Source organism: Vigna umbellata, chromosome 5, assembly GCF_029865625.1.
Source record: "Vigna umbellata cultivar VRB3 chromosome 5, Vumbellata_1.0, whole genome shotgun sequence".
Lineage (NCBI taxonomy): Eukaryota > Viridiplantae > Streptophyta > Magnoliopsida > Fabales > Fabaceae > Vigna > Vigna umbellata.
In genome coordinates this window covers 4669923-4814101 of record NC_142169.1, presented here as the reverse complement: position 1 = coordinate 4814101, position 144179 = coordinate 4669923, and the positions used below count along the sequence as shown (strand labels likewise).

Sequence of the window (144179 nt, the reverse complement as noted above, 5' to 3'; positions counted from 1 at the left end):
TATTTTCTTAAACGCTTTATTGAAAACATTCACGTCTAACAACTATTGCAGACTATCTAACATCTACAATAGTTATTAAGCGTTGATTTGCAAAAGAGTTTAAAACACTATTCAACCCCCTCCCCCTTCCCCACTTTTTATTGTTTTCCTACATTTCAAAGCAAACACCAAAATTATGCTTAAAAGTGGTTTGTTCTACATTATGTGGACTACTTATTTTATGTTATTTTTTTATGCTCTCCTTTAACTCTTGGGTGTTTTTATCCAAAGGTAGGGTCACCCATTTAGGACCTTGTTAGAGGCTCAAAACTAGCTTAATTATATCTCTATAAAAGCATATAAATACAAAGAAATATGTGTATTTATACGAGTTTTACAAAACTATAAAAAAAATTCCTAACATTTTACTCTCCAAGATAGTAGAGTCTTTTCTTAATATTTCTTTTCTTCTTCTATCAAAAACTTTATGACAAGATAATTTTCATCAAATTTTATCCTATATAACTAGACAATTGGTGTTTAACATTATCTATAACACACACAAAAAATCACATTAAATATAAATGTATGTACTATTAACAAAATAATTACTTTTTAATAAATTTATAGGAAAAACAAGGAAAATAAAAAATTCATAGCAAATAAAGAATGAAAAAATAATTTTAATCAAAGAAGAACAATTATCAATTATAAATATAAAACATGAGAGATTAAACATTATCAAAAAGAAAACTTAATAATGTAAAAATACTAAATATTGTTCCTAATACCTATAGTTGATATCACAAACTACATATTTGTATTTGTATATTGAAGTAAGAAAAAATCTTACATAAATTTTTATTTGAATATTCTGTAAAGTAATTTCAATCCATCATTGTAAAACCCCGTTGACTTGTTTTCAAAATATATAGATTAAAGTAAATGAAAATATTTTTTAAAAACTTTATAAATAGGTTTACAAAATTCTATTACTTATTTCTTGTAAATTTGATCTTTCTAACGTTTGTCATTTTCACAATTAGATTACACTATTAAGGAAATAATAAAAAAATAAATCAATTTAAATCTTGATATAAGTTGAACTATATAATAATTACATATTAAAACAATTGTTCTCGCAAAGAAGTTACTTTAAACTAAAGGGGAACCAATAACTTACATTTTTTTTTTCAATTATTTTCATTCATATTTGTTGGAAATATCCTTAATGTTATGGATTGAAAAGCAAAGAGGAAGAGGTTGAGCACGTTAGCCCCACATGACCTACCATAGTATATGTGTCATATAATTGGAGATACATCTTCAATGGAAAGGCTTGTAACAGGAGTCTAACAAAAGTATAATTGCTTATTTAAATGACATTGTTTAGTATTTTTTTTAATGATAAATCATTTTAATTGATTCATTTAAGCAACTTATGTTGAAAATTATAGTAAAACTTTTATTCTGGTTGTATTGAATTAAAAAAAGGTTTTAATTCTATATTGATAGAAATTTAAGGTCTCTCACACATCTAAAAATAAAAATAAGTAAGATGAACAATATATAATTAGAAGGACATATAAATTTATTATCTTAAAGTTTTGTTTTGTTGAAATTAGTGTTTTGGTCTCTTATATAAGATTATTTACATTTTATTAGTGTTGAATCTCAATGAGTGTCTCTCATCAAAAAGTCTAATATATCAAAGTTGATGGTTTATTCCAATGACATTTTGAACAAGTATGGTATAAAGGAGGTGAAAACTCCTAAAGTTTAAGGGTTCCTTGTATCAAAAGTCTCTTAGTGTATAATAGTGTCACATTATAGCGAAGGTACAAAAGAATGGTTATCACTAAGATACTCATGCTTAAGAAGGAGATATTTCAATGCAGAGAGACTCACACTTGAGAGAGAAATTGTTAGTAATTTAAGATGATTTAAAAGTTTCACATTGGGTAAATTTGAGTAAGATGAACAATATCTAAGTAAAAGGATCCTTAAACATATTATCTTAATGTTTTAAGTTGAAAGTGGTGTCTTGACCTCTTATTTGGGCTTGTTTACATCTCATTGGTGTTTAATCTCGCAAGTTGTCTCCCTTTAAAAGCCCCAACGTTACATGTCCTCTCTTGCCACAATGGTAGCATTTGAAATGCTTCTAACTTTGAGACTTTGATCTATCATGAGTTTGACTCCCACTAGATTCGTGTTCTATTGATCTACCTCTAGTAATCAACAAAGTCTCTACCTACTTTGAACTTTTTAGCCTTTCCACCTTTCTTTACTAGCTAGATTCTTTTTTTAGATTAGCTCCAACAAGATCAAGTGTAGGAACATGTTACTATTTTTATTTGTTGTGTTCATTATTAGTAGAAGCTAGATAAGGTAAACTTGAAGCTCTACACATTGTTTTTCAACTATCTTAAAATTTGCAGTCAAAAGTTGGGCAAACAATGTATTCAGACTGTAGATGTGATTTTTCATTGATGTTGACTCATTTATTTGAAGAGGATAGAATTTTCTTCTCAAGAATATTCTTGTATGAAGTGACTTAGCCCCATGCAACTTAATGAGAGTGTCCCAATCTCCTTTATAGTAGTTCTATCCTCAAAGCTAAATAGAAAGACATCTATCATTGCTAAGTGAAAATATGCAATAACATTATCTTTAATTTATCTCAACCTTTGATCCATGATGTCTACGAGTTTTCTTCGATTACTTATACACAATTGTCTTTTCTCAAAATTGCTTCCTAAAATTACAGGGAAACACTAAAGGGGCGAGGGGTTGAATAATGTTTCTAAACTCTTTTCGAAAACTAATGCTTAATACCTATTGCAGGGGTTAGACGGTCAAGTATTTTATACTGGTTCACTCAATCCTGAACTACGTCTAGTCTCCCTCAAGAACTCTTGAGATGTTCCATTAATCTTATCTAAGATTACAACCGAGTACAAACCACTCCTGGTATACATTGAGTATTCTTACCACTCTCGGTTCCCTAGTCAATCTTGACTGATCCGAGTTTAACCACTCTTAGTATCCAAGTATTCGTATCCAAGTATTCTAACCACTTTTAGTATCAACCCTAAACAACTATCTAGTAATTTTAACTCTCTTGAGCTAAACAATACAAGTGTTTTAATTCTCTTCAGAACTCACAAACACAATTAGTGTTGGTTTACAAGTACAAATTCTGGTAACTCTCACTGAGAGGATAAATGCAATAGAAAGAAATATGAGAAATTGTGAAGTTCTTTCTTTTTGTTCTATGAACAGACTTAGACAATGTAAGCTTATGAGAAAATAACAATGTAACATTACAATGATAGCGAAAGTTCTTATATTCTTTTGTGCGAGTCCTCATTTTATAATTTTCTTTGAGAGGTAATTTTTATTCAGAGATAGTTGACTTTGTTAAGAGTAGTTGGTTTATTGTACGAATATATGTACTTTTCTTCACCTTGGAAAGAGTAGCATTGCTTTCATAGTTAAAGCTTGTACGACTAAGGTAGGACATAAATCTTTAGGAAATATTCCAGGAATGTCTTCCTATCTCACAACGTCTTTCTGATCCTTGTGCAATGCTTTTGAGTATATCTTGGTATTGTCAATATCTACACATATAAAGAGAAAAACAAGAAGCAAAGTAGACAAGGTACAATATGTAGATGCATTTAATGATTTATGCGTTGATATGATATTGAAGCATGTTTTGTATAAGTATTTAGTGTAGGTCTGAGCTTTTTCAAGTAATAATAGTTGTTAAGATATAGCGTTTATGGATTCTTTCAATAGACATGTTTCTGACAAATGTTGTTTAACTCTTCTATACTTGAGACGTCATGGTCTGTTTTATGAGTGTTTAACAAGAATGTTTTGATGTGCATAAGGTCCAAACGTTATATGTCTCTAAATGATATTTCGTTAAATATTGTTTGGTAAACTTTGAAACTTCAAATGTTAGATAATTTATTTTCTTTAAACGATTTTGTCTTAACATTTTCATCTTTAGTTTCCACAATGAGCCATTGAAATTCTCAATTTCATATTTTTTTGTCATGACTTAAAAATTAACTTATGCATTTCTAACTATAAATATTATCACTATATACTATAACAATGAAGGTAGATTGTAAACTAGTACATCAGATAAATTCCCAATAAAGAAAGGTGGGTGGCTAATTGATAAACACTAGTAAGAACTTTCCTAGACATATATTTTCACATTACCACATTATATACACTAACTAATGAGAATAATTTCTTTTCTAATCTGAAATATCAAACTAACTATAATCACAAAAAAGTAGTAAATCTTAAAAAATATTTTGAGAAAATCAAAATTTGAAAGGACCGAATATATATATATATATATATATATATATATATATATATATACATATATATATATATATGTATACATATATATACATATATATATATATATACATATATATATATATATATATATACATATATATATATATATATATATACATATATATATATATATATATACATATATATATATATATATATATATATATATATATTTATAAAAGTTGAAAACAATTTTTTGGGGAAAGGATTATACAACACTATTCTTATCGCAATAAAAAAAATATAATTAGAGAGAACAATTTAACTTAGCTCAAATATCAATCATGGCTACTAGAGTAACAATACAAATATTCAACTAAAATAAAAGAAAAAAAATGAAAAGAATAAAACAAATAATAGTCAATGATGTAATTTTATTATAAAAAAAAGTTACAACATCCTTCTTTCTAACTCCAAGCAAAAAATAATAATGATCTCTTTTGCAAATAGGAAAAACAACTACAAATAAAACCTTCCTTAAAAAAATAATTTCCTCTCTTAAATTTTTTTCTCAAACACTAAAGCAATAAAAAAAAGAAAAATATTTTCAGATATCTTCCTAAGCAAATACTATGCTCATTTTATAACATAAAAAAATAAACATCGAAGTTCCTAACCATATGAAACTTCTCTTCTCACTTATATAAAAATAAAATATTAATTATTTTATAAATTACTTTAATATTATAATATTATTTATTAATATTTTAAGATAAAATTATAAAAGTATATAACTAAAATGTTAATTTATTAGTTTCCAATTGAATATTTTTCATTTGGAAAAGAGTTAAAATATCACGTCCATTTTGTTTGTTTCGTTTTAAGAAATCAAATATACAGGCAGTGATTAAGAGAAATGTTGTGGACATTTCTCACAAAGACATAATAATAAAAATAAAAGTAATAATAAAATATTATTCATATGAATTCATGCTGTGAGTAATTTGTCACGTTGTCTTGATTAATTAAAAAAAATGTTAAATAACTCAGTTAGAGTTGTAGTCCTAGTGATCCCCGCCTATGACAACTTATAAATACTTTGGTTTGATTAATATTATATATATATATATATATATATATATATATATATATATATATATATATATGATATTCTTTTTTGTCTTTTCTTAAATTTTATCTTCTTTATTATTATTTTTGAATTTAAATAATTATTCATAATAAAATGCTATTTTTCAGTATTATTATTTTAATTAAAATCATTATTCTTTATAAAAACATTTACACTTTTATAATTTTAGTAATTATTTTTAAATTTAAATAATTACTCATTACACTAAAATTTATTTTATCAATAACTATATTTATAATTATATATATATACATATATATATATATATATATATATATATATTGTTTTTTCAATTTTATTCTTTTAATTACTTCTTTTAAAATTTAAATAATTTATAAATATTTAAAAAATCATGCGTGATAGCGTTTCTAGTTAATTATAAAGTAGTTATTATTCTTTTCTTATTAAAATATCAACTTTGCTTTAAACATCATGTTAGTTTTTTCAATATCCAGTGAATTAAACTCTTAGCAGATGTTTGATACTAAAGAATTTACTTACATTTGAAAATCATGATTTTCAATCACCATGGATCTTGGAAATTATTATAATTGAAATAGATTAGGTCGTAAAAAATATTATTAAGAACATTTTGTAAGAACCGAGAACTTTCAAATTTTGGAGTGAACATGTGTGTGGGAATAATGACACCGAATGATTTATATTAAAATAATATAATTATATAAAGAAAAGTTTGAAATGTTTGTCTCATTTTTTGATACAACTATTTTTCTTCAAATTTCTCTCTCTCTTCTTTTTTCCTTCTTTTCTCTAAAAATCTCTCATCTTACTTTCTCTGATTTTCAATCAGACCGAGCTTAAGTAGTCTTGGAGTCAAAAACATCATTTTTCATCGATCAAAGTCTTGTTTAGAGCTGATAAGTCTCGATTTCTTGAGCTCTTGTGAGATTCCAAAACTTTTTGACACATGCAAGCCAAGTTTCTGGTTGCATGTGTTCATCAACTTCCTCTTCCCATTTCTGATCACATTTCTAGTCTTTTGGTGGTCTATCCTCATCAATCAGTGAGCTATAAGTGTTCTTGGGATTTTCTAGAAGTGTGAGCAAATTTTTGGAAGGGTAGAAGATTCCCGTTCGGTTAAGAGGTAAAGGAAGCTAGTTAATTTAATTGTTTGGTTGATGATGTATGAAAACGTTGTTTGATGGTCTTGCATGTGGGTGAAAATTGAATGTTTGGGTGTTCGACATTGTTTGTGTGACATGTTAACAGTTCATTTTCGGCCTGGGCAGTATTCGGTTTGATATTAGCATTCGTTATTAGTCGTACTCAGATCTGTATAAATGTTCGGTCTTACTAGCATTCGGTCTCGCTCTAGTGTTCGGTCATACACTAACATTCGGTCTCACTAGCGTTAGGTCTTACTAGCGTTCGGTGATGTTGTAGTGCTCGGTCTTGTACTAACACTCGGTCTCTTAGTACCACTCGGTCTCTTAGTAGCGTTCGGTCTTGTACTATCACTCGGTCTCTTAGTAGCGCTCGGTCTTGTACTACCATTCGGTTTCTTAGTAGCGCTCGGTCTTGTACTAGTGTTCGGTCTCGTACTTGTATTCAGTCTTAACTGTGTTCGCCCTTATATGGGCCTTACCTGTTAATGACCATTCAGTGATATTTTAGAAATCAGTCTTATATTAGTATTCGGTATCAACTCTAAGTGTTCGACCTAAGCTATAGGTGTTCGGCCTAAGCCATAAGCGTTCGGTCTAAACTTAGTACTTGGCCTAGTGGTAGTATTTGGTCATGTTGTGGTACTCGGAATCCTCTAGTTGTCGGTCATTAATTATGCTCGGCCCTCTCTTCAATTGTGCCTATTATTGATTGTCTGGTCTTGTTCTTTAGGTAGTGATAGATCGTTCGGTCTCCAACATTCACAGGGTGTTCGGTCTTGTTCATATATGTTGGTGATTTCTGTTCGGCCTATATTTATATTTATTCTAGTGTGCTATTTTAATTAATTGTTCCAATTGCTTTGATGACTTATGTATGCATTATCATAATGGTGTCAAAATGAAAGTATGGTATGATAATTGAAAGGATGTGAAAGAGAATTCCAAGGAGGAATGTCTTAGTGATTTATTATTAAGGTGGTGGTAAAGTATGAATATGGACAGCGAAATCCACGACGGTCATCCTGAAATTATGATGATTACCAATTATCAAGTAGACATGGGTAATGCATTGTGTGAGAATGTCAGGAGGTCCTAGCCTATAGGGTCTTAGGTGAGTTATAACGGATTAACCCCGGGTGGCAGCTGATGGTTTTCCAGTTACTACATCACCAGGTGCACAAACGGCCTCAAGCTACATATTCATACAATTTAGATGGTCAAGTCAAGTGTTCGGTCATTGCCTGTAATGTATGGTCGGTCATTGTATGCTTGAAATGCTTGGTTGACACATGCTTATGTATTTGTTTAATTTGCATGATTAGTGTAATCAATTAAATTACTCTAGCTTACCTTTGCTTTTCTGTGGCTTGTCTTTGTGTGTTTGTTTCTCTTTTGCGATGATCACCTGAATGGTGTGAGCTTAGGGATACAACTTTTTTAGTTGGCTCATCGGAAGGTTGTTGGTAAAACAACAATATATGAGTATTTCGGTCTTCAGGTGAAGAATTTAATTCTTCATAAAATTATAGTTCTGTTATTTCCTTATCAATGTAATGTTTCATTTTAATAATTTTATATTACTAAATTGGGATGTTACACATTTTATATATGTTTTTTTGGAAATTAAAGTTTAACATAATTTTTTTTATCAAACCAAATTCTAACATGAAAAGATGGAATTTTTATTTTGGTTCAATATTCTATTAACTCAAAAATACTAAATTCTAACATGAAAACGATGTGAGAAATATAGCAACTTAAATGGGTTCAAATAGAATCCAACTTACTTGCAAGTTAAATGGGTTAATAATACACCACCAACCTTTATCACTTTTTTTTTTCATTACTTCTTTATTATAGTTTTAGTTGTATAAATTAATAATTTGATTTTTCTAAATGTTAAAATATTATTTAATAATATTTAAATGATTTTAGATATTTAATTTATTTACTTGTCTAACTATATAAATTGATATTTTGATTTTCATTTACCATATTTATAATATAATGTTTGATAAAATAAATAAATATTTTGATTAAATATGACTCCGAGTTAAATTAATACACATTTATTATACTACAACAAATATATAAAATTATTTGAGAGAACAAAATATATTTAAATTACTCAACCTACATAACTTATTAATCTCAAATTACAAACTTTTTAAATGAATCAAGCTGAATTAACTCTTAGCTTAATTCATAAGTAAGCACATGAAAACCAACTCTTTACATATAAATTATCTTTATGATATAAAAAATTAAGGGAATTATTCTAGGATTTTTGAAGCTTGTATTATTTCATTTAAGCCAAACATTTTAATATTAATTAATAATATGTTGTAAAATAAAATAAATTTTAATTAGTTCTAACGAATAAATTATTATTTTTTAAAAAAGAAACTATGTTCTATTTTTCTTTTAGAATTAAGACATAAAAGAAATTCTTCATTTAATTTTCAGTGTTTCAATTTTTTAACACAATAAAATATTACCATTTAACAGGTATTTTGTTCTTCTTTGTACATTATATTACGAATTAAAACGCAAATTTCGATGACAGACTGATATATAATATTTGGGTTTGATAGTAAAAAAAAATATTGAAAAGCATATCAAGTAATACCTCAAACAATCACAGTCTCGTGTTACAGCTTATAGTTTTTCATACTTATCAGACTAAAACATCATACATATATAAACTTAAACATTATGGCCATAATAAATAGTCTATCATATAATTACAATCATACTCATCTCTTTTTTATCAAAGAATAACTTATCTATTTATTAAATATAATAGGATCACATACACATTCTTCCAAAAACATCATAACATATTTGTTGAGGACTTCATATATTATTAGACTCTAAGATTATACGTATATTATACTCATTCTTATCTTTCTTGGACTTGGTAAATTTTAGCTATGAAATCAAAGTTATCTATGATGACCTCTTTTAACTCTTATTCTAAGTTTTTTACTCTATATGAGTCTAATGCTTCTTAGAGTTCGGATAGTATAATCTAAGTCATTTCATCAATACACTTCATAAAACAATCAACAATAGAGTTTCTATTGCAAAAACTACTACATTATCATCCCAACTCACTCATCAAACCAAAGTAAAAAAACAACTACTTGTAAGCACATACAACATTCTCACCTCGTTCATACATCACATTCTCATAAAATCTTAAATTATCACACCATGTTATAGATATGTTTCCTAATTCTATCCAAACTCATCACGTATCATTTTATTCAATTGAAACATTACTAATACATAATTTATTTTCTATTGATTAGCTCAATTTTCACATACAATATTTACATTAACCACACACCTCAAAACAAAGATCCCAATGGTCCAAGTGAAGAATTATGTGTCTAGGACGATAGTCAAAATTTTAGCTTGATTCAAAGATTAATGAAGTAAGAATCCCAATTTTTCCAAAGATGATGCCCTTAGACCGACTAATTGAGTGAATTCACCGACTTTGTTGCATCCAATGATACTAAAGTCCCACCCAACACTAGCCAAGTTAATGACCACTATCTAATGGGGCACCCAATGACACTATAGTGGCACCTAACGTTGCACCAGAACTTAAACTTCTTTTATTAAGTTTTAATTGAGTAATTTGACTTTTCTTAAATTATTCCCTAGTTAATAAAATTCATAAATTTATAATATAACTATATTTTAGCTTAAGAAGTACCAAATTTAATCAATCAAAGGTCTCGTAGAGGTGTTTCCATCAACAATCCAACCTAGGTTCTACAAGAACAACGCACACTTTCTGATACCAATTGAATCAAACTCACTTATCTTTAAACAAATCTTACAACAGTAAACATATTACATATTTATCACTGTAAGTTCAATACCAAACCACTTCATCGCAATATATCAGTTCATAATTAAACTTTAATCAAACAAGACTTCACACATCAAATATATAACAACTCAAGTGAAACGTACTCCTTTAGGTTTCAAATGATGTTTTCTTTTTATATTCACAATTTATAGACAAATTCAACTTGTCAAATATATCACTCGAAACCAATGATGACCCATTTATCATTCATTGAGATAAGCACCAACAAATCACAATTTCACTTATGCAACTTTAGTAACACTATTAAATCAACCAAACATCACATAATCCCTTAAACCAAACAATTCCTCTCATTCATCAATTGTTACCACTCCAATTTCAGATACACATCAGATGCTTCACATTTCAAATTAAATATTTCAAAAAAACACATCTATAAATCAATCAAAACCATAACACATATTTCGTTCATTGGATTACAAAAAAACTTTTAAATATATAACTTCCCTTACCTATTTTAGACTCAAATGATGCTCCCTGTCAACTCTACTTCACATAAGCTGCTCTACCTACATATAGAAAACTTTGATCAAAGGTCATAACACATCCTTATTATTCTAATTGAACAAAGATTCACCTTGAACCCTATACTACTTACAAGTCCAAAGATCACACATGCAACAAATTTCTTAAAAGACTCAAAAAAGACTATAAGATGAACTTACTCTGACATACTATGATATTGAAATAGATGAAGGATGAAGTCAAATATTTAGGGAGAATTAAAGATAGAAGTTTAGAGATGAAAATATTTATAAAATGAATTTTTGTTAATAGAAAACTTAGTTTCAACTTTTTATTATTAATATATATATATATATATATATATATATATATATATATATATATATAATACGTAATATTTATCTGATTTTTTTAACTACCTAATCCAGACATATTTTGTGAAATTTGTTAAATTTATTTCTTCCAGTAGCAAACTTTTTAACAAACACATCAACAAAAAATTTAAAATCAGTCATACTCAAATAATTCATTAAATATTGTAAATTTTTATATAGGATATTAACAAAATTGAATGGGATATTATCATATAATAAAAACAACTAAAAACACTTTTTTTATCTAAAAATAGTAACTAAAATAATTTTGCTTAAGATATTCATTGAAATTTATGTATAGAAATAATTTTTATATTTCAAAAATAGATTGAAAATACATAGGATTTAAAAAAGATACTAATAATAATATAATAAAATATTAAATAAAGCACATGTATTTTTTTTTACTTTGTTATATATATATATATATATATATATATATATATATATATATTAATCTATATTGAATATGTGTATTTCTTTAATATTATAATAATATACAATTATATATCTTACTTTTGTATTACATAAAGAACGCACAATAATGTTTCTTCACTGTTTTGTTTTATTGATATTTTTATATAAACTAAAATTTAGTAATGAAATAAAACAGAAAAAAAAAAAAAAACTTTCCTTTGTAATTAATGCCAAGACTTACGATGAATTGAAAATTGATATGGTTAGGTTTAATTTTTCGGTCGATATTTTTGTCTAGAATTTTAAATAGATCTATTTCTTTTTGGACGTTTCAATTGGGTTCTTGTTTTTGTAAAATTGATGCAATCAGGGACTTTCCGTCAAATTGAGAAGAAGTCATTAAGGAGAGTGTTACGTGACATGCTGACAATGTCTTTTTAAATGATATTTATATATATATATATATATATATATATATATATATATATATATTAATCTATATTGAATATGTGTATTTCTTTAATATTATAATAATATACAATTATATATCTTACTTTTGTATTACATAAAGAACGCACAATAATGTTTCTTCACTGTTTTGTTTTATTGATATTTTTATATAAACTAAAATTTAGTAATGAAATAAAACAGAAAAAAAAAAAAACTTTCCTTTGTATTTAATGCCAAGACTTACGATGAATTGAAAACTGATATGGTTAGGTTTAATTTTTTGGTCGATATTTTTGTCTAGAATTTTAAATAGATCTTTTTTTTTTTTGGACGTTTCAATTGGGTTTTTGTTTTTGTAAAATTGATGCAATCAGGGACTTTCCGTCAAATTGAGAAGAAGTCATTAAGGAGGATGTTACGTGACATGCTGACAATGTCTTTTTAAATGATGTGGCATTAAAAATGTGTGAAGTGTATTTTTTTAATTTTTGAATTAAAAAATGGAGTGCAAAGAGGGAAAATAAAATTTAAATAAGGGCAAAGTGGTAATCTCATTTCATAGAATACATCGAAAGGTCCAAAAGCACTGCCAGCACCAAACATTACTCCTGGAATGTCATCCTTCATCTTCTCCGATAACCAAATCACGCTTCCATGGCAGCCACTGTAGACAGAACTGCAAATTGCAGGAACCCAATCGCGAGTTCGTCCAACATTTTCACCACTGCGAGACAAAATCAGAACCTGCGAAAATTCCCAAATCAAAAATCAGAAAAAAAATGTATGTGAACTAATGCAAAATTGACAAAAAAAAGTTGAATCTGCGAAAATTTCCAAATCAATCGCCACTGTGAAGCATCTTCACCGGACCACCTCGTCAATGTCGCCGCAGAGACCACCTAAACACATCAGCGCCTCTTCGCGAGCTACTCCTAGGCCGCCAGTAATCGTGATTCGATCTCCACTGTCTTCTCAACCTGAAACGCATAAAAACCAGAAACGATAGAGGAACCCTAAAACGCAGAAAAAATCCCCAAATCAACGAACCCTAGTCGCGCAAGCACGATTGAGACTCAAGAGGCGAAACTCAGGAACGTGATTCCCTTCGTTTTCCACCATCATCGCGAGAGATAATTAGAATCGTGAAGCACTTGCAAAAATAAAAACGCAACCACAGGAGAAATTTTTCTCTCGCGCAAAGAGATCTCCATGGCAATTGGCAGCAGCACACTTCGCGGCGCAGGTAGAGGAGGCAGAAGCAAGCCTTCCAAATCCCAATTCTAAAACCCTAATTTGGGTGAGAAAGGGGCTTCCACCTGGCAAGCCCCCATTGGATACTTAATTTAATTTGATTTCCCAACTTTGCCCTTACTTATATTATATTTCTACCCTATAACCTTCATTTTTTAATTCAAAAATAAAATAAATACAATTGAGACACGTTTTTAATGCCACATCATTTAAAAAGACATTGTCATCATGCCACGTAACACCCTTCTTAACGACGTCTTCTCAATTTGACGGAAAACCCCTATTTGATTCAATTTTACAAAAATAAGGACCCAATTGAGATGCCAAAAAAGAAAGGGACCTATTTGAGATTTCGGACGAAAATAGGGACCTACCGAGACATTAAACCATATGGTTATTTGAGACTTGTTAGAAGTGTTCTTTTAGTGAAAACTGATATCGAACAAAGTGGTAGTTCATTAGAATGGTTTTGAGAAGTGTTTTTAGTGTAAAAGAGAGGTTTTGAGTGTGAGATTTTGAAGCAATGAGTGTAAATTGTTTTGGGAAGTTAGAGGTCTGTTATTAGATCTATTATGACTTGTCTAGGCTTTCAAATGAGAAATATTTGGTGTAGAACTGTTAGGGTCATCTTAGGGTGAGTTCTTAGGTGTTTTTAGTCAAATTTTGAGGTTTTACATAGTGAGAACTTGAAACAGAAGAGCTGAGAGTAATATGAGGTGTTGAGGTGTGTTAGCAAATGTATTTAGACTTTGTTATGCAGTTGGTGGACTGATATGGGTATTGGAAAGTGTAGAATTGGTTTTGGGGTAGCTTAGAGGGGTGATTTTGGGTTTGGAGTAGCAATTTGGAGTTATAGTGGTGTTTTTAGGTGTTTCTTAGTGTTTAGAAGGTCCTAGGAACCAATTAAAGTTGTGGGACAAGTGTTCAAAGTCATAATAATTGATTTGGCCATAGTTTCTGGTTTTAATCGATTATGACACTAACATCATAGATTAAAACAAACACTTTAGTCTAATCAATTATGTTAGTAACATAATAGATTAAAATAGGCAATTTTGCCCTGTTTTGCTTTATATGAATTGTGGCTTGCCTTAATAGATTATATTATCAATCTAATAGATTATTTCTACTAGTAAAGTGAAAATTTGACTAATCTAAACCAAATTCACTTGTATTCATATGATCTATGTTTTTCATTGTTCTTTTATGATCCTAAACAATGTTATCATCAATTTTATATGTTGGTATGCAATGTAAAAGTGAATGGATATGTATATGGTTTCAAAGTTGTGAAATAAGTTCCAAGGTGGAATTCCTGGGTGTGGTTTCAAGTGTTGTTATATATGCATTATGTGTGATGCATGATATGTTAATGTATTTTATTGCTTGTTTTTATATCTAGATTACCTTTGCTTGTGTGTTGTTTGTCTATGTGTTGTTTTTTTTTGCGATGATCACTTAAATGGTGTGAACTTAGAAAAATCATCTTTTCAGTCATTTCAGCGAGAGATGAGGATGAAACAACAGTTGATTCTACAAGTGTAGATCTTATCTTTTATATGTTTGTTTTCATCTACTGATTCTATTATCATATATGTAATATTTTATTTTAGTAGTTTTATACGGTTAAAGTGAGATTATACCTATTCATTGAAATTTATGTATAGAAATATTTTTTATATTTCAAAAGTAGATTGGAAATACATAAGATTTTAAAAAAAATACTAATAATAATATAATAAAATATTAAATAAAGCACATGTATTTTTTTTACTTTGTTATATATATTAATCTATATTGAATATGTGTATTTCTTTAATATTATAATAATATACAATTATATATCTTATTTTTGTATTACATAAAGAACGCACAATAATGTTTCTTCAGTGTTTTGTTTTATTGATATTTTTATATAAACTAAAATTTAGTAATGAAATAAAACGGAAAAAAAAGAAGTTTCTTTTATAATTAATGCCAAGACTTGTACGATGAATTGAAAATTTTGTGGAGATAGATTAGTATAAAAGTTGAAATGATATTTAGAAATAGAAAATGTTGAATTTTCTAAGTGTACATCTTGATGATGATTGACTGAAATATGAGTGTTAATGGGTGAGAATAGAAAGGTGGAGTGAAGTCCGCAAAAAACACCAGAAAAACAGCCGCTATAGTACAAACAAACACAGTGAATTATTGTACAATTATAGAAATAGATAGGTAATAGAGAGGAGGGCAATATGGGAAAGAAGATGTCTCAAACGTAACTAACCTCAGTGGTATTTGTTGGCTCTTTAAAGGGTAACATTGACATTGAACGCTATTAAAGTAGGAAGAGCAGCTATTAGTTACGTTCTCATTCTATTTTTTCAACCCTCTCTTTCTCTTTCTACAAAGACTTTCTCTGTCCACAACCATCATACCATTACACCTTACCTTACCACCCCTTCCACCACCCTTTTCTCTCTTTTATACCCACATCACAACACAAGAAGGAAAGAGAGAAAGAGTGAGAAAAACAAAAACAAAAACAAAAGGTGGTAGATGCATGAGCCACAACACAACACAACTCACATTATCTCATACCACACTCACCACCTTCTCTTCCCCCAAAATTCTCATAATTCTACCTCTTCTCTTACCTTTTCCCTTCAGATTTCTCACCACTTCTCTTCTCTCCTGCCACCTTATCCCACCCTTTTCACTTTTTTTTTTCAGGTATATTTGCCAACAACAATGGCTTGTTTTTCCTTCCTTTTTCTCTGTATTTTTTTTGTCTCTTATGTTTTTGTCTTTCTGGAGGTTATTTTTTTTTCACCTCTTTCTTTCCTCCTTGGTGTGTGATGAGATTTCTGGTCATGGGCATTTTGAGTTGACTGCTCAAAAGCCTAAAGACTTGGTCTTTCTCTTCTTGGCTTTTCTGGGTGTCTTCAATTTTCTTTTGAATGTGTTATTTGGTTTGTGTTTGTGTGAGGTCAAATGGGTCTGTCTTTGCTGTTACCGTCCCCCTTCCAAGAAAGGTGGTAGGTTGATGGGGTTGACTTCAACCTAGAGAGAAAGACTTGGCTCATGTGCGTGCTTTTTGTTTCCAAAATTGGATTCCATATAATGTTGTTGGAGTTTTCCTTAGAAAAACCAGGATATTGTCAACTTTGTTTTCAAAAAAAATGTTTTTTTTTCTTTGAAAATAGTTTTCACCTTTCAGTTTTGAAGGGGTTGGTGATACTTCTTGTTGTGATCAAATTGGATTGCTGATTTGAGCAATTGTTTACGGAGTTTGTTCTTGAGTGGTTGGAATTGTGTTATGATCAATGTTTCTCTGCATTTGTGTGTTTGTTTATGGAAGTTTTGCTAGATGAAACACAGGATCACTGTCTGCACTGCTTAAAAGTCAAAGCAGGATGATTTGCTAAACCTTGTTTTGTTGGGATCTAGTTCTGAATGTGTAATCCCGTGTTTTCCCTTCTTTACTTTTCACTTCTGATCATTTTTATCTATTTTTGGTCCCAGAACTTGGAAGAGACCATTTCTTTTTGTGGCATAAATAGTCATGTGCATCTTCTAAGACACCTTTTGTCTTTTACTCATTGGCTGCAAAATTATTTTCTTGTAGACTTGATAGTAAATTTTTGAATCTCTGACATGACATTATTTGGTTTTACAACATGGAACTGATCTTGGAACTTTCGTCTTTCCTTGTAGGTCTATCTTTCATTTTCATCTGCCTGAAACATTCCATTTGTGGTGCTCACCCCCCCGGCTGAATTGAAGGAAAAAGTTGGTATTATACGAAATTAATCACCGTGATTTGATGACTTGGTAAGAAGACTTAAATTAGATATGGTGAGCTTGAGAAGGCGCAGACTCTTGGGACTATGTTCAGGTATGGTAAACATGTTTATCTCAATTGTTGCAGAATACTTTTATGAACTGTGTCTTAAACTTAACTGACATTGTTTCAAATATATTTTTTCTATTGCAGGAAACAGTTCCTTTGTCACTCCACTCCCTCTGTACTGTGAGAATTTGTCTAGTCTTGAAAATTCAACCCAGCAAGCTAAACCCAAGAGTGAGCAGCCTGTGCTTTCCGATGATGCAAGCAACCTGGACAGTGTAAGGACAACATTACTAATGATAGATGATTATATAAACCTTTTTTTTAAACTTTAATTTGGTTTTTCTGTGAGTTTACTTCAGGTTTTTTGACTTGGTATCTGTTTAGGACATCTTTTATTTTGAAGTCCATTTCAACTAGCTACATATCAGATCATTCAAACCTTTACTTTATTTTGTTATTACAATGCTGTAAATTCAATTTAAATATCCAGGTGAGGAAGAAAGTTTGGCATCACTTATGCATTCTCTATCTTCATTTGAACATGTTTACTTAAAGGAGAATTCAACCAATGAGAATTACTCAAATTGATTTCAAGAGTACCAGCTTTCGAATAATGATTCATTCTGAATCTCTGGTTATTATCATTCATCTTTACAACATGGGTATGCCCAATGTTAAGTGGTTGGTTGGACAACTCTTTTTTTTTTTCTCTTTTTTCAGTCATTTTGGGTAATTGGTTGGATAAATTTGGTGGTCCAACTATCTAAATTTATTTTATAGACTTTACTAAATAAGGTAAAAAGGCCCTGAGTAACGTTTCATCTTGTCTTCAAATCTTCCTTTTATTTGGAATGTTTTAATTTTAATCTCTGTACATTTAAAGACTAAAACTCCTGCACAATTTACAAGTCTGCCTTTTGTCTGAATATTTGTTGAAGTTTTATATATTTGGATTTAGTTTTTGCCTTCTGTCAATCTTCCAAAATGTTCGTGCCTAATCCTAATATGAAAAATTCATACTTAGTAATTATTGGGCTTAATTAATAATTTACCATGGGTGTGATAACTTGCACACCAGAGGCACATTCTACCCAGTTCTTATGTATTAGGTAAAAGTTGTCTCTATGTTATAATGCCTACACTGGACACAGACAGAACTGTCTTGTGTGATGCTTAGAGTTTTAAGCAGCATTATGTGACATTCAACATAGGAGCATTATGTGATCATCATCCATACTCTTTCTGTGTGTTCTCCAGCTGGGTGAATAAGTTAGAAGGTTTTTGTTATTGATTTTTTGACGCCTCTTGTTTATTATCTTCCAATCTTTTCAGTTTTTCACATCATCTTTGTGCATTGATTCTGGCTTTTTGGGTAAAGCCAATTTGAGTGTCAGTTGCTCCCTCCAAGGTCAAATCTTTTGCTTGCATTGCTTTTCTAAACCACATTAATATCAGTGATATATTTCAAATTCAGAAAAGCTCTCAAGTTGTCTCCTAGTGATTGCGTCTGAAAATGGTTTTCATTTGTTTTTGCACTGGTCAGCAGTTTCCCTTCTCTGGAATAACTTGTTTGGTGTTGATGGGTTTTCTCCTGGATCATAAAAGTACCTCTGTTAATTTTAGAGGACTCAAAACCAATAGAGATTTTCTAAGGTTTCAGAATTGTTATCAGATTGTGGTTATTTGGTGTATATAGTCAGAAAGAAATTCTGGACATTTTTACTGCTTTATTGTTTTCTCCTGAGTTCCTTTGTGACTAACTAGTTCACTTGGCTTCTTTGTGGTGTTTTTCTAATGGTCTTCTTAGGGGGTGTCTTTGTTAGATGTACAGATAGATTGATATGCATTACATGTTTTATGTTCAAAGTTGTTTTGTTTCCTTTCATGTCATCCTGCTTTTGCATTTTGTTTTTCTGTTTATTAAAACAAAAGAACACAGATGCTAGTAGAGGTGGTTGGTGTAGTATATTGGATGAGATGGTATGCTGGCGTGAAAGTGTAAGTAATAAGTCCTATATCAAATAGACGAATTGGGGTGTGTTTGTTTTGTCTGGTTCAGTAATGTTCATTGGAGCATCTATACTTTCCAATTCATAAACATAATCATTCCCATTTCTCATAGGATAATTGTTCATGTATTGATATGCTTTTGCAGGGATCTACTACACCAACCACCTCTACTATGAAGTCTTATCCTATTTTGTGGGGGAGGGTTATTTGATTGATACCTCACAACTCTATCTTTTAATGCCAGAATTAAGAAGTTTTTACTTGGATTACCATTTACATGTTGATGAATTAGATGTTTACTAAGTTGATATGATTAGAAAGTTAGCTCCATGGTATTTTATGTGTTATTTAAATCTTGACAGCCAAAAGCTTAAACTAACCTGTTTTATCTTAACCAGAATACTGCTGTGCTAGAAGAGCCAGGATCATCAAATGTTTCTGGTTCAAGCTCATCAAAAGAACAGCTTATTCAACCAATCACAGGTTTGTCAGTTTAACAGGCCAATTCTTTGCTGTTTTCTTTTAATCTGTGGTTTAGTTTATTATAATGACTTACCTTACGTAGTAAAAGGATGTTTCCTTTAAGATATGTATGTAATTATTAAATTTAGAATGAGTTTAATGTTAATTAGAAGTCAATCCTTAAGTTTGGATCCCGTTAAAAAAGTAGAATTTTTAAATTGTTTTACCATTCAAATTTCTTGTTTGAAACACAAGATGAACTAAACGGTTTTAAATTTATAATTACATTGTTACCCTTAAAATAAACTTATCTAAAGAGGGGGGGAAATGTCAATGTCAACAATTGAAGCTAAAGTCAAATCACATTCAATTCCAAACAAATTTGAATGGATTTCTATTTTTAATCTACTTAGATAAATTTGTATTTTTAATATCACATTAAATACACCTAAAATATTTTACTCCTAATATACTATTACAACAACGGTCTTTTAGATTTCTTTATTAATTTCTTGAGTTATCTATCATTATTTCTAAATTTCATAACTTAACAACCCTTAGTGGAATTATACATCAAAAAAGAGTTGACATAATGATAATTAAACTCATACCACATGACTTGAAGATAAGGAGTAATAAAGGAGTTTGGTTTGTAGTAAAAATCATAAAGCGTCTTAATTGAACCACTTTGTGGGAGCTTGATTACAGAACAAAGTTATCTACAAACGGTGTCTATATTTTATTGAAAACCTTAAGATGATACATGGAGAAGGGTCTATTTGGTAGTTAGAGAATACACATGATCAGTGTGAAGAAATTTTCCATTATTTTCGTAATGTGTCAAGTGTGTTCTATTTCCTTATCTGGTACATTTGTTCCACTTGCTAGTATGATTATATATCTTGAGGAAAAATACCTAATTTGGTGTTATGGTATAAATGTTTAAATGTTTCTATACACTCTTTGAGTGAATGTCTGAATATGCTTATTTGGTCATACTTAAATGGTCATCAACATTGCTTCTTAATTACATTGGGTATATTATTATCTTTACTGGAATGCAATAGTCTTGTATATCATTTACTCAAATTTCTTAGCAATGAGAATCAGCAATAAAAAATGAATGATGAATCCTCTAACTACTCTATGTACTGGATATTTGGTTTGCATGACTAGTAAAGCTACCAGTTATGTACCCTGGGAATTTGTGCTCACTGTGTTTTTGTGACATCAACTATATTAATTCAAGGAATCCAATTTTCATGGATAACCCATTATCCTTGCTATCATGCAGTACACGATGATTAAATGACAAGAAAGGAACTGAACTTAAAGATGTTTATGGTTGAACTTTAGTTTTATTGTGAGTATACTAAATTAACATAGCCATTTTCAGGCTAGCTAGTTTGGGAAAACATCTTGTGTTTACATTTTTTGTTTTGATCATGATTACAAAAGTGCCACATTGTTTTCACTACTTTATTTCAAAGTTTTGAATTGGAATTGGAAATGATGAAAATACGACAATGCTAAGATTTGTGTTGAAATCAGAAATTATGAAAATAACACAATGCTTTCCAGGATAAATATTTGAAAGCAAAAAATAAAGTGAAAAGATGGTGATATTTGTGTAATTATTAGTGAAAACAGGAAATGGAAATAGAAAACATTTTCTTGAATCTGAACAACTTTGTTAGGGTAGCATTTTTTTATGCATGAATTGTCTGTTACATCCTTTACCTGTATTTAGCAGGACCTCCCATTAAACGCAGAAAGCGACACAGAAGAAAGAATTTGCACAACCAAGAACCATGCTTAATGAGAGGTGTATACTTCAAAAATATGAAGTGGCAAGCCGCTATCAAGGTGGACAAGAAACAGATCCATCTAGGGACTGTTGGATCACAAGAAGAAGCTGCTCATTTATATGATAGGTAGTATCTTGAATTGTACAAACTATTACCATCACTAATTCCTTTCAATGCTTCATAGTGAGAATATGCAAGCTTTTCAGTTGTAATTGATAACCTGACAGTATACCTAGTTGGTTCTGTTCCAATTGTTAGAGCATGTGTTTTTCACTCTCTACTCCTTATTCCTCCCCTTTTCCATATCCTAACATGTTTTTTTTTCCCACTTCATAATCATAGTAGTTACCATAATCTGTAGCTGAAAGAGAAAGCAGAGCTACTTTGAATCTAAGCACATTATTTTGTTCAGAGTGTTAGGTTTGAGATAAGAACAGTCTCTGGACAAAACCTATTTTTCATTAACTTTTCTACTATCTGGTAAAGTGCATTATGCATGCAGGCAAGCTACCATAAACCATTGTTAATTCTCAAACAAAGTAGTTAGTATTTGAATGATTGCATGAAAAGGAGGAAGATTCAACACTGTAATGGTAAAGTTTTCATGATCTCTTTATTATTTATCTGTAGGGCTGCTTTCATGTGTGGGAGAGAGCCCAATTTTGAGCTTCCCGAGGAGGAGAAGCGCGAACTTAGTAAATTTAAATGGGATGATTTCTTGGCAATGACTCGACAAGCCATCACTCGCAAAAGTAATCTCTCTTCAGAACCATTTCTTGTTCTAGATTTGTTTTTCCTCAAATTTTAACAGTTGCATAATTTTTTTTTGTAGAACACAAGAGAAGGCTTAGTCCTGGACCAGGTAATAGTCATGATATGCTTCCACTGCCCAAAGATGATTGGGACAGTAAGCAAGGAGTGAGCGAAGATGCAGAATAGGAAACTTGTATGTCTTGAAAGTTATGATTATGGAATAACCTAAGAGTGAAGATGAAAAACCTCTAGGCTTCACACTTCAACTCTACATCATGCTAGATCCATTTTTATTGTAGAGAAATGCTGCATTATATCAGACCTTGATGTCATTCATCATCCTTCATTTATGCCAATTACTACACCTTAACCCAATAAACAGTCCATCCAATGCTATTAGAATGTGACAACTACCATCTGTTGAACTCTATCAGTCCATCAAACTAGTGCAAAGCCATTTTCTTCTTCTTCTTCTTCCACTTGGTGGGAATAAATCTGCTGCTCTTTATTTCTACTGGTAAGGATTTATGCCTAAATGAATCTTTCTCAAACACTTGATTGAACTGTTCTTCAATTTAAATTGACCATATTTTGTAATGTTTAAATGATTAGTATACATACAAACTCTTCCATGGTGTAACTACACATTTCTGATTTCACTAGTTGCATGGTTCACATGGTATCATTAAACTTGATTGAAATATCCTCTGAATCTGTCTTAGCTTTCTTTGCAAATGTCTAAACCACAAATGATTCTATTACTTTTTCTTGATTGGTATCGTATATTAATATCTTTTCATATATAATCAACTTATATTGTATCTATTATTGTATGATCACACATTTATCTTGGTATTTTCATATTTTTCTCATGTTTCCTCTTCTAACATTTACTATGATTTTAACGAGTAATTGTTTATAATACAGTAAACCTTTTTATCTTTCTCTTTTTATAAACACAATTTGCATGATTTTTATTTTCACTAAATTCTGTCATTTTGTATTATTGAGTACGTATACTTGTACCTAAAATCCTTATGTATGATATATTTAGTCTTAATATTTTTTAAGAAGACTTAATGTGGTTTTTCTGTTCTATTTTGTTCTTGAAATTGAACAATAAACATGTGAAAAGAGGAAAAGATTGTAGTAACATATGTCAGTTTATCGTTTTTAAACGACATTAACTCTGATATAATGGAAGAAGTCATATTTAGTTTTCTTAACAAATGTAATTGTGTAAAAATATATATTAAATTATTGTTATAAATATGTTGATCAAAAATTCTATTTAACCTTTTTGTTATTTCATGTATTCTTCTCTGTCTCATACATTAAATCCATTTATTCAACAGAGGAAATTTTGTTAAGTTTTTTTTTTCTTAAAAGAATCAAATATTAGTATTTGAAACTCTCAGAAAAAACTCGTTAAGTTGTTTTCCCCTTTAAATAACATTTTAATGTATTCAAATTATTAGAATAAATATTTTAAGTAATTTTAATTGATTAAAATATAACTTTAATAAAATAAAACAGTAACAAACAAATGTATGAAAATATTAAGTAATTTGTATCAATTAAATCATGTTTTTAATTGGTTGAAATATTCTTGCAAACCAAACAAAAGTAACACCAAATTAATAAATTAATACTCATTTTATTCTATTAAAACAGAACTTAATCACTCTAATGAGTCCAAAACACTTCTAAATTACTTCCATACGTAACCTAAGTAAAACGTAAGATAGAAATATTAACGTAAAACACACAAATTACAACCAAAAAGCCAATATTAAACACAAGAATATCATCATTCTTCATGCACATCATAACTAACTTGCATTTTATGGTTGAGAGCATCAAATATTCAAACTTGGAAGCATAAAATCTTTTAATATTCAACTTGCTACATCAATAGGTAAGCATGATCTTAGGTCCAAGAAGGGAGTGTTTGTGGACTGTAAGATTGGAACCAAGGTTTCAAAGTATGATCATTGTACGAGAAATGAGTGATTAAGACTAGAGACGTTGTTTTGATGAATTCTTTAAGTTAGGAGTGAAAATCGAGAAAACACTTAGACAAGTGTTTGATAAACTTATACTAGCTTAAACAAGTGGAGTTCTCTTAGAATGAACCATTTGATGCATCTATAGATTTTGCACCCAGTTGTCTAGAGCAACAAAAAGAATTCAAACATGTATATATAAATCTTAAAGGTTGTGAAGTAAACCATAGAGATATGAGTTTGAGCATATTTTCCTTTGCCTTAGTGACAAAAGAAAAGGTGGAGTTGTCTAAGTCAACTTTTAATGATGCAATTGCACGCACTAAACTTGCCAAATGAGTAATTTCTATGCATGAGAATGAAATGTTGGATCTGGTGAAGCCACCTGAAGGTAGTAGGATTTTGTTGGTTACAAGTGAATCTTTAAGAAAAAAATCATCTCAGGAGTGTCCAGTAATAGATTGTCTTATGGATTGTCTACATGTTAATCCATCAAGTTTATAACTCACTTGGTAGCAAAAGACTATACAGTAAAAAAGAATAAGTGGAATACAATATAATCTTTTTCTCCTGTACTCAAGCACACATTCAGATCTTACTTGCTCTAGCAACTATGTTAAACATGGAGCTAGAGTAATTTGTGTGAAGAAAGTATTCTTCCATGACTTGTTGGAGGAAGATATTCTTATTATACAACTTGAAGGTTTTGAGATGCCAAGTAAGGAAGAATGAATGTACAATACGAAAAGACATTTTATAGTATGAAGTAATCTCTTAGAAGTAGTACAAGAGATTCAATTAGTTAATCAGCTATCGAGGGTATTTTAGGAATCTATATGATCCATGTGTCATCATCATAAGAAGGTAGAGGACAACTCATGTTTATTTGTTATACGAAGATGATATCTTGATAATGTCATTAGACATGGCTTAGATAAGAAAATAGAAGCCATTAATTGGTAGTGATCTTGAGATGAAAAATATGAGTGTGATTGGTAAAGACATCCTTATGGCTCATGCTCGGGATAAACTCTTTACTTGTTAAAGGGAGAACATCCATAAGGTGCTTAGGCATTTTGGATGGAATCTAATAAGAATATTAGCACACCTTTGAATGTATGTGCAAATTCAATTAGAAGCTTGGTGTATGTCATGGTATTCACAAGAATAGACTTGAGACAAACTATCAATCTAGCAAGTATATATATAAGGAACATTTGTAAGATGTGTAACATGTATTTAGACACCTTAAGGGAATCGAGACATTGGTATCATATTCAAGGTTGATTTAAAATGCACTTTGGCTATGTTATTTGATTCTAATTACATTATAGACTTAGACGTTAGATAGTATGTTACTAATTTTTCTTTTACAATTTATAGGCCTCTAGTCAAATGGAAAGTTATTATCCAACCAATGTAGCCTGCTGATAACAAAAGTTGAGAATGTGGCATTAGCTGAAAAGATAAAGGAGGGTATCTAGTTGAGGGGTTTGATGAACAACCTTGGATTTCTATTGGAAAAATAAATCATGTTATGTAATAGTATGATTATGTTTGTTTAATCAAAAATCACGCTTACCTTGATAGCACCAAACACATTAATTGTTGAGAATTCAAGTGAGTCTAAGTCCCACATTGGATAGAAATGAAAAAGTAAAGTACTATATAAAGACCAAAGACTCATTAACCCATTGTGTTAAGGTTTTAGGTAGAGAGTGATGCTAATCCCTTAAGGAAGGATTGAATTAAAAAAGATGCTATGAAGGAAAACATTTAGTTTTAGAAAAGCAAAAAACTATATATTATTAAAACTAGTACAAGTTATATCGGTTATGGAATCTAAAAATAGTGAGGAAAAGATTTTAGCTAATAGCAATCTCAAAATAGTGCTTTTATGTTTCCTATACTATACATAAGACATACCTCGGTATTTATACTAACACAAGCATATTGAAACCCCAATAATTAAAACTGATATTTTACTCGTAAAATCATATAATCATACAATTGTGTTTAGTAATTTGTATTCAAATCTCACACATGATCATGGCACAACAAAATTGCACTGATCATCAAACAAAATCTATTCACCTTCTTGAGCATATGGACTGTAAGATTCAAGAACAAAGTGTGGGTTGTGAAAGACTATAAAGAGAATGGAGTGATAGAGATTGAATCTCCATATTCAAGAAGAGTTAAGAAGCTGGACCGGAAGCAGATGATGAGTTGGTATGATGACAATAAGATGAACACCAACATTGAAGATGGAACTTGAGCTTTACTGGGTCAAGCTAAGGACGTTAAAAGAGCGCTTGCTGGGAGGCATCCCAGTGATTTGAGAACATTAATTTCTTTAAATTTTTATATTTGGGAGATGTAAATTTATAAACTTTGGACATTTTTGTTTGTTGAGACTTTTGGTTATAGCATCTACTGATGGATGCTAGGTGGTTAAGTATCTACTGAAGGATACTAGGTTTGTTACACCTACTGATGGGTGTTGATGGATTTTGGGTTAGGCTCGTGACGTTAAACAAGCGCTACCTGGGAGGCAACCCAGTTGATTAACTTTATTTTGTTTGATTGTTGTGATTCTGTTTTAGTTGCATGATAGAGAATTGAATGTTTGAGTGATGTGAGAACTTAAGTGCATGGAGTGAGTGAGAGGCATGAGTATTAGACACCTAGGGCGAGCTAGGAAGAAGGAGAATAAGTCACGCAAGTACCGCTCAGCAGTAATTTCTGCTAAGCGGTAACACTGCAGACTTGGGTTTTATGGTTTGGTCCATTTGGGCTTAGCGGGTGTAGGGCCTATTAGGGTATTTTTATACCCTAGGCCGCGATTTTACTTCTATTTTCAGATTTCCTTCTTCCTACACACTCTTAAACACTTTCTCAAGAGTTCTCTACACTTTTTCCCTCTTCCCCCTTTACAAAACCTCTTTTCCACTCCCTTTCTTACTAGGGTTCCATCCAAGTTTGGGGTTTGGTGAGAGAATTGCTATTGGGGGCTGACTTCTAGCATCTCCACCAAAGTAAGTTCAAGAATTGTTCATTCTAGGGTTCTTGAAAGCATGAATTAATATTAATATGGTTGTTTAAGCATCATTCTTTAGGGATTTTGATTTTTATGCATGATTTGATGAATTAATTGTTGTTTGAACCGATTAAAATACTTGATTTGGGTCTGGAACTAAAAAGATTGCATGTGGGTGGAGAATAAGACATTTTAAAAGGAATTTTGAAAAATCTGCAGAATCGCCGCTCAGCGGAAATTTCCCCTGAGCGCAATTCTGGCAGAGGTGATTTTTTTTGGCTCTTTTGCTTGTTGGTTTACTTGTTGGTTGCGCTGAGGGGCTCTGTTTGCCCTTAGCGGTGATTTGGCATGGTTTTAGGGTGTTGTTTGTGGTTTACTAATGATTAACAACATGTCTTGTGGCTTTGTGAATTGTGTTTGATGTAGGGATGACTTACTCATCTGGCAAGAGATACAAGACCATAAGATCCAAGAGGAAGGATAAGGAACCAGAACGCACTCATTCTAGCAAGTTCCTTTCCCGCAAGCATGAGAAACACTTTAAAATTGTTCAATATAGGAGGCTCCTAATGGAAAGAAAAGCTGGATTGATTCCTGATTTAGCTCCACAGTTTGGAGAGAAAATGGTGAGTAGGAACTAGAGAAGGCTACCCACCTACCCTGCATCAGCTAACATAGCAGTGGTGAAAGAATTTTACACCAATGCAAGGAGGTTGGGTGATCATCCTGCTGAGGATTACTTAAGCTATGTTAGAGGCTACGCCATTCGGTATGATCCTGACTCTATCAATAGATTTTTAGATACTGAATGAGTTGGTGAGCAATGTCAGTTCGCTCTCAATATGTAGGAAGGAACAGACTTTGATGATGTAGAGAGTGTGTTGTGTGTGCCTGGAGGGAATTTTCAGAGAAACGGGAATGGTGCAATGGTGAACATTAGGAGAGCTGATTTGACTCCCTCAGCAAAATATTGGATGGCATTCTCTCATGCCAACATTCAACCGTGCTCCCACGTCTCAGGCATCACTATTAGCAGGGCACTTCTTTTATATTGTGTGCTCAAAGGGATGAGCATTAACATTGGTTAGGTGATAGCCAATGAGATACAGGTGTGTGCCAACACTATGAACACCAAGACACCTTTGAGACATCCCTCTTTGATCACGCACCTATGTGAGCTTGCTGGAGTGAACATCTCTGCTCCACCATTTGAGAGGCCGATAAAAGTTATTGATGAGGCCTATTACAGACAGTATTATAGAGGTGATGAGGCAGCTCAGCCAGTACCACCACGTTGTCCTCGTAGAGGAAGAGGACCACCATGGGGTCATGCATTTGCAGAGATTCATGAGGCAGAGCCATTTCAGATGAGAGACATGTACATGTCTCTTATAGATGCCCAGATGCAGTCGATCTACAGAGGGCAGGTGGCCACTACTGAGATGATTATTGGGATGTATGATACACCCCCAGCACACAGGTAGACTATGGATGAGTTTCATAATGTGGTAACATGGCCAGAGGAGCAAGCCCAAGGCAGTAGAGCTGGAGTAGCTGAAGCTCCAGCTATGGATGATGATGAAGATGATGAGGAGGAGGACGCATTTGAAGATGTTGAAGATGATGGAGAGGAGGAAGATACAAATGATAACATGGGATGAGATAACATCTACTGATGGATGCTATCATTACTAGAGCAAGATTTTTTCTATCTTTTTTTTTGTACTATTGAACTTATTTGCTTCTGTTAGTAGAATAGGTTTTGATGTACTCAATTTGAAACTTTGTCTGTTATGATGGTTTGCTTGTGATTTATGCATGATGAGTATTAGTTGATGATGCTTGGATATTGATTGATGTTGAGATTGTGCAATATATGCTGAGATACAGGTGATGGTTCACAAGCTTTGTGAACAAATGCATGATGTTGTGATTGTGATTATGATGCTAAGTAGGATGTGTATGTGGAATGGTTAAATGAGCCTATATGTGAGGTTTTTGAGATCCAGAGTTTTTGATTGAATGTTATTACTTTGAAAGCATGAATGACTTTGCCCAGGTTTTCTATGATTGAATCAATTGCTTGTATGTGTCATATGATCAAGGCATTTGTTGGTAACCCTTTTTAGCCAAGATGCATGATTTTAGCCCACTAAAAGATAACACTATATGTTTTATCCTTTGAACCTTTAGCCTTGAACATGATTTGAAAACCCTGTGATATTTTTTACCTTGAGTTGAGTTGAGAATATTTTGTGGTATTGATAAAGGTTCAAGTTTGGGGTTGTTGGGAAGTCTAGACAGGGAAAGTAACAAGCATTGAGCTAAGAGCTAAGCACGTGAAAAGCAAAAGAAAAAGGAAAGAAAAGAAAGAAAAGAAAGAAAAGAAAAGCTCAATGCAAAAGAAAGTTGAGAAGAAAGAAGAATGGTTGTAATGATTCACTTAACTCAAGGATTTTGTGATCAAAGAAACCAATTTTTTTGTTAGCCCAGCCACATTATAAGCCATAGAAAATTCCTTGTGATGATACTTGCTTGTCAGTGTTTTTTATTGTGGTTAGATGAAAGGCAAAGTTAATTCATGTGACATTATGATAGTAGAGTGGATGAGTGACCTCTTATACACTTGTGTCTTTGAGTGAAACACTTTATCTAGTAAGGAAAGAGTCCATGAACACATAAGAACATCTATGGTTAGTTGATTGATCATTCATGAAAATAACATTTGTTGGATATTATGTGATTGCGTGAACACTAAAGCATATGAACATCTTTTTTGAAGTCTTTGTGATGAGCTAATTTGAGTACTTACTTGTCTTGAAAGAAGGAGTTTTGAATGTGGTGAACCATTGTGTGGATTGGTAGAAGATTGAATTACATCTTGTTTGCTTGAGGACAAGTAAAGTTCTAAGTTTGGGGTTGTGATAACAGTTGAAAAACTAATATTTTTCTACTTAAAATTGACCTTAAAGACAACCTTAATGACTTAGAAACTAGCTTGGAATCATGCTTTTGTTTATGTTTTTGAAATAAGAGAGTTGGATGGGTTTTATGCTTGGTTTCCTTGTTTTTGCAGGTTTTAAGATGAATTGGATGAAAGAAGTGAAGTAGGAAGAAGTTGGAATCAGAAAAGGAAGTGAAAAGTGCACAAAAAGAGAAGACGCGAGTACCGCTCAGCGGAAATTACCGCTGAGCGGCATTCTTGATCCCGTAGTCACCACTGAGGGGCAAATACAGCTGAGCGTCAATCTGAAGTGTCGCGCTTACCGCTGAGCGCCATTTTTATGGGCTTAGGCTTACTTTTCTGTAATTTTTAGAATAATATATAAGGTTTTAGTTGACCTAGGTTAGACATCCTTGGCTTGAACAAAACAAAAACACAATTTTTCACTCCTTAGAGGAGGACTTTGGATGCTCAAGCTCCACTCTTCAAATTCTAGGGTTTTATCCTTCATTCTTTCATTGTTTTTCATCTAGTTTCACCATGATCATGGTGAACTAAACCTTTATTGTTGTTGAGGAATCAATGTAATCCTTTGAAACTCTCATGTATTGAATTTGTTCTTTATAATATATGCTTTCTTTCATTAATTGTTAGGGTTTTTCCTTTGTGCTTAATGCATGTTGCTTAACTCATTCTATTGCATGATTATTGATTTGTCGATATGGACACATACGGGGAAATCTAGATCTAGGGAATCTCTCCCAATAGTAGTATAAACCTAGACATAGGAATATGATGGTTGGTTGCTTCTAAGCTTCACTACTTTATAATGCATGAATAATTTCTAGGGAGACAAGACATTGTAAACTAGTGATTAGGATTAGACTTTCTTCGCCGAGACATCGAGTTTAAGGTAAATTAGAAAGTGACATTAACATTAATAAAGAAAGATGAATTCTTGAATACATGAGAGTGGATAGGATGAAATTGATAAACCCCAACAACATAATCATTCATATATTTCAAATCATGTGTTTTGCTTCTTCTTTTCCATTGATCAATACATGCATTCATATTTACTTTTCAGTAATTTGCATTTTAAATCTCAAAGAATTGGTTTTACAAGCCTTAGATAATCAACAAATCACATAATTGTCTAGGTCGTGAGTCCTTTGGGAAACGATACTTGGTCTTACCAGTTTTATTACTTGATACGATTCGGTTACATTTGTCGAGGGTTAACACTTGGTATTAGTAGTTTTCAATGATAATTTACCATTTATTTTTATTTGATTGTGTGTAAAATCTATGATAACTACCCAAAATTTTCTTGTTTTGTACGATCATATGAATTCAAGAAGTCAGATCTGTATTTTAAAGAAAAGAAGAAGAAATTCAACACTTTTGAAAGAATTTATCTCAGCATGATTGTAATGCCAGTTTTGAGGGCTTGAGCCATGAAGAAAACCTAAGCAAGAAGGTTTATGCAAGCCCTGACCTAAAGCTTAAGCCATGAAAGATTCCTTCATTATTAAGTAACTTAAGGAAGCTCCAGCCCAGAACTTCAAAACTTAAATCATAGAGGAAACCCAACAAGCGAGGAAACCTTGAGGCTGGAGCCGTAGACCATCGCTTGAGTCGTGCTGTGAGGATCTATAAATAACAACACCTTAGACAAATTTGAAGAGAGTGGGAGAATCTAGTTAAGGCACCTTTAAAGGTACTTTTAGAGATAGACTCTAGAGAGTCTTCTAACCTATATCCTTTATACTTAATAGAACATATTTTAGAGGAATGGAAGATGTATCTCCTTCATTATTTGTACTTCTTCCCATATTTCACGAGGAGCTAAATCTCCTTCGAGTTGTAGCAAAGATGTAACAAATTTGACTAAGTTCTAACAATTACAAGTGGAGTGCATCTTCGTTTATAGGTGAAGGAGAGAGCTAAAGTATAAAAGAGGAGCCAAATGCATTTAATGGAGGAGCCTAAACATTAATGAGGAGGAGCCTTTAACTAACTAACCTAACATTTAATGCAAAAGGCTCCTTGTAACTAACTCCTTCCAAAACCCATTTTTATCCTATTTAGGCATCACTTCTTTTATAAGGTCATATTGGTGCATTCTACTCTACTTTAAAGGCATCAATCCCTCTAAACAAGACTAAACAAAGTTTATTGGCCAAATACAAGTCCTTATGAAGTTCTACTACATATTAAAAAAAAGTGTTAAAGATAAAAAAAGAAGACTAAAAATGTAATCCTCCACAAGAGTATAATTTTTGAAATTCCATCTTCCTCTTCCATCTTCTTGACCATGGCACTTTATGAGAGGTTCAATGTCCTCTAAGGCTTGAGGGGAAAGCAAGAACAAACTTGAAAGTCCTTCTTCTTCTTCCAATCTCTTAGCCTTAGCTTAAGTTCATGCTCCCTTAATGGATCTCTATTTAGTTCCCAAGATGGATTCCATTATACCATCCCTCTTGAAAAACGATTTGTCCTCAGATCGGAAAGATATTTGAGCAAGCACAACTTTGGTTTAAGGATCTCCTCCTGGATAAAAAAATGTACTTACAATAAATAGCAAATAGGAGTATTATTAAAATAATAGACGTAAACAAAAGAACAAAGAAAGAAGACATTTTATTTTTGGAAACGGTTTTATGAAAAAGATTGTTGTTCTTTATTTCAAAAATTTATTGTAGTAATCAACAAATTTTCTAGCTTTCATTTTTTTGTTTTGACTTATGTAACCAATTCCTTGTTTGTTTAATACACTTCTTTGTGATTTTAAAAGAGCTTCTAAGTTAGAATTTTCTAGGGTGAACTTAGATAGAGTTTTCATAAGATATTTCACTCTTTCCATTTGACTTGAACAATTTTCACACTCTTGAGCACACACTTTGTTTCCATGTATATTTTTCTTAGGTGCATTTTCTAGGAACTCTAGCTTAGATTTCATATCTTTATTTTCCTTATCCAAATTTCATAATATTCCTTCTAGGTAGGGGTGGGCAAAGCACATTGTACTGCACTGTATTGTAAAATTTTATAGTTAACTATAAACCAGTTTAGCAAGTATGTCTTTGAATCCTAGACCAGACTTGTTAGATGGATGTTTACAACTTTTTATTAAAAGGCCTAAACGCTCATTTCAAATAAATATAACAGGTCTCACACTTCAAATAAATATGCCTCATCACAAGATATTTATATTAAAGATTTCACATTAATCATACATAAAACAAATTAAAAATATGTAAATAAATACAAAAATCATATCACAAATAAGTTTGTTAAGATTAAATTAAGTTAAAAATTTATTTTTTTAAAAAATTAAAAACCTAAAATGACAGAACATAACTACTACAAAAGGAAAATAAGTTTCATCATACCTCAGGTTTAGCATCTAAGACTTGTTTAAATTGATTTAAGAGCTTTCGAGGAGCGATTGAGTCATGCTCAGCCTCAAGTATAGCAATTGGAACTTCAACACCTGAAAAAGATCAAAGAAACTCTTTCACAAGTAACATCTAATCACTGCTTATGAGATTTGTATCTTTATTTAACCATAAACAAATGTAAATGAAAGAGAGCATGAAAAAGAGGTTTACAAAAAAACACAAGCACTATACTGTCAAATTCACAAAAAGTTGAAGTTTTTGTCATTTGATTGAGAATTTATACCACGGATGTCATCCACAGTGATAAATGATGGATGTAACAGCATAAAAGCTTGAACAAGTTTGGTTTTTCCAAGGTTAGTCACAGTCCTAGCTGAGAGAAAGAGAAAAACACATTACATTTTGTAGTTTACACTTAAGGTGACCTGAAATTGCAAAATACAACACCAATTTAGTGGAAGCCACTTACCACCCCAACAGAAACCAACAAATCCCATAGCAGAAGCACCTTTCCTTTTCAAGGCTTCAATAATAGGTTTTGCAATTTCAATACCTTTTCCCTACACATTTAATAGGTAATATCATAATAACACAAAATGTATTACAGTTTACAGAAAAGTCACATTTTTTATTCATCTAAACTCAAACAGATATGATATTTGATTTGCAAATCAGACACCACATAAAATGGTGGCCACCCTTTAGGTTACAGAGTCCAAACATCTAAATGTTCCAATATAAGAACCTAACATTGACTTATGAAGAACAGAAAGAACATTTATTTTTCTTGCTAAGTCAATGATAAATGATAATGCTCAAATCAATGAATTTTCATTCTACATTGTATCAACAAATCTTGTTAACCATTCCAATATACCACAAAGAGTGAGAAAAGCATTCATACCACAAAATTCAGCTTTCATCCCAGCATCTCCCCTTTCCTTGCAGCTCTGACTCAGAGGCAACAAGATTTATTAGCACAAACATTCCAATATAAGCATAATTTTTTAGCTAAAGAAAAGATCATTCATAGATACAATGACTCCACAATAAGGTCTTAAAACAAACACTCCTTTATAATGCAAGAAAGTCATAACATATATCCCTTTTGAAAGGGAAAGGGAAAAACATTATTACCTTTGGGTTGCACAGTTCCAGCTAAAGGAGAAGTGTTACGGCAGAGTGTGGCAAAGCCTTCGACGGTGAACCTTCGACGGCGGCGAGCCTTCAACTGCTCAAAAACTGAAAACTATTATCTTCTAATCACCATCAAACTGAAAAAGAACCTAGAGTAACCAAAACTAACCCCACAGAAAAACTATTATACAACTTTTTTTTATAGAAAAACTAAAGGAAGGAAAAAGGGAAGGGAAAGAAAAACCCAAACCATGCTTCGCGCTCCTCTTCGAGTGACTTCGCACTAGCTTTAATAAAGGGTTTTGTTTGCGCCCCTCAATCATCCCCTTTTGTAGCTTCAATCTTTGTAGGCAGCCTATGGTCCATTGAATCGAGCCTCCTAGTCCATCGTTGCGAAGGAACCAGGGAACTCTCTTCCAATTTCTCTCAATCCTCTCGAACCCTAGCTTCAAGGGTTTTCAATTTGGGGTGAAATTCTCAATTAGGGAGAAACTGTGGTTCACAGTTAATTGCACTTAAATTGTGTAAAGTTCAGTTTGTTTTAACTGAACTGTAGAATAGTTTAATTAGTTTTAGTTAAAATAAGTTTAGTTTTTTTAAGTATAATATAATTCAGTTAATTGTAGTTTCAGTACAGTTTGGTGAATTATGCCCAACCCTACTTCTAGGGACTTGGTTTCCATCTTAAGTTTCTTATTTGAATATTGAAGTTTCCTAGCCTCTTCATGTAGCTCTTGAAATGCATCAAGTAGTTGATAATAGTTTTCTTCTATGCTTTCATTTTCAAGACTACTTACACTATTTTCTTATGAAATTGATCCAACCATTAATCATAAGTTTGTCTCTTCTTCAATGCTTCCACAAGCTATATATGTTGTCTTCTTTTTCTTGTTTCTACTATTAGAGCAATTTTTTTCCTCCAACTTTTGTTTCATCTTTATAACAGGGCATTATGGTTTTATGTGCCCAACTTCGCCACATTCAAAGCATTTAGGTGCAACAACGAATTTTTCTTTCTTTCTATAGGACCTTCTATTTCCTGCATAATCATTGTTTGTTCTATTTCTGTATTTCAAAAATTTAGAGAACTTCTTTACCATAAGATTTAGAACATCGCAGTCAGAATTTTCAGCCTCTTCATCATCTTCAGAATCATTTCTTCTTGAGTTGGGCTTGTTGGTTGTTTTTGTAGCAAATTTCAAAGCAATTGTTTGTCTTTTCTCCCCTTCTTCTTCTTTCAGCCATCCTAGTTTGAGTTCATGTTCCCTTAGTTTTTCAAACAATTTTGCCATGTTAAAGGTGGTAAGATATCTGATAAGTGTCAAAAATTACATATATTGAGAATTTATTTTAATCTCCTTTGATGTGTTATGGAGTAAAATCTCATGAAAAGTTGTACAAATTGTATATATAATTGATTTTATATAAATATGAGTGTTTTGTGTGTTTATTTTGCAGATGAATAAGGATTGAAGAAGATAAAAAATCCCTGAAAATTTTACTATTCACTATTCATCTAGCACTATTCACACGTTGACCGGCATTGTTCATCCGTTGACTGTCAGTGTTCACGCGTTGAATTTCTTGTCCAGCGAGTTGACCAGCTCGCCTAACTACCGGCTTGCCCAGCAATGGAAGTCTGCTCGCCCAGCGAGCCAAACTTTTTTCTACTCACCCAACGAGTTGGCCTTGCTCGCCCAGTGAGTTGTTATTGCTCGCCCAACGAAAAATCACTTATGTTGGCGTTTTTAAAGTGACATGAAACAGATTCAGAGAGGTAGTTCTTGAAGGGGGAAACGTTGCTAAAGCTCAAGGACGATGATGTGGAGGCGCGACTTCACTGTAGGAGCTCATGGAGGCCGCTTGGGGCATGTGGAAGCATCCTTTTCTCCTCCCTAGGTCTCCTTCTTCTTCCATCCATGTTTGTAAGCTTGAGGTTCTTCCACGGAAATGGAGAACCGAATTCATCTTGTTAAGAATTGATGTAATTATTGGATTCTTGTGTATTTGTTGAACGATTTTAATATAGATATGCCTGCTCTGTTAATTTCTAGTTTCTTGTTTCCAATCTTTAATGTTTGCTTGTAATGAGAGCATTTATGGCTTGATTTTTGGGATTCATGGGGTATGGGAACGTATCTTGTGATCCAGATCTGAAACAAGGCGCGTAGTGAATGTATGAAATCTAGTAGGGAACTTACTACAATGATTGTCTTAAGATCTTTGTTCTTAATGTGAGTTTTCTTATTAATTGATCATGGAGTTGATTGTTAATAGAGGATTTAGGTTCTTCACCTAAGGAATTAGTGATAAAGTAATTTTGATGGTTGACATTAGTAATTGATGGAGAGGAGATGAAACTTTTTATGCACAAGAGTGAAAGTGGTGAAATCTAAACTTTTTATTTTCCTCAGCAGTTCATTCTGAAAAGTCCTTGAATTTGGACTTTCCATTTTCAATCTTGGTTGGTTCATAGGGACCATTGATAACAGCATCCCATACATCCTTGTTTACTGATTCGAAGAAGATTTTTATTCTAATTTTTCAAAAAGGATAATTTTCACTAACAAACAGTGGTGGTCTGTTTGTTAAGACCCCTTCACAAAAGGTTTGAGATATACTGACCATCTAGGATCTTTTTTAATCGACTAAACTTTGATTAACCAGCTCAGATGCCAATTGTTAGAAATGTTGCCCTTATATCTCAAGCCAGGAGGGGGGTGAATTAAGTTTAAAAAGCTTTTTGAAATCTATGAAAATCTTTAATCTAGAAATCACCAAACAATAGTATTTGAATCAAGCAAGTAATGAAAAGGAAAAGCAAGATTAGAACACACCAAGAGTTATACTAGTTCGGCTCTTTGAATGAGCCTACATCCAGTATTCTCTCAACAACCCTAGTTGTGGGGTAACCCACTAATAAAGATTTGTGTCAAGAATACAAGATAGCTCTCAATTTGTATCCTCACCTACACTCAAATGCAAAACAACATAGCCAAGAGAGGATCACACACTCTCTCTCTTCAAACTGGCCTTCCTAGCATAGATTACAAGTCTAAAACTGTTAAAATAGAATGGCTAAGTTTCTCACACCTAGTGGTGAAATGTAAAAACAAAATCTTTTAAAATATTTTTCATAAAAATGATGCCTTGATACTTTTCTTGAATCGCAAGGTAAGAGATTTTCAATGCAGCGGAAACTTAATCGAATGAATGCAGACCGTAATCAATTGAATAAAGAGAGTAGGGATGAGAAAATTCAAACACTGTGTTTTTATACTAGTTCGGCCAAGCCTACATCCAGTGTCCTTCTAACCACAGGAAGTCAATGCACTATAATGATCAAGATTTTTACAATAAGGCTTTTATAGCGACCACACATCAAAAATATAAAACACCTCTCTAACCCTCTAATCAAAATATAGGCAGTACACAACAAGACCAGCAGCAAGAATCCCCTCTCCTACTGTCTAAACCCTTTGAGACACTCACAAAGTCAAGAACGCCACACGCTCTTCTTCTTGTAATCACAACAGGGAACCTCAAATCAATCTTCAAAAGATTGCTCTTTGAAAAACACAACAGTCTTGCTCTTTAAGAAATCACAAGTAGTTGATCACCACGATCACTCTTCTTTCTTGGAGCTTTTCTTTTCTTTTTGTAAGATCACAGCTTTCTGCAAAAGATATGAAAATGTTAGAATCACAAAAGTTCTCACAAAAATCAAATTCGCGTCAATTTATAGAATAACATATCTCAGACACAATTTAATCGACTTAGCTACTAATGCATTTGAATACAACAATTATGTTATAACAGTTAGCTGCAATCACGATAATTAATTGAATTCGCAATTAATGCAGTCGACTATCATTTAATGTTTGGTCAACACAATTAAAAATATGACCATTAGACATTTATGTCAAGCATTAACAGAATTTCAAAACAATAACAAACTTAATCGATTACAGCACGCATGTAATCAACTAAGTAACAATGTTAAGCATAGTTTTGAAAAACTTTCTCTTTGAAAAAATCTCACAGCACATTTGAAAATAGTTTGTGCAAAGACACGAGTTTTAATCGATTCATCCCATAATGAAATCGACTTAAAACAATTATTTTGCCACACATTTAAAGTTCAACATAAGTGCTTGTGATTTTCCCTTTCAACATCATATGTCATGCATTCACATATAAAAACACATATGTAACACAGTGATATGCAATGAACAACACAATCATGCTCTCATATATGCTTAAACAGATTTAACACTTTGATCAAAAGCATATAACATGTAAATATAGAACATGTAGTACAGAATACACATGTATTATTAATTATGTGTTGTCATCATCAAAAACACAGATATCACTGAGATTGTGGGTTAAGCTGAACCTTTGCTTCCCCTATCAACAATCTCAACAATCTCCCCCTTTTTTTATGATGCACAATCATGATTAATAAACAACCATGTTGCACAAATCAATACAAATTATCAACCAATTACCAATCGTCATAATTCTCCCCCTTTGGACATTAGCAAAAAAGGTAAGCAAACAGTAATTGATACACAGATAATTAGTAACATAGAGATGCATCAGATATATCAAAAACAGATTATGATGCTCCCCCTGACAATGTTATTCACATGATTTAGGATTTTCTCCCCCTTAAATGAATACGTGTGAAATAGATCAATGATATGCAATGCTCTCCATATCATGCATGTTTCAATCTCGAAGAACTCTTCTTGCTTTGTGCCTATATTCCAACTTAAACAATTGTCAATATATTGCAAATGAATTTCGTATTCAGTCAAATTTCAAAACTGATTTATATAGAAAATCAAGCTTTGTCACAGTTTAATCGATCAGGTTAAAATCTTAATCGATTAGGCAAATTTTCTGTTTTAATCAATTATGTCACTAATGTAATCGATTAAAATATGAGTTATTCCTTGTTTTTTTTTTCTTTTGACTTACTTTAATAGATTAAATTATTAATGTAATCGATTAGGCCAAAGTTTATATTTTAATCGATTATGTTACTAATGTAATCGATTAAAATGTCCAATTATGCCTTGTTTTGCTTTGTGTGAGTTTTGGCTTGCCTTAATAGATTAGATTACCAATCTAATTGATTAATACTACCAGTAATGTGCAGTTTTGAGCAATCTAAGCCAATTTCACTTATACACATATGATATATGGATCTTATTGTTCTTTTATGATTCTAAGCAATTTAATTATCAAGTTCATTGTGCAATATAGATAGAACCAATTACTCAATTCATCACCAGAAAACCTTTCACCAATTTGTGGAGGCCAAAGGTCCTCCTTTCAACATCAAGAATGGAGTTTCTATGCTCTAAGAAAGCGTGTAAACCCTAGCTAACTCAAAAGCAAACAAAAAACCTACACTACTCACTCTCGCTCGTGATCTCTAATTGTCTCTGCTACTCTCTATACGTTCCACCACTTATACACATATGATATATGGATCTTATTGTTCTTTTATGATTCTAAGCAATTTAATTATCAAGTTCATTGTGCAATATAGAACCAATTACTCAATTCATCACCAAAAAATCTTTCACCAATTTGTGGAAGCCAAAGCTCCCCCTTTCAACATCAAGAATGGAGTTTCTATACTCTAAGAAAGCATGTAAACCTTAGCTAACTCAAAAGCAAACGAAAAACCTACACTACTCACTCTCGCTCGTGATCTTTAACCGTCTCTGCTACTCTCTATACATTCCACCACTACTCTTTTACATCCTACACTACTGGTTAGAAACCCTTTTTATAGGGTCCCCATCAAAGAGAAAAGAAAGTATAGGAAAGAAACCTCTTACGCGTCTTCTTCCTCATCCAATGGTCATCCTTTATTATGCTTCAAGCTTTTTCTTTAGGTCATCCGATCATCTTCATTGTTAGTTCGAGCTCTCTTGCACGTGCATTGGTTTCTATTCTTCGTTCTCCTCTGGCAGCTACACATGAGCATGAGGTCCTTCTTCGTTCTCCCTTGCATTCTCTCTTCATCATGAAACCCTAGCATGAAAGGGTAGCCTTTTTCCAATTGAAGAACGAGACTCTGACCCCCTACAAAGGCAGCTTTGCCTACCAAAATGCATTGTTCCACTAACGTAAGCCCAATACATAAACTAGCCCAAAATGTGCATCTGCTGATCATCCCAAGCACAATTGACCAAATTCAATCAGCCTAATCCAATGTAGCGGCCCAAATTAGAATCAACCCAATTTTTCAAGGGCCTTTATGCAATTAGAATAAAAAATGAATTAGGGCCCATCAACAATTAAAAGAAGGGTATTTCAACAAATAAAGAAAAATATTTTTATTAAATTTTTGAATTATTTACAAATACCAAAAATACTCCTAAAAACTTATTTTTAACTAAAATTTTACGAAACTATAAATGCAAAGAAAAATCCTAAAACTAAACTAATTTTACACAATTTTACACATAAAAGAATGCAAAATTTGGGAGTTATTAGTTTCATTGATGTTAGACGGCTCGATCTAAGATATAAGAGCAGTTGGTCTTTGCTTATAAAACATATTGTCTTGATATCATCCTTCAGATCACCTATGATCTTCTCTGGAGGATAATTCTTGACAATTAAATGATGTGACCCACAAGAATCTCTTTTCTCATCATGACTCTTATCTTTTTCTTTAGATACGTCTAGAATAACTGACTCGTTTGGCAAAGCTGACACCTTGTCATCTAGCTTCATATCTGCAAAGGCTTCATTTAGCTCTAACATTTTATTGTCAGAATCATATTTATCAATTTTAACATGTATGGCCTTTTAAAAAAAAAAACCTTGTATCCATTATCCCACAATTGACTTATGCTCAACAGATTATGTTTGAAGGCTTCAACTAATAAACATTTTTAGTGGATCTTTCCTTTTTGGTTTTTGTTAAGGATAATTGTTTCTTCGTTTTTCTTCTTTAGGTCTTAGAACATAGACATTTTTCCCTTCATGTGTTGTAAGTATCCATTGTCCATGTGTCATTATAGGAGTCTCCTTTTGATCATCAAGTAAATATACAAGAGAGATAATTTTGTATTTTGGTACCCATTTGGCATTAGATCCTATTTTATTAGATTTGAGTGTCTTTTTCTTTTCATATATAGATACAACATTTGAGATTTCCAGCTTTAACTAACTTAACAGATTTAGATGTAGGCATATAATGAGCAAGTATGTCTTTGAATCCTAGACCAGACTTGTTAGATGGATGTTTACAACTTTTTATTAAAAGGCCTAAATGCTCATTTCCTTCAAACATTATATTTAGCACCTTCAGCAAGGTCTCATTTTCATGTTGAAAGATATCAATGTGTTTGGCTTCTTTAGCAATATTCAAATTTTTCTCTAAAGATTTTATGTCGTTATTTTACTGTTTTAAAGAGTTTATGTTGTCTTTCGATTCTATCAAATCTTGTTTCAAAATTTCATTTTCCTTTGAATTTTTTCGAAATTCTTTTCTTAGAATTTCAAAAGCTTTTGAATATTTGAATGAATTCGACAATAGCTCATTGTATGCTTGAATGACAAAGTGAAGGTCAGAGAAATCTACCTCTTCATCAGAGTTGTCTGACGAATATTCAATTAAGTCAACCATCAAAGATAGGTTGGCTTCTTATCTTTGTTCCTCATCAAACTCAAACGAGTCTAGATCTTCCCATGTACTTAGGAGTACTTACTTTTTAATTTTACTGGAATTTTAAAAGTAACTACCAACATATCCAACATATCCTTGACAATTTTGTATGCTTATACCATTTTGTAGTCTGCTTCACATAGAACACACATTAGTGTATTTCTAGCTTTAGAATTTAAAAGGTACCTTAGTTTATGGTCATCTAACCATAGACTTCCTACCATGGGTTTCCTTTCTCTATTAAGGGTTATGTAGTCCCGATTTTCCACAATATCCCACATATCAATTTTGTTGTAGGACATAAAGAATGCAATCATTATTTGTTTCTAGTAATCAAATTTCTTCCCCTTGAATGGAGGAAGGTAGTTTATGGAATATCTTTCATTCTCCATTTTGTTATGGATCGTTTCCTTGAGTCCAACTTAGAACTAATCCAAAAGGTTAGCTCTAATACCAACTGAAATCACATGTAAACTCTAGAAAGGGAAGGGGGTTGAATAGAGTTAAAGTGTTTTTCGCAATGAAGTGGTAGACATTGTTTGTAGTGGTTAAACGTTCTGCACAACACATTGAACACTTAAGGATTTTTATAATGGGTTTAGAAAAATTGGTAAACAAATAACAAGTAAGAAGACTTGTTTTTACATTGGTTCACTCCAATTGCGCTATGTCCACTTCTCCTTTATGCACTCTTAAAGAGTTTCATTAATATTTGAAAAGATTACAATGAGTTTTAACCACTCTTGATTTATAACAAGTATAACCACTATGATATCAAATAGTCCAACTAACTATATCGTTTAACTCCCCTATGTTAAACAAACAAGTATTTTAAATCACTCCTGATTATACAAAAACAATAAAGTATTTTTATGAAAACAAGTACGAATAATGACTCTCTTAAAGAGGATATTTTTGTAATACAAAGTATATTTAAAAATCTTGTAACCAAGATTTTCGTTTTGAAATGAAGCTCAAAAAGTGTAAGAGAAAATTGAAAGGTAAGAGTATGCAATAATGATTATTCTTGTCTTCTCTTCATGTGATCCTATTTATATAGGCTTCTTTGCAAAAGATCAGTTAGTCAGAGCATTAACTTTTACGTATGTGTCTAGCCTTTTGGTACGAGGTTAGATGTTATGTTGCTTTTCCAGAGAAAGTTATGTTGCTTGTACGGATACGTCAGACAAAAGACATTCAGGATGAAGTTACAGGAAAACACTAGAAAGGATGGGGTTTGAATTATGTTTTGAAATTCTTTTCGCAACATAGTGTCTGATAAATGAATGAGAGTTAGTAGTGAAAGACATTTTTAGATGCTGGATTTTATAGGAATTGTTTAGAGGGGTTTCACAAGAAGCATCGTGTATAGATTTTAAACTTTAGTGATAGAGAGAAGTGTGAGTTTTAAAAAAAAATACTTTTAAGTACCTTACAGTGGAATAATAGTGTGCTTACTGACATGTTGTAATTCACATAATCAACATCTAGTAAGTGTAGGAAAATAGATAGTTTAAACAACTTATTCAGACGTTGTCTTTTTATAATGAAAGAAAAAATACATTTAATAAAATAAATCAACAAATACAATATTTTTATACTGGTTCACTTCAACTAAGCTACATTCATTCTCTTTGAAGAACTCTTGAGAGGTTCCATTTATCTTTTTCAAAGGTTACATATGAGTTTAACCTACTCCTGGTTGTGCAGTATTCTCCATCAGTTCTAGTATCTCTAAAGTCCTGTCTAGTTGAGTTTAACCCACTCTTGGTTGTGCAGTATTTTTCACCATTCTTGGTATCCCTAGACTTTTGTCTAGTTGAGTTTAACACACTCCCTTCTAGTCTAAGTATTCTAGCCACTGCTAGCATCTAAGTATTCTAGCCACTATTGGCACCTGAGTATTCTAGTCACTCCAAGCATCTAAGTATTCTAGCAACTCTTGAAACTTGAGTATTCTAGCCACTCCTGGTATCCCTAGACAATTCTGGTATTTATCTGATACGTTGTCTAGTTGAGTATCATCCACTCATGGTTGCAAGTGTTTTAGTTCTCTCCAAAACATACAATAAATCCACTACGAGGTATTAAAAAGGTACGCACATTTAACTCTCAATGTTGACTACTCAACCGATTTTCATGTGATCGCTCATTCTCTTCTCCATTCACTATGGATGGAAGAGATTTAGATGATGTATATAGGCTTGTTGAGCAATGGAATGAATATTCAATTTATGTTTTCTCTCTTTTCTTGTCTTCTTTTCAATATGCTCTCAACTTCATTTCTCTATTTCATTCCATTTCAACCTCAACTATTTCATTCAATTTTTTTGTTTCTTTTCTTCCTTCTTTCTCTCATCCCATCTTGGGCATCATGATCGATCCTTCTTTGTTTTTGTTTTCATTACTTCGTCAATATTCTCTTTTATTCAGATCTTCTTTATATAGCCTTTTAAAGAGAAGAACGTTAGATGTGGAGTTGACCCTTGTGTAGGCTTATTAGTGCTTTTTGGTAGATGGTCACACTCACTTGACTTGTCATGCAGAGGTATAATGTTTTATCATATCTTGATTTAAGTGCGGCTTGTATGACATGTCAAAGTAGAAGCTTATACTTAGATCATTCCCATAATGTTTTTTTCTTCTCTCAACATCTTTATCCATGTATGCAGTTGTTCTTGTCAACCTATTGTGTAATTTTGGTGTGCACATTATTAAACAAGGAAAACGTATACAAGCATAATAACACTTTTAGAGTACATGCATTAAATGAAATTAAATGTTTTGATCATTTATGAATGTTATCTTGCACTATATGTTCAAAACATGTTGTCATACATCGTGTCATAAATATATCAGTTGATCACAACATTTACATAATATTAGACAATAAGGCATATTGTTATTCATTGTGAAGCATTAGACACTTATACATGAAAAGTAATTTGATACATAAGGATTAACATGCTTTTCATCAGACGATATGATTTGTAAGGCATTTTCCATTAATTACAAGTTTTAGATCACGTCTTTATTGTTCAGAGCTAATATTAATTAGATGATGTTTTATCTTTAGTTCTTTCTCCTCTTGTAGCATTGATTAATTCAAACATCAAACTTTAGTATTACGTCTTTTCTTAAGGGTGAAGTATCATCCTTAAGACTTAAAGGTATATCCTTCTGTTTTGTGCATATCTCCTTTAGACGATACTTGTTGTAAAACATGTTTCACTTTATAGATTTTTACGATCATTATTTTACAATATTTACTTAGACACTTTTATACTTATCATTTTTTGAATATATATATATATATATATATATATATATATATATATATATATATATATATATATATATTTAAGCAAGTGTCTTGTTAAGCGTATGTAGGTTTTTCAATCTACTAGATGCTTCTTTCCAAAAATATGTCGTCATTTTAACTTATCTCTTTCTCTAATGTAATCTTATATTGAAAACAAATTAGAATTACAATTAAACCATAATAAATTATAATTGAACGATAAATTATTATGCATTGAAAGAAAGTGTCTATTATAAAAAATTAGAATTATTAAAATATAGACCCAAAGTCACAGTAAATTATAAGAGACATTTTCTACCAAAAGATGACATCATAGTTACGTCACAACCAAAATAAACTTTGGAAATGCAATCACAATTCAATTCATAAGAAAGTAATCACAGTGAATCCTATCTCAATTTATAACTAAAATAAATAAGGCAAGAAGCTTCATACATATTCAAGAACAGAAACACGCACATTTACATTTTATAGTTTGTTTAATTTTAGAATTAAACAACATTGGAGAAAAAACTACATCGATCATGTCCTCACCTGTCTAGGTGCGAAATTAATAACTTTAATTTCAATTGATTTCTTCTTAGTTTTAACAAGTTATTAGACATTTGTAACAGATTCAAAGAAGATTTGTAATAACCATTTTAGCTTTCTTTTTCTTCTTCAAAATTGTACACCACTAACATTGAATAACAATATATTTTCTCGACAGGTTTTAAACATAATTTTCCTTTGCATGGTTTAATATTTGATGTTATTAAACATTATTATTATTATTGTTATTATTATTATTATTATTATTATTATTATTAATTATTATTATTATTATTATTGTGATTATTTTGTCCGTTAAAAAAATTAGTAACAAATAATAATAATAATAAAACAAATGCGCAAAGTACAACAAACCATAAAGACACTCTTATCCTAAATATTTTGAAATCTAAGTGCTAAATGAAATTGTCTTATTTCACTCATTTTATTTACTTATGATTGTAAACTTAAATGAGAAGGTGTGTCGACCGATTGAAAAAAATATATTACTGTGAATGAAAAAAACTGATAAAGGTTAAACTTGTGTTTTAAGTCCATTCTTGAGTTGTTTAATTGTACTACAATATCAAGTGTTACATTCTTTAGTGATCAATCATGTCATTATTTCACTAGTGAAGGAGGATTTACATAATCCAAAATTTGAAGCAAAACATCAAAAGTTGATAAATTGTCTCACATGAAATTATTTGATATTGTAAAATTTGAGAAAATAGAAAATGAATTCATTAGAGATTATTTCCTTTCAACATTTTACAACAGGTAATTTAAATTTTCTATTATTGGAGTAAAAGATGAGACAATTTGATATGCGGGATAACTTTGAATGAGTGCATGCATAAGAAAAGAATTAGACTTTATTTCATAATTGTCATATTGAAGTATTATACAAAATGGAAGAAAAACATATATGTTGTTTAGAAGTAAAAAGAAAAAAAAAATGGTAAGTATAGAAAAGGCAAAAAATCATTACAGTCACTGTGTGATTGCTTATTTAAATGGCAAGATAAACATGTTCCCAACAGGGGGTGATGATTTATGTGGGAGTCAAATTGATTGAAAGTAAGTTACCCTTATACCGACAGGTTAAAACTTAATAAGCATTCTATGATCATTGACATAACTAAAGAGTTTAGACAAGCCAACAAACATTTTACTTTGAAAGAAAAAAATAAGGATAATGTGCCCACAATATAATGTCAAGTATATATATAAATGATCACAAATATAGTCAAGAACTGAAATACAATAATTAATTATATCGGTAGAGCATGACATGTACATTCATTAAAGTTGGATGACTCTTTAAAAGTTGTTACAGATCTGTTTATTTGACACATTTTGACATTCTGATTTAGTGAAATTGTAAAATTATTGAATACATTTAATACCGTGTTATTGATGAACAAATAAAAAACTAATAAATATCAGTTGCTATTATTTAAGATTGTTGATGTCACATCCATAGACTTTCTTCAAAACCTTTTTGTTGTTAACAAGTAAACCAGAAAACAACTTTCATTTAGACTCTTGAAATACGAAGAGAATTGTCACATTAAGTAAAAAGAATTTAAGTTTGCTAACAAGTTCCCTAAAATTAATACACAAAATCTTAGTACGTAAAAATATAACAAACTAGCCACTCGGTCGAACTCGCCTCTTGCTTGGAGTGGTATAAATATGTCAGAATTCATATTTCATGGGATAAATGAAGATCAACCGATTGTACTACCACATCATCCCTATCATAGTCCAGATGATAGAGACATGAAACCGACTTCATAAAAGAAGCACGTTTGTCAAGTAATTCACATGACAATGGACTATGAACATGTGTATCTGAAAGAACGCTAGCATGGAAGTAACCCAGATTGCACTTCAATTAGTCTGTGAAGTAACAAAAGAGAGGGAGTAGACGGCCACACAAAAGGCAAGCTGGGCTGAGTAGTTAGTTTGTTATACCTATGTTGTGTGTATTAATTTTGAGGAACTTGTCAGTGAACTAAAATCTTTTATAATTAATGTGATTATGTGACAACTCTAAGTCTTTCAAGTAAGCCAAATAAAGTTGTTTTTTCATTCACTAGCTAACAATAGTGGAGAAAGTCAACCTTGAGGACATGACACCCTTGATTTTAAGTCAACATTATTGGTTATGTAGTTCTCCAACAATACGTGTCCATAAACCACTTGAAACTTGTAAATCAGACCTACTCCAATGAATATAAATGTCATATTTTAGCAACATAATTAACTGCTACATTTAAGCTCTTGATTCCCTTTTTGATCTCATACACATACTTGACATTGTGGACTTGCTTTATTGTGGTCATATTGTCCTCACTATTCACCTTCAAAGTAACATTTGTCAGTTTCACTCAACTTGTAGTCATGTCACTAATCAAGGAACAAATGTTCATAAGACTTTAATGTTGTAGCATAAGGATGACCTAATGTATTAGTCAATTCATCATTATAACCCTCATGTACTACCTTCAAAACTCATTATCCTCCATTGCAAATTGGATTTCCCATAGCAATCACATTTTCTTGTTCTAATTGCAGTGACTTGTAAATCGTTTATGTATTTCTTATATTTATCATCTCTTCACGTCCTAACAACACATTTCTTTCCTATTGTTCATTTGTTACATCAGGCCTTAATATGACAGTTATAAAACCAAGTTGAAATGTTCTTCCCTAAGCAATCATTCAAGCTATCCCACATACCAAATACCTACACAAATATATTATAACATAAGCGTGTCTTGTATCACATTTTGTATACAAATAATAACAAATTTGACTTACCTCATCTTTTGTGGTTGAATTTCACAATATCAAGCAATCCATTCATGATAGACAATTTATCAACTTCATATGATATTTTGCTCCAAAATTCAAATTGCATTTTTGTAAACCTACAATCCCTACTAAAGTAATGGCAAGAGTGACCACTAAAGAAGGTAATAACTGATATTGTGGTACAATTAAACGACTAAAGTATGGACATAAAAGAGCACAAGATTGACTTCCAAATGCACAATCTAAAGGTCCAAATGTATTACGGATTGTACAATCCAAAATACAATTTGGACTTTTAGACATTATTCTTCATTTCACACTTTGGAAGTCAAATTTGTATTCCAAATTATGCAATCCAAAGGTTAATACAATCTAGATGTACAAATTGTATTCCGCATAGTGTAATCTAAGTTAATTTTGGCTTTCAAATTGTACAATCCACAATACATTTGGACTTCGAGAATTCATTTCAAATTGTACAATTTAAACGGCAAAATTCTTCTGGATTGCACAACCCAAGAGGTTTTTAAATTGCACAATCCAGAAATCAAATTCAAAATCACAAACTAGAGAAAATCATCAAAACAAAACGAGCAACTTACCTATCCAAGCTTCCCTTTCTTCACTCCACCACAATCTTGATTCAACATCCACTCTACACTTCAGCATCACCAAGCACCACCACAAAGATGAAGTGTGTAAAAACACTCAAAAAAAGCACAATAACACGCCAACAAAACCTCCTATCCATTGTCATTTAATACCACAAGGGTAAACTAGGAATTTTAAAATTTATGGAAATGCAGAAAGAAATGCCCACACAAAAGGACCTATAGCTCAACACACAAAACACCAGTGTGAAGGCCTAGACCAACATGCAATACAGCAATGCCAAAAATTCCCACATGTGGCATTCACATAGAAAACATAATGGAGCGTGAATAATGCATCTTAACCGCGAGCAGTTTAATATTAATTCTAGGAGTGGTCCTACATTTTTATAGAATGAATAAACTGGACACGCCCAACTCTGATGTTTAAGTCTTAGTCCCATTTTCTAAATCCATGAAAAAAGTAAGAACTAATGGTTAATTTTGCTCTCAGAGCACTGGGGGAGAGGGGGACATATTTACCTAGTTACAAGAAATTACCCAAAAAGAAAGCAACAAAAGTACATTTATACAGTTTTAGAGCTAAACCATATATCACTGTTAGAAGCAACCAGGGCTGATGGTTATTTCCTTTTCAATTTGAGCTTTAGTGACAATGTGGTCAGGATAGAAGAGAGACAAGAGAAACAAACTCCAGGGTGACACGGCCCTTGGACCTTGTGTTGATGACAAAATGCTCCGGGTACTTCCTTAACAGCATAAGCAAACCATACCAAGGCTTCCCTTTGGATTCTGGACCTGGCCAATCTTCTGATGTCAGATACCTTCTCACTCTACTATGATGCCAAACACTGCTATATTGCTCCAACAGCTAAACAAAAAGAAAAGAAAAAAATAAAATATAAGTTCAGCACTCAGAATTAAATGAATGAGTTCCTGAACCATAGCCAACATGTTTTAGATGTATAATGATGCATTTTAAGCTTATATTAGGATAATCTTGACGCATAGCAGATTATCACACGCGCCAATATTTTCATATTCTTAGTCTGATCATATATATAATAGATGGAAAAGCATCACACTACTAGTCTGGCAATTGCTACAAAAACATCAATGTTACATTGTAAGCTCTCAGAAAACCGCTTACTGTTAGACAACAATGTAACAGGTTATCTAACCCTAGAAATCCTGAAGTAATTAGCCAGATGGATAATTGTGTCAATACAAAAAAATTGTATATGCCATGAGCTTGAGAATTTTAAGAGGCTGGAATTAACCAGTACAAGAGTGTTTATGAATAAAATCTCTTCCTCTGAAATTTATAAGAACAATAGGGAAAATTTTATTTTCTGTTTTCATTTTTAAATTGCAAAGTTGTCACTTTGTTTTCATTTAGAAAGTAAACTTTAAGTTATTCAACCTTACAAAACTGGCTTATAAAGTGAGATTTGCACCTACTTATAATTTGACATTATCTTTAGTCGATATCGAGAACTGCACATATCTAGCATGAGACTAGATATTTGTGAGTGGTCTAATAGTGACCCAATAGTAATCATGCTAGGATTGATTTTGATATCATCTTAAAAAGTGGATTTTAAACCAAACTTAACCTTACAAAACCTGTTTATGAGGAAAAGTTTACACCTACTTATATACTATAAATGGTGTAATCTTTGGTTGATGTGAGATCTCCAACTCAATATATTTCTTGTTCTAAGAGATTTGTACAAAGAAAGACAGAATTTTTTTTTGTTTCCTATGCAAATCTTTGAAATCAACAAACATGGAAAACAAGGCAACAGTTCTATAGTTAGAAAATGAAAACATAAATGAAATGAAAGCCCAAAATTAAAAACAGGACTAAATGCTCTTATATTTGGAATTGGAAATCCATTTTCACTTTAGTTGCCTACAAATATAATTCCACTCAAATTTGTTTGGATTTGCTTTTAGCTTCAATTGTTATGATTGGCATTTACCCTTATTTGTTGAGTCATTTAATTCTTCTGAGTAAGAATAATAAGTAAACTTTATTCAAATAATCTATCAATGTTGTGAATAGCATAAATTGTACGACTATAGCAGCATTGCATCACATAATGGCAGCTGGCCACTATTCTGAGGTAGTTACATTGTGTTTTAGTGTCAAAAGTAATTGATACCACCACAGGAGTTTCACTCATACCTAGGATGCTTTCATGAAAGCATTCAAAAACAGAAATAGCCCAATTTTTAATGTTGCAGAGGAATTTTTAGGGTTTGAAGGTTAAAAATAGAAGCATTTCAAAACATTTTGGGATACAACGCCTTGAGCTTTTTTTCTTCTATTTGTTCTCTCTTTAATCCAATTATAGAGTACTATGACCCATCAATCAACCAATTGCTCTGTCTGTTTTCTTGCAATGACCTAGTTTTGTCCAGTGACTGTGCATCTGTCCACTGAGTCTGCACCTTTTTAAACCAGGTTACCTGCTTTCCCCTTTTTGCTCTCACTGTCCCACAGGTTATTGCTTTTCAACCAGTATTATTTATTTTCCTCTGGTTTTTAGTTTCTGATTTGAGTTCTTTTTTGTTTTCTCCAAGCTGAGTTTTGTTGCCATCTGTCTCCGATAGACACAAACAGTAACCCTTGTGGGTATCCTCAGAGTTAGAGACTTAGAGGCCTAAACTTGTTTTTTCATCAACTTCAATTGTTATTTACTTGCACGTTCTGTTTAAGACGTATTTTTTTGTTAATTATGAATGTCATGAATTAAGTCTTTTTTTATTAGCATTTTTATATGGTATAAATTATGTAATGAGCAAAAAAAAATCTGAATGGCAACCATGCTGCAGTGTTACATATCCTGCAATACTTCTGTGATTGTTTGACATGCACAGCTATTTAACATCAACAATACTGTAAAACATTCAATTCATTTGTAATGTGTTCCAAAGTGGAGAGATATATGTTGCAAACTATACTGCAACCATTTTAAATTTGCAATAAAACTTAATGTTGTAGCCATCACAGATGCTATATGCACAAAAACATACAATTTTTCAGCGTTTTCTGGAATGACTAGTAGCCTCAACCATAATAGGGGTTCAAAACTGCTTTTACCCTCAGTACTGTCAACTTTGGAGTTTTCACAGTGGTCAACTTCGAGCATGCATCGCATTTTAATGCTGTGGACAGCAAGCCAGGATAATGCCTGGAATCATACAATTTCATGACAGTTATGGGCATGACTCCACCCTATATCCTAACTGTAGGAAACTCCTTTTACCAACATAACACGCAGTACCTTTAGGTTTTATTAGGGGACAGTTTCAAGATCGCATAATGAGGCAAAGCACCGAACAGGATTCAGTTTGAAGCACTCGGGCAGGGAAACCAAGAAGATGATGAGAGGATTGCTGATAAAGAGAGTACAGGTGAACATGAACCTTTAAAATGATATCATCAGCGGGAGATAAAAAAAGCAGTTTCAGGCATTAGATGGACGGCAGAGGGAACAGACATAGAGGGTGGCAGGGTGGCACTGTGTTCTGGAGGCAATGGGTTTTGAGCAAACCCAATACTGCAGTGGGACTGTCAGACTCAACTCTGTACAGTTGGCCACAGGAAGGATGACAGAGGAGTCAACAGAAATGGTGGCAGCAACTAGAAGCAGGGTCCATAGAAAGGAGAAGAAAGAAGGGGCTGAGTTTGAATTACATAAATGGAACTCAGTTTCTGCCCCAATGGTTTTAAAGCCTATAGTGAAGAATTTGAATGCTAGAAAAGAAAATGATTTCCTTTTCCAGAACTATGACTCCAGCCTAATAAAATAAAATGGTAAAAGAAAACAAAACAGGAAGTTGCAGCAACATAAAACAAAATGATAAAAACTGACCTCCGCGTGAAGTTTCTCCATAGGCATCCACTCTCCAGGCCCACAAAGATCAGAGAGAACAGTAGCTACAGATGATACTACGTCCTTTTCTTCCAGCTGCTGAAGCTGAAGATTGTCAGCATCTCGATCTACCCGGGATCTTCCTTCAGACTTCTTATCTGCTGGAACCAAACCATTGCAGTGATATTACAAATTCTGAAGCTATTCATGCAGCATAGAAGTTGGATCTCGTGCAAAAGAACACGCAACTGAGATAACACCAATAAAGAAAAGTTTACAAGCTGGATAAAATGCATGGATTTCCTATTTACTAATTTGGTAGGACAGCTTCATTGTATTTCTGAACAAAATCAGCTTGCTTCTCTTATGTTTTCCTTTCCTTTACAGAGAGAATATTTAGCCTCCTTTAGGTGAACTTTTTCACTTCTACCTTTTAATGCATTCATGTATTGAAAAGAATAAACATGTTCCACGATTAAATAATTTCAATCTCTGATATTAAGAACAAGTTTTTGATTCTATGTTGTATTTCCATCAAAGAAATTAATGGGGAATAAAACATTTGAAGAATTTCATATTTAAAAAATATTATTCATAACAAAATCACTAATTCCTATTTACAAGTTTCACGAGGGTACAATAACTTTTCCACCTAGGTTTACCATGCAACGACTAAACGTTGATATCCCACAAAAAATATAGATTTTTGAAGATTAAAAAAAAAGAGTCGTTATTGAGTATTGCAATTAAAAAGTTATAAAAAACGAATTCTTTAAAATATATTTTAAATTGTCTTCTCTATTTGCTCAGTGTAAAAAATGTAGAAAAATAAAAGTAGAATGGAGGGATTGTAGAAAAGTTGCGGTTTATGTGCCTTATATATAGGGTAATTTTGAAAAAGCAAAATTGCACACACCAAATGAGAAAGAGTGAAAGTGAAAGGGAATTAGGGTTTTAAAAAATAAAAAGTGAAATAGGTAAAGGTAAAAGTAAAAAGGGTAAGATTGGAATTTAGAAAAAATTGGGGAGGTGAAGGGAGAAGATGGGGTGGTGGAGGGAGTAACACTCTTCCAATGGATATCCTTTGTAAACTATTTAGTTTCCTCTTCCCAATTATTTAAAGGGAAGAAACCAAGAATACTCAAATCTAATCTCTCAATTCTGCCACTCCCCTATAAAGAATACAAAGGATAAATATAAATAAAATAAAAAGGATGACTAAACAATTCCTGTTTTCAAAGATAAAGATAAAAAGGATTGGCTAACTTATCTGGATAAGGATTCTTAGAAAATGGATTTAGACCTAACCCAACCCTATAGAACTAGCATATAAGGTGAAATTTGCACCTATTTACATATTATAATTCAAATATATATCTCTAGTCCATTTTGGTATCTCCAACACACCCTCTTACATTGAAGAATGAACATGTTGAATAAATATTTATGAGTGATCCGCTAGTAGCTTGATAATAGGTAGCATAATAAGTTCAATAACACTCACTTGGATCAAATCTGATCCATTTTAGAAAGTGGATTTAGGTCTATCTCAACCTTTAACCATATATATAATTGATGTGAGATCTCTAACATGTTAAACTATAGGAAACAGACTTGGGGCTGAAATTATGTTCTCCAGACAAGATGGGTGCTTTATTTATATTGAGAGAACATAATCAACACAATAAATAGAGGATCTTCTAATAATAATATATGAGCCAGGAATAAATAAAAGCATTCCCAACAATACATATACAATCTAGATGTCCATGAGTCAGAAAACAATTCTCCTTAGTCAGGTACAAGATTCACAGTCAGATCCATTGGTGTGACCACAGGCTTAACATTTAACATCCCTGCTTCGTATAAAATGTCTAGAGCATGTTTACTTAGAGATATGATCAAATCATCCTTGGACTATGCAACTTCTACATCAAGCAAATACCCCAAGTGTCCAAGATCTTTTGTTGGGAACTTTTCAATAAAAGTATTGTTCAAGTTGGGCAATACCCTCCTTATCACAACTTGTGATAAGAATATCTGCCACGTATAGGTAGATAGAATGCCCAAACCATGCAAAGGATAGATTGCCTGAGGTCATACAAGGACACATGAAGACGACAAACCATATCAGACAACTCCTCCTAAGCAACAAATCTAAGAAGTTGTTTTATGTAGGCTTCCTCATCAAGATCATGTAGAAATGCATTCATGATGTGAGGCTGAAATAGAGTGCAGTGACGAATAGCTGCAATGGAGAAGAGAAGTTGAATAGATATCATTGTGGCAGAAAGAGAGAAAGTGTTAGTGTAATCTTGTCCATAGATTCATGTGTATTCTTTGACATCCAAGCGAGTTTTATCACCATCAATTTTACCATCAAGGGTTGTTTTAAGATTGTAGAACTATCAAAACCCAACAATTGATTTATCTATCACCTAGAAGAGAAACCAACTCATCCCCAAGTATCACTACTTTGAAGAGCACACGTCTCATCAATCATTGTTTGTCACCACTTTCAATGCGGTAAAAGATTCAACTAAAGACCAAGAAATAGGAACAAAAGATATCGAAAACAAACAAATATAATGTATGTATTAAGAAGTGGACTTTAAGCCTAACTCAACCTCACAAAACCGGCTTGTAAGGTGAGGTTTGCACCCACTTATATATTATAAATTGGCCTTATCTCTAGTCGATGTGGGACTTCCAACACACACCCCTCACACCAAAATATATACATGTGGAGCGTGAGACTAGACATCAATGATTGGTCTGATAGTGGCCCGATAGCGAGAGGAAAAACATATCCACACAAATCTGGCTAGGATAGGCTTTAACCAAGCTCTGATACCATGTTAAGAAGTGGAATTTAAGCCTAATTCAATCCCACAAAATCAGCTTGTAAGGTGAGGTTTGCACCTACTTATATACTATAAATTGACCTTATCTCTAATCGATGCGGGACTTCCAACAATATGAAGGACAGTTGATGATAATTGAGATTAGCATAGCAAGAAGGATTACAAGTAGAATGTAAACATTTTTTAGTATCAATAGGCTAGTCATTTTTAGAGACTAGATTTGGTAAGAGTGTCGAGGAAGGATGAACATTGTCTCCATTATATCATTATCCATTGAAGATAGGTCCTTTACTATAATGCCACTAGGCCATTGGTGGCATTTATATACCTTAAGTGATGTTGGAGAAGCCTCCTAAGGTATGACAGTCATTTGGTGACGAAGGAAGACAAAAATAGGAAACTAACTACAAATGTACTTATTAGAATGAACAAGAATATAATATCATACAAACTCAGAAAGAAACATCAATGAAAACATAATATCAATTAAGTTCAAGTGAGAAACATCAATCCTCCTTTTGAGACGATGATATCTTAAAAAGACACACTTGAACAATTGACGAGAGTTTATCTTGATCAATTGTGAGGATATGTACAAAACATGTGTAACCAAAAGCACAAGGAGGTAGGATGTATAGATGAGAATGAGGAAAAAGGATAAATTAAGGTACATGATCATTAAGGACAGATAAGTACCCTACCATTAAGGACAGATAATGGCATCCGATATGAGATAACATGTGATTAAGACAACATCCCCCTAGAAACAGTGTGGAACATAACTATGAAAGAGAAGAGTTCAACTAGTTTCATTAAGTCTATTTTTGAGTTTACCTACCCCGTTTTATTGAGTATAAGGACATGAAGTTTGATAAAAAAAATACCATTGGAAGACATGAATTGCTAGAATTGGTGAGATAGGCACACGTATTTCCACTCCCATAAACATGAATGGATATATCAAATGGTGCTTATGATTTCACTATAAAATCTGAGATAGAAAATAATTCCAATCAATTTTTCATCAACCACATCCATGTACATATGTTTTTGGTCCCTCTTTGAAACTATGGACCAATTTTGTCCCTCATCTTTAAAACTACGTGGATTTAGTCCTTTTAACCAAATTTTGTAAAGTTTATTTGATGTTTCAAACGCGATTCTCGATTAACATTGAAACGAAAATGGGTCAAACTGTGTAAACAACTCAAATGTTATCGTGAAACGTATTTGAAACGTCAAATAAACCTAACAAGATTTAGTTAAAAGGACTAAATCCACACATTTCTAAAGTTGGGGAACTAAATTGGGCCAAAGTTTTGAATAAGGACTAATTCCAATTTTCATTGAAAGTTAAGGGACCAAAAACATATTTAACTCAAAATTATATGAGAGTTGCAAGTAGATCAAGTCCCTTTGTGAATGGCAATAGGCCAACTAGAAACCTTATTATCAGGAGGAGTCGTAGTTGGGGAAAATGATGGTGAAGGACTTGATGAAGAGGATTCATCATGTGGTATTTGACAACTCATCTGAGTTAGAGGTAATGGTATACGAGAACTAGGTTGATCAGAGGAATTTGAAGCATTAGAAGTAGGGATGGCAATGGGTTGGGTCGGGTACGGATAGTGCCTAACCGCAACCCGACCTGACAAAAAGAAATCCACCCGCTACCCGTACAGATATCGTCTTAAAAAATACCCGCAGATTTTTTAAAACCCGCGGATACCCGCAAATATTTAAAAAAATATATTTTTATAAAATATTATAATAAAACTTAAATAAAATTACAAAAAATATATAAAATATAATATATATTAAATTAAATATAAATTAAAATTTAATTTTAATTATATTTAACCTTATAAAATATAAATTAATGTTAATTTTAATTAAATTTAACTTAATAAAACATAAATTAAATTTTTATTTTTATTTTTTGTGGGTAGCGGATATCTGCGGGTACGGATAATATAATACCCACGCCCGATCCATTTATAAGTGGGTAATAAAAAAGCCGCTACCCTCAACCCACAAATAGTAAATATCTGCAAGTACCAACTATCCGTCACAGATTTTATCTGCGGATATCCGTGGGCGCGGATTCTTTTGTCATCCCTAATTAGAAGGCTAAGAGGAATTTGAAGTATTCGAAGGCTAATGAGATGAATTTGAAGTATTGGAAGAAGATGGAATAGTGTTTGGAATTGTATACGGGGAGGGTTCAACAAAAGGCATATGCAAGACTTGTTGGACAAAGTTTAAATCTTGTGCAGAAGACGAGAAGAATGGAGTTTCTTCAAAAAAGGTGACCAAGAAAACATGTAATATTTTCTTGTTTCAGGAGAATAACATCAATATCCTTTTTGAAGACATGAATATGGAAAGAAGACACATTTGATAGCTCGAGCTGAACGTTTGTCCAAACTTGGAGACATACAATGAACAAAACACAACGAAATACTAAAGGAGAAATAGAAAATAGAGGTTCGTTTGGAAACATAATGGAATATGGAACATTGTTGTTCAAAGAAAAAGAGGACATTCTATTAATAAGAAAGACGGCAGTAAGAATGGCATCACCCCAATGATGGGTAGGTAAAATAGGATGGGTGAAAGATGGTGTTTGGTGCAAGACTTTAACATAAGATATTCCTTATATTCTTCAGTTGAAAGCTTTTTATTAAAAACTTCAGTCATGGAAATATTGGCTGACTTATTGGAAAACCATGTGAAGAGTAGCAATTTCCTCGGGTATGGCCAATTCTTTTACAATATATGCATTGAGGACGTATTCTTCCATTGCCAAAACCTCCCTTTCTACAAGTACACAAGTTGAGATGGTGATACAATGTAAAATCTTCAACACATAGGAGAGCCTAGGGTTCAAGTAAAGGATTTAGTGATTTGATGCTGGAATACACACGAATTCTTCTCAGAAAGAAGAATAGATGGTGGAAACCAATGGAGAAGGCTCCAACAAGTCAGGCGGTGGTTGTTTGAAGAAGATTTGGTGACTAGAAGGAGGCACATAGGCTTCACGCACCTCGAGACAGCGTCTATAATCGATGTGCTTGACGACGCATGGAGAGGCTTCTTGCTCCAATTCCAGTAGGGTTCGTAGTCGCTTGAAGAGGCAATCCCTACTCAGTGGTCACCAACGAGAACTACGACAGTGGCTAGCAACAACAGAAGGCGACAAACACGGTTGTTGGCGGCAAAAAATGCACCAGAGATTACAAACTAATAGAGAGGCATCAACTTGTTTTGATACCAACTTAAAATTGAGAAATAGTAAATAACATAATTCTTGATGACTTCATACACCTAAGTGTATACCAGAAAGAAACTTCGTCTAACACCAGATCTTGTTGAAGCTAAGCCAGGACCTGAAAGAGATCAGTAAACCAACGCTTCTCCCTCTCCAGACTCAAGCCATGATCCAGTTCCAGACAACATGCCTGAGGTAGGCCATTATTCCTCTCGTCCTGTTCAAGGCTTTGCTCAAGAATAAATATTGGATAGATTTGGAGGAAACCTTAACTTCAGTTTGTGAAGATTAGGACTTTACTGGCTATTGCTGCATCAAAGAAGTGGTCCCTATACCAGCTAGATGTTCAAAATGCCTTCCTACACGGAGAAAACTATCTTCATGTTATTTATAGAAATATAATGCAAACAACTAAACCTGGTTGGAAACCAATGGAGAAGGCTCCAACAAGTCAGGCGGTGGTTGTTTGAAGAAGATTTGGTGACTAGAAGGGGGCATATAGGCTTCACCCACCTCGAGACAGCGTCTATAATTGACGTGCTTGACGACGCATGGAGAGGCTTCTTGCTCCAATTCCAGTAGGGTTCGTCGTCGCTTGAAGAGGCAATCCCTACTCATGGGTCACCAACGAAAACTGCGAAAGTGGCCAACAACAACAAAAGGCGACGAACACGGTTGTTGGCAGCAAAAAATGCACCGGAGGTTACAAACTAATAGAGAGGCATCAACTTGTTTTGATACCAACTTAAAATTGAGAAATAGTAAATAACATAATTCTTGATGACTTCATACACCTCTTATCTTCATGTTATTTATAGGAAATATAATGCAAACAACTAAACCTGGTTGGAAACCAATGGAGAAGGCTCCAACAAGTCAGGCGGTGGTTGTTTGAAGAAGATTTGGTGACTAGAAGGGGGCATATAGGCTTCACCCACCTCGAGACAGCGTCTATAATCGACGTGCTTGACGACGCATGGAGAGGCTTCTTGCTCCAATCCCAGTAGGGTTCGTCGTCGCTTGAAGAGGCAATCCCTACTCATGGGTCACCAATGAAAACTGCGAAAGTGGCCAACAACAACAGAAGGCGACGAACACGGTTGTTGGCAGCAAAAAATGCACCGGAGGTTACAAACTAATAGAGAGGCATCAACTTGTTTTGATACCAACTTAAAATTGAGAAATAGTAAATAACAATTCTTGATGACTTCATACACCTCTTATCTTCATGTTATTTATAGGAAATATAATGCAAACAACTAAACCTGGTTGGAAAACACTCACACCCAACTAATACACAGCTCACACACAGCTAATTATTCTAACATTGATGTCCATTGATGGCTCAAAATTTATGAAGACAAGTGAGAAATTATTTCAAATGCTTGATACCTTTGTGGAGGAGATTGGAGAAGAGAATGTTCTTCAAGTCATCAGATATTATGAAAGCCATTATGTATTAGGTAGTAAGTTGTTGGAGGAGAAAAGACCCAATCTATATTGGACTCCTTATGTTGCCCATTGCATAGACTTGATCCTTGAAGAAATTGGAAAATTTAAGGAAAACAATCCAAGGGGAAGTTAGTCTCGTTGATTTTATATACAATCGTTCTATTACCTTGAGTTTGTTGAGACAATTCACAAACAAGAGGGAATTGGTAAAACATGTTACAAAACTTTTGCTACATCTTATTTATCATTACAAAGACTTCATTAAGAGAATGGAAAGTTGACAAAGATGTTCACTTCTAATGAATGGAGCAAAAACAAGTTGTCTAAGGAAGCTAAGGGGAGGGGAAGCTTTAAAAGTTGTTCTTATGCCTTCACTTTGGAACCATGTGGTTTTAACTTTGAAAGTCATGGCTTCTCTTATTCATGTATTTGGCTTGTAGATATGGCTTGTAGATAGGGAAAGAAAGACAACAATGGGATATATGTATGAAGCAATGTAGAAGGTCAAAGAAACCATACTAAAATCTTTCAAAAACAACGAAAGTAAATACAGTGATGTATTTATAATCATTCATAATAGATGAACTTGCAAGCTTCATCGTTCATCACATGCAACTGGTTACTTTTACTTGAGATCTAAAACTGAGAAAAATAGTTCTGAAGGGCTTGTTAGACCCTTCTCAATTCTCTTATTTATATAGATAAAACTGATACAATAGATGGATGGAAGATGAAGAGATTGTCCTAGACTGCTAGGAACAATCATTATAGATAACCCAACACACAACTACCTACTTTAGGCCCTGCTATACTAATCATAGGTAGACTTAATAATTATTCTAACACTCCCCCTCAAGCTGGAGCATACAAATTGTATGTACCAAGCTTGGAACAAATAAACTCAATCCGAGGTCCCTTAACGACTTAGTCAACACATCTGCGAGTTGGTCATTTGATCCAACAAACTCAGTACAAATTTCTTTTGACAATAATTTTTCCCGAACAAAATGACAATCAATTTCTATATGTTTGGTTCTCTCGTGAAACACTGGATTTGATGCAATGTGAAGAGCAGCTTGGTTATCACAATACATCTTCATACTCTGGATGTCACAGAAGTTAAGCTCCTGAAGGAACTGCTTCACCCATATAAGTTCACATGTTAATGAAGCCATTGCCCTATATTCAGCCTCAGCTATTGATCGAGCCACTACATTTTGTTTCTTACTTTTCCATGAGATAATGTTTCCTCCAAGGAAAACACAATATCCAGTAGTAGATCGTCTATCAATAGGAGAACCTGCCCAATCAGCATCACAATATCCTGATACCTGAAGACTTCCTTTTTCTTCATATAAGAGCCCTTGCCCGGGAGCCTTTTTCACATACCTTAGAATGCGAATGATAGCATTCCAATGGCCAACACATGGAGCTTGCATAAACTGGCTAACCACTCCAACTGCAAAAGATAGATCCGGCCTTGTAATAGTGAGATAGATTAGTTTTCCAACTAGCCTCCTATATCTCTCCGGGTCGGGGAATAATTCACCTTCTTCTGTTGTTAATTTTTGATTTGGATCCATAGGGCTATCAACAGGTCTACAATCAATCATGCCTGTTTCTTGCAAAATATCCAGAGCATACTTCCTTTGGGAGATTACAACTCCATCTTTTGACTGAGCTACTTCAATGCCTAGGAAGTATTTGAGGCTCCCAAGATCCTTGGTTTGGAAATGTCTACACAAGTACTCCTTCAACTGAGATATTCCAGCAGTATCATTTCCTGTAATAACTATATCATCAACATATACTATCAAGTAAACACATTTCCCGGGAGACGAATGATAATAAAAGACTGAATGATCTGCTTCACTGCGTTTTAGCCCAAATTTTTGAACAATGGAGCTAAACTTTCCAAACCAAGCACGTGGTGATTGCTTGAGCCCATATAGAGATTGATTCAATTTACAAACCATACCAGACTCCCCCTGAGCAACAAACCCTGGAGGTTGCTCCATATAAACTTCTTCCTCAAGATCACCATGGAGAAAGGCATTTTTGATATCCAACTGATGAAGTGGCCAATGACGAATGGCTGCCATTGCAAAGAACAATCGAATGGTAGTCATCTTTGCCACGGGAGAAAAGGTGTCACAATAATCAAGACCATAAACCTGAGTGTACCCTTTTGCAACCAGCCGGGCTTTGAGCCTATCAATGTTACCATTAGGGCCGACTTTAATTGCATATACCCATCGACAACCAACAGCCTTTTTGCCCGGGGGAAGTGGCACAAGCTCCCAAGTGTGACTACGGTCAAGAGCCTACATTTCTTCAATCATGGCTTGTCGCCATCCAGGATGATCAAGTGCTTCTTTCACATTTTTAGGAATAACCACAGGAGATACTGACGATAAAAGGGAATAAAAGGAGGAAGACACTCTGTGATAACTAAGAAATAAATGGGATGAGGGTTTCGAGTGGAACGAGTACCTTTTCTGAGAGCAATGGGCCAAGCAGAATCATCTTCACCAGGAGACGTGACAGGAGATGGTGACGGAGAAGAATCTGAAGGAGGAGATCCACCATTTTCTGGAAGAGGATTACTCACCGGGGTACTGGGTCGAAGGATATCAGTATGTGGAGAGGAAGGTTCAGGAGGACCTTGGGCATGACTTGGATTGACTGAGGCATTGGAGATATTAGACTCAACCACTGGAAGAGGAAGGACCTGGTGGAGGATATGAACATCTTGAACAGAGGGAGAGAAGAAAGGTGTCTGTTCAAAGAAGGTAACATTGGCAGACATGTAGTACTTTTTGGTTTCAGGAGAGTAACACCGGTACCCTTTTTGAAGCCGAGAATAGCCCAAAAAGACACATTTGATCGCACGAGCAGAGAGCTTGTCGAGCCCCGGAGACATGTCGTGAACAAAACAAACACAACCAAAGACTCGAGGAGAGGTGTGAAAGAGAGGATTATTGGGAAAGAGAATGGAGAAAGGAACTTTATGATTGAGAGAGGAGGAGGGCATCCTATTAATAAGAAAACATGTAGTTAAGATGGCATCGCCCCAGTGATGAACAGGAATATTAGCACCAAGCAAAAGGGTACGAGCCATTTCAACCAAGTGCCTATTTTTTCTTTCGGCTATACCATTTTGCTGGGGTGTATGAGGACAAGTGGATTGATGCAAAATACCATGGGAGCTAAGAAGTGAAGAAAAATTTGATGAGAAATACTCTTTAGCATTATCACTTCTTAAGACTTTAATTACGTGACCAAATTGGTTCTTGATTTCATTCAAAAAGAATGTGAAAATGGGTAACAATTCAGAGCGATCTTTCATTAGATAAACCCAAGTACATCTAGAATACTCATCAATAAAAGTAACAAAATACCTAAAACCAAAAGAAGAGACGCGACTAGGTCCCCAGACATCAGAATGAATAATAGAGAAACTAGAAGTACACATTGATTGAGACCTTTTTGGAAAGACAGATCTAACATGTTTTCCTAGTTGACAGGACTCACATTCTAAAGTCTGAAGACCACTAAGTTCAGGACACATCTTTTTTAACTTTGACAAGTGAGGATGGCCAAACCGATCATGTAACACTTTAGGGGAAAGAGCTGCGACACAAGATACCCATGGACGAGATCCAAAATGGTATAAACCTCCAGCTTCATATCCTTCTCCAATCTGTCTCCCCGAGCCACGCTCCTGTATAACAAAAGATTTTGAATCGAAAGTTATTGAACAATGTAACATTTTGGTTAACTGACTTAAGGAAATTAAATTGAATGGACAGTTAGGGACAAAAAGAACAGATTTCAGAGTTAGAGAAGGAGACAGGGAGACATGACCGACTCCCTTTGAACAAGTTTTAGAGCCATTTGCAAGGGTAATGAAATGGGGTTTTTCTTGGAGGGAAAGGGTTGAGAACAATGAGGTATTACCAGAAATGTGATCAGAAGCACCCGAGTCAATTACCCATGAATTTAGACCTTCCATGGATTGAGAAATGCAAGTTGTGGACGTACTTGGGGACTGAGATGATTGCGCCAAACTGTTAGACTTTAATCGCAGATACTCTTGATACTCTTCCTCAGTGAACTTGGAGTTGGAAGTGGAAGTTTCAGCCTTAGAGATATTGGCGGTTTTTGAAGGAAAGCCATGCAAGGAGTAGCAGTTTTCTTGGGTGTGACCCACCCTCTTACAGTAAGAGCACTGTGGACGTCCTCGACCTCCACGTCCTCCTCCTCTAGTGCCACGTCCTCCTCTTCCTCACGTGGCAACCATGACAGATGGTTCCATTGTTTCATGAGCTTCCTGAGACTGAGACACGGGAACACGAAGAAGATGTGTGGTCAAGGCTTCCAAGGAAGGGACCTCATGACTTGTCAGAAGTTGATCTCTGGTGTGACTCAAATCTGGATGCAAAGCACGGAGGATCATCACCATATAATACTTGTCAAGCTTCTTTTTGATATCTTCCGAAGATTCCACTTCCAAGAACATTCTCAATTCTTCCACAGCTGCTTGGGCTTCAGTCATGAATGAGACCATATCATGGTCTGTCATTTTGAGACAGGCGAGCTTGTTTGCAGTATCATAGAGACGTTGAATATCATTAGCATAAATGCTTTGAGCTTTCTTCCAAAAAGTGTGACATGTCTTGAAGGCTCTAAGAGATATCAAAAGCCGGGGTTCCACAAATTGCCACAATAGGGCACACAATTGGAAATCAGCTTGTTTCCATTGTTCAGCTTTGTCAGAAGGTACTTGGCTTCCATCCTGCTCGAGGTGGACATAATGTCCTTGACCAAGGAACCACATTTCTACAGCAGCAGACCAACATTGATAATTCTTTCCATTTAGCTTTTCGGAAGTGATTGAGGGACTTCCAGAGAAAGAAAGAGCACTTCCAGACGCCATTCTTTGATAAAAAGAGGAGAAGGAACCAAAAAAACCGTGAAGAACCAGAAAAAACCGTGAAGAACCAGAAAACCCTAGGGGGTTTCTTAGGGTTTTCTTAAAGGGGAGCTTTTGGACACGCCAAAGTAATATTTTGAGGGGCAGAACGGACAGAGGAGCAGAGGGCGACAGCTATGGAGGTGACGCGGCGACTTTCCGGTGAGCAGAGGGTGGCGCGTGGACAGCACGCGCCTGTTCGCAGCGCACAAAGAGGCGGCGCGTGGCGGAGCGTGGAGGAGAATCAGGCGAACCCACCGGTGGGGTTGGCTGTCGCGTGAAGAGGCGAACCAGATCCAGTGGTCGCCGGACGGAACAGTGACGGCGGCCGGCGGCAGACGGCGGCGGACGGTGGCGAACGGCGGCGAACGGCGGTGGACAGCAGCGGACAGATGCGAGGTGGCGGACAACCAAGTTGAAGAACTACAAAATGCAGTTGACAGCTGCAGATAGTGGCGAGACAGCCGCGAACAACGGCGAACGGCACCGGACAGATGCAAACAGCAGTGACAGTGCTGGTGGACAACCCAGGACAGAAACCAGAGCAGGATGAACCTGCTCTGATACCAACTTGAGATCTAAAACTGAGAAAAATAGTTCTGAAGGGCTTGTTAGACCCTTCTCAATTCTCTTATTTATATAGATAAAACTGATACAATAGATGGATGGAAGATGAAGAGATTGTCCTAGACTGCTAGGAACAATCATTATAGATAACCCAACACACAACTACCTACTTTAGGCCCTGCTATACTAATCATAGGTAGACTTAATAATTATTCTAACACTTTTTAAATCCAGAATTTTTTTATTGTAACCCTGAAATGGAATATGATTTGGAGTAACTAATGGTTCGTATGCTTGCATCAAGAGGTTGGTGCCAAGTAAAGATATACAACAAAAATTAAATTCAGTTGCCTCTTTATAAAATTGAAATTGTAGTATTCGGTGATGACTTCTCCAAAGAATCAAGGAAGACTACAACTCCTAGTGAGATACTTAAACAATTCCCAGTGTTTTAAATTACTTCAAGTTATAATTCATAAATTTGAAGTTACTTTATTTGCTTTTATAGCTCAATGGTGGAAGAATTATGGTCACCCAGCTCCAAATCTACAAAGACTAGCAATCAAAATTTTACACTTGACATGTAGCTCATCAAGATGTGAATGCAATTGAAGTATATTTGAACAAGTAATAATTGTTTTTTATTTATATATCATGCATATTCATTCAAGAAAGAGAAATAGGCTTGACCACAAAAAACTGCATGATTAGGTTTGCATCATGTATAACCAACAACTTGCTCAAAGATACAATATTAGAGATGAAATTGATCCTATTGTACTTAATGACATTGATGAGTGCAGTGAGTGGTTGGTGGGGCAAGTGGATGATAACGATAAAAAGTAGGGGAGTAGTGAGTTGGTATTTGTTAGAAGGTGGGTTTAAGCCTAACTCAACCCCACAAAACCGGCTTGTAGAGTGAGGTTTGCACCCACTTATATACTTTAATTTGGCCTTATCTCTAGTCGATGTGGGACTTCCAACACACCCCCTTCACGCCGAGGTATAGACATCTCGTGCGTGATAGTAGAAATTGGGTGGTCCGATAACGGCCCGATAGCGGGTGGAATAGAAGAACAGAAATGCCCACTTAGAACTCGCTAGGATAGGCTTTAACCATGACTCTGATACCATATTAAAATGAAAGTATATTGGATGACTTGATTCTCTCACACCCTTCTCCTTAATCCTATACTTATAGGATTAAGTGAGTGTAACACACCTCACATACAGCACATACACACCTCACACACAACTCACACACACTAACCAATAATTCTAACAGTATTTTATGATGATTTTCAAATCTTAGTTAGACAACTGTCTATGAAGCTTCAAGTGTAGGTGAGCCAACAATTTATACAAGGAAAAAAGCAAGCAATAAAAGAAAGCAAACATCAAGTGGCGGTATTATTATTGGATCTTCCCAAGCTTCCAAAAATGGAGGAAGTGCAACTTTGGCCTCAACACAAAGGAAGTGCAAAGAGACGATTCAAGTTGGGGTTGATAATGAATTGGAACTTCATAATTCCAACTCTAACTCAGAAAATACAGAAGAATTATTATACTTTAACCAAGCTTTCTTTGAAGGGGAAAAGGAGGGATATGCCCCATTGGATAACATTGAAGATGATGTTGGGATTGAGGAGGTGCGAGATGATTAGAAATTTAAGATATTAATCATATGTTTTGTTCTTATTTTAATTCTTGGAACATGAAATTCCAAAATCTAGACTTGTTATTATCATTAATTATACGGATGTCTTTCATTATCTTTTGCATTTTAATTATATTTATGAATTTTGCTTATTCATATATAAATATATTCTCTTTTCTGGTCTTCAATGCTTCCACTAGAATGAACATGCGAGAAGGAAAAACAAATGCAAAATTATAATATATCATGCTTAAATGTCAAATATCCAAGCACAAAAGACAGCTTAGAATTAGACAGTTTAAGCAGTGGTTGGGTACATCATATCCCTCAATTAATAATATCTCAAGGCTTAACATATCCTCAATCCCTTAAAATGGCTAACTCAAGTCCTCTTGCAATAATGTTTTAAAACTGGGATAGCTGCAGAAGGCAGGCAGCCCAAAACCACTATAGCAGAATAACAGATAGAGGAATGGCCTCTATCATGAATTATCTACGTATTTCATATAATATGTACTACTTACATATAGATTCTCAAAAAAGACAAAAATTACTCAAAATTTGTTACATTTGTATCCAACAATAAAAATTCATAGGTGTCTTAAACAAGAGATACACAAGTGAAAAACAAACAAAAGTCATAAACAGATTTTCTAGATAGAAATCATTATCTTCTGAGTCAAAGTAATCTTTACTATTTTCACTACTATTACAGCTGCAGATTTCACTTTCAGAACATGAAAAACCTAACCTCTAGGTTTACTGAACTTTTTTGGAATCAACATGTGCTACCACTATCAAAGAAAACTTAGTTACCATTCCGCCTTCTATTTGGTCTACTATGGTCGCTACCCTAAACTTCTCTTCTATGGCTCTATTTAAGACTCTTCCAGCAATTAGGCTATCAAAAGTTATATTATTGCATTATTGTCTAATTCCTAGCATCCACAATGTAGAGCATAGAATATTGAAAAACCCTAGGCATCAACCCAATTTAAAAATCATCATAACAGTGAAGCTCAATCATGGCTTCAAATAGAAAGGGTGAAGATATGTTATCATCATAACACAAAGCTAGAAACACTGAATATGAGGTAAAATTCTGAGTCTACACCATAGGTATGTGCTAAACTTTATATTTGAGACTATATGAATTGGTGGGTAGTCCAAGCATCTTACAAGAATTACTGTCAAGTGAAAGATTGTGTGGTTTTAACGTTGTTCAGGAATAATCTTTTAGCAGTGTCATTCATGATTTGAACCAATTACATATTACCTTTATTAATCCAGTTGGTGATACAATAAACAAAACCAAAAAATGTTTGATCAGTGAACATTGCAAGAAATTCAGGAATTGGGATTGGTATTAATTTATAAAATGTGAAGACCGAGGTCCTATTACAATACAAACATGGAAACTAAAATGTTCCTTCCAGACAAATCCTTGCAGACTTAAATGTTAGAAAGGATAATGATTACAGTTTGCAATATCATTAGAGAGCATGAAGAAGAATTTCCTAGATATTGAAGTTCTGAAGACTCCCATGACCAGCATGCTCTCTTTAGCACCCACCAACTTAATTGTAAGACCACAGTTATTCCTCATTGCCACTCATCTCCCTGGGGGATTGATGTTCTGGAAAATAGCAAATTATCTAAATAAATCTAGGCCACATTCTTTTTAGTCACTGCAAATAACACCAACCACAGGAACAACCAAATATAATGGCAAGTGACCACTACAAGAGATAACAACAATCTAACCTTGAAAAAATCAACGATCCTAATGAAACACAATTTCAAACACCATAACAACGATACATCTCACACTATCGCCCCTCCAGCATATCAACCAAAATTCTAAATATTAAGAATTTAACAGACTCCACCTTATAACTGCAAGTTGAAAATGTAAGACTACAACTTCACCCCTAACTAAATTTCATGGACTGAAGCCGAAGAATTAGCTCAAAAGCAGACATGATGCCCTTCCCCGAAGATAAAAACAATAAATCCCCGTGAACAAGAAAAAAAAAACTAGGTGAGCAATTGGAATTCCAATTAGCCCTACATGAAACAACTCCATAATCAATAATCGCAATCATAATTCAAGAAGCACTAACCCATTGGTGCCGAAAGAGAAGACTTGCCGCCAGAGTAGCCATATCCATCATACCCCTCTCTCCGCATCTTCCTCGCACCCACATCATCCTCGTCGTCGAACTCCTCCTCGTAATACTCCCTCCTAGGCGCTTTCTTCACCGGGCCCGGGCCCGGGCCCGAGCTCAAATGGTAGTTATAGTGCGGCACGACGGGCCCTGGAGGGGCAGTGTGGTTAGGGTAATGGCGCGGACCCACGGGGCCCCCCAAAATGCTACGAACAGGCAAGAGAAAGTAAAACTCCTTATCACCGATTTGGAGCAGATCTTGGGAATCGAGCTTGACCGGGGGGTTGCCCGGGAGGTGGAGGACGCCCTCGACGAGGCAGCCGTTCTTGCCGAGGACCTCGAGGGCGAAGCGGCGACGAGCGAAGTCGTAGAAGATGCGGGCGTGGTGGCGAGAGATGTTCATGCCGCCGCCGAGGCTGGACAGGTCGACGTCGACGGTGGATTTCTTGGAGTTGCGGCCGAGGACGATGGAGTAGGTCTGCATGTAGTACTCGAAGTCCTCGCCCTGGAGCTTCGCGAACCCCGCCTCCACGTCGCCGCCTGCCGCCGCGCTTGACATCACCGGGGAATTGGAATCAGAATTGGGGAGAATCAGAGGGTTTGGTTTAAAGTGAGAGAAAGGGAGCGCGTGAGAGTGAAGAAGAAGGTGGTGAGAAAATTTAATTTCTCAAAAGGCTTCATTATATTTTCGCAGGGGAATGTCTAACAAATAACTTGAAAAGTCATTTATTTTTTCATATTATTAAAATAGGCCTTAATTAAAATTGAATTTTACATGATAAAATATATACCTATAAGTTGCATTTGTTATATATATATATATATGCGCTCGCAGAAACAAAGTTAAAGTTAATTGTTCTGTGATGTGAAAAAAAGTATGTTAATATGGTAAAACTAATTTTTTACGGTTTATAGATGTTTTATAGATGTTTAAATGTTAGAAGTATATGTGGATTTCCTAAGTCAAGCATGTATCCCAATGAGTTTATAGGTGGCAGTAGCGTGGTGGGTCTTCTTTTTCTTTAGGGTTTGGAATTTACTCTTGTATGTTGGCATTAGCATGGTGGGTCTTAGTTTACAAAGTGTTCTTCTCTCTTTGGGAGTAGGTTGAGGAAGTGTTTTTCTTCTTTTGTTGGGATTTCGTTGAAGAAATGTTGTCTTTTGTATGGTTTGGGTACAATGTTGTTTTGCACCATAAATGATTTCTTAACATATGGAAACTTGAGCGGTTACAATATTAAAGGTCATTTTGCATGTCTGATTTGTGAAGAAAATATTAATTATTTTCAATTGAAGCATGAACAGAAAATTGTGTATACATGACACCAAAGATTCCTTTCTCGAAATCACTCTTATCATAGATTCAAAAAAGTGTTTTCATGAAAATCCTAAAGATGATGTTGTGTCTAGACCTCGCAATGGGGAAGAAGTATACAAGCAGGTGAAAAACATTGATGTTGTGTTCGGAAAACATAAAAATAAGATCATTGAGAAAAATATTTAGAAGAAATGATCAATATTCTTTAATCTTTCATATTGGTGTAAACTTGATGTGCGAGATTGCATAGACGTGATGCACTTTGAAAAAACATGTATGTGATAATGTTGTGGGGACTTTACTAAACGTAAAAGGAAAGGCAAAAGATGGAGTGAAAACACGACAAGACTTGGCTGACATGGGAATTCGTTCTGAGTTACATGCGCAATCCATTGGAAGACGTACCTATCTTCCTCCAACTTGTCACACTTTTTCCAAAAAACAAATTGTCAGTGTTTACATAGTGTGAAGGTTCCACAAGGTTATTCATCAAATATTAGTAGCTTTGTTTCTATGCAAGATTTAAAGTTAGTTGGTTTAAAGTCTCATGATTCTCATGTCGTAATGCAACAACTTTTACCAATAGTTATTCGAACCATATTATCTGCTTATGTTAGAGGTATTATCACATGTTTGAGTTTGTTTTTTAATGTCATTTACAAGAAAGTTGTTGATCCTCGACATATAGATGATTTGCAAAATGAGACCATCAGACTATTATGCCAATTGGAAATTTATTTTCTACATTCATTTTTTGATATCATGGTTCATTTGATTGTTCATATAGTAAATTCGAATATGTGGGCTGATTTTCTTGATGTGGATGTACCCAATTGAAAGATCCATGAAGATAATAAAGGGATATGTTCATATTTATGGAGCGCTTGATGAGTGCATATTTATGCCCACATTTTAGATTTAATTTCAAAATTTTAGTGAGATTATTGTGCTTAAATTGTTGATTTAAAGGAATTTCTGAAGATTGGATTTATCAGGTGTGGGAATTAAAGAGGCTTAAAAAGTGAATTTTAGTTGCATATATTATTCTTGGATATTCTTATGTTTATTTGTGTAGCTGAATTAAAGTTTTATTGGTCCAAAGTTGCAAAAATAAGGCCAAAAATCAGAATTCTAAAGAGAGAGTTTCAAACAGCTGAAAACACCCCTGATGTTTAATTAATACACTTCTGATTTTGAAACAGGTCCAATAGTAAGCCCAACAAAATGTTATTTTCTACTACACCCCCTAAATTTCCTATTCCTACCCCTCATACAACTAACTAGTTAGGTGCTCTCAGAGTATGACACGTAGTAGTCCTCAACTAACAAATCAATCCAATTGATGTTGCCACGTCATTGATCTTTGCACACCTTAGTTATCCAACCACATGCTGCCACCTCATTAGTTCTGCTACATCACCTGTCATGTCATCATCATCTTCTACCTCTAAAAACACTAATTTCCCTCAAGACAGAAGCCATTATGTCGCTACCAACCACTACGAACCGCCAGCCACCATGCTATTAGTTCATGAACCATGGGCATTCATCTTCCTCATCTTCCTCATCAGGCCGGCCATCCACCATGACAAATGTTCATACCTCGCACAAATACCTCCACGGCCATCACCATCGTGCTGGAAACTACGCAACCAAACCCTAACCATCATCAGATATGTGAGCTCCATCATCAGATCACGACATCAACTTCATCATCTTCATCACAACGCACCTCACCATCATCATGAAAGAACCAAATCGAAATACATAACCTGCAAACTAGAAATTTCAGCCCAAACATGAACAAGAAAATCGGAATTGCGACACCCAAACTCCAATCGTGATATCTCCTTCCTCCATTAATGTCCTCATTCAAGCACACAACAAAGAACCAACCCTAGCGCGAAACAGCCGTGGAGAACACAAGTTCTGCGAAGAGCTTTTTCTACCATTAATCACGATTCCATCTTCATCGTTAGAGACCTGCAAGGAAACTAAAGATCTAGAAACATCATCAGCGCCATAACCCTAAATCGCACATCCTTTCACCCATGGCCGAGTCTCGCCCAACCTTCTTTCTTCGTCACGACACAGGCGTAAGCATCAGAAACCCTACAAACGTGTAACTGCTACCTTAATTTCCTACTGTTGTTATACGTGCAAATGTTCATTAATTCAGTTCATTAGTCTGTTGTGTTTCAAGCTAGAATAAAAACCAAAACATAAATTCTATTACTGTAATCCTAGGTGTTGTTGCTATGTTGATAAAGCCTAGGAATTTTCCTATCTGTTCAGATGATTAAACTAAGATAACACAATGATTGAACTGTGAATCCTAGTGGTCTAGTTATATGTAGAACTGTTGTAGAAGTTTGTATGATGCTAATATGGTCTATTATGCGGTGCAATTTTATGGTGTGGCTCATTTGATTGGAAATTGATGCATGTGTGCTGGAAAACAAAAAGGGGTGACATTGGATTCTGTTAAAAAAAAGAAAACTACTGGGAATGCTTCTAAAATAAATGACGCTGAAAAATCTCTGATTTAGTGTTATCCAAATATTCTTGTGTTGTTGTCGTTCTTATCCTTGATCCATGAGATGCATTTTATTTATTATTGGTTGGTCACTCGAAGTTGTTTGAAAATTGGTGCATTATTCTAAAATATTTGTTGCTGAGAATTGTGATTTAGTACCTTTTATTTGATTATTTTGTTTTTAGCATATACATATTGTATGGTATACACTCAAGACCAAATGGTTAACACTAAGTACCGTTCTGTCCATCCGCATATCAATGTTGGGCTATAATTAGGCCGGCGTTTAAGTTATTACTACTTAAATCACTATTGGGCCAAAGATATCTGATTAGAGATATTGATATAAAGGCGTTTATGAGTAACTAACCGAATCTCCAAGTAAGTTTGTTTTTATTTGGTCTATGAAACACTTATAAATACAATGACAGGGCCAAAAGCCATGTACGTTCAATACAAACTCTACAAGACTCAAATATTCAACTTGATAAACATTTCATTAAATCGCTCCTAACTTGAGCGTCAAAGTGTCTTTTGCAGGTACCTCCCCCCATTGCTCAAGAATACAACCGAGCGGAGCAGGTGACAACCGAGCGATCCAAACCGAAAGCGAGGGTTCAGACGATCCAAGCGTTCAGAAGCAAGGAGGACACGTCAAGAAAGGTTAGTCTCGCGGTCCTAAACTAATCCCTACCGAAACATTTTGGCGCCCACCGTGGGACCGAGAGAAGCTGAAGAAACCCAATGGTGACCACAAGAAGCATGGAGGAGCAGCAGACCACCAGAGATTTGATTGCACAATTGTAGGCACAAATGCAAACACAGACATGAGCCTTGCAAGCACAAATGCAAGCATAGACCCGAGCTCAGTAGGAGATGCAGTGGAAACACGAAGAGGAGATTGCGATACTGAGAGCCGAACGGACTTGTCAAGAACAGTTTGAACCGCACTCGATGTTGTCGGCCCAACAGGGTCATAATGGCGAAAACATTAATGAAACTTGCCACAACCAAGAGCAATCCCACCATACCAACCCAAACATCCGAACGGTAACACGAACGAAAACCCAAACGGAAATCAAAACGACCGAGAACTTACACCTCTCCAAACCGTTAGACTGATCGGTTTATTGCCATTCACAACGACAATAATGCAAGCTCCTATGCCGAAAAGAACTCCTACTGCAGTGGATAAGTATGATGGCTCAACAGATCCAGATGATCATAGTAGGACATTTGTCAATGCAATGGCGTTCCATACAAACGACAACTCGATCATGTGTAGAGTCTTCTCATTATCACTCAAGGAAGAGGCATTAGAATGACACAACACACGGGATTTTGCCACTGTAGAAACCCTCTTCAGGAGACAGTACACTGCAAATCGGAGACAAGAGTTGACACCAGCGGAACTAGTAAATACTAAGCAAGAAAAGGAGGAAACCTTGAGGGCCTTTATGAAAAGATATAATGAGATTGCATTGCGGATAAAAGATATAAACCACACCTTCATCATCAGCAATTTGCCTTCTTGCCTAAGGTTAGGATCCTTTGCTGAAAATTTATATGCACGACCACTTAAAACTATGGACGAGCTCCAAGAAAGGGTGGTTGAGTTTATTCGTATTGAAGATATAAGATGCCCGAGGAAAAAAGCAATAGCAAGAAGCTTCTGCGAACGGGAACAAAAAGGAAGGAAAACGATCGTTCAACAATAAAGACAAAAATGGAGGTCCTCCTCAGAGGGATTCCATCCGGACACTCAAGTATGGTCATTATGTCACCCTTAATGCACCCAGGACAAAAGTTCTTGAGGAAGCCCTTGATACTGAACTTCTTACAGTTCGAAAAAAGCATACGCTCAAAAACGTTGATGAAAGAAAAACCTGTCGGTTTCATTTGAACCATGGTCATACCACAGAGGAATGCGACGTATTGAAGGATGAAATAGAAAGACTCGTTCGAGCGAGCCACCTCCAAAAATATGTAGAAAAAGAGAGAGACCAAACAAGAATCCCCCTAGAAAAAAATCCCAGAGCAGAAGCCCCGAATGGTCGTATCAAAAGCACTACCGTAGCCGCAGTCAGAGTCATGAACATAACTGCTCGGTTGGTGGGCATATCAATACTATATCTGGAGCCTTTGCAAGAGGAGGATCCTTGTCTTTGGCCCTGCAGAAGGCAATTAAGGAACTTAAAAACTGTTCACACGGTGGAGAGAAAACCTCAATCTTGGCCACCTATTTCCTTTACTGATGTTGACTTTCATGCTCCTAACCCTGATCAGGATGATCCCATGTTCATCACAACCGAGATAGCTCAATATAGTATCAGCAAGGTCTTGGTTGACCAAGGCAGCTCGGTCAATATCCTGTATTGGAAAACATTCTTGAAAATGGATTTGTCCTAAGATTTGATAGCCCCATTTAGTGAACAAATTGTGGGTATTTCGGGAGAAAGAATCGATACTCGTGGATATTTAGATTTGAGGACTCGACTTGGAACACGCGAAGAAGCGATAGAGCTCAGAATAAGATTATTTTTAGTAGAAGCATATACTCCGTATAATGCCCTATAGGGACGATCCTGTTTGAACGCCTTTGGAACTGTGGTCTCCACTCCTCATTTGACTATGAAGTTTCCATCGGACAAAGGAGTCGTATGTACTGTGCGGGTGGATCAATAGATAACTTGAGAATGCTATATCGTTAGGTTAAAAGTCACACCTTTCATTCCCCCTAAAGAGAGAAGAGAAACAGAAACAACTGTAGGATAACCTTGACACCTTGCCAGAGGAGCTTATCATCTCAAGAGAATGCTATATCGTTTAGCCGTTGTCTTTCTTGGGCGGCTAACCTTTTACCCTGTGAAACCATGTACATAAATAACTGTAAAATCATAAGAACTCAATGAAAGGTTTTTAAATTGTTAAGAAACAGACCTTCCATTCCTCAGTCTCTCTAGATGCACGAAACTGTATCTAGTCCTCCTCTGTGAAGGTATACTGTTGACATGGATTTTGATCTTGTTTGTCTCTAAAGACATATAGTCGTGTCGGCCTTGTCTTGAAATCCCTCCATCTTATCGCGATATGCGATAACACTTTCTTTCTAATTTGTATCGTGTTTGGAATATCATAATGTTGTTGTTTAAAACAAAACACATGTTATTGATTTTAAAAGATGAAAGAAATAAGTATATCAATAGTGTTGTAAGTAAACATACCTGAATATCTTGCCATAAGAGGTTCTTGTCGACCTCTGGGACGTCATCCCAAGTTGCATGAAGAATAGAGACATGACTTTTTGCTAACTTACCCAGATAACTCCTAAACCTATCAGCATTTGGCTCTGATGCCTGACCTGATCTGGGGTCAATCTCAACATGTCTCCTCTGCCCATCAACGCGTCCGATTGTCACATCTGCCAATCGTGTGACGCCTCAACCACATCTGGTCTGTCCCGATCCTAAGTCTGAGGCCGACATACCTGAAAAATTATACAAGGTTAGTAATAATTCAATTTTGATGAACATAAATATAAAGTCAATAATTAACTATCACAACCTATTAAGATATTGTTTTCTCCCAAATCCCTTCATTGTAATCACTACGAATTGCCTGGATGACATCGGCAACGTCATCAACTGGGTCTTCAATGGGTCTAGATGCAACAGATGTTGTCTCAAGTATATCAAGAGAATCGTCATCATCATGTCCATGAATGTTTTTCCTTCTAAAACCACTGACCATTTTTTATTCGTCGGATCATTTACGTAAAATATTTGTCTTGCTTGACTAGCCATGATAAATGGTTCATCAGTGTAATTCATCTTGTTCAAGTCTACCAATGTGAAACCAAAGTCATCTGTCATGACACCAGAATTTATATCAACCCATTTACACTTGAAAACCGGGACTCTAAAAGTGACATAATCAACTTCCTATATTTCTTGTATTATTGCAAAATAACTCATGGATGCTGTGATTGGATTTTTGTCTTTAGAACTAGCAAAGTGGACAGCCTCAGCTTGTAGTGTGACGCCATTATTTTGAACTCTACTTTTGTCATCTTCTACCTTTGTCTGAACTGAAATATTGTTTATATAGTACCCACCATATGTAATGACATCTGCGTTCGGTCCACGAGATAACCTCAATAAACTTTCAGAAACATCTGGAGTCACATAAATCTTTTTCTTAAACCATTGTAAGAAAGTTTTGACATGTTCACTAAGATGCCATTTTTCACTCATTCTTGGGTTTGTTGCCTTTATTTCATTAACGTGGTCAGAAATGTAAGGAATCACATCAACAGTGTTGTTTAAGATGTACAAATGAGCTTGTCAACTTCTTTTCTGCTAACACTTTGAATTCTCACACCTCGAACACCCTTACCTTCACATTTTCCTTCATGTCTGCTCTTGGGAAGACCCACTAGTTCACAAGATGGCATATAACTTTAACAAAATTGAATGGCTTCCTCTGCAACGTATCGCTCTATGATTGAAGCTTCTAGTCTATACTGATTCTTGACATATCCCTTTAAGATCTTCATGTATCTTTCAACTGGGTACATCCACCTTAAGAAGATCGGCCCACATATTCGAATTTCTCTGACTAGATAAACAATCAAATGTACCATGATATCAAAAAAAGAAGGTGGAAAATACATTTCCAATTGACACAGTAGACTTATTCCTTCATTTTCCAATTCATCTAAACCTCGAGGGTCAACAACTTTCTTGCAAATGGCATTAAAGAAAGAACTCAGGCGTGTCAGAATACCCCTAACAAAATGAGGTAATATGCCTCGAATAACAACAGGTAACAATTGTTGCATCAATACATGACAATCATGGAACTTTAAACCAACTAACTTTAACTCTTGCATAGAAACAAGGTTACTAATATTTGAAGAATAACCTTGTGGAACCTTCACCCTTCTTAAACAGTTACAAAAACTCTGTTTTTCTTTTTTAGAAATTGTGTGACAGGCTGGGGGCAGATAGGTGCGTCTTCCTATTATCTGTGGATGTAACTCGGATCGAATTCCCATGTCAGCCAAATCTTGTCGTGCTTTTATTCCGTCTTTTCTCTTCCCTTTGACGTTTAATAAAGTTCCGATGACACTGTCACAAACATTTTTTTCAACGTGCATCACATCAATACAATGTCTAACATCAAGGTGACACCAATATGGAAGCGTAAAAAATATTGATCGTTTCTTCCAAATGGTTTTTGCAAGGGTACTTTTATGATGTTTTCTAAACACAATGTCAATGTTTTTGACTTCGTTGTACACCTCTTCACCATTCTGGGGTCTACACACAACCTCATCCTCAGCACTTCCATTAAATGCTTTTTTCAATCTACGATAAGGGTGATTACGAGGAAGGAATTTTCGATGTCTTGTATACACCGTCTTCTATCCATGCTTCAATTGAAGGTAACTAGTGTTTTCTTCACATATGGGACATGCAAAATGACCTTTAACACTATAACCGCTCAAGTTTCCATACGCTGGGAAATCATTTATAGTGCAAAACACCCTTATCATATTCTTCACTGATGCGACGTTTATTCATCCAGCTTCGATCCATTCTATGTTCCTGAAATCATCAGTTTAAGTTTTTAACTCTCACAAGGTTAGGCCCTACCCATTCAAAAAAATTAATTTTCATAATTTGATAAGACACGTGCATTGAAGTCTAGATGATAAATTTGATAAAATTTCGGCAGCATTTCGCATTGGTCTCCGAAATACACGAAATGAGAGTAGTCAACGATGACCACAATCAAATATGCATCCGGAGAACAACACAAATATTGAACCGAAAGTTTATCAATCTTAACCATATACTCCAACTCACATGTTATTGCAAATTATGAAAATTAATTTTCTCAAACTGTCCAATCGGACAATTCAAAATTTAACACAAACGATTAAAAGATTAATCATTTGTGTTAAATTTCAAACGGGAACTAAGGGTCACTCAATGATTTGATACTTATAATCTAACATGAAAATTATAATAACACAACTAATACATGCATATTCAAAAGCCAATAACACATGTAGACTTTAAAGTCAAAAACATGCATACACAAAACCCTATAAAAAAATTATTAACGAAGAAACTAACCTGAAGAGCAGACTCGAAATGAAAATAGAGGGAAATGGAGGAGTGCACGACCTAAAACGTAGGCCGAAAAATGTCGCCCAAGAACACGCAACAAACTGGACCAAAACGCACCGAAAACGATTTTTAATCGGTCCAAATGAAAGATATTTCATCACTGAACAATTTAATCGGAATAAAAGTAAGATTAAATGGTGCAAAACAGATAAAAACCAACCTGGAAATGCAAGGCGCAGAGGGAAAACGCGAGGAAGACAATGAACAGTGAGCGTAACTTCTCGTGGGTTCGCGTTTTGGTATATATGCCCTTAGACGTCCGTTGCTGGGGAGCCCCGACGTCTATACTACTATAGACGTCGGGGCAGTCACTAATATGACGTCTTCTGATTTTAAATATTGAATTTCGCGGGGGATTTTAAACGTCTGTTAGAGGGGGCCGAACGTCTATAATATTATAGACGTCCGGCCCCCTCCAGAACGGACGTCTAAAAGGCTAACAGGGTAGTTGAAGAGTTAATTGCGTTCAGCTTCTTAGACGTCCGTTCTAGAGTGGTTCAAACTCGCTACTGAACTTTTAGGAAACTTTGTTTACTGATTTTAAATGTGTGAAAACTCTGAAGTAAGTTAAAAACCACTTGCAACACAAATTCACAATTCATTTCCAATTTTAACTCAAAATGTGATGGTATAGAAGACAACTACACTTAGGCCAAAATATCACTAATTGAACTTTGCTAGCATCCTTTAAACATTATTTTAGACTTATTGAAACTGTGAAACAACACAAAAAGGCTACCATTCGAAATCAAACCTTTCATGTGGGGAAAAATGTAGAAAATCACTCCATCACACCACCAAAATTAGGTTTCATTGTTTCAAAAGCTTAAGCAACATTGAAACAAACATAAGGAAGTATAAATGCACTGAAAGCTAGAACAATGAAGCTTAGCATGATTAAACTCAGATTACATAAGTCGAAGATGTAAGCACGGTGAAAAGCTTGATTGAATACTAAAATAGAGAAATGGCTACTGGTTTTGAGTAACCAAGATATACATATTGCATTTCATTGCTTGTTTTGGTTTGTTGCACCTTTAGATATCTTCCACAACATTAAACAATGTTGTACAACGCACGAAAATATAAATCTTCAACTGAAAACAGATTCAAAAGCTTAAACTAGAATTTCCATTTGAAGCAGATTTTAAAACCATAATTAATGTTTTAGTGCTTCAGCTTATATCACCAAGGCTACAACATGTTCTCATTGCCTTAATTGGTTGATATATGGCTTTCACAAGACTTTAAATTCAAGCAAATCAAAAATCAAAGCAAAATCAAATTAAATTAGACCAAAACAGAAGTAAAATTGCATTAGAAGACTATGAACAAACTGAATTGAAATTTAGGAGTGGAAATGACTCAAACAAATGAGTTTCATCGATTAAAATGATAAACAAACATGATCACACACTACAAACACTAAAGCAACAACTGCAAACACGAAATCAACTCAGAAACCCAGATTAAAAACACTAAATCAGTGACTGAAATAGAATGATACTGGTCCATACCATTCAAATATAAAACAAGATATTGTTAAGAAAACCAAGCAAAAGAACACAATAAACACATTTTTCTACATCTAAGAAACTTTAATGGTAAAGGAAGTCACTCACCTCTGGTTCATTCATTAAGGGCCTTCGCAACTCGAAGTGGTATATTTCTCAGCCCTTAATACCACTAACAATCTTCTTAAACCGCCACACAATCGCCTCACTTGATGCCTGCTAACACTCCAACTACGTCTTACGAGCTGAACCACAAATGTGCCAAATAAAACAAAACAAAAAGAGATTGGGGTTTACCAAGCATTTAACGATTCCATGGATTACCAAGCATTAGGATTTACTTACCAGATGAAGGTACTCTCTCAGCATCCAACTACGCCACCGAATCGAACAATGAGGCCCAATGTTAGTCTTTGATGAAGGAGATTGCTTGGTGAACGAGGGACAACGACAATGCTACGACAGTTCGAGAGATAGAGGGGAAATAAGCAAGGGTTCAAGAGAGCGACAACGATAGTGAAGAGGGCTCGAGAGGGACAACGAAAGTGAAAAGGGCTAGAGAGAAAGAGATGAAATCGCGAGGGTTCGAGAGAGATCAAAGTGCGAGGGTTTGAGGAAAAGAGAAAAGCTCGAGGGTTCTGAGAAGAGTGAACAGGCTTCGAGGTTGGCTTCCATCTAATCAGAACCTACACCATTTTTATTAAATAAATTATTTTTGCAATCTGTATAACAAAGGTGGCTAACACGTGGTTCTATTAACATATGGATAATGTGAATTATATAATGATCTTATCCTTGGATAATTTTCCCGCCACCACGTGCCAACTTTACATACGACTTTGACATACGAATTTGCCGTATGTAAAAATCTGTATGTAATATGTAACTTATAAATGGATTAGAATTTGTATTTAATGATTCGTATGTAACTGCAATACTTCTTATAGTGTATCCTGTTGGGCTAAACTTTGGGCTGCAATTGGTTTTCATTTTTTTTCTTTGTTGTTTCACCTTGCACTTCCAAACATTTGATCTGCACCTCCAATTTTCAAAAATAGTCTTAGAAGTTACATTTTTCTTCATCAGATTTCGAAATCCGATGAAAGATTTTTTAAAAACTTCATCAGATCTCGATATCTGACGAAGAAAATGAAAAATCCTACATCAAATTTCGAAATTCGATAAAGAAAAAAATCCTAAAAATAAAAATAAAATATTAATTAGAGTCTTTTAAAAAAATAAAAAAAATATTTTTTAAGCTTTAAATTCTAAAAAGAACATTTAAATGTACACATTCGTGCAAGCATATGGTCAATACAATTTGTTGTTTTAGCTTTTAGAGGTTCCAATGCTGTAGACATAATTAACAGTGTATAAAATCAGCTTTGAAAATATAACTATTTTAATTTTTTTATTTAGTTATAAGTTTTTTTTTTTCAAATTTCATATAAAATATTGAGTAGAAAATTATTCATATAAAAGTGTAAAAGAAAGTAAGTTTGAGATTAGTAGATAAAAATAAAACCAGTATAATAGTTGGTGGAAGTTAAAGATATCACTGTGTCTTGATTATCTTAGAAACGTTGGAAGGTAATCATCTCAGCACAATTACTTTCTTTCCATCTGTCTTATTTTTTAATATTGAATACTTACAAGTCAACTGTTTTGTTTTGCTGAGTAAAACCTATTCATATTTTGTTATATGTTGACAAGAGTTGGAAAATATAGAATAAAAGATGTTTGACATAAAAAAATAATAAATAAATAAATTAAATTAAATAACGAGAAGCTTGAAAATTAAGAAAAGAAAGTAAAACAATTCTTTTAACATAAAGGATTAAAATAGCAAAAATGCGATACTATTCAGAGAATCTGAACTAAAATAAAGAAATAAATAATGATTAAAAAAATTAAATACATAATTGATTTTTGACAACATTTTATATGAATAAAAGATTAGAGATATGAAGATCTCTATAGTCTTTAAAGAAACATTTAATTATGAAATGGGTGGAAGAGATTTGTTAGGTAGTATCATATGCATAATGAAATCTTCTGAGAAGATGTGCATTGTGTGATGGGTCTCCTGGTAAATATTAATAATAGGTGAAAAGTTCCAAGAAATATTTTAGTTTTTGGAAAACTAATTAAGAATCTGATTGGTGGAACATAAAGTTGTGTTTTTGGAATGATAAGGTTTGGTTTACCAATGTCAATGGGTGGCTCAAGATAACATTTTCATTGGATTTTAGGGTTACTTCTTTGAAGAAGCTGAAGCATTATTCAGTTTTGCTATAAAATGCATTCCATTTACCAAAGTATTATTGTATCCATTGTGTATATGAGTTCAAAACAATGACAGACAGAATAAGCAGTTTACCAGATGAAGTGTTATGTCAGATTCTTTCTTTTCTCCCAACCAAAATATCTGTTTCAACAAGCATTCTCTCAAAGAGGTGGAAACCTCTCTGGTTTTCAGTTCCTGCTATTGATTTCTACTTTCCATATAACTATTTGGATAAATCCTTACCTACTTTTTCTTCCATGTGCACTTTCATTCTTTCCCGGAATTCAGCACAGTCCATCCAAAGATTTCGCCTCACAATTTCTCATCCGAAAATGCTTGAACATTATCAGATAGAGTCATTTATTACAGCTGCTTTGTTGTTAGCACACAGTGTTGAACATCTTGATCTTGATCTTAATTTACATTCTCCTATTCTTATTTCATATAACCTACTTTTCTGCAAAACTCTTAGGGTTCTCAAATTGAATCATGTGACATTAACAACACCCTCTTCGGCTGATCTTCCCTTACTTAAAGTCCTGCATCTTCACAGTATTCATATTTTAGAACAATCCCGTAATCATCTTCAACAAATGCTTTCTGCATGTCCTAATGTTGAGGACTTGAAAGTCAAGGATGTACTTTTTGGTGGCTATGACGTTATAAACGAGTTTAAACTATTGCCTAATTTGGTTAGGGCTGTTATTGAAAAAGATACAGTTCCTTTGAAAGTGGTTGAAAATGTTCAGTTTCTTAGCATACAGATGAAGGTAATGTTTCATTTCTTGTCCAATGGAAAATCGTTATATAGACCCTAAACAAAAAAAATAGTTTTGAAATTTTCTGTGATAAAACCCTTGTAGGTCAGCGAGGGAAAGACTGATGTCCCAATTCCTGTGTTTCATAATTTAACTCACTTTGAACTCAAGAGTTATTATTGTTGTGATCTTAATCCTTCAATATACTGGGATGATGTATTTGAATTGGTGAAGCATTGTCCCAAGCTTCAAAATCTTTCTATTGACAAGGTTTGTTGAATTCTATACTTATGTTTTTTTTTTCTTTTTTTACTCATCTCTCTTGAATTTATTTTACCTTGTTCCCATTGTTAATAGGGCGTGCAATTTTTCGGTGTGTACCCATTGTCTACCTTTTATGATTGGCCTTCTCGACAGTGTGTTCCCATATGCATCTCATTGACTCTCAGAACATGTCTTCTAAATAATTATACGGGAAATCATTGGGAGTTTGAATTGGCTAAGTATATTATGAAGAATGCAAAATTTCTGAAGGATATGATAATCTGCTATGACGCACAAAAGGTGAAGGTTGCCACCATAGAACGACTATCATTATGTTCCAGGCTCTCTCCTACTTGTAACCTTTCATTTAGACAATTTTAAGGATGCTCCTTTGTTGTTTATATATTTTTTTGCTTAAAATTATGGTTGTTTTTGTTTCAAATTGGCCTAACTGACTAGACAATATGCATTATGTATTGATCATTGATTAGATTATATAATATGTAATTTATGTACACAACTATATATACTTTACTATAAATATTCATCTATTATTTATAATTTGTAAAATATATTTATTTCATGTATTTAAAATTTACAATAAATAAATGCTTATATATATATATATATATATATATATATATATATATATATATATATATATATTATATGTAATATCTTCTTCTGATATATATTTATATATAGAAATATTAGCATGCTAATTTTATAAATCTCTCTGTAGTATAAAGTAGGCCATCATTTTTATTAACTTCACATGGTTAACAAAGAAATAGGCTGACATATTATTAGAGAAAAGGTTCAACAAGATCCATTAAAATCCTTTCAATTCATTCCAATATGCGATTTTTAGTGTCATGTTGTAAACCAAAATGGTTAGTTGAGTCAGTTACAATGTTGAGTTATAAATACCTTTTAGCTTCTGTTTTTGAATGTGAATAATACAAAATATATTTTTCATCTTTATGAGCACATAAAGATCTATGTGGGGAGACTGTGTGTGATCAAGAACAAGGGTCCAGGGAAAGAAACCCAGTGAGGGAAATTTGCTTCAAGTGGTCATAGTTCTGTTTTGTTGGAACAAGGTGTAGAAGGAATTTCCAGGTCTTGATCAAGAATTGAACATGGTAGGGTTTGAAGGAACGATACAAGGTTACTTCAGTTTTTTATGGCAAGATGTTTGATGATTAACGCATCAAGATAAAAGCCATATTTGGTTTCTAGGTTTGACTGAATTGAACTCAAAAGCCATTGATGAAGACAAAAGAACTCACAAAATGCAGCAGAAACTGGATAATAAGGCACATTTTCTTCTCTATTAGTGTATTAGTTCAAAGATCTTTAACAAGATTTCAAAGGCTGCCACTGTTAAAGAAAAATGGAAGATATTGGTGAAAACTTATGGGGATGGTGAAAAAAAATAAGAAAGTGAGGCGACACACTTTGAGAAGACAATTTGAAATCTTAACCATGGATGAAAGTGAAATTATGGCAAAATATTTTGATAAGATACATGAACTTATCAATGCTATAAGGGCATGCAAAGATGACATTACAGACAAGATTCTGAGAACTCTGACTCCAAAATTTGATCATGTGGTTGTGGCTATTGAGGATGGAGCCATGAACAAACCGAAAGATAGATCTCATATGGAACAATATGATACTATAAATTCAGATGTTGTAAAGTTAATGGCTAGTGTACAGTAAGATATTTATTGGATAAAATATCTTAGATATTTTAAGCAGTTAAGGTTATAAACAACCAACCGGATTTTCAGATAATTTGTTTATATTTTATTGGGCTTATATCAGCTCAGGATCCATGAGGTAAATTATAAATACAAAGTCAGGGCCAAAAGCCAGGTACGTTCCACTTACGCATTATTCACTCTACGCTACTCTCAAATACTCAATAGTGATAATCATTCACTAAACATTCAACTAAGAGCCGAGGCTCCTCAAAATCACACGCCTAACTTGAGCGTCGGAATATCTTTTGCAGGTACATCCTCCCACGTCAAGAAGAAGACCGATCGGTTTGTGCCAACACCGATAGGCCAATAGCAGGAGTTTGAAAGCGAGCGAGCGGCCCAGACATGTCAACAGGTTAGTCTTTCGGTCCCAAAATTATCCACCGAAACAACTAGTATAAATGAAAATCAGTCAAATGATAAAGAATCGTTATGGTGATAAAAGATTATTTTTAACGTTTGTCCACTATTTTAAAAATTATATAAATAAATATATATATATATATATATATATATATATATATATATATATATATATATATTATTTATTTATTGCATGTAATATCTTCTTCTTTATATATATATATATATATATATATATATATATATATATATATATATATATATATATATATATATATTTATATATAGAAATATTAGCATGCTAATTATATAAATCTCTCTGTAGTATAAAGTAGGCCATCATTTTTATTAACTTCACATTGTTAACAAAGAAATAGGCTGCCATATTACTAGAGAAAAAGGTTCAATAAGATCCATTAAACTCGTTGTGAATAATAAAAAAAATAAAAATTACTAATGTAAGTTTCATTAATATAAGCATTTAAATCGAGTAGTTAAGATCATTACAAAATAACATATGATTTGTTTGCTAGGTAATAATTTTGTACGAGACATCTATTTTAGGTTTTTCTTTAAATTTTCTATATTTTAAAAAGTTGATTTGTTTAGAATGTTTTATACTCTCATCACGATGAGTGTGAATATTATATATAAGTTGATAATTTATGAATATAGTGGTGTACGATGTTATTTCAAGTATGATATGAAGGTGATAACAAATCGTGATTGTTGGTATATAGTACAAATGTTTGGCTTAATTCAATTGGCCTCCTCTTACTCTCATTCTTGTTCAGCTTTGACACAAACCTATTGCTTTATTTTTTTTATTTTTAATTGTTTTATACTTTGAAAGCATATTTCTAAAATATAAACTTTGGTTGAGAATTGAAGCCTAAATTCCTCTTTTTTTATGTTATCTATATATGCTTCAGTTGTAGAATTGAAGTATAAGAGACCTTCTCCCTACACCATCACATCCTTCTTTCTATACTCTCCCTTCCCAATTTACCCTTGGCAGACATTTAAACTTGGTGGTTAAAAAATATTGCTTTTAACCAACATTGAGCAACATCATTTAAAGTCGTCCCCACTATATAAATGCACCCTCACACCACGAAAATCGCATTTCGTGTTGTTTCTCTTCAATGTGTTATCCTTCTCGTTTGTGGTGGTGCTTCTTTGTGGTGGGTGAGAGTTTGGTGATGTAAAGAGGTGGTCATGTGGTAGTGGTGCTGGTGCAAAAAGGTGGTCCAACGGTGGTGGTCTGGTGGCAGTGGTGGTGATAGTAGAAGGAGGTCGTCTCAGATGCGAAAATAAGATGGAGAACCCTTCAACGGATATAAAAATCCGTCAACGAACATAAACATCAATTGAAGGGGAAGGGAATGTCCTTATCTGTTTTCCCTCAACGGATGTTGATATCCGTTGACGAATTTTCATATTCGTTGAAGAGTTCTCCATTTGTTAGTTTATAATTTTAGAATATTAGTTTAATGTTATTAATTTTACATTACTTATGAAGTTGGTTTAATAATTTAAATATTATATGGATATATATTTATGTTTTTATAGTTTTTAATTTGTTTAATAATTTTGTAATGATATAAAAAAATAAAGTTAATCTGAATTATACCCTTCAACATATGTGCACATTCGTCAACAGATATCAGCATATGTTGAATGGCTAACGGATATGGGCATTTGTTTCCCCTTCAATGGATGTTGATATACGTTGGCGGATGTACACATACGTTGAAGTGTATAATCCAGCTTAACTTTAGTATTTTTTATAATGTTAGTATATACACTAGTACAGTCAAGGGAAACGACAGCGGTTATTTTCGCTCATAGACAGCGGTTCTGGAACCGAGACATATACAGGCGAGGTAAAAAGTCTATCATTTTTACCTCGGTTGTGGACCGAGGCAAAAGGGATAGGATTCTGCCTCGGTTCAAAAGTAACCGAGGCAGTAGGATTTTACCCTTTTTTTTAAAAAAATGACTTTTCGCCTCGGTTCTCTTTTGAACCGAGGCAGTATGTTCAAAAATTCAACAAAAAAAAAATCTAGCTAATTTCTTAACATTATTTGCAGCAGAATTATTAAAACATAAAAATCTTGTAAAATTAGTAATTTCTTAACATTATTTGCACCTATATACTTATTTCATCATAACATCAAATAATATATATATATATATATATATATATATAAAAGAGCCACTGGAAAATTAACATCATTAATATAAGCAACTATAAGCAACTATAACATCATTAATATTATGACTTTATACCAAAAGTATAAATATAAGACAAAATGAGCCACTGGAAAATTAACAGGTTATGCAAGGAAGAACCAAAATGATGAAAATTAAACCAGAACACAAGTATAAGAACACATCATGATTTTCTATTGGAAAAAATAAGGACAACGGATGGAAATCCCATCATTTTCTAGTTTAAACAATTTATAGTAACATCTTCACATACTCTTTTCACGAAAGGCATCATGAGACCAAACAAAGCCTTATCACAATGGATTTAGAATCTGTCCTGTGAAAATCCAGCTTCTTCAAGTTTCTTGATGACCAGATCAAGATCATCCGCAACTCCTTTCACAGTTGTACCTGCAATTGTTGTAAGGGTTAGAATGAACAAGGTAAGAGGAAGGGAGAATGGAATGGAAGAGAGAGAAGCAATGATAAAGAAACTTACCTATGTTATGTCCACGGGGTTAACCTTCTCAGCCGCATTTGCATTTTTGTCAAGTGAAAGGCAAAACAATTTCACTTGGGCTTTGGAAAGGCCTAAAGGTTCATTTATGACATCTGAGGATGAACCTAAAGTCTTTGTCAATGACCGAGACTTGGCTTTGATGAATGCCATTGCAAATGTTTTCCCTGAGTCATATCAGATGTTATGTTGGCTCCCCATCCTTAAAAATGTTAAAGCTAAATGCAAAATGTTAGTTAATTCTACTGATGCTTGGGATGTGTTGATGGAGGCATGGGAAAACATGATGCAATAGATATGCTTGGGCAGCATACTCCCATTGTTGCGCTTCACACCACTAAAGATAAATTTGTCTCAGCCAGCTAAGCTTGACTTTCAACCCCGTGCTTCTTCCATCTCAACATCAGTCGTGTCATGATCAACTCCAAGAAGCTTGACTAGGGCTACACGAGCTTCTTCAAACTCGAACTCCTCCACATACTAGAATTGTCCCAACATTGGGAGGTGAAGCAACCTTGTGACATCGTCAAGAGTAACAAACATCTCACCTATAGGAAGATGAAAACTACTAGTCTCAAAATGCCATTTCTCAATGAATCCAAGCAATAAGCCCTTATTAACGTACTCATACACTAGTAAAAAAAGGGGATATTAATGCGCCATTTATGCTTCGATTACTAAACACCGAAGCATAAAATGGGGTAGTGGCATTTTTAAAATTTTTGCAAATGTATATGCCTAGGTTTTGAAAGAACCGAAGCCGTAGATCGTCTGTGGCCTCGGTTGAGAGGGGAACTGAGGCCATACACCCCTTGCGCCTACTAACACTCCCTGCCCTCTACTCTTAAACTGCCAACGTTTGGGAAAAAGGTCTATGGCCTTGGTTCCCTACAAAACTAAGGTCATACACGCCCTGCAAAAATTGACATTCCTTTTTTGGAACCTGACGTAGTCTTTGTGCAGATGATATGGCCTCGGTTACCGAGGCCATAGACCCCCTGCCCTCACTAACACTTTGTCTGCCCTCACTCTGTTCAGCTGCCAACCTTTTAGGGAAATGGTCTATGGCCTTGGTTCCCTACAACACCGAGGCCATAAACCCTATTTTGACTCCCCTTTGAATTAATTGAAATATTTAATAAATATTTTGTGGGTTTTGGACTCGGTTTGGTAGGAACCGAGGCCAAAAAGTTGAGCAAAAAATTTCAAAACTGCCATTATATATTTAATTCAAATTTTTTTTAACTAGCTTTCGGCCTTGGTTAAGTGGACAACCGAGGCCATAGCCCCCCTATTGCCTCGGTCATTCAATGAATCGAGGTAGTAACATTTAAGTAGGTTTAAAAAATATAACAGAGAGTGAACAATTTTGTCTTCTTCGTGAAACGAAATTGTTCAAACTCTCTACATTTCCACCGATCATATTTTATTTCGATTGTCGCTGTTACCTTTGTGATCATTTTGGAAGCATTTGCACCGAACAAAATCGGTTTTGAAGCATTATTGTGTTGTCACGGTCGCCGTGGTTTCTTCATATTTTTTTTCGCGTTTTTGGATTGGTTTTGTACGTTTTTTGATTATTTTGTTGCATTTTTTATTTTTTTGATGATGAGACTTACATTTTATTATATTTGTGTGTAGGGATTGTGATTTTGCTGTGAAATTTATTACATTCCAAAACGCGGGTAGTTGTATCTTCTCCTTTATTGTCTCTTTTTTCACGCTTCCAGGTTCTATTATTGTATTTATTAATATTTTTTTGTTAATTTTTAATTTTTTGTATGTTGAATATATATAATTATGTACAATTGAAAATTTGAATTGATCATTTGAATGCTTATTAATTGTATGATTGAATTGCTTGTATGTTGAATATGTATAATTGTATGATTGTATTATTGTAATTTTGTACAATATTGTAGAATATTTACGTATGGATCGAAATTGGATTATTTACCACGCATTAGTGTTGAGTACGAGAGATGGGTAGAAGAATTTATACAATTTGCACAACGTAATGAGAGTAGAAGTGATGATGAAGTGAAGTTTAGACGTCCTTGTGTGAACTGTTTGAATGGGAGAAAGTTGAACGCAATCCAAATTAGGGAACATCTTATCTGTGATGGTTTCCCACGATGTTATACAACATGAATATGACACAATGAAGAAATACACTTTCCGACTATCTCCAAACTCAAAATGTTATTGATTTGGCCATGGAAGAAGATCGACCACATTAAGACAAATTAGAGGACATGATTTGCATGTTGGTGTGGAAAATTTTGCCAAAGCTCATGTGTATGGGACGATGTCGACTGATGCATAAACACCTTTGTATGTCGGTCCAACTAAGTTCACACGATTGTCAGCGATGTTAAGGCTCATGAATTTGAAGGCGGCAAATGGATGGACTAATAAGAGTTTCATAGAATTATTAATGTTGTTGAATGAAATGTTGCCAGATGGAAATACACTACCCACTCGTAATTATGATGCGAAGAAAATTCTTTGTCTGGTGTATGAAGTATAAAAGGATACATGCTTATCCCAATGACTGCATTTTATATGGGAAAGAGTTCGAATTTTTGAAAAAGTGTCCAAAATGTGGGTTATCACACTACAAGTCAAAAAACAATAGTGAAGATAATGGTCAGGTTGAAAAAAATGGATTTGCTATGAAAGTAGTTTTGTAGCTTCTAATTGTGCCCAGACTTAATCGTTTGTTTACGAATCCAAAACATGCAAAAAACCTTAAATGACATGCAAATGAGAGAAAAATTGACGGCCTGCTTTGTTATCCAGTTAATTCAAAGCAATGGAAAAATATTGATAAACAATTCCTAAATTGGTCAAGAATGTAGAAATCTCAGGCTTGGTTTAGCCACTGATGGAATGAACCCATTTGGTAATTTAAGTACCAATCACAGTTGTTGGCTAATTATTTTGATAATTTACAACTTATCTCCTGCATTGTGCATGAAGAGGAAGTACATGATATTGTTTATGATGATATTTGGTCCAAAGTAGCCTGGAAATGACATAGATGTTTATCTAAGCCCACTAGTTGAAGATTTGAAGTTGTTGTGGGTTGATGGGGTTAAAATATTTGGTGCCTTCGCTTCTGAAACTTTTATGATGCATGCAATGTTATTTTGCACCATTATTGACTTCCCAGCTTATGGTAATTTGTCAGGATACAATGTCAAGGGTCATAAAGTTGGTCTTATATGTGAAGAAAACACTACAACATAACAATTGAAACATGGAAGGAAGACGGTCTATCTGCATCATCAGAGATTTTTAAAATGTAATCATGCATATCGAAGGTTAAAAAACACATTCAATTGATATCAAGAGAGGGACGAAGCAAGAAATCCACTTACTGGCCTTCAAATCCTTGAAACAGTTAATAAAATACATCATGTATTTGGGAAAACTTCCAATAAGTCATTTGTAACGACCCCTTGGAAGAAGAAATCAATATTCTTTGATCTTTCATACTGGTCAAAGTTAGATGTTAGACATTGCATAAATGTGATGCATGTAGAGAATAATGTATGTGATAGCTTGATTGGTACACTACTCAACATTCAGGGAAAGACAAAAGATGGAGTGAATGCTCGTTTGGATTTGGTTGACATGAAGATCCGAGAAGAGTTGGCACCAATGGAGATTGGTTAATGTACTTATTTTTCCCTGCATGTTACACAATGTCCAGACAAGAGAAGATAAGTTTTTGCCTTTGTTTAAAGAGTATCAAGGTACTACAAGGATACTCTTCAAATATGAAGAGTTTAGTGTCGATGCAGGACTTAACGCTTGTTGGCATGAACAAGTTGTGTTCATTTTTCTCGTCAATTATCAAAAATGTTGGCATGAACAAGTTGCGTTCACAATTGTTATCGGTTGCTATTCGTGGAATTTTGCCAAAAATGTTAGGCAGACCATAAACAGGTTGTGTTCATTTTTCTTGTCAATTTGTTGTAAAGTCATCGATCCTACAAAGTTAGATGAACTTCAAGGCGAGATTGTTATCATCTTGTGTCAACTAGAGGTGTTTTTCCCTCCATCTTTTTCTGACATCATGGTACTTTTACTTGTTTATTTGGTTAGAGAAATCAAGTTGTGAACACCGATATACTTAAGATGGATGTATCCTATTGAGTGTATCATCCGAAAGGTTCAATGATTGAAAGGTATATGTTAACTCATTGACAAGTGTACCAAATCACTCAAGTAATATAAAATGGTAAGACCAAGTATTGTTTCCCAAGAGACTCGTGTTTACTTAACAGTTGTGTAATACCTTAATTAATTAAGACTTAAAAGCTATTTTGTTGGTGTTTAAATGCAAATGCAACAAAAGTAAATATGAATGTAAATTGATCAATTGAGGCTTGATACAAGAATGAATGGATGAGGTTGATAATATGAGATAATGATGTTATTGGGGTTAGATTTCACCTACTTCACTTTCATGCATATTAGAATTCATCTTCTTCATTGGAATGTTAATGTCACTTTCTAAATTACATAGAACCCGATGTCTGGGCTTAAAATGCCTAGTTTTGATTCTTAGACAACAAACCCTTGAAAACCCTAACAATCAATTCCGCATTAAGAAAAGAAGCTTAAGACAACCAAACGTCCTATCCCTATCCCTAGGCAATATTGCCTTTGGATGAAATCCTCTAGATCATGATTCATAAGATATTTTCCAATACTCAAATAAATCAAACATCAAGTCATGAGTGGCCAAAACATAACAAGCATTAAGAACAAGAGAAAATCATTAACATTCAATGAAAAAAACATAAAATGTTTAAACCATATTCAAATACATGAAAGTTTAAAGGTTACATCATCCCCAATAACAAATGAGTTTAGTTCTCCACTGTCATGGAGAACCTTAGCTTACACTGGAAGAATGAATGAATGGAAACCCTAGAAAGTGAGAAGGAAAGTGTATTTATGTGCTTCATTCGTCCAAAGATTTGAACCCTAGAGTGTAGAAACCCTTAAATAGAACAAAATTGGATCATAGGCCAACATTGCTAGCGCTCAGCGCCCCAACTAATGGCGCCCACGCGTGACTGCGAAGATACTGGCCCTCAACGTCCTACTGAGGGTAGCCTGGTGTCCTGCGGTGTGATTTGCTGGCGCTTAATGCCCTTGGTGAGGGCGCCCAAGCGTGCTTACGAGGATAGTGGCGCTTAGGGCCGTAAATGGGGGCAATCAGGCCTATGGTTCTTCTTCAGCCTTCTTTCGGTCTTTTTTCCCAATGCTTATGTTGTCCCTCCTGGGTTCCAACTCCTTGACACTTTTGCTCCTCTTCCAATTCATACCAATAACTAACAAAATTGAGGGAATTAATGGTCAAATTCATAAAGTATAACTTCTCTTCACTTATTCACCAAATTCAACTAAAACAAGAGCTTAAACAAGCTTCAAAGCCAAAAAGGGTTATTTTAGTATCAAAATAGCATCACAAATAACGGTAAATTCAACCGTTATCAGTATATTGCTAAAGAAAGTATCGAGTTTTGTTCAGATTACATGACTTCAGCAAATCCAATAGGAGTTCCTCGCACATCATGGTTGAATAAATGTTCAAAAAGTAAAAACATCTGAGGTGTGAATGTGGTGACGAAAGATTGCAAAGAATTATTGCAAGCACATCTTTATATATTGAATAACACATATGAGGTGATCCCTTTTTTGGAAGCACACAAAGCCATTGTGAAGAATAAAAATCCAAGACAATAAGAGAAATGACAGTTGATGGAGCATAATAGAACATTTATGTCTTGGTTCAAATTTGAAGTTGAAAAAGAACCACATTCTTCTCAGACTTTGTTGTGGCTTGCAAATGGTTTAAAGTTTGATGCGATAGACAACAAGAACCAAAGCACAAGGAATAAGTTCTCAAAATAAAATCTCACCACCTATTATCTATTGGTTGGTATAGGAAGCTTGAGGAGAAATTCCTCAAGCAAAAGGCAGAAGGTAGACCCTCATCTGAGGGTGGTAGCCCCCAACCTCCTTCTCCATCTTCTCGGCATGAGAAGTGGAAGTTGGCTCATTTAAGATCGTTGGGCGCCTACCCTTTTGAGACTACACGAGAAATATCTGAAAGAATTTTAAGTTATCACCATTGCTACAATAATAATAGTTTCCTTATATATATACTACATTGAACTTTTTAAAAATAATGGTGTTTTTTTTATGTTACAAGACTCTTTGGTTGAGCAAAGATCCCAAGGTGAATTCACTCTAGAGGGTCGTCAGGATATTCTTACCATTGTAATTGTACGACCTGAGCACCCTGGACGAGTGTGTGCTGCTGATACTAGCGTAGGCATTAGAGATTATTTTGGGAGTTCGAGATTATTTTGGGAGTTCTTCGCGTCAAACTTCATATGCATACAACGAAGAACAAGAACAAAGGATGACACAAGAGATCTCAAAAAATCTTAGAGCGGAGCTTAGGACAGAATTGTATGATGAAGTCACTACAAAAGTGACTGACAGAGTTATGCGCCAGTTCCAGCAGCAATTTGAGAGTTATGGGATGCGCTTGCAGCCATCTCCAGTAGGAACCTATTGGGCCTCCCACAGGTAAAATTAATAAACATTTTTGTTTAATAATTTATTATTTGTATAATCTAACATTTACTCTAATAGGGAGAAGCGAGAAAGGAAGTTGTTCAGGACCAACTGTCCTAGGGGATGACATGGACGATGCTAGTCCATGTCTGCTATACGTTTTATATGGTACTATTAACTCATTGGCAAGTGTACCAAATCGTATCAAGTAATATAAAATGGTAAAACAAAGCATCGTATCCCAAAAGACTGACGACACTAGACAATCATGTAATACCTTAACTAATTAAGACTTACGAGCAATTTAATTGGTTTAGAATGCAACATGCAAAAAAAGTAAATATGAATGCAATTTGATCAATTGAGGCAAAACACAAAAAGTGAATGGATGATTTTGATAATATGGGTATGTTGTTGGGGTTTAGATTTCACCATCCTTACTCTCATGCATATAAGAATTCATCTTCTTCATTCAATTGTTAACGTCACTATCTAAATTACTTAAAACCCAATCCCTCGGAGAAGAAAGCCTATCCTTAATTATCAGAACACAATCCCTTACATCCCTAATAGTTAATTTTGCATTACGAATAGAAGCTTAAGACAACCAAACCTCCTATCCCCATCCCTAGGCAATATTGCTTTTGGAAAAAATTCTCCAGATCATGGTTTCTAGGTATTTCCTAATAACAAAGAAGACCATAAAATCATGCCATGAATGATCAAAACCTAACAAGCATAGAGTAAAGGAGAAAATCTCTAACAATTAATAAAAGAAACATATAATAATTCAGAACAAATTCAAATACATGATAGTTTAGAGGTTACATCTTCCCCAACAACAAATGAGTTTAGTTCTCCATAATCATGGAGAAACTAGGTGTACAATGGAATGAAAGTGATAGAAAAACCCTAGAAACTAAAGAGGGGAGCTCCCGCGTCTCTACTGCCCAAAGATCTAAACCCTAGGACGAACAAATCCTTAAATAGAGCAGAAAATAGTGTCCAAGCCCAACACGCTGGCGCTTAGCACCCCTACTTAAGGCAGTCAGGCGCTAGTACGAGAGGAGTGGCACTGAGGGCCCTGAAAGAGGCAATCAGGCACTCTACAATGCAAGGAAGCTAACGCTCAGCGCCCCAAGAAGGGCACCCAGGTGTTGCTGTGAGACATCATGCGCTGAGGGCTCCAGAAAAGGGCAGTTAGGCGCCCATGCGAGATATCCTGCACTGAGGGCCTAGAAAGGGGTAACCAGGCGTCTTGCGACCTTCTGTAGCCTTCTTTTCTGGTGCTTTTTCTATCCTTTCTGGATTCCAACTCCTTGGTACTTTAACTCCTCTTCCAAATCATTCCAATTTCCTACAAAATTAAAGGAATTTAGTGATAAAAATCATAAGTTCTAACCACAACTCTCTTTATTCACAACTTAACTAAAAACAAGAGTTCAAGCAAGTTTATAAGTAAAAAAAGGCTCATTTAATATCAAAATTGAATTATAAATAACGATGAAATCAATCGCTATCAGGTACCAGGACGATGCTGGTAGCCATGGAATAATGTTTCAAGCAGCGACTATTATTCATGGTATGGAGTTATCAGAGGATGACGTGAAGGTCTCAGTAGATGACATTATCATACCAAATGCATCAGTTCCTCTACCCACAGATGAGATTTTCACTATGGCACAAGAATTCCAGTCTTTTATCGCTTAACCTAAACACTTGGTTGGTTCTTTTTCTGACCCCCCGGTATGGACTCCTACTTTACACTTCTCAATTTTAAAGTTTACATGTTATTGATGTCGAAACTTATCCTATTTTTCCATGTAACAACACACGCATGGACAAGAGAAAATTCGTTTATCTAAGGACGATCCTCTTGGTGCATTGCAACAACTTTGTGACATCATTGTAAATGAGCCTATGAAGATTGATTATGATGGTAATGTATTTGGGAAAGGCTTTGAGGTCCCAATATACTTGCATAGCTAAGATGTTAAGGAGCTTGCGTCAGGAAGAGAAGAGTTGAATATTACTTTAATTCAACTATGGATGATGTAAGTCTATCACCAGTTATTTATATAAAATTGATTTATATATCAAGTATACTTATATCAAAGGTAATTTTTTATTTCAGGTATATGTTTGGTGTAATTAACAACTTTAGGGTACGATGATGTCTATGGGTTCATTGATCTCCAAGTCACTCATGAAGCAAATCATTTTGATGACATCACAATATATCAGTACATTATCCTTTAAACATTGTACATTAGACTTTGTACATTATCCTTTAAACATTGTGTTGTTAAATATTGATTATGTGTTGTATATATTGTGTTTTATATGCAGGTTTATTTTTGTGATAGTGGATATCACAAAAACATACCTGCTACTAAAAAACATTCCAGGAGAATAGGCCTTGGTTGTGGCCAAAACCGAGGTAGAAAGTCTGCCTATGGCCTCGGTTCAACCATAACCGATGTCATACGTTGCACGTGATTTTACAAAAGGCTTTGGCATCGTTTCTAGCTTGAACCGCTACCGAGGTAATAACCCCCCCGCCCTTTTCTTTCTTACTACTTCGGGTGTAGGGGAACTGAAGCATAAACGTTGGACATATTACCTCGGTTGTAACCGAGGCCAAAAGTCTTCCACCTTTTTACCTCGCCCGTATATACCTCGGTTGCGGAACCGCTGCCTATAGCGAAAATAACCGTTGTCGTTTCCCTTGACTATACTAGTGATAAGAATTGCACGAAAGAGGCACTAAAGTAGAATTTAACACAATCTGTTGAATTCCCTTGTGGCACGGTCCTAATTTATTTTTTTTTCATGGGAGATCAACTTTAGGATCTCTCATTGATCCTACACAATGATATTTCATATAAATTGTATTTAAAATAAAGAATAAAAATTATAAATTCAGTTTTCCACTCACCCGGCCTTGAGAAATAACATATGCAACGTGCTAAACATAGTGCGTCAATAATGATGAATCACGTGGACCTCCAAGAAATCAACCACCAGGCTCATTTATGTTAGGAACATTGTAAAGCTGCTCATGCTCATCAACATGGGCCTCAACTGCCTCCTCCTGCAAAGCCTCCTCCTCAATCGCCTCCATCTAAGCTACACGGTAATCCCTTATATGAGCATCCATAGGAGCTTGACGCCTTCTCCGAGCTGAAGTTATTAGTCTAGTCCTTTCTTTGCCCTAGGTAACAACGATTTTTCTTGGAGTTAACTCTCTCCTCGATAACTAGATGCATCGCGTGTTCTTCTCATTTCTAACAAAAAAATTAATTACAAAATAAAGCAAAATTAAATAAATCATTGTTATAGTTTTAATTAAATTTTATAAATTTAAAAACTATAAAAAAAATTCAATAAAAATAAATAAAACTATTAGCAATTAATTTATCAACTACAAATAAATTAAATAAATTAAATAAATTAAAAAATTATATAATTAATTAAAAAAATATAAACAATTTCATTTAATTATTATTAAATTAATATTAATTAATTTTTTAACTATAAATAAATGAAATAAAAAATTACGTAATTCATTACAAATATAAATTTATTAACAATTTCCATTAAATATAAATAAATTAAATATATAAAATAATTACATAAATAATTATAATTTAAACAATTCATTTTAAACTATAAATAGGAAATTTTTTTAAATAATAAATTAATAAAACAATTCATTTAAAAAACCAAAAAAAAAAATAAAGGTTGCAGGCCTCAACAGAAATGGAGCATTCGTTGGACCTTCAACGTATATTGATATGCGTTGACAAGGGTGTTGCTCCCTCTACCATCCTAAGAACTCCCTACACCTCTCCATTATTTTTTTTGTTCTAAAAATACCTTACACCTCCCCACTATCTTATTTGCTATAGGCTTTATCAATGAATTAGTCCTTGAAATAGCCCAGGCTCAATATGCCACTAGTTTCCTCGTTGAAGTTTATCCCATCTAGCATTTTTTTTATGCACCCAACTGTCAAATTATTTAGTTTTTCTTCCTTCCCATTTGAAGTGCCTACCTAGTATGATATTGTCAATGCCAAAGAACCCCTTTGCAGATGATCCATCAGCATACTTGTCAATGATAACATCATAAATGTCTAAAATCAAACATTATAGTGCAAAAGCTATGCAAATGGGGTGGTGATGTTGTGCTAGCAGACATACAGTGTGAAGCCTTTGATACAGAAATGTGGGACATGTGTTTGTCCTTTAAACATATGTCGATATACGTGCACGAATGTTGACATCCGTTTAAGAGATATATGAAGGGTAAAAAAGAAATGGGGAGGTGTAGACAACTGTGTGTGGTGGTGGAGGGAGTAACTCTCCGTTGACGAATATGGGCATCCGTTGAAGGCCCCAACCGATCTCATTTCCATTGACGCTTGCAACCATTGTTTTTAAACAAAAACAGTTTTTATTCTATATAAAAAGATTTACAAAAATAAATCTTAACAAAATAATATCTTCTAAATATAGTTTTAATAAATCTAAAAAAAATTAAAATAATAAACCAAAAAAAATACACAATCCGAAGGTCAAAACGAAAATGGAAGATCTATTTGGCTTCAACGGATGTTAACATCTGTCGACGAATGTTGACATCGTTGAAGGCCAAACAGATCTTTCATTTCCGTTTTGGCTACTGGAGCCTAAATTTCAGTGTAGTCAATACCTTTTTCTTGTGAGTAACCTTTCGAACTAGTCTTGCCTTAATTTGTATTACTTTTCTGTCTTCATCTAACTTGTTGTGATAAATCCATTTACCTTCGACTACATGTTTTCCTTGGGTTAGCTCTACAAGCTTCCATACATCACTCTTTTCGAACTAATCAACTCTTTTTTACTTGCTTCTACCCATGATTCATCTTCCAAGGACTGGTTAACATTGGAAGGATCTAATTCAAAGATGAGAGAAGTTTGTGGTTGTATGTGATAGAACCTTGTTATTGTTACCAATGAAGAGCATTGGTAAATTTGAAGATAAATAATTTTGATGATGCTGAAAGATGATACATTGTTATAGTTGTTTTAAAAGCAATTTGTAGATTATAAATGTATTAGGAAAAGCCTTAAACATGTAATACTTAGAAAAATTCGTATTTTTTAGAACTGCTACGCATTTAATCGATTATTAGAAGCTATAATTGATTATCCTGAGCCCTTCTGAAAAACCTCGTTGCTCTGGAATAATCGATTATTACTCCAAATAATCGATTATCACAGTTCTGATGAGAACTGCCAAAAGTCTCTGGAATAATCGATTATTCCTCAGGATAATCGATTATCACTTTTTGAAAACCCTGTAACGGACTCGAATAATCGATTATCACTAACAATAATCGATTATCTGCTGCAGTTGTAATTCATCTTTGCAAACTTTAGAACAGTGGGCTATATAGATGAGTTATAGAACTCTTAGAAACACTACTGAGCTTTTGAGAATATAGTGTGATCTGAGGAAGTTCCAAAAGCTAGTTCATTGCACTGCCTAGTCTCGTGAAAAGGAGAAGCTCTCGCTTTGTGGGTCAAAGGTCGGAGCGATTCTCTTCGAGTTGGCAACGCTATTGTTCTTCCGGTTCGTTGGTCGAAGGAAGAACTGTTCTACACTGTTCCAGAGTTGAAGGAAAGTGTAGATTGTTGGCTTCCATTTCGTTGGTCGAAGGAAGGTTTTATATTTCGGTTTGTTTATTCACTCTTAATTGTATTTTGCTGAAACTGATTTTAGTGAAATCGTTAATCACTCTTTATAGTGATTAACAACTGGATGTAGATTCTTTTGAATCGAACCAGGATAAAAATCCAGTGTGTCAACTTTTCTATTCCTTACACTCGTTACTGTTTTATGCACATCAAGTGTTTGTTAAATTTTCTCTAAGAAAATTGATTTTCTAAAACGGACCATCATAACTCGATTTGTGACCGTAACACGCTTTCCGAGTATTTTATTCCGCTGCGCAACTCTATAACGGTACCGATTGTTCCGACAATTGGTATCAGAGCTTGCTTTGATATTCTTTCAAACTTTTGCGAAAATGGCCGGTCATCAAAATCAAGTATATGCTGAGGGTGCATCCATCAACAGACCACCTCTTTTTACTGGTGATAACTATGCATTCTGGAAAGTCAGAATGGAAATTTTTATGGGGTCTGTTGACAGAGGCATCTGGGAAGCTGTGCTAAATGGTCCCTATATTCCTAAAAGAACTGTTGATGGTGTAGAAGTAGAAAAACCATACTTTAATTGGACTCCTGAGGAAAATAGAAGAGCCCAATTTGATATTAAGGCTCGTAATATTATTTCATCTGCTGTAGTACTTGATGAATTTTATAGAATTTCAGTGTGTAAGACAGCACAGGAGATGTGGGAGGTTCTCAGAGTCACACATGAGGGTATAGACGACGTGAAACGTGCAAGGAAGAACACACTCATTCAGGAGTATGAGATGTTCAGAATGCAGCCTGGAGAAACAATATCTGATGTCCAAAAGCGTTTCACTCACATTGTGAACCACCTGACAGGTTTGGGTAAGACTTTTGACACTGATGAATTGAATGTGAAAATATTGAAATCATTAGACAGGTCTTGGCAACCAAAGGTGACTGCCATTTCGGAGTCTCAAAACCTCACTCAAATGTCAACGGCGATTCTCTTTGGAAAGCTTCGTGAGCATGAGCTTGAGCTAAGAAGATTAACTACAGAAGAGGATCAAGGCAAAAGAAAGACGCTTGCCCTCAAGTCTGAAATCTCAAAAGGAAAAAGTTCTAAGAGAATTGAGGATGATGATTCCGATAACGATGAGGAAAACATGAGTCTTATGATTAAGAAGTTTGCTAAATTTATGAAAGCAAAGGGAAAAGACAAATACCATGGAGAAAGGAAAGAAAATCAAGGATCTCCATCAAGCATTAAATGTTATGGATGTGGAGAAAGGGGTCATGTGAAGACTGACTGTCCTAAGAATAGGAAAAGTGAAGAAAAGAAAGAAAGAAAGTTTCCAAAAGCTTACATAGCTTGGGAAGACAATGCTTCTAGTTCTTCAAGTTCAAGCGATTCAAATGAAGAAGCAAACTTGTGCTTAATGGCAGACTTAGAAGATGCAGGAAGCCAAGTAAGTGATTCTAGCTTAGAGTCAAGTGACGAGTTTGACTTACAAAAGGCATTTCTTGATTTGTTAAATGAATCTGAAAAACTTGATGTTGCTCATAAAAAGCTAAAGAAAGAGCATAATGAATTGAATTTGAGGTATGAAAAAGCACTAGATGATGAAGTTGTTTTGAGAAACAAAGTTAGTAATTTGGAAACTAAATTATCTAAATTTGATACTGTTATACAACCTGCTGAATGTCTATCGTGTAAAAGTCATATGTTTGATATTGACATTCTTGAGAATTTACTTGCAAAGGCAAATAAGTCTAAGTCACATGCCAAAACAAACTTTGAGAGAAGCAATGCTAGAAGTGGAAACACGCATCTACACAAAAAATATAAAGTGATAAGAACTCGTAGAGTTTGGGTAGAAAAAGGAACTCTTGTGAAAAATAAAGTGTATGAGGCTTGTTGTTTTTACTGCATGAAACTTGGTCACACCTCAAACAAATGCAACATCAAACATTTTAGTGTTCCAAATGGTAAATATGCATGGGTTAAAATTGTAAAATGATGTATATTTGCATAAACTAACCCAAAGGACCCATAATAAGATTGGGGACCTAAAGTCTTGCTAAAATTTGTTTTGTAGGAACTTACTAAGTCAAAGAAGTCACTGTGGTATCTTGACAGTGGTTGTTCAAGACACATGACCGGTGACAAGAAAAGGTTTATTTCTTTTGAGAAGAAGAAGCAAGGATTTGTGACCTATGGAGATAATAACAAAGGTAGAATCATTGGCACTGGAGACATTGGAGGAGGAAACACATTGACTATAAAGGACGTATTATGCGTTGAAGGTCTCAAACACAATCTCCTAAGCATAAGTCAATTATGTGACAAGGGTCTCAAGGTAACCTTTGAAAGTGATAGATGTACCGTATATTTTAAAAATTCTACTAAAATTGCTTTGCAAGGTGTTAGGCATAATAACATTTACTTGATTGATATTGAACATGCATCTAGTCATAGTATAACATGTTTAGTTGCCAAAGAGGAAAATCCTTGGTTATGGCATAAAAGAGCTGCGCATATTCATATGCAACATTTAAATAAATTGAGTTCAAAAGATCTTGTGATTGGTTTGCCTAAATTAAAATTTGAGAAAGACAAAATATGTTCTGCATGTCAAAAGGGAAAGCAAACCAAATCCTCTTTTTCGTCTAAAAACATGATTTCAACATCAAAACCTTTAGAACTTTTGCATATGGACTTGTTTGGTCCATCTAGAATTAAAAGTTTTGGTGGAAACTACTATGCTCTTGTGATTGTTGATGACTACACTAGATTTACTTGGACATTTTTCTTAACCTTGAAAAGTGAAGCTTTTAAAGCATTCAAATCATTTGCAAAACGTGTTCAAAGTGAAAAGGATTTGAAAATCAAAACCTTGAGAAGTGATCACGGTGGTGAGTTTGAAAACGAATCTTTTGAAAAGTTTTGTGAAAAACATGGAATTGCTCATAATTTTTCTGCTCCAAGAACTCCCCAACAAAATGGTGTTGTTGAAAGGAAAAATAGGTCATTAGAAGAACTAGCTAGGACTCTTTTAAATGAATCTAATGTGCCAAAATACTTTTGGGCTGATGCAGTTAGTACTGCTTGTTACGTGTTGAACAGAATGATAATTAGGCCTATTCTTAAGCTAACTCCCTATGAACTGTTTAACGGTAGAAAACCAAATGTATCTCATTTGAAAATCTTTGGATGCAAATGTTTTGTTTTGAATAATGGTAAAGATAATCTAGGCAAATTTGATGCCAAATCTGATGAGGCAATCTTCTTAGGATACTCTTTAACTAGCAAAGCATATAGGGTGTTTAATAGAAGAACCTTAAAAATTGAAGAATCAATGCATGTTGTCTTTGATGAAATTGTGGACCTTGAGGTGAACCCTCTTGAGTCAAATAAACCAATTGCAGGTGATGAGGATTATTTGAGGGAAGCTCTTGAAGAGATGTATCTAAATGAAAACTATCCTCCAGAAACTCAAAATGAACATCAAGTAGTTGATCCTAAAAGCTATCAACAACCAAGAGGACTTTCTCTGGACAACATCATCGGAGATATGTTAAAAGGGGTAACTACTAGGCACAATCTTAATAATTTCTGCTTAACAGTAGCTTTTGTGTCTCAGGTAGAACCTAAGAACATAAAGGAAGCTCTTCAAGATGATAAATGGTGTGTTGCTATGCAAGAAGAACTCAATCAATTTGAAAGGAATGATGTTTGGGAACTCATTCCTAGACAAGATGATTATCAAATCATTGGAACAAAGTGGGTGTTTAGAAACAAGCTTGATGAAGATGGCAACATCACCAAGAACAAAGCCAGGTTAGTTGCAAAAGGCTACTGCCAAGAGGAAGGTATCGACTATGATGAAACTTACGCCCCAGTAGCCAGGTTAGAAGCAATTAGATTGTTACTTGCGTATGCATCCTTGATGAAGTTTAAATTGTATCAAATGGATGTGAAAAGTGCATTTTTAAATGGTTTCATTAAAGAAGAGGTATACGTTAGTCAACCTCCTGGTTTTGAGGATTTTAAATATCCTAATCATGTTTATAAGTTGAAAAAGGCCTTGTATGGTCTAAAACAGGCACCTAGATCTTGGTATGAAAGACTTAGTACTTTCTTGATTGAAAATGACTTCTCTAGAGGAAAGGTTGATTCAACCTTGTTTATTAAAAAAGTAGAAAAACATATCTTGATTGTTCAAGTATACGTAGATGATATCATTTTTGGGTCTACAAATGATTCATTGTGTGAGGGATTTGCACAAATCATGCAAGGTGAATTTGAAATGTCTATGATGGGTGAGCTTAACTTCTTCTTAGGACTGCAAATAAAGCAAATAGATGGGGGAACTTTTGTCTCCCAAACTCAATATTGTAGAGAAGTGCTTAAGAAGTTTGGTATGGATACTTGTAAAGAGGCCAACACACCTATGGCAACGTCCTGCTATTTAGATAAGGATGAATCTGGTGAAGGAGTAAATGAAACCATGTTTAGAGGAATGATAGGATCCTTACTTTATCTAACTGCTAGTAGACCAGACATTATGCAAAGTGTGTGTGTGTGTGTGTGCTAGGTACCAAGCTAATCCTAAAGAATCTCATCTAATTGCTGTCAAACGGATTTTGAAATACCTTAAAGGCACCCCATCTTTTGGACTTTGGTATCCTTCTGATGCTTTACCTAGTTTGATAGGTTATTCTGATGCAGATTATGGTGGCTGTAAAATTGATAGGAAAAGTACTAGTGGAACATGTCATTTTCTGGGCTATTCTTTAGTGTCTTGGCATTCAAAGAAACAAGCTTGTGTAGCCTTGTCTACCACTGAAGCTGAATACATTGCTGCTGGAAATTGTTGTGCCCAAATTTTATGGATGAAACAACAACTGGAGGATTTTGATATCTTCCTTGATCACATTCCTCTGAAATGTGATAATACTAGTGCTATCAACCTCACTAAGAACCCCATAATGCACTCAAGAACTAAGCACATTGAAATTAGACATCATTTCTTGAGAGACCACATTCAAAAGGGAGATTGCAAAATTGAATACATTGACACTTTACATCAATTGGCTGATATCTTCACTAAAGCACTACCTAAAGATAGATTCTATGAGCTTAGAAGAGAGTTAGGAGTGTTAGATATGTCCTAAATTCAAACTTTATAAAATTTTCTCAATTCTGGTACGATTAGCGCTTTTAATCGATTATCATAGGATAATAATCGATTATTTTTTAGCTTTGGCAAAACCCTTATTCGCAGATAATCGATTATAACTTATAATAATCGATTATTTTTAGCTTTAGCCAAAACCCCTATTCGCAGATAATCGATTATCACTTACAAATAATCGATTATTCATATTCAAAACCAAAACTGGACTTGTATGCGAAGATAATCGATTATCTTCATACATAATCGATTATTACACAATTTCTGGAAAGTGACTTATGAGCATATAATCGATTATCACTTAGAATAATCGATTATTACGCGATCTGTTTCAAAAATATAGCCGTTACAGTGAATCCTAACGGCTGGAAACGATCATAAACGGCTAGTTTCTCCATTTTTTTCTTATAAATAGCCCCCTATAATCGATTATTACTCACTTCTTTGCACCCAGAAACCTGCTGCACCCAAATCTGAACCAAATCTCTCCTCTTTCTTCTTTCCTTCCAAAGTTTCTTTTGTGCCCACTTCTTTCATGGCTGGTTCAAGAAGAACCCGAAGGAGGACTGCTGGTGCTTCTTCCTCTCGCTCCCGGAACGTTCGTCCTGCTTCCATCGAAGGTTGGATTTCAGATGAGGAGCAACATGGTGACTATGTTCATTTCTGGCAAGAACGCCGAATCATGGCGGTAAAGTTCATCCGTCTCGACTTTTATCGTTATTATGGCTTTCAATTTCCAGATCTGTTTCGTGCTCAAGGACTTACTCATCTAGTGGAGCAAAAGGGGTGCATATACCCTGATCTTATCCGTGTCTTCTACTTCAATATGCGTTATCGTGACGGTATCATCACAACAAAAGTAAAAGGTGTCCCTATAATTCTGGATGATGACATATGGACAAATGTTGCACAACTCACACTATGGGATGATGCTGTCAAAGTCCATCTTGGAGTTCCGGACTTCAATCGTCTCCTCGCCTTTCAATCTTTTTTGCGTCATCCTGAACACCAAATCAATCGTCGACAATTGCTTGTGGGTGGATTCAAGGTTGAAGAAAGGATGATTCATTACTTAATTGTATGGATCCTATGTCCTCGTGCCACTAACCATGCTCAATGCTCGGAGCAAGATCTTCTACTACTATATGGGCTTTTAAATCACATCCACATTGATTGGCCAGCCCTCATCTCCGACACCATGGTAAAGGCCAAGAAATATTCTTCTTATCATTTTCCATATGCACTTCTCATCTCTCGAATTTTAGAATACAAAGGTGTAAGTGTGGACGGCGAACTCACTACCTCCATTCAAGCAATTGGCACTGAAATTGGTGAGACAACATTTCGCCAAATGGGTTTTATTGCTCGTGGCCGTGTGATCATTCACAAGGATGATGATCACCACGAAAATGTCAATGACGATTTGGACGCCCATATGGTTGATCCCGTCCCAGCTGCTACCTCTGCTGATGCTGGTCCTTCTCACATGCCTTCAAATTCATCCCTGACTATGGAGGAGCATTTTGCAAATCTGTCTAAACAACTGGAGGATATGCGTCTCTTTCAACAATCTCACTTTGACCAAATATATGAGTGGCAACAAAATCATGAAGAATTTGTGATCGACCAGTTCAATGACCTTGATACTCGCATTGGAAACATTGAAAATCATTTTAATCTCCAACCTCCAGAGAGACCACCAAGTCCTGAATTTTAGATTTAGGATTTTCTGATTAGTTTGCTTTCATGTTTGTTTGTTTTGAATTCCTAGAATGTTTTCTCATATTCATGTCTTGCTTTATGTGCCCTTGTACTCTTTAATGTTTTCCTGAATAAAATGATCTACTGTTTTAGTACTTACACTGTTTAATTGAGGGGAGCTCATATTAAGGGGGAGCCTTATCACTCTTTTTGCTTATGATCAAAAAGGGGGAGAAATATGTGCAGTTACTACTAACTCCTACTGTTGTCTCTCAGTTTGTATCTTTTGCAGATAACCTAACGTTGCTTTTAAAAAGTGATTTTTGATCATCATCAAAAAGGGGGAGATTGTTACCAATGAAGAGCATTGGTAAATTTGAAGATAAATAATTTTGATGATGCTCAAAGATGATACATTGTTATAGTTGTTTTAAAAGCAATTTGTAGATTATAAATGTATTAGGAAAAGCCTTAAACATGTAATACTTAGAAAAATTCGTATTTTTTAGAACTGCTACGCATTTAATCGATTATTAGAAGCTATAATCGATTATCCTGAGCCCTTCTGAAAAACCTCGTTGCTCTGGAATAATCGATTATTACTCCAAATAATCGATTATCACAGTTCTGATGAGAACTGCCAAAAGTCTCTGGAATAATCGATTATTCCTCAGGATAATCGATTATCACTTTTTGAAAACCCTGTAACGAACTCGAATAATCGATTATCACTAACAATATTCGATTATCTGCGGCAGTTGTAATTCATCTTTGCAAACTTTAGAACAGTGGGCTATATAGATGAGTTCTAGAACTCTTAGAAACACTACTGAGCTTTTGAGAATACAGTGTGATCTGAGGAAGTTCCAAAAGCTAGTTCATTGCACTGCCTAGTCTCGTGAAAAGGAGAAGCTCTCGCTTTGTGGGTCAAAGGTCGGAGCGATTCTCTTCGAGTTGGCAACGCTATTGTTCTTCCGGTTCGTTGGTCGAAGGAAGAACTGTTCTGCACTGTTCCAGAGTTGAAGGAAAGTGTAGATTGTTGGCTTCCATTTCGTTGGTCGAAGGAAGGTTTTATATTTCGGTTTGTTTATTCACTCTTAATTGTATTTTGCTGAAACTGATTTTAGTGAAATCGTTAATCACTCTTTATAGTGATTAACAACTGGACGTAGATTCTTTTGAATCGAACCAGGATAAAAATCCAGTGTGTCAACTTTTCTATTCCTTACACTCGTTACTGTTTTATGCACATCAATTGTTTGTTAAATTTTCTCTAAGAAAATTGATTTTCTAAAACGGACCATCATAACTCGATTTGTGACCGTAACACGCTTTCCGAGTATTTTATTCCGCTGCGCAACTCTATAACGGTACCGATTGTTCCGACAGTTATGACGTGCTCATTGATGCTTCCTATGATTTTCTTTAAAGGGTGATCGTTGACTATCAGTTGATGTAGACTATTAGGTTCCCTTCTTTCTTCAGACATATCGTTGGATGGTTTGTCCTTCTAAGATTCTTTTGGACGGTAGAATGTTTTTGATGATGTAGACACATTTGCCTCTTTAGACGATATATCGTCTATCTACAACTTTGAAAATAAGTCGACTAAATTTGACTTGTTAAGGTCGGGCTCATGGTTAAATTTAGGTTTAATGTTTTGGTAGGTCCCTATTTTCATCCAGAATCTCAAATAGGTCCTTCGGTGTCTCAATTGGGTCCTTATTTTTGTAAAATTGAATCAAATAGAGGTTTGCTATCAAATTGAAAAGACGTCGTTAAGAAGGTGTTACGTGGCATGTTGACAGTATACTTGTGTAAGGGAAGTTGGCATGCTGACACCCTGGTGGTCGGCCTGATGGTCGGTCACTCGGTCTGGTAGTCGGCCACTCAACCAAGTGATCGACCACCCAGTAGGCCGACCGACCACCAAACCGAGTGGCCGACCACTAGGCCGACTGACCCATCAGACCGACCGACCCATCAGGCTGACTGACCACCAAATCGAGTGGCCGACCGACCCACCAGGTTGACCGACCACCAAACTGAGTGGCCGACCACCAGATCGAGTGGCCGACCACCAGGTCGATCGTCCCATTAGGCCGACCGACCACCAAACCGAGTGGTCGTCCACTAGGCCGACCGTTAGGCCGACTAACACCACCAAGTCGACCACCCACTAGGGTGTCAACATGTCACATCAACATGTCAACTTCTCTTACACATGTATACTGTCACCATCCCACGTAACACCCTCCTTAACGGCGTCTTTTCAATTTGACGGAAGTCTCCATTTTATTCAATTTTACAAAAATAAGGATCCAATTGAGACGCCGAAAAAGAAGGGGACCTATTTGATATTCTAGACGAAAATAGGGAAGTACCGAAACATTAAACCTTAAATATAACATGAATGACTTCCTCTAACTTTAAGGTTCTAGAGTTATAGGCTCTGAACACTCTTTAAGTTTCTGAATCGCCAAGCATGATTCCTTCATCACTCTTGGAATCAAACTTCCCTAAACTATCTTTGCTATTTAGTATGATGCATTGACATCTAAAGGGATGAAAATAAGAGATGTTTGGCCTTTTATTTTTCCATAATTCATATAGGATTTTATTGGTAATTAGCCTGATATTAACTCTGTTTTGAAGATAGCATACAGTGTTACCCGCTTTTTCCTAGAAGTGTTTAGGGGAGTTGAAATCGTTTAACATAGTTCTAACAATTTCTTGTAAAGATCTATTTTTCATCTCAACGACTCTATTTTTCTATGGAGTCCTTGGAGTAAAGAAATTGTGTTTAATGCTAGAGTTTTCACAAAAGTTTTGAAAAATCTCATTTTCAAATTCTCCTCCATGATCACTTCGGATAGAGATAATTTTAGAATTCTTTTCATTTTCCATCCTCTTGATGAATTTATAGAAGGCTTCAAACCCCTCATCCTTGTGGGTCAAGAATAGGACCCATGTCCATCTTAAGAAGTAATCAACTACTACATGTTCGTAGCGTTTACCTCTCATAGAGACAGTTCTCGTAGGTCCAAATAAGTCTATATAACGCAACTCAAATGGTATTTCAGTTGAAACAATATCTTTTCTTTTGCAAGATTCTTTGACATTTTTACCTTTCATGCAAGCACTACAAAATATTGTATCGTCGAATGATACTTTTGGACTCTCACCAGGTCATGGCATTGCAGCTTTGAGATTAATCTCATATTTGCATGTCCCCAATTGTTGTGTCATGATGTTGCCTTATCTTTTATAGATACTAAATAGGAAATTCTTTGAGATTGTAATTCATTTAGATTTATTTTGTACAAGTTGTCTTGCCTATTTGAAGTAAATACTAATGAACTCTTACCATCTAAGACTTTGCATTGGCCTTTTACAAATATAACATTATACTCGTTGTCACATAATTGACTTATGCTTAGCCGATTATGCTTTAGGCCATCAACTAATAAAACATTATCGTAGATGGTGAGAAGTGTGTACCTATCTTTCCAACTCTAATGATTTTGCCTTTTTGGTTTCCTCCAAAGCTTATTAATCCTCTTTTCTTGCTCTTTAGGCTTATGAACATACACCTTTCTTGTGTCATGTGTCGCGAGCATCCGTTATCCAAGTACCATGACATGGTTTTCCTTTCTATTATCAAGCAGATATAAAAGAGTAATTATTTTGCTCTTAGGTACCCATATTGTATTGGGTCCTTGCTCGTTAGTTGCATGCATCTTCTTCTTTCTAAAAATTAGTGTATCACTATATGACATAACAAATTTAATGTTCTTGGATTTTTCAGCAGAATTTATATTACTCTTGTTGAATCGTAAGCCACTTTTATCAAAGGGATGAATACTAACTTTTAGTAGGAGTCTTAACCGATCACTCCCTTCAAGTGTTATGTTTAACACTTTGGTGAAAGTGTCTTTTTCATGTTTGAGAGACTCGATGAGTTTATCATCTTCAGCTACAACTGTGTCCTCTACAAACTTCTTATTATGAAAAAGAGTTCTCTCCTTTTCCTTTTCTGAAATAGTTAGCTTTTCTCTTTGACTATTAACATTTTGTTTAAGAGATTCCACATCATCCTTGGACGATGTTACTTCTTCTTTTAAAGCATTGTTTTCTTCTAAAAGCTCTTTGCTTTGTATGCGTACTAGATAATTTTGAAGAGTATGAAAGTAGTTCATAATATGCATGAATGACAAAGTGCAAGTAAGAAAAGTCTCCCTCGTCATCAGAGTCATATGATGAACTTTCAATGTTTCCTGCCAGGAGGCACACCTTTGCTTCTTTGTCTTTGTCAAATGTATACAAATCTTCCCGAGTGCTCATTAGCACTTTCTTCTTGTCGTGTTTGGGACTAGTAGTTCTTCTTTTTATCGTTTCAAGCTCAAGACACTTAGACTTGATGTGACCAGGTTTATTGCACTCATAACAGACTACGGTTCCTTCCAATCGTCTGTCCTTTGGATTGTTCCTCGAGTTAGACCCCATGTGTTTGCCCTTGAACATTGTTCCTCTTTTTCTTGTCCACATTGAGTGAAGCTTTCTTGAGATGAATGAGAGTTTCTCTTCCTTATTTTCGTCCATAGAGTCTTATTCATCATCAGACTCTTCTAAGGATTCATCTATTTTCAAAGTGCTTTTCTCTTTCTTAATTAACCCATCTTGTGAAGTTCAAGCTCAAGCACCTTTAGAATTCTAACCAACTCTTCTAGGCTCATGCCATCGGGATTTTTCGATGTTCTAAGAGAAGTAACTTATGGTCTTCATTGTCTAGGAAAGTTGCATAGGATTTTATCGGTATGATCGAAGTTGTCATAGAACTTTCCTAGGGACTTAAGCTCGTTAAGGATTGTCTAGAATTTAATGAACATGCTCTGAATGTTTTCATTTTCTAGCATGGTGAACAGTTCATATTGTTTGGTTAGTAGACTGAGTTTATTTCTTATGTGTCATATATTTCCCTTGCTCCTTGATAAGCGTGAACCTTTTTACATTCTTCCTCAGAGAATGCATGATAATAGTTGAAAAACTGTTATTTTTATACTTAAAATTTACTTCAATTACAACCTTTCTGACTTATAAATTTAGCTTGAACTCATGATTTTGTTGAATTGTTGGAAATAAGAGAGTTGGACAGGTTTTATGCTTGATTTCCTTGTTTTTGCAGGTTTTGAGATGAAATTGATGAAAGAAGTGAAGAGGGATAGAGATGGAATCAGAAAATGGCACAAAAAGTGCAAAAGAAGAGAAATCGCAAGTACCGCTCAGCGCAAATTACCGCTGAGAGGCACTCTCAAAGACCAGTTGGCACCACTGAGGGGAGAAATGCCGCTGAGGGGAAGAATTGGTCACACACTATTACCGCTGAGCAGCACTTTTATGGGCTTAGGCCTAATTTTCTGTATTTTTTAGAATAGTATATAAGCTTTAAGACGTTATAGGGTTTGTATCTTTGGCAGGGACGAAGCAAAAACGCACTATTTCACCCCTTGGAGGAGAATTTTGGATGCTAAGGCTCCTTTCTCAACTTTCTAGGGTTCTATCCTTCACTTTTCCATTGTATTTCATCTAGTTTCACCATGAATATGATGAACTAAACTTATTTTGTTGTTGGGGAATCAATGTAAATCCTTAAAAACTCTCTTGTATGGAATTTGTTCTTCAAGATCATTTTTATGATACATGCTTTCTTTCATTAATAGTTAGGATTTTTCCTCTTTGCTCAAAGCATGCTTTGTTTAACTCATGCATTGTTTAACTCATTCGATGTCATGATTATTGATTTTATCGATATGGACACATACGGAGAAATCTAGATCTGGGGAATCTCTCCCAATAGTATATTACAAACCCAGACATAAGAGTATGATGATTGGTTGCCTTTAAGCTTCTGTTCACTATAATACATGATTACTTGCTAGGGAGACAAGACATTGTAAACTAGTGATTATGATTAGGCTTTCTTCGCCGAGACATCAGGTTTAAAGTAATTTAGAAAGTGGCATTAACATTAATGAAAAGAATGATGAATTCCTAAATACAAGAGAGTGGATAGGATGAAATTGATAAACCCCAACAACATATTCATCCATCTATTTCAATTCACGTGTTTTGTTTCTTCTTGCCCATTGATCATCACATGCATACATATTTACTTTTCAATCTTTTGCATTTGAAACTTATAACAATTTGTTCACAAGTCTTAATTAATCAATAAATCACATAACTGTCTAGGTCGTGAGTCCTTTAGGAGAATGATATTTTGTCTTACTAGGTTTATTACTTGATACGATTCGGTTACACTTGCCGAGGGATTAACAGTGCACACATCAATGAGTTACAAGCCTTGGAGTTTATTGGTACCATTGTTTCTGCTCGTTTGTCCATTTGTTATTTGCAAGTGCCTCTCTACCTTCGTTAACAGGTATATAATTGCCCTTCTTGACGGCATGTCACATATCAATGTGACATAATTCAAACAATGTGATAATTCTTTTTTGGCTTAATAGCTTACTTGGTCCCTATGTTAAGTGGTTTTCTCCAGTTTGATACCGAGTTTTAAAAGTGTATACATTTGGTCCCAAAGTTGTAAAAATTGTGTGAATGGAGTCCCTTCCGTTAAATGGACAGAAACAGAGTTAACTCCAAGCTGACGTGGCGAAGGAATTTGCACTTTTTCTTCTCTTTCCTCTACTTTTCCTGAAATGTCCTAACTTTTTCTCTCTTTTCTATATCTTTATTAAATAATTTTTTTCTCTCTCTCCTTCCTCCGCAACCTCTACCTCCAGAATAACCAATTCTCCGTCAACAACTTAACCCACCTCACCGGCCTCTTCTTGGAACACAACGACTTCTTAGGGAAAACCCCCAGCATCATTACCAAGCTCGTTCGCTTCAATGTTTCCTTCCACCGCCTCAATAGTTCCATTCCGGAGACGCTTTCCTCTTTCTCTGACTCCTCATTCGCAAGAAACGTAGATCTCTGTGGCCCGCTGTTGAAGGCCTGCAACCCCTTCTTCTCGGCTCTGGCGCCCTCTCCCTCCTCCAACTCAACCCCGACCACGACGTGTGAGAAGTCCAAGAAGCTCTCCACGGGCGCCAACTTCGCAATCGTTGTCGAGTTTGTTCCCATCGCAGCGTTGTTGCTGCTACTCTGCCTCCCGCACTGGCCACGCTAGTCAGTGAAACCGCCGAAGCCTGTTACGGCGGCATGTGCCGTGCCTGTGGAGGCGAGGACGTCGTCGTCGAAGGAGGATTGCACAGGGGGTTCTACGGAGGCTGAGAGGAGCAAGTTGGTAATCTTTGAAGGGCGAATATATAGTTTCAATTTGGAGGATTTCTTGAGGGCTTCAGCGGAGGTGTTGGGGAAGGGCAGCGTGGGGACTTCGTACAAGGCGGTGATGGAGGAAGGAACGACGATGGTGGTGAAGACGCTAAAGGATGTTGTGGTGACAAAGAAAGAATTTAATATGCAAATGGATGTTCTGGGAATATTAAGCACGATACTGTGGTGGCTCTTAGAGCCTTTTACTTCTCCAAGGATGAGAAATTGCTTGTTTACGATTACATGTTTGCCGGCAGCTTGTTTGCTCTCCTTCACGGTACCATCTTCTTGTTCATATCCAAACCTCCCCAATTCCTTTTCTGTTTGTTCATTTTTACATTATTGAGATTCGAAATTGCCATCTTGTTCTTGTTGCTTTTGTAGGTCCACAGACATTGATATGATCATAAATGGGGCAACAATAAAGAGTTTCAAAGTGACAAAAATACAAAAAGAGTATAATAGGTTTCATAGGCGTGTATTTGCCTCTTTGATTTCTTTCTCTTAGTTATTTTGAATCAACGCTTATAAACTCTTCTTTCTCTTTAAGAACAAGCAATGTGGGACTTTCCATGGCTTGGTCTTAAAAAGAAAAGGAGAGGAGATGGGCGTCCTAGGCGTTAGTGCAAGGTAGCATAGGTAGTTTTTATGTTTTTGAACTATAGGAGAACTAGTTGCCTTATAAACCCTTTGGAGTGGAGAGATTTCATCAATGTGGGACTTCACAGCTTCTAGAGGACGTGCAACAGGTGGCCGGCCGGCCTCCTCACTCTGAAGTCCCACATCTCCTAGATCTTGCATCCAAGCTCATTCCAAAGGCTAAGGCTTAGGGGTCTCCTTTGTTCACACACCTTTGAATCAATTGATTTCTTGAGTTGATTTGCACATTTGCAATCCTCTTTTGAGATAGTATTTTGTCTCCAAAGTCCCTCTTTGGGCAGACCTTATCTTGCTTAAGCAAGTGGCGGTCCTCCTTTGATGCTTATCTTGGAGCCTCCTTCAAGTGGCGCATCTTCAAGTCATAATTTCCCTTTTCTCTAATCTTTTCCATTTTTAATTTCTCTCCATTCTTTTGTATACCATTTAGAATATTCTCTCTAGGTATGCACTTTCCCATCAGACATGGCGGGTGATACCTCAAAATCTGGTTTTGCATTGCATTGTTGATGTCAAAGGAGTAATTTTCTAACAATAGAGAAATGGTAAGAAATGGAATATAGTCTGCGTTTGAAGGATAAATGAAGTTGAGAAGTACAATGATTGCAGGGGAAGGAAACTAGTTTGAGTGATAAATAAAGGGTGGTGCCCCATGAATAGGGCAGTCAAAAATCTACTGTCCCATAAAAATTCAAATCAACACTTCAAATTTAAGAATGATGATGGCAACCATTTCGCCACCATCATTCTTTATGTACTTTCAAAATGTTATAGATTTTCAAACTACTTCTCTGCGTTTTTTGCTTCTTTCCTTCACAATCTTCATGCCTCTCAACCAATCCACTACCATACCCACACCCATTACATTAATTATGGTACGACTAACAATACAAAAGCAAAGTAAAATCAAATTAACAAGGTAAAACAAATAGACATAGAAAAGAGAGAAAAAGTTGGGGCATTGCAGGAAATGCAGATGAGAGAGAAGAAAAAGTGCATTTTCCTTCACCACGTCAGCTGAGAGTTAACTCTGTTTCTGCCCATTTAACGAAAGGGACTCGATTCATACAATTTTGACAACTTTGGGACCCAATGTATACACTTTTAAAACCGGGTACCAAACTAAAAAAACCACTTAACATGGGCACCAAGTAAGCTATTAAGCCTTCTTTTTTCCAATAATCAAACTTATCTCCTTTAAATAGAGGAGGGCGGTTGACGGTGTAGCCTTCATTTTCCATGTCTCAAGATTGTTTACTCGAACCTGTTAGAAACTAATCCTATGAGGTTAACTTTGATACCAACTGAAATACCTTGAAAACACTAGAAGGGGGTTTGAATATTGTTAAGGGAAAACCTTTCGCCAAAGAGATAGTTTACCAACCTTATTAAGGATTAAAAGATTTATATAAGTTGGTAAATGTTTGACTTGAGAGTTTTGTTCAAACTACAAGTTCTCGAACAAATATTTTTCAATTGTCTTATAAAATTCGCTGCAATGTTTTGATGAAGATAGCTCTTGATAAAAATAGCATTTGGTACAAAAGCTTTTATAACCGCTTATGATAATAAGCATCTATAGGGTTCATAAGAAAAGCATTTAACAAAAATGAAGTAATAAACCCACAATTATTTTTATATCGGTTCACTCTACCTAGCTACGTCTAGTTCTTCTCTATATACCTCTTAGAGGGCTTCACATAATCTTCAACAAGATTAAAACTGAGTCTTTGCACTACTCTTGGTATCTCATAATCAATCCAAGTAACCCCCGTTATTTTGACTAGAACCGAGTTTCACCCACTACTGGTTACGCAATATTCTTCACCACTCCTGATATCCCTAAACACTCCTGGTATCTTCTCAATACAATGTCTAGTTAAGTTTCACCCATTCCTGGTTTCCACTAGACAAACCTGTCTCGTTTAACCCCAACGAGTTAAGTGTTAAGTGTTTGAATTCTCTTCAGAATTTCCAATCAACTAGATCGCTTACTCGCGTAGAGAGGATGAGTATACAATACAAATCAATCTAATGGACTCGCTTAGCTTCCTTGTTTTCTTACTAGTGTTGTAACAACGGGTCACCCGACCCAACCTGGCCTAGTCCACCATGGGTTACAAGGTTTTTTTAAATAAAAAAATTGATTTTTTTTTGTAATTCAAATTTAAATAATTTCACTCTAAAATGATGTTAAAATCAAAAGACAATTCAAAATAAAAAAAATTAACATACAACTCAAATGTAATCCAAAAACAAACCCAAAAAGCGAATAAATAAATTTATAATATTGATAATTTTTGTGTCACTTATCCATTTATAATATTAGAGTATTGAATGGATAAATTTATAATATTTTGTTCTCTTGAAACATCTTTTTCTTTATTCTCATATACAATATAATAAAAAAATGTTAACTAACAATATTGAAACACAAAATAATAAATAATTAAATTAAACTAGGTGGGTTGGGGAGTCAACCTGGCTCACCACAGGTGCAACCCGGTGAAAATTGGCCTGTATCAAAAAAATTCATTTTTTTCAAACCCAACCTGGCCCGAACCCGTGGTGGGCCAAGTTGACCCATGGGTTTTAACTCATTTTGACAACACTACTTCTTACAATAGTAAGCTTATGATTCTATAAAGTTTGAGAGTATTTTCTTTTTCTTTTCTTCGCAAATATTTTATTTTGTGTTCGTGTGTTTATTCTCTTGCTTTTTTTTATATTTTTCAATAATTAGGCTTTAAGAAAATGTATGTTAGATAGTACTTTGCTGTAATCTTTGGATCTTCTTAGCCTTGTCGTAGGTAGTAGTCGTTGGTTAAAGTCAACTTGTCAGGGCACACATCCTTTTTTTAGTTATTTATCAAAAGTAGGTTGTATGAACTTTTTGGCGCGACTTTATTAGAGGGAACATTCAGTGAATCTCTTCTCTGTCTCTAACATTCACTTCTGATTTGTATAGGATGGAGCACGTGGATACTTGACATAGGTAATATGGACAAAGTAGAGTAGATATGCATGCAGGCATATATGTCCTTTTTCTTCTCACTTTTGTTGTTTTTAGACATTGTGCATTTAATTCCATTTAGTGTGCATTCATAATAACTATAAACATTTCAAATTTTCATTGCTCAAGCAGCATTTCATCGTTTAAGCATTGAAGGGATAATCCTCTATCATTTTGATTTTCATAGGCCTTGAAACTAGGGATGACAACGGATCGGGTCAGGCGCGGATAGTGCCTACCCGCTACCCTCTAGTTACCCGCATAAAAAAATTCGTGGATTTTTTCAACTCACAAGTACCCTTTGGATACTCGTCAACCCGCAAATATTTAAAAAATATACTTTATGAATTTTTAAATAAGGTATAAATTAAATTACAAGTTAAAGAGCATAATTTAATATATTTGCTACATATTAAAAAGACACAATGTAATTTTTAAGCAAGTTAAAGAGAACAAATACTGAACAACTTTTGAAAAAAGAAGGATATCTGGAGGAAACACCTAGTAACTTAAGAATTAATAGATTTACACATTTTTAATAGATTTACACATTTTTAAAAATATTTGGCAGATACTTTTTGTTGATATTTTTGATTTATTTATCTTGTAAACCATCTAAGAGAATCTTTGCAACAAAATTTTTCTCAAAATTACATTTCAATCCTTCCTAATTTTCCAAAATTGCAAAGAAGCCCAAAAAAATTTATTAATTCCACTTAGGCCCTTGTTTGACCAGAGATTACTTCCAATGAGGGACTGTCATGTGGCAGTCCCCTTTCTCACCCAAATTAGAGTTTCTAATTTGTTAGTAGTAGGAAGGGTGTGTATAGGAAAATTAGGAGTGTAGAACTGGCCCAATGCTTGAAAAGGGAATGCATTTGTGCAAGCTAGGGGTGTAGGAAAGATTTTGTAGATTCCTTCCCTTGAATTTTTTATTTGAGACTTATTTTTTTAACTTGGAACAATTTAATTTCACACTTTAAATGAATCACACTTAAATTTCAAAATTGCACCAATAAACATTGGAATATCCAAAAATAATTTATGCAACTAAAAATAACTTTTTAAGCCTTTTTTAATTATGAAACTCAATAAGTCCATTTGTCACAACTCTTATTCAAATCAATCATTTAAACTCAAGAATTTCATTAAAAATTTGAAATTAAACCTAAAATGTGGGCATAAATATGCATTCATCACTATCCTAGCAATGTTTGTGTTTGTTAGGCCTATCGTGTCACTTCCTATCGTGATCCTATCAAACCACTAGTTAATGTCTAGTCTCACACTCGAGATGTATATGCCTCGATGTGACGAGAGTGTTAAAGATCCCACATTAATTATAGTATATAAACAATAGTGGAAAAACAACGTATAACGTCACACGTTCAACGTCCAACCATTGGATAACTAACTCTAAAAATAATCGGTGACATTTTTGTAAATAAATGCAATTATTAGACGTCGTTTAGAATTGTAATTCAACGTCAATTGGTTATAAGACGTCAAATATTGAGAAGTGTAATGTCCTATTGGGTAAATTTTGCGAAAATAATTGGCGCGAAGGTGAAAATGTATTTACGTATGACGTCGAATGCCCTAGAATTATATGTCAAAAGGATATAAAACGTTGAATGTCACAACGTTAGACTTCAAAAGGTTAGTGAATTTAATAAAATTTGAGTGGGAGATTGAAAATTCATTCACTTTATCTTAGCGCGCGAGACCCTCTTCTTTGCTCAAACTTTTTTGGAACGAAGTTTGACGACCATCACATGTAATCTTTCTTTCATTTGATACAAATGCATGTTAATTAACTACTTTAGGTCTAATTTTTGTTTGTTTTGTTGATTATTTTCGTGTTTTTGTCCTTCATAGGCGCATTCTGTTTTCTCTCTCACTGGTGGTAACACTTTATTCCGACGAACCCACCTTTTGAAGGTTGGTTTTGTTTTCGTTTTGAAGAACTTATTTGTTGAACTTGTTTGTTGTTTTTTTTTCATGAACTTGTTTGTTGTTATTGTTTGGTTGAACTTGTTTGTTATTGTTGTTTATTATTGATATTACACTACATGTTCATAGTTCATGCTTTATAAAATATCAAAACTGAATTTTCTGATTTTTCTGCTTTTTAGGTCTCGTAGAGTTGTAAAAAACGATCACAATCAATTATAAAAACAAAAAAAAATCATTAACGTCGTATATTGACAAAATTCGACGTTAATTTGCTTTACTAGGAACGTCGGATTGTTCTATATCTGACGTCAATTAATATAAATTAACATCAAATTTTTTAAATGCAACGTCAATTTAACGTCTTCCAATATGACGCTGGTCTCGAATTCGACGTGAAAGGTCGAAAAACACCCACGTTATATGGTGTTTTTTTCCTAGTGAAAGTCAATTTAAAGTATAAGTTAGTGCAAACTTCACCTTACAAGTCAGTTTTTTAGAGTTAAGTAAGGTTTTGTTTCACCTGTTATCGGGTTGTTATCGAACCATTTAATATTTAGTCTCACATACGAGAAAGAGATGTATTGGAAGTTTGACATCAGCTAGAGATAAAACTAATTCACAATATGAGTCCAAACTTCATTTTACAAGTAAGTTTTATGAGATTGAGTTATCTTATAGTCCACTCCTTAATATCTTCCTCTACTTCTCATTGAAACTTGGAACTCTGTCCAATCCCGTAAGAAAAACCTACTTTTGTAAAGTTGTCAAAGCAGCCCATCTTATAAGATTTGGCCCTAGCCCACGTGGGTTGGGGCCAAAAAAGCCCACAGGACTAAAAAAATTTCTCATTAAAAAAGCCCACAGGGCCAAATAGCCCTAAAGCCCTATGGGTCAGGGCTAGCTGATGGACAAATTTATGATCACCAAAATATGATGTCACAAACTTGTTTAACAATCGGCAAGTATGACCGAATCGTTTCAAGTAATAAACTCAGTAAGACCAAGTATCGTTCTCCCAAAGGACTCACGGCCTAGTTTAGTTATGTGATTTGTTGATTAGCTAAGACTTAAGAACAAAATAAGTGGAGTTTAATATGCAAAAGACGAAAATAAACATGTATGCATGAGGTTGATCAATGGCTAAAACAAAAGACAAGCACTTTCAATGAAATATATTGATGAATATGTTGTTGGGGGTCAATTTCATCTTATTCACTCTCATATATTTTAGGAATTCAACATTCAAGTCATCATTGTTAATGCCACTCTCTAAATTACCTTTCAAGAAGGCTTCTCCCTAATTACGAGTTCATACAATTCCTAGCATTTCTAATAGTTAGTTTTTTTTAGCACAGGAGCTTAAGGCAACCAATATACTATTGGGAGAAATTCCCCGGATCTAGACTTCCCCGTACGTTCCCGTATCGACAAAATCAATAATCATGCATTGAATGAGTTAAACAAAGCAAGCATTAAGCAAAGAGGAAAATCCCTAACTAATGATGAAAGAAAGCATAAATCTTAGATTAAGATGCAAGCACAAATTCCATATATGAGAGCTTCAAAAGATTACATTGATTCCCCAACAAACATACAAGGTTTAGTTCACCATATTCATGGTGAACCTAGATGAACAATAATGAAAGAATGAAGGATAAAACCCTAGAAAGGTGAAGAGGTAGCCTGAGCATCCAAGATCCTCCTTCAAAGGGGTGGAAGAGAGAGTGTTTGCTTCGTTTCTGCCAAAGATACCTAACCCTAGGAAACCCTAAAGTTTATATATTATTCGTAAATTATAGAAAATTAGGTCCAAGCCCATAAAAGTGCCGCTCAGCGGTAAATTGCCGCTCAGCGGTAAGTGCGCGTCTCGTTTCTTCCCCTCAGCGGCCATTTTGCCCCTCAGCGGATCTCCCGTAAGCTCCTGAGTGCCGCTCAGCGGTAAACTGCCGCTGAGCGGTGACTTCGACTTCTCCTTTTGCACTTTTTGATGTCTTTTCTGATTCCATCTCTCTCCTTCTTCACTTCTTTTACCAAATTCACCTTAAAACCTGCACAAAAACACTGAAATCAAGCATAAACCTGTCCAGCTCTCTTATTTATGAAAATATGAAGAAAAGCATGATTTCAAGCTAGTTTCTAAGTGTAAAGGTTGCTTTTTGTGTCAATTTTAAGCATGAAAATAACAGTTTTTCAACTGTTGTCACTAGCCCATGGGCTTTCCTTTTTACCATGACAAAAATATAATAATAAAAGTAGAAACAAAAATTACAGTGGAAAAATAGAAGTTTGCAATGTTAAACCAAAAATAACAGTATTAACGTAAAAACATACTGTCCCACTTCCAACTTCAGAGAAAATCTAAAGTGAACTCTCATCCCTCACGTATGAACAACAGTTCAGCTTCAATCTTCTGTCCAGGCCATTGCAAGTCATATTCTCATGCATATTTTGTTTCTTTAAGTTCTTCACTAGATAGCACAGGTCACCAATACAACTCCAGCCATTCTCTAGTCACATTCACGAGCCATGCTTTGCTCATTGATCCAGCTTTTTCAGACTTTAAGACAACAACCAGCACATTCATTCATTGGCTGCACCAAGTGATACTCCTGCTTGTTTTTATGATTAGTTCAATTAAAGCAATCTGGACTAGCTAAAAACTGCACCAAAAACTGATATAACAAGACATTTCAATTATATCAGCCTTCGTCTCTTGAGTAATGTGCACTCTACGTACAAGCTTTCGCAACTCCTGTTAAACATATTCATTATACGTATAAACAACATAAATGAAGGTTGTGCCAATAAATACCACAACAAGAATATTTTTTTTAAAAGGTCTATTATACCTTTTGTATAGAATATATAGTGTTTCATTTGAAAGCTAAGACAACCATAATCCTCAAGTTTTTACATGATTTCTGGTCCTGAAGGTTGGTTAATTTGAAATAAGCTCTAGAAATTATTTCCTATACCATGTTAAGATAATGTATGAGTCACAATTGATCAGAATCTGAAAGCACAAGTACACATATTGACACTTTTCGACTTAGTAAAGAGTCTACATGCGATAATATTCAACTCCTTGGACTGAATAAATTTCATTGGTGATTTCAATGTCCTTGTTGATCATATAACAATACTATAATATTATTTCCAATTTTCATCAAATGTCCATGAAGGGATGCAATGAAAGAATACTGACTTATTATAACTTGACTGGGATATTCTTAGGCAAGTTGCCTTAAACAATTAAAAATACATTCACCAAAATTACACAGAATTTAATTAGGTGAGTTATTTATCCAGCCAAGTTCTTCTGCTATGCAAACAGAACAAGCCAAAATTAGGTCAGTTGGAAACAAAACAAGCCAAAATTAGGTGAGTTGGAAATACTGTAACTCATCCTGAAATACCAGAATTATACAACCCCCCCAACACCCGCAAATGTTAATCATGTGATCAAATCATTAAATGTCACAAAAACATGCATCATAAAAACAAAATTACAATATTCAATTCGTTATGGCTATAAGTACAACCTAAATAAAGCTATACCTTAATAACATGTATTTTCCCTAGTTATTGATGCCTAATTAAAGAGCATAGAAACTTGGTCAATCAAAAGCATTTATTTACCTACTTCCCTTCTTTGGAACAAATACCCCATCTTTGGACTTTTCACCTGTCATCCAAACAATCTAATAAATACTTGAAGAATAAATAACAAAATATATAGACCTTCAAGACTTATCGGTACAACAACAGAAAGGGCCCTGATGTCATTATCTAATAAATACTTGAAGAATAACCTGCAAACAAAAATAAACTAAACCAACATTATTATACTTCACACCAGTAACAGACAAAATACAGGATAACATTATTATTATGAACAATTCGAGAAACAGCTACACATACATTAGAAGATGCAGCAAATGTAACACAAATAACCAAACACCTATATATTTAACAATTATATGACAAAAATATATAATAATTTGCCTGTAAAGTAATGCAGAACACTATGACTTGCTTTTGAATAAAAATAGAAATACAAGACTAAGCTAAAGTTGTATGCTATTTTAACATGATTATTTAATCTTCCTTTTAAACTGGAGTATTTTTGCTGAATATAAGAAAATAAGAAGACTTCTATAGAAGAAAGATAAAAGGTTCATCCTTCAGAAACATCACCATTCATTATTTCAAGAGCATATGATTGGCAAGTACCTGTTTTGACAAACCAGGTAATATGGCAGCCTCATTCAAGAGATTTGCAAGATCAGATCCACTAAAACCAGGCGTTCTCATGGAAATCACATCAAGAGAAACATCATCATCAAACTTTTTATTGCTACCATGAACCTTTAGAATTTCGGTCCTTCCCCTTATATCTGGAACATCAACAGTAACCTGCAGAAGCATTGATGTTCAGTAATTTACTCATTAACAAAAAAGCATTAGGCATTTCATAATATAATCATACTTGTCTATCAACCGTCCTGGTCTCAATAAGGCAGAGTTAAGAATGTCTGCCCTGTTAGTTGCTGCAATGACAATGATACCAGTATTACCCTCAAAACCATCCATTTATGTCAAAAGTTGGTTGAGGGTTTGCTCTCTTTCATCATCCCTCCACCAATTCCAGTTCCTCTTTGAGTCCCAACAGCAGTGAACCTCTCAACAGGGTCGTCGTCGGGGAAATTGAGGTTGTTGGGGTTGGTGGCGGCGGTGGTGTCGGTGTGGGGTTTGTTGGGGCCTTTTTCCATGGAATCCATGGATTTGAAGTGAACCCAGGAGGAGGGAGAAGCGGTGGTGGAGTTGTTGATGAGGCTAGGGAGAGGGAGGGAGCGGAGGCATTGGATTTCGGTGCGGTAGCGTTTGCGGAATTTTTCCATTTTGTGGCGGCACTGGACGGCGGTTTTGGCAGTGGCAGAAGCGTTGGGGCACTGGGCAGTGATGGCATCGGCGACCTCTTGCCAGTGGATGGCTTTGAGGTTTGTGCGGCCGAGGGAGTACCACTTGTCACGGTAGGTGTCGATGAGGGCGGAGGTTTCCTCCGGGGTCCAGCATGACGGTGGGAGACAGTGGGAGAAGGTGGAGGGAGGGGTGGCGAGAGTGAAGGAGAGGTCGTTAAGTGGTCAGTGAAGTGGTTGTTCAGAAGAGATTGGAGAGAAGAAATTGGGGCTAGGGGGCTAACCCGGTCCTACTTCATTTACAACCCATCTGATGGGGGCTTTGGGGGCCAGGGGCTTTAAAAAAGCCCCTAAGGTGTGGGTCAACAAAAACAGGGCTAAATATAAATTGGGCCAGGGTGAGCCCTGGGACTTTGAAAAAAATTGACAGCTCTATACTTTTGTAACAATGGACTTAAAATAGCATCTAAATCACCAACAATCAAAATAAAATGCAGTCATTCCTGAACTCTAAAACTGGTGGGATGATAGAAAAGGTAATGCATCCAGAATGCCCAGACCTGTATCATTTTTTTGAAACAAATCCACAAGTGCAATTTTATAGATAAGTTAGATTTAATCAATTACAATTCTTACAACAATTATTTTTCAATGCAATTGACAATTACTTATCCTATCACTAGATGATGACATTGTTGCATGTTTTGCTCTTTGGACATGAAACCACAAAATGGTTGCATGATATATACATAATCGATCTTCGTGAGACAAAGAAGAAAAGAGCTAAAAAATAGAAAATGCACATCAAATTATGTGAATAACTGTTTGTGAACTTCATCCGACTGAACATATTTTCAGCCAAAATTAACAATTTTCAACTCAACTTGTAGGTGCAAGTTTTCAAAGCTCCCTATCATATCCGTTTAGAATTTAAAAAAAGAATCTGAAACATTTTTCATAACCAGCAATCAAGACAGTGAACTCACTTCACCAAAATATCTTGGGTGTTGCTCCCTCCACCACCACACCTTTCTCCCTCCACCTCCCATTTACTATTTTGCCCTTTAAGTAAAATTTTTTTTTAGGGTTATTTTTTAATTTTACCCATTCACAACCTATTCCACTAATAACTTATTCTAGTACTTCATATATGAGTAAAATATTTTTCTTTTATTTTAACATTATATTTCTTCCTCTCTTTCTTTTGTCGGTGTGAGATACTACAAGTTGTAAAGGTTGATGGTGATGGAAAGAATTATCAAGCAGTCTCCCTCTCGTGGTGCAATGTCGCTCTTGTGGTGCAATGTGTGGAGTGGTGCAGTGCGTGTGTTACTTCCTCAAGGTGCGTATTCGAATAAACCTTCAAATAAAACCCTAAAATAAAAAATGTAACCTTTAAACAGAGGTGACATCCTTCAACGGATGTCAAAATCCTTCAACGGATGTCAAAATCCTTCAACGGATGTCAACATCCTTCAACGGATGTCAACATCCGTTTAAGAAAAAAACGGATGTCAACATCCGTTTAAGGAAAAACGGATGTCAACATCCGTTTAAGGAAAAAACAGATCCGTTTTTTCCTTAAACGGATGTTGACATCCGTTTTTTCCTTAAACGGATGTTGACATCCGTTAAAGGATGTCACCTACGTTTTTAATTTTAGGGTTTGTCTTATTAGTTTATTCTTTATTTTAGAAATATTTTAATAATTTAATTTAAATGTTTTGATTTATTATTTTTGAATATATTTTTAATGTATTTTAATAATGTAAGGAAAATGAAGAAGAAAGAAACAGATGAGGAGAAGTGAAACGAAGAAGACAAATGGAGTTGTAGAGTAAAACTGAAGACAAATTGTTAAACGGAATTGAGAGATGGAAAGATTGAGTGTAGGGAGTAAAGTAGGAGAACTAGGTTTGAAATAAATTAAAATAGTATAAGTAAAAAAATTTAATTTGAGGATATAATTGGAAATAAAAAAAATTGGGGAGGTGGAGGGAGAAAGGTGTGGTGGTGGAGGGAGCAACACCCAAATATCTTCCTAAAAACACATTAAAAATAAGGCATGTGGAAAATTCATACAAACTCAAAGGTATCAATCTTAATGAATAAATTAGAAATATTTATCATTGAATCCCGAGGCATGAAAACACATAAAATGGTCTCAAATTTCATTAAAAATAAATGAAACATAGTTTTTATGGTAGTACCATATCATAGCATATATTCCAAGCAAGTTTTTATGGTAAGGAACTATCCATAGCTTTGGTCGTTCCAAAAGCTTGAAAAAAAAAGGGTGCCTAATGTTTTGAAACCATAGATTACTTATTTTCCAGAAGCTAATCACAAATTTTGTCAATTTACATTAAATGTATCTAATGATGATAAGTTGGGAACTTTTGTGGTTTAGTCTCCCCTAGAAATGTATAGCCAGAGGGGTCAATCACTTTTGCACCTTTATGCTAATTGGAATTAAAGGGTGATTAGGAAAATAATTAAAAAATTTACCTTAACCAATCTCAATAAATTTTCACTGTTTGAATTGTGTGCTTGATTAACTGGGTTAGATGAGTACTAACATTTCGTATTTCATATTAAATTACAAATGTCTGCGTTAGCCCGAACAGTGTACGTTTATATCGCATAAAATCATACTAAAACATATAATGTATGAATTTCTCATTCAGTTGTATTTGCTTAGACAAAAAGAATGTCATTCTGTAAATATTCACTATTAGCTAGTTCCATAAAGCATAATTTGTTTCTGTACAAAACTATGTAGTTATTGTTTATGATAAACCTTAATAAAAAAAAGCAAAAGATTGCAACCGATAATAAAATCATATTTAACACTAACTTCAGTGTTTTACAAAATCAAATCCGCAAATTCATGCTGATAGCAACCCCTCATGTCGCACCTACCAAATACTATCGAGTTCCCAAAACAAAATGAGTTACCCCAAATATATATCTATATTCAAAAAAGGTGGGGAAACACAAGCTACCACTACGACGACACTATCAAAAAAAAAATAGAAACTACCTTTACCAAGACCACCAATATAAAAAAAATGGGAAGAAAAAAAGAGCTTAAAACTTAAAAAGTAGATTATCCAAAAAAGGCTATCCTCAATTATCCAATTGCTTGAGATGTGTATTCTCCAGTGCATTTCCAACCAGGCTTACTCTTCGAGTGAGTTGATCAAGCAGAAGCAGGAACACGAACACCATTGGTTTTGACTGATGCATTAGCAGAAGCAGCACCTGGGCGATTCATGCGTCCACCAGTGGGTCCCATATGATCGTTTCTCTGATACCCCTCACCTCCACGGTTTGATAAACCTCCCCGGTTGCCATTCCTATAACCATATTCTCCCCTGCCATTGAAGTCATTGCGACCATTGAAGTCATTGCGTCCATTGAAGTCATTGCGACCATTGAAGTCACTGCGGCCATTGAAGTCACTGCGGCCATTGAAGTCATTGCGACCATTGAAGTCACTGCGGCCATTGAAATCATTCCGGCCATAGTTTCTGCCATTTCCGTAATTTCCACGTCCTCTTAGGCCATCTCCCCTGTAGCCTGGAGCCCTACCAGATGTGAACCGTCCTCTGGTATTACCTGAACGGAAAAGTAAACGAATGGCTGAATATTTGGAATGCAATTAAATCTAGATGTCAATCAAACCAAGATTCAATCAAAAAACACTTGCCTCGATTAGTTGATTTCTTCTCTTCAACAACAATTTGGCGGTCGCCAATCATAATTGGAGAAGCCTGAAGTTTTAATTAAAATTAAGATTAAAATATGTAACTATCTTGAGCAATTAACTACAACAGAAATCAGGAGCTTGCGTACAGAGCATCCCTTCAACCCAAAACAAGAGAAGATAATAACTACGAAAATTTCAATACTGACAATCATTTAACAAATATCAACCCAGCAGTAGTGCACCTTATAAATTAATAACACAAAGTGAAGCCCATCTTAATATATGTTTAAAACATGTAGCCTGAAAACCAATTTATGCCTCTGTTCAACCCAGCAGTAGTGCACATTATAAAACTAATAATAACAGAGTGAACCACATCATAATAAAAGTTTAAAACATGTTGCCAGAAAAAAAACATATGCCAGTGTAATGAGGCATAAAATTAAAAGATAACAAATTTGTTAATCTCAGTTTGAAATCAGATTCTAGTGAACCATTTATAAGTATTGAAATGTCTTCAAGATGAAGATTGGATATGGATTAGTATGGTACATTTAGAATAAAAAAAATACCTCAAGAGCAGCTTGCACAGCACTTGCCACTTCAAACTCCACAAACCCAAAGGAAAATCCCTGTTCAAGACATGCATACAAATTAGCTCAAAGAACTTGTCATGAAAGAGCATACAATCAACAAGAATTGTACCTTTTGGGTCCTAACTTGGATACCACCAATCTTAATGGGTCCAAACTTCTTAAACTCACTTTCCAGGAGGACAGGTGTAGCACTTGAAGAAAGACCTTTGACATAAATAGAATAGCCCTCAGCTGTCCAAAATCAAGTAAAGAAGTTAACACCTCACCAAGTTATACATAAATCAACTTTGTACATTAAATTTTGTAACTGACAAGATACAGCACCTTCAGCTTCTTGAACAGTAGAAGCATTGACATCTGAGATAACATTGGGTGGTGATGCAGCAGCCTCCTGCTTAGGTTCATGATTCTTGTGTGCACGTTTCACAGAAACAGATGTCAGAGGAGCAGATGCCACAACACCCTCTTTCATGACCTTCACCTAAAAAGATCAACTAATTAGAAAGGAGAATAAAAAGTTTCGGAGTAAAAGGAAAATAAAAGCATTATCGTGGTCAATTTTCAGAATTTCATTGCATATTATAGAATCAAAGGCATTTAAAAAAAAATGGTATATCAACTATCAAATTAGTAAAAGCTGAAAATGACAACAATGACAGAAGTAGTTTTAGCATGGATACTAACAATAGAGGCATAAGACTTCTTTGGGAGATCTTCCATTTGAGATGCAATCCCGGCCACCATCTGAGAAGCATCAGGAATTTCATCAACAACCTCAGCTACAGGTGCTTCCTCTTCTTCAATTGAAGCTTGAGTAGTTTCTGGATTGTAGACTTCCTCCCCATGATCCTCAACTGCCACATGTATTTGTTCAGAGACAGGGGTCTGCAGCACAGCATCTGCAACTGAAAAATTGGGAAAGTGGTAATTTTAAGAGTCAAAAGAAGCTAAAAAAAATAAAATTTAATCACTACTTTAGCTACTACCAGTGTCAGGATGGACAGGAGATACAGTATCCTGAGCAGGCACTTCAATCCCCTTCTCATCGACATATCTGAAAGCATCATTAAGAACAAAGTAGCCTTTCTCTTGGGGAGCAAGAAAGAAACATTGACTAAATTTCCGTTTATTGTCATCCTTTCCAATCATAAAACCTGTGACCAATACAATGACTCCCCCATCATAAGATTCTTGTGAATCAACAGATATGATCTCTGCACTGAGCTCACCATAACCCAGCGACAGTATCTTCTTGTTGATTTCCTGCACAATAAAATTAAAAAAATCAATTATTCAAAATGACTTTTCTGTGAGAAAAAAATGCTTACAGAAAAATTAAATATATGGACTTCAAAAAATCTACTACTGAACATGGAAAAAATAAATTCCTAATTCAATGCTCAAATTTTAAAACCCTTTCCAAATGCACAAAGTAAAATGTCGAATGTTCAAAAATAATAAAATATGGCTATAAATGCGAGGAGTGATCTTACAGGTCTTGGCATCTTAGAATTGCATGCAAGAACACCAAATGTCAAGAATAAAAAACATCTACAAAAATAAAACAAAAAGCTCCAAAAAAAGTGAAGAAAAGATGGAGGAGAAAACTCACAGACATAGTGGTTGTAACACCCATTATACCATTCTGTTCAGGTCGACCAAGCTTACTGACATCTTGGTAAAACCTATGCACCAGTTCAGGGCTTTCATGCAACATATGATAGTATTGATCAACAAAGGCATTACCAACCTACATTGTAATTTTATTCAAAATCAGTCAGTTTAGTCGTGCAAAGATTAACTGGGAAAAGCACAAATCAAAATTAGATATACATACAATATCAGCATCAGGAGTCGTGGGAGTGGCTTGTTGTTCTGAAGTTGCCATAATAACTGTTTCCAAGAGCAGTCTAACTGAAAAATTAAAATCACCAACTTATCATCAAACATATAAGATAGAAAATTCAGGCCAAAACAAAAAGGCTGAAATCTCAAGAAAATTTGAAAACAAAAATGTTAAGCTAAACCATTTTTTTCTTCAATAGCAATCCAAAACTGACAAAACCTACATGATAAAATTGTTTTATGTCCTAAAAACTTAAACAAATACAAAAGAGAACGTGAGACATAAAAATTTGAAAAACGTTTACATCGTCCCACTATGCCACCGAAAAGCATAGAAAATAACAACAAATAGAAGAAATTACATTGATTAACCTAAAATAACCACTCGTAAATAATACAGGCACTCGAGGATTAAAACAATAAAATATCTCCGAAAGACTAAGAAAAATACATTATCAAACATAAAAAGAAAAACAAAAATAAGGATTCTACATTCACTGCGGATCCAAAACAAGTACGGCAAGCCACTTCTAACAATTAGTTTCCACGTTCAATTCCAAAACGAAATTCTAAAAGCAACATTTCTCAAACTTAAATTCCCACCCGGAAGTTCACCATGAAAACCATTTGAAAGGCTATAAGAAAAAGAAAAAAAGCGGAAGAACAGAAGAGGGTTTAGTTTTGACCTGGATCGGAATAAGCAAGGCGCGAGAAGAAGGGTAGCGTGTACGACGCTGCGTGTTCTTCTCAGCTTCCTCAGGGGTTTGCTAGGGTTTGGACTGCGGGATCTTGCAGGGAAGAGAGAGAAAGAGACCCTTCAACGTACGGTTGAGAGAGAGAGAAAAATAGAGAATGCGAAAGAACACTTGTAATTGTAATGTCTTTTTTTTTTCCAACGTAGGAATGTGGTATATATAATGGGTCTGAACCTTCTTAGGAAAAATGTCTATTCATATATCTTTTATCATTGATTATATCCTCTTGATTTTCTTTCTTTCATCATTTATTATATCCTTTTGATTTTCTTTGTTTCATCATTTATTATATTTTCTTTATTTTCTTTCTTTTATAATTTATTATAATTTTTATTATAATTCGAAAATATGTAATTCGTAAAACATTTATCAATGAATGCTATCAAATTTTAGTTTAAAGATTAAGAAAATATAAGAAAGAAAGAAGTAATCATTGTGGACTCATTAAAGATATGAAATAACGATTGCAATACATAAGAGTGTTATTTATTAAGTAGGACAATTTCATTGTTAAAGTAAAGTAAAAGAAAATGAACCGATTTTATCATAAATATTAAAATCAAAATACTTTTTTGCATGAAAATGGTTGCAAATTTTTAGATGTCGTTGAAAGTAGATTTTTAATTAATTATATAATTATCTCTACAGATTTTAAATATATAGTGACATAATCATTTAAATTTTTTTTATTATCTAATTCGTTATATCGCATTTTCGCTTAATATATAGTGACATAATCATTTTATATATTTATCATCTTTTTATTCATTTATATTATATACTTTTATATATATATATATATATATATATATATATATATATATATATATACACATATTATTAGAGTGAAAAAAACAATATAAATATAATATTTTAATTCTAACGGCTTATAATTAATAAAATAAAACATTATTAAATTAATAAAATAAAACTTAAACTTATATATATAATATTAATACAATTATCTAAAAAAAATAACCATAATAATAAATATGTGACTAAAAATAATCATTAGACAACTAAAAAAAATTTCTCTATATCATCATTTTCTATTAGAGATGTTTTAATACTTATTCCTCATCTTCTCACACTAACAAAGAGATTATCTAAAAACAAACAAACGGAACATAAAGGAAAGCATATAACAAAAAACGACAAAACAAGCTAATGTGCAAAAGATTTGGCCTAATATAATCGTAAAGTATCAATTTATAAACTAAACATGTACAACATACAACTAGTCATATATTCACACAATCAGTCGACATTAAACTCAATTATCCGAATACTTGTCTTCGACATAAGACTATAATGTAAGTGTGCACTTATAGTGGTATCACCCCTACCACCTACATGGTTAATCTGTTTCGCGTCTAAGACCAAACATTGTCCATCTACCAAGACCTTTTGCGACTCTCATTACATATCTTATTATACTTTATATAGTGTGAATAGTTATTAAAGTTCAATATACATTCTTTTTTACCCATATATTAATGCATACATTAAATATTATCACTACACAACTTTTTTCTTGAAATTCTCTCAACAATACTTCTAAACATATTATCAATTATATTATCAAACATACGTAAAAATTATAATAAATCTATTTGAAAAAGTTCATATCATAAGAAAATTATAACAATATACTGAGTTCATTAATAACTTTCAACGTCAAACATTTAAAAAAAAAAAAGAAATTGTGATAGTAAAGCATTTATTAATAAATACTATTAAGTTTTAGTTTAAAAATTAAGAAAAAAATAAGTAATTTAATACAGATCATGGATTCATCATATGTATGAAAATAATGATTACAATATATGAGAATGTTATTTAGAATAAAAAAAAATAAAGTAGGACAATTTTCTTCTTAAAATAATTATATTTTAATTTATAAAATAAAATAAACTAATTTTGTCAAAAAGATGGTTTCAAATTTTCTTAGATGTCGTCGAAAATAGTTTTTTAATCAAAAATATAATTATCTCTACATATCTAAATATATTGTGACATGATTACGTTTAACTTTTTGTTATTATCTAGTTCATTAATTTATATATATATATATATATATATATATATATATATATATATATATATATATATATATATATATATATATATATATATATATATATATATATATATATATATATATATATATATATTAATTATTAGAGTGTGTATTATATCGTATGCATGATCGTTCTCGCAAAAGCTACCCATTACTTAATGCATGAGATCGATTACAACCGATAGGTCGAGCGACAATGACATAAGCAGGTAAGTTAAAAAAATATTAATGGTTAATTATTAGGTTTAATGATCATACTAAATGTGAATATACAATATTAATGAATGACACGTTATATTGTTTAAGAATATACTATATTAATGGATAATTAATGGGTTTTATGACTACGAAGCCTATAAGTATGAGATTAAAGACCAAGTAAAATCATCTTTTTCCAGAATTACATTTAGACCTTCTTGAGAGACATATCTGACTTGAGCGTCGGAGTGTTTCCTACAGGTCAATCACACTCGGAAGATAACCTTTGGAAGATTGGATGATCAGAGGATTACAATGAGGTGCCCGAGTGATCAAGAGTGTAACTAGGAAGACGATTGACCTCGGACCCCTTCAACCGAAACATTTGGCACCCATCGTGGGGCCTGAGGAGCATAGGACAAACCTAGTTGACACCACAATGACAGAGCAACTTCAGTTGGAGGTATTTCAAGAGATGCAGAGGCAGATGGAGGAGTTGAGAGCTAAGGTAGCAGCCTTAAGGGCAGAGCAAGGTGATGGTCAGAGGGAGTAATCAGTCCAATAGTCGGTAGTACCAACGCAGGATCACTGGGCTGATAATTTTTTGCGACAATCCAGGCAGAAAACAGGGGCCAGGAGGCCACAAGTGCTTTAGTAAGGGGGCTCAAGAGTTTCAGCCTAATCTCGTAAACCGCTCGGATCAGCCAAAAGCATTTGGCCCAATCGTGCGACCTAATCAGGCAGAGATACTTCATCCTTTCACAACGGTAGTGATGAGGGCTCGTATGCCTGAAAACAAAATGCTTCTCGCGATTGAGAAGTATAGCAAAATGACTGGTTGATGATTCAATATTTTATCGACTTCACTTAGCTTATTGTACTACATTTAATTAATGAATTGTGTTTGAATGTCCATTATTTCCCCAATTTTTCTAGTTGTGCTTAATTTGACTAGTATTTCTTATTTTAATTAATTTGAATTATCTCAGACTAATTTTTGTCATTATTAATTATAGGGAATTTTTGGAATCATATTTTGGGGACATTAAGAGTTGCCACGTCATTCTAAATAATCAACATCAGCATTTTAGTTTAGAATTAAGTTGTAAATTCATTTTAGGGTTTTTGGACCAAATTTGCGTTTTTTTGGATAGAATTAGCATTGGGCCGTTTTTGGCCATTTTTTTTGGAGAGGCCCATTAGTCAAATCTAACCTAAGTTTTAGTGTCCAAATGGGGGGCAGACCTAGGTAACTCTCCTCATTCTACACATTACGTTTTTGGCTTCTCGGAGAGCTCCATCTTAGGTTTTCGTTTTTCCCCCTTTTGTTGTATTGAACTAGTTATATATTCAATGGCATTTCCATTTTCAATTCATTTTTTCTCTCTTTGCTTGCTCCTGCACTTGGGTTTTCGTTTATACTTTCGTTTTCATAGTATAATTTTGAATTGCTTTGATGTTTGTGTTTCCAATTGGAATTACGTTTTCTGAGTTGCATTTCGTTTCCACACTCTTGCATTTACGTTTTTGCTTGTTCTTGAATAGAGGAGAGCTCTCCAAGTTTTAGGTTCATCTTCTATTTTTGTTTTCCTCTTTATTCTTCATTGTATTTGTTTTAATGGCATTCTCCATTTCATTTATGTCTTTACACTTACATTCTACAATTTAAATTTCGTTTTTCATTTGGTTCCAACATTCATTTTTGTTTCTGCACTTGGGTTTCAAATCCATTTCGTTTTCTGAGTTTGATTGGTGCATTTAATTTCGTATTTTGCTACATTCCAGTAATTGGGTTTCATTTTCGTTTTAGGATTAAAGTTTTCATTTTCAACTTTGTACTTTCGTTTTCGAATTGCGTTTATGTTTTCTAGTTTTAATTTAAGTTTGCATCTTAGTTTGAGTTGCGTTTTTGGTACTTGTTGTTACGTTTTTGTTGTTGTTATACTCTCAATTTTAGTTCTGTTTTGCTGTTTTAGTTTCGTTTTAATGGTAGCTTAGGTGCGCTTCGTTGGTCATTAGTGAAATTGCATTGTTTCCATGAGATTTATGAGTTCGAGTTGTGATTTTGCTGCTCTGATTTGGCTCATGATTCAATATGTTTTGCACTTGAGATTGGGTATACGCTTAGTTACCTAATTAGTGTTTAATCTTCGCTTAGTTGGTTGGACTGTATGATGCAGAATTGATTGAATTTGTGCATTGCATTCGCTTAGTTTGCAATTTTGAAGACCGGATTAATCTTCGCTTAATTGGTTGATTCGTGTTGAATTAGGGTTAGAGTAGTGTTTAATTATTATTAATCTGTGATTGAAAGCATTGTAATTGAGTTAGTGACAAAACGTTTTTTCTCTGTGTTTAATTTCGTGCTTTGATTTAGTTTATTTTCAAGTCACAAAATCTCTTCACAAAACCCCCCACAAAGTGTTCGATCTAATGTCTGAAGCAATATTTGGTCCTTGAGAGACGACCTGGGAGTCACTTTCTAGTCTATACTACACTTAATTGCATATCAATTTGATTCGGGTACGACCTCAATCAAATTGGGATCCGTTGTCGAGGACCAACGATTCAGGTTTAGGTTTGTGTTATGTTCTGTGTGTGTTATGTGCTCTATACAAGTGGTGTCGAGTAACATTGGCTCTAGGCGTGAATAATGCCCAATTTTGTCTAATTAATTGGCTTTTTTGGTTTTGATAGCTAGGGGTCTTGTTTTTTGTTGAATTTTGGTGTGGTAACTTCTTTTCGCCCATTTTTTCATAGAAAAATCCCAGAATCACTTGTGGTTGTCCTGGTCAAGTTTTGTGAAAAACACGTCGGACCAAACTTCACGACGACGTAACTTTTGCTCATGATGTCCGAATTTGATGTATCATATGTGCTTTTTGGGTGGGAAAATGTCAGCTATTGATTGCTCCAAGCTTGTGCATGGAGGACAACCCTCCAATTCCAAAAAGAGGTCGTTTAACACTTTTTTTATATTTGAAGTTTTATTTTCATCGTTTTTTACATTTTCTAGTGTCGTTAACATAGTGTTGCACTTTGAACTTTGATTTGAAATTTTTTATGCTATCTTTTCATGAATTTTGGGGATTTGTCACAAATTTTCACCCTATTCTGAATTGATGTGGTTATACTTGTTGTTTAACCCTTTATGTTTGCACTATGTTAACTCTTGGTGATAGAGTTGACTTAGTGTATGACTAGGGGCAATCTTGGGCAAATACCACCCTTTGATCTTGAAATTGATAGGACTTTTCATATGCTAGCTAGGCATAATAAAAATTTGTCTTTAGAGTCATTCCCACCATTTGAGTCCATACCATTAGAGTCTCAATAGTCTACTTCTGCATCTATTGTTCCATACTTTGTGCATAGTGCATCTACTTTATCTGTTGCATCTGATTCTGATTTTAATTATGTTATTTTTCATAACGAGAACAATATGCCACAACCTCCACCTCACGAGAGGACTCTTAGGGAAATGGTTGCACTTGATTTCACTTATGAAAGCTTGTGCACCCAATATCCTGATGAGGATGTGCCATATGTTCTCAAGATTGGACTGATCCATTTGTTGCCCAAGTTTCATGTTCTTGCAGGTGAATGTCCACACAAACATCTAAAGGAGTTCCATATTGTTTGTTCCACATTAAAGCCTCATGATGTTCTTGAAGATCCCATCTTCTTGAAGGCATTCCCTTATTCACTAGAAGGCGTGGCAAATAATTGGTTGTATTACCTTACGCCTAGATCCATCACAAGCTGGGATGATCTTAAGAGATTATTTTTGGAGAAATTCTTCTCAGCATCCCGGACCACAACTATAAGAAAAGACATTTCTAGGATTAGGCAACTTGGTGGAGAGAGTTTATATGAGTACTGTGAGAGATTTAAAAGCTATGTGCAAGTTGTCCTCACCCCCAGATTTCCAAGCAACTCCTTCTCCAGGATTTTTATGAAGGATTGGACAACATGCAGAGGAGTATGATTGACTCTGCTAGTGGTGGAGCGCTTGGTGACATGACGCCTATTGAAGCCAAGCATTTGATTGAGAAGATGACTTCCAACTCCCAGCAGTTTAGCGCCATAAATGATGTCATTGTGGTGAGAGGAGTTCATGATTTGCCACCCATTCTTCATCATCTACATGATAAGAAATTGGAGAGCAAGCTTGTTGCTCTTTTCAGTTTGGTGACACAATTGGCATCCAATTAGAGACCAACACCTCCATCTGCATCTGTTGCACGATTATGTGTTATATGTACTTCCAGTGACCACTATACAGATGTTTGTTCTTCTTTGCAGCAACCCATTGGCCATGATGCACCTTAAGCCTATGCTGCAAACATTTACAATAACAAGCAGCCACAACAACAAAATTACGACTTGTCCAACAACATGTACAACTTAGGGTCACCCAAATCTTAGATGGTCCAATGCTTCCCAGCATCAATAACAACAACAGCGATAACAGCAGCAACCATCACCTTTCCAAAATGTTACAGGTCCGAGTAGAACATATGTGCCTCCAACAGTTCAGCAATATCAAAGGCAACAACAGCAGTAAGAGATACCTGCCCAACCAGCTCCTCAACCTTCCATTTCTTCTGAGCCTACATTAGAGGAGCTTGTGAGGCAGATGACTATTCTAAACATGCAGTTTCAGTAGGAGACAATAACTTTCATCCAGAGTTTGACTAATTAGATGAGGCAGATGGTTACACAGCTTAATGAGGCACAATCTTAAAGTTCTGATAAGTTACCGTCCCAAACTATGCAAAACCCAAAGAATGTCAATGCCATCATCCTTAGATCTGGGAAACAAATTATTGGTCTAAGCAGGACATTTGAGGCAGCTGGTCCTTCTTCTTCTTCAAGTGAACCTTCTTCTTCTTCTACCACCACCACCAATGCATCTTCTACCTTGCATTGTTTATCCCTCTTCCATTCCCTCCAAAAGTCATGCCTAGCAAAAAGACGAAAGATGTAGATAAAGAGATTCTTGAGACCTTTAGGAAAGTGGAGGTGAACATACCTCTATTAGATGCAATCAAACAAATTCCAAGGTATGCCAAATTCCTCAAGGAGTTGTGCACACACAAGAGGAAGATGAAGGGAGATGAAATGATCAACATGGCAGAAATGTGTTTGCACTTATTAGTAAGTTTGTACCTCATATTCCTGAAAAGTGCAAGGATCCAAGTACATTTTGCATCCCTTGTGTGATTGGGAATAATAAGTTTGAAAATGTCATGCTTAATCTGGGTGCCTCCATTAATGTGATGTCATTGTCTATATATAAATATTTGTCTCTTGGTCCTCTAGAACCTACGGGTGTGGTCATTCAATTGACCAATACAAGTGTTGCCCACACGACAGGTTACATAGATGATGTTTTGGTTAGGGTTGGTGAACTGATTTTCCCTGTTGACTTTTATGTTTTGGAAATGGAGGAGGGATTCTCTCATGGATCCACTCCCATAATCTTAGGCAGACCATTTTGAAAAACTGCCCGAACCAAAATTAATGTGTATGTTGAAACTTTGTCTATGAAATTTGCTGATATTGTTGTTCATTTTAACATTCTTGATGCGATGAAGTTTCCAGCTGAGGACCATTCAGTGTTTAGAATTGATATTTTGGACGATGTTGTTGAGAAATTTGCTACTAATTAGTTTGATTCTATGCATGATAAAGAGCACTCTTTTCTATCTTCTTTGTATACATGCATTGAATCTGAATTTGAATATGAATTTGTGAAAGATGTTGATTTTGCTGTGGATTTTGATGTGGGTTGTGATATTAATGATGTATTTGTCATGGATATTGTTATTGAGTTTGATGAGATGGGTGTTGTGCCTTTACATGTTAATTCTTTAGAGTAAGAATGCACTTACCACTTTGTAGGAAGTACAGATAAATCTGACTTACAAGCACCCACTACTAACCTGAAATAGCTCCCAGATAACCTCAAGTACGCGTACTTGGAGGATGATCAGAGGAAGCCTGTCATTATTTCCACCTCCCTTGATGTTGTTCAAGAAGAGAAGTTGTTGAGTGTACTAAGAAAGCACAAAAAGGCTATAGGTTGGACCTTGGCTGACATACCTAGTACTAGCCCATCCACTTGCATGCATAGAATTCTTTTGAAGGATGGAGCAAAGCTAGTTAGGTAGCTACAAAGAAGGCAAAACCCTATGATTTTGGATGTCATCAAGAAGGAGGTGACCAATCTTCTGTAAGCTAGGATCATTTACCCCATTTCAGATAGTCAATGGGTGAGCTTGGTCCATGTTGTGCCCATGAAGAATGGCCTCACTACCGTGAAGAATGATAGGGATGAGCTGATTCCCACAAAGATGCAGAACAGTTGGAGAGTCTGCATTGTTTATAGGAGGCTCAACCAAGCAAATAGGAAAGATCACTTTTCCCTGCAATTCATTGATCAGATGTTGGAGCTCCTAGCAGGTAAATCCCATTATTGCTTTCTAGATGGTTTTTCTGGATATTTTCAAATACACATTACACTTAAGGACCAACAAAAGGACACATTCACCTGTCCCTTTGACACTTTTGCCTATAGGAGGATGTCCTTTGGCTTATGCAACACCCTTGGTACCTTCCAACGGTGCATGCCTAGCATTTTTAACGAATTTCTTAAGAGTTGCATAAAGGTGTTCATGGATGATTTTACTATTTATGGATCCACATTTGATGCATGTTTAGAGAGTTTGGATAAAGTTTTGAAAAGATGCACTGAAACAAACCTTGTTATAAATTTTGAGAAATGTCACTTCATGGTTAAACAAGGTTTAGTTTTAAGGCATATCATTTATAGCAAGGAAATAGAAATAAATCCCGCTAAGATATCTGTGATTTTGCAATTACCTCACTCCTCGTGCGTGCGAGAGGTTCAATCTTTCCTTGGACATGCAGGTTTCTATAAGTGCTTTATCAAAGACTTCAGCAAGAAAGTGCTTCCCTTGTCCAAACTGTTGCAGAAGGATGTTTAATTTGTGTTTGATGAGAGATGCAAGCAACTGCCTTAAGGAAGCTTTGACCACAAGTCCAATCATTCAGGCACAAGATTGGACAACCCCATTTGAGCTTATGTGTGATGCATCTAACTATGCATTGGGGCTATCTTGACTCAAAAGATTGACAAACTGCCCACGCTTCTAGGACATTGGATGTAGCCCAAGCAAATTATACCACCACTAAGAAAGAGTTATTAGCAATTATTTTTGCTCTTTATAAATTCAGGTCTTATTTGATTGGTTCACTTGCTATTTTATTCACTGACCATGCAGCTCTAAAGTTTCTTTTAAAGAAGGTTGAGTCAAAGCCAAGGCTGATAAGGTGGATGCTCCAACTCCAAGAATTTGATCTGTAAATCCAAGATAGGAGTGGAGCACATAATTTGGTTGCAGACCACCTTAGTAGGATTGAAAGAGTTGAAGATGAAGTTGATGTCTTGCCCATCCAGGATGACTTTCCTGATG

The 144179-nt window shown here is 34.5% G+C and overlaps 7 protein-coding genes and 2 pseudogenes across 8 annotated transcripts; 5 read left to right on the top strand and 4 right to left on the bottom strand.

Moving 5' to 3' along the window:
- Positions 1-15820: 15820 nt before the first annotated feature.
- Positions 15821-22960, top strand: LOC124826629 (ethylene-responsive transcription factor-like protein At4g13040). Its single transcript, XM_047299515.2, has 7 exons — positions 15821-16167; positions 17152-17332; positions 17432-17562; positions 19696-19780; positions 21510-21693; positions 22198-22319; positions 22400-22960. The coding sequence occupies exons 2-7, from the start codon at positions 17290-17292 to the stop codon at positions 22504-22506; spliced, it is 672 nt and encodes a 223-aa protein (XP_047155471.1). The 5' UTR covers positions 15821-16167; positions 17152-17289; the 3' UTR covers positions 22507-22960.
- A 9819-nt stretch (positions 22961-32779) lies between these two features.
- LOC148197566 (uncharacterized) lies at positions 32780-36143 on the bottom strand. The gene is made up of 6 exons (XM_088115573.1): positions 35949-36143; positions 34844-34945; positions 34184-34274; positions 33998-34087; positions 33706-33806; positions 32780-32863 (listed from the first exon to the last, which is right to left on the bottom strand). The coding sequence occupies exons 1-6, from the start codon at positions 36141-36143 to the stop codon at positions 32780-32782; spliced, it is 663 nt and encodes a 220-aa protein (XP_087971699.1).
- A 14028-nt stretch (positions 36144-50171) lies between these two features.
- Positions 50172-71356, bottom strand: FHA2 (SMAD/FHA domain-containing protein). Of its 2 annotated transcripts, none has more exons than XM_088116735.1 (3): positions 70631-71356; positions 53722-53882; positions 50172-50708 (listed from the first exon to the last, which is right to left on the bottom strand). In XM_088116735.1, exons 1-3 carry the CDS (start codon positions 71232-71234, stop codon positions 50499-50501), a joined length of 975 nt encoding a protein of 324 aa, XP_087972861.1. In that variant the 5' UTR covers positions 71235-71356; the 3' UTR covers positions 50172-50498. The 2 variants fall into 2 exon arrangements, with proteins under 2 accessions (XP_087972861.1, XP_087972862.1); XM_088116736.1 differs by having other exon boundaries at positions 53722-53879; positions 70631-71355.
- On the top strand, positions 61187-62009 carry LOC148197565 (uncharacterized; annotated as a pseudogene).
- A 13239-nt stretch (positions 71357-84595) lies between the features above and the next one.
- On the top strand, positions 84596-85930 carry LOC124828432 (FBD-associated F-box protein At4g10400-like). The gene is made up of 3 exons (XM_047301721.2): positions 84596-85297; positions 85391-85555; positions 85643-85930. Exons 1-3 carry the CDS (start codon positions 84596-84598, stop codon positions 85928-85930), a joined length of 1155 nt encoding a protein of 384 aa, XP_047157677.2.
- A 17167-nt stretch (positions 85931-103097) lies between these two features.
- Positions 103098-104476, top strand: LOC148197564 (uncharacterized). Its single transcript, XM_088115572.1, has 2 exons — positions 103098-104106; positions 104469-104476. The coding sequence occupies exons 1-2, from the start codon at positions 103098-103100 to the stop codon at positions 104474-104476; spliced, it is 1017 nt and encodes a 338-aa protein (XP_087971698.1).
- Positions 104477-114338: 9862 nt separating this feature from the next.
- On the top strand, positions 114339-117350 carry LOC124828433 (putative inactive receptor kinase At2g26730 pseudogene; annotated as a pseudogene).
- A 7501-nt stretch (positions 117351-124851) lies between these two features.
- Positions 124852-127713, bottom strand: LOC124828434 (trihelix transcription factor ASIL2-like; the record flags this gene model as incomplete). The annotated part of the gene is made up of 3 exons (XM_088115078.1): positions 124852-126384; positions 126806-126988; positions 127062-127713. A coding segment is annotated over one exon (543 nt), but the record flags the coding sequence as incomplete, so codon positions are not given.
- A 2600-nt stretch (positions 127714-130313) lies between these two features.
- Positions 130314-134532, bottom strand: LOC124828431 (nuclear transport factor 2-like). The gene is made up of 10 exons (XM_047301720.2): positions 134331-134532; positions 133637-133713; positions 133412-133549; positions 132786-133062; positions 132484-132704; positions 132124-132280; positions 131909-132030; positions 131776-131835; positions 131204-131267; positions 130314-131112 (listed from the first exon to the last, which is right to left on the bottom strand). Exons 2-10 carry the CDS (start codon positions 133685-133687, stop codon positions 130694-130696), a joined length of 1509 nt encoding a protein of 502 aa, XP_047157676.1. The 5' UTR covers positions 133688-133713; positions 134331-134532; the 3' UTR covers positions 130314-130693.
- Between the last annotated feature and the right edge of the window lie 9647 nt (positions 134533-144179).

Bases quoted from the DNA above. Each gene is read 5' to 3' on its own strand.
- LOC124828432 (XM_047301721.2), top strand. From the start codon at position 84,596: ATGACAGACAGAATAAGCAGTTTACCAGATGAAGTGTTATGTCAGATT. The intron at 85,298-85,390 runs GTAATGTTTCAT...AAACCCTTGTAG, and splicing joins TTCTTAGCATACAGATGAAG to GTCAGCGAGGGAAAGACTGA. The intron at 85,556-85,642 runs GTTTGTTGAATT...CATTGTTAATAG, and splicing joins AAAATCTTTCTATTGACAAG to GGCGTGCAATTTTTCGGTGT.
- FHA2 (XM_088116735.1), bottom strand. From the start codon at position 71,234: ATGTCAAGCGCGGCGGCAGGCGGCGACGTGGAGGCGGGGTTCGCGAAG. The intron at 53,883-70,630 runs GTTAGTGCTTCT...GTTTGGTTCCAG, and splicing joins TTCTCTTTCGGCACCAATGG to CAGATAAGAAGTCTGAAGGA. The intron at 50,709-53,721 runs GTCAGTTTTTAT...CTTTTTGTTTAG, and splicing joins TGGAGAAACTTCACGCGGAG to CTGTTGGAGCAATATAGCAG.
- LOC124828431 (XM_047301720.2), bottom strand. From the start codon at position 133,687: ATGGCAACTTCAGAACAACAAGCCACTCCCACGACTCCTGATGCTGAT. The intron at 132,031-132,123 runs GTGCTGTATCTT...GATTTTGGACAG, and splicing joins TACTGTTCAAGAAGCTGAAG to CTGAGGGCTATTCTATTTAT. The intron at 131,836-131,908 runs GTACAATTCTTG...TGTCTTGAACAG, and splicing joins TCCAAGTTAGGACCCAAAAG to GGATTTTCCTTTGGGTTTGT.
- LOC124826629 (XM_047299515.2), top strand. From the start codon at position 17,290: ATGGTGAGCTTGAGAAGGCGCAGACTCTTGGGACTATGTTCAG. The intron at 19,781-21,509 runs GTTTGTCAGTTT...ACCTGTATTTAG, and splicing joins GCTTATTCAACCAATCACAG to CAGGACCTCCCATTAAACGC. The intron at 21,694-22,197 runs GTAGTATCTTGA...ATTTATCTGTAG, and splicing joins GCTGCTCATTTATATGATAG to GGCTGCTTTCATGTGTGGGA.
- LOC148197566 (XM_088115573.1), bottom strand. From the start codon at position 36,143: ATGGCAAAATTGTTTGAAAAACTAAGGGAACATGAACTCAAACTAGGA. The intron at 34,946-35,948 runs GTAAAGAAGTTC...GTTTTTGAGCAG, and splicing joins GCGATGTTCTAAATCTTATG to TTGAAGGCTCGCCGCCGTCG. The intron at 32,864-33,705 runs GTATGATGAAAC...TTTTTTATCCAG, and splicing joins TCTTAGATGCTAAACCTGAG to GAGGAGATCCTTAAACCAAA.
- LOC148197564 (XM_088115572.1), top strand. From the start codon at position 103,098: ATGGCCGGTCATCAAAATCAAGTATATGCTGAGGGTGCATCCATCAAC.